The 144,179-nt window shown below is 41.5% G+C and overlaps 2 protein-coding genes and 1 long non-coding RNA gene across 13 annotated transcripts; 1 reads left to right on the top strand and 2 right to left on the bottom strand.

Annotated features, from left to right (window-relative positions):
- Positions 1-35,816: 35,816 nt before the first annotated feature.
- PCGF3 (polycomb group ring finger 3) lies at positions 35,817-88,462 on the bottom strand. 11 transcript variants are annotated; one of them, XM_054054344.1, is made up of 12 exons: positions 88,179-88,462; positions 87,615-87,737; positions 66,616-66,658; positions 62,514-62,607; positions 58,916-59,033; positions 51,760-51,856; positions 49,330-49,385; positions 48,669-48,779; positions 48,097-48,185; positions 46,666-46,803; positions 44,890-44,970; positions 35,819-43,189 (listed from the first exon to the last, which is right to left on the bottom strand). In XM_054054344.1, the coding sequence occupies exons 5-12, from the start codon at positions 59,022-59,024 to the stop codon at positions 43,142-43,144; spliced, it is 729 nt and encodes a 242-aa protein (XP_053910319.1). In that variant the 5' UTR covers positions 59,025-59,033; positions 62,514-62,607; positions 66,616-66,658; positions 87,615-87,737; positions 88,179-88,462; the 3' UTR covers positions 35,819-43,141. The 11 variants fall into 11 exon arrangements, with proteins under 11 accessions (XP_053910326.1, XP_053910319.1, XP_053910320.1 ...); XM_054054345.1 differs by lacking the exon at positions 62,514-62,607; XM_054054342.1 differs by lacking the exon at positions 87,615-87,737.
- A 3,613-nt stretch (positions 88,463-92,075) lies between these two features.
- LOC128850396 (uncharacterized) lies at positions 92,076-116,687 on the bottom strand. Its single transcript, XR_008447799.1, has 4 exons — positions 112,891-116,687; positions 102,860-110,630; positions 95,425-99,599; positions 92,076-93,951 (listed from the first exon to the last, which is right to left on the bottom strand). It is a non-coding gene; the product is annotated as an uncharacterized LOC128850396 (long non-coding RNA).
- On the top strand, positions 112,588-138,029 carry SLC49A3 (solute carrier family 49 member 3). Its single transcript, XM_054054340.1, has 10 exons — positions 112,588-112,805; positions 121,553-121,711; positions 122,633-122,852; positions 129,807-129,883; positions 129,992-130,129; positions 130,713-130,829; positions 132,139-132,291; positions 134,108-134,265; positions 134,973-135,085; positions 136,524-138,029. The coding sequence occupies exons 1-10, from the start codon at positions 112,695-112,697 to the stop codon at positions 136,676-136,678; spliced, it is 1,401 nt and encodes a 466-aa protein (XP_053910315.1). The 5' UTR covers positions 112,588-112,694; the 3' UTR covers positions 136,679-138,029.
- The last annotated feature ends 6,150 nt before the right edge of the window (positions 138,030-144,179 follow it).

Raw genomic sequence — 144,179 nt, 5'->3', positions numbered from 1 at the left:
GCTGACTGGGGAAGTTCCACTAGACTGCAGGCTGGCTAATGTTGTGCCCACCTACAAGAAGGGTTGCAGGGAGGACCCAGGGAACTACAAGGCCTGTCAGTCTGACCTCAGTGCTGGGGAAAGTCATGGAACAGGTAATCTTGAGTGCTATCATGAAGCTCATGCAAGAGAACCGGGTGATCAGGCCCAGTCAACATGGGTTTACAAAAGGCAGATCTTGCCAATATAACCAGATCGCCTTCTATGACAAAATGACTCGACTACTGGATGAGGGAAAGGCTGTGGATGTAGTCTTCTTGGACTTCGGTAAAGCCTTTGACACAGTTTCTCACAGCATTCTGCTTCAGAAACTGTCAGCCTCTGGCCTGGACAGGCGCACACTCTCCTGGGTTGAAAATTGGTTGGATGGCCGGGCCCAGAGAGTGGTGGTCAATGGAGTTAACTCCAGCTGGAGGCCAGTCACAAGTGGGGTTTCTCAGGGCTCAGTACTGGGTCCAGCTCTGTTCAGTGTCTTTTTCAATGACCTGGATGAAGGCATTGAGGGCACCCTCAGCGAGTTTGCGGATGACACTAAGCTGGGAGGAACTGTGGATCTGCTGGAGGGTAGGGAGGCTCTGCAAAGGGATCTGAACAGGCTGGACCGCTGGACTGAGGCCAATGGCATGAGGTTTAACAAGGCCAAATGCCGGGTCCTGCACTTGGGGCACAACAACCCTATGCAGTGCCACAGACTGGGGGAACACTGGCTGGAGGGCTGCGTGGAGGAGAGGGACCTGGGGTTGCCGGTTGACAGCCGACTGAACATGAGCCAGCAGTGTGCTCAGGTGGCCAAGAAGGCCAATGGCGTCTTGGCTTGTATCAGAAACGGTGTGACCAGCAGGTCCAGCGAGGTGATTCTCCCTCTGTACTCGGCACTGGTGAGACCGCACCTTGAGTACTGTGTTCAGTTCTGGGCCCCTCACCACAAGAAGGATGTTGAGGCTCTGGAGCGTGTCCAGAGAAGAGCAATGAAGGTGGTGAGGGGTGTGGAGAACAAATCTTAATAATGAGCAGCTGAGAGAGCTGGGGTTGTTTAGCCTGGAGAAGAGGAGGCTGAGGGGTGACCTTATTACTCTCTACAACTACCTGAAAGGAGGTTGTGGAGAGGAGGTAGCTGGCCTCTCCTCCCAAGTGACCGAGGACAGGACAAGGGGGAATAGCCTGAAGCTCCTCCAGGGGAGGTTCAGGCTGGATATCAGAAAAAAATTCTTCACAGAAAGAGTCATCTGGCACTGGAACAGGCTGCCCAGGGAGGTGGTCGAGTCACCTTCCCTGGAGGTGTTTAAGGAATGGGGTGATGAAGTGCTTCGGGACATGGTTTACATGGTTCGGGACATGGTTAGGAATGGTTGGACTCTATGATCCAGTTGGTCCTTTCCAACCTGGTGATTCTATGATGATTCTATGAAGGAGGTGTTCTACAAGTTATTAAGATGCTTTCAGTTTGCAAGCCTTTTAATTGACATGAAATTTGGGAACTCTCTTCTCTGGAGGACAGTGGAAAAGAAGACCACATGACATGGTCTTAAGATATTGTCTGTCCTTGACTCTTACAATACTAAATCTGTCTTCCCTGAAAACAGAACAAGACAAACACTTGAAAGAAAGAGGAAAGGTAAAGTAACATAGAAAATGAAAATACAGCTTCTGTGGCTTAGCATCAAGTGTTCAACTTTGCAGATCCTCTGTGCTGGTGGAGGACTCGATCAGCACCTGTGCATTGGGTAAAAAGAAAAGCAAGGTTTCACCCAAAACATTGGGTAAAAAGAAAAATAGCCACACCCAGGGCCAGACAGACAACAGGGTGACAAATCTCCAAAGTGTGCACCGTACTTAGGGACTTCGGTGGATGTTTCATCTTCTCTGGATCCTGTCCCATTCTTTGGCTTAATAAAATATTTGAAGTGTCGAAACAGGAGACAGAAAATGGATGTTTTATGTAACAGTATGCAATTAATGTCTGTAGTGTACAGGAAACTTCCAAGTGGAGAAGGACCATCTCATTTTCTCTATAACTTGTGAGCAAAGTAAGCCTAATTTTTAGAGAAATAAATATTGTTTCCTGCTTTCCAGGACATAACTTTTCTCTCTCTCTTTTTGTCCACCAGCCATTTTGTCTACACAGTCCTTATAATTCATCAGCAGGATTTTAGATAATGGTTTCTCATCCTGGCTTACCCTGCTACTTTCTTGGTAGAGTGTTTTTTCTCATCTCACAGTCCATCTCCTGTCCTGTTCCTTTTCAGAAGTGGAACCAGATTTTAATCCAGCTCAATGGAATCCCCTTCTTAATAGGAACTTTTAGGGACTTGCATAAAGCTAACAATTAATAAATAATAATTGTGCACATAACACAGAACTGTGATGGCAAGTTTCATATTAGCATTTCTTGTCTTACAAGTACAAATTCATGCAAAATTTATAGCCTTTTACACAGGTTTTATAGGGAGTTTGAAATTGTTTGTGAAGCACTTTGTGCATGAAAAGCTTCTGTTTAAATGACAAGTATTTATTATTAATAGTAATAATGCAGATGCAGCAGGCAAGCACAGTTGTCTTTTTGAGGATGACAGATGCTTGCCATCACTAAGAACAATAAAGTGTTTCAAGCTCTATCTCCAACAGAAATATATATAATCTCTTTGGTACCAAATACTTGGCTCAACACTAAATAAAGTAGGAGGAAGAGAGAGTGGCAGGGGGAACAGTTATGCATGGAGGAGACTCTGGCTAATGTCCTGTACATTTGGGACATGCAGTGATCCATGATAAAGACAGCCTTATAGCACTTAAACAGAAAGCAGAGTTCCTAGGTCCCTGCGCACTATGAAATAAAAGAGACTCTAGGATGCATGTTACTCAGCTGGCACATGTAAAAGTAGCAAAAAAGCAGCATCGTCAGGGTCTCTAGCACAAGCTAGCAAGCAGCATGTCAGTCTCCTGCCTGCTAACCCAGTTGACAGCTCCACTACTCCCCTTCATCCTAGGAAGCAATATGTGAGAGGTGTCTGTACTAGAGTCATGACAAAAAGGTCTTCCTCCTCTAACCATGTTCAACAATGAAAATTGTATAATCTACACTTTTATCCATTCCTCCCCAGAGTCCCAGCCAGCTGCTGAAGACAGAGCAGAGAAGACCCCAGGTATCTATACACCTCTTCACACCATGCTGGTCCAGTAAAGGGCAAGACTGGCTTCTGCTGCCCTTCCTGATCCTCAAAACACACCTGAGCAGCCTTAGGAAAAATAACACAAAGGCAGCAGATTTCACCATTGCTTGACTGCTAGGCAAGGTAGTGGTACAAATCTCTCCTCTGAAGAGTCTGAAGGGGAAATAAGCAGGAGCCACCATATGGCACGTAGATGCTTGTGTTGGGGATTAAAATAAGTTGCTTAAGGAATGTTAAAATTTATGGCTTAGAGTTAGGTGAAACTGTAATTTGCTTATAGCTTAGCATGAGTGGATAGCTTAACATAAGTGAACTTTGCTTTTGGCATTAGTGAACTTAGTTTGTTAGCAAGAATGACTAAACAGAAGAAGTACAGATCATCTTGCCCTGCAAAGATATCAAGGACTAAAATGTCTGACTTAATGGAAAAGGTCTCCAAAGCAAGCAACAGACTGATGAGGGGACCTTGGTACAGGTAAGGCAGGAGGATGAATATAAGGGAATTACACAAGAAAGGGCCCAAGGGTCAAAACCAAGCGGGAAGATAAGGAAGTTACCCCAGCCACAAATCTTAGAGGTAAGAAAAGAAGCAATGTGCTGGAAGAGGAAGGAAAACCAAATAAGCTGCAGGGAGACTCCAGACCCTGAAATATCATTGGACCGTCTGCTGTGCAGCCAGTGCATGAAGGGCGTGTAGAGGCTGGACCTTAGACTGTAATTGTGTGTAGTTGTCCACAGATTTTGTCATTCAGTGTGTGCTTCTCTGGAGACATGCAACTTAGGCTTAAAATAAACTGTCTCTGCAGAAGAACCTAGGGTCTTAACTCTTCCTAACAGTCAGGAACTTAGATTGGACCCAGCTGCACCTAGACTCTTCTCTGAAAAGAACTTTAGAGAGTGAGAGGGTCCAATCTGAACCTCAGGACTCTGTGAGATGGTCTTTTGGGTCTCTTCTATAACACCTGGGGTGGCAGTCCAGTTGAGAGCTTACGGCTCTAGGCTTAGGGCTAGGACTGGATTGCTCAGCTAGGCATATATTACTGGTCAACTGGCATCAGAGAAACCCTTCACCACTTTCAGGGAGCTGGAGGTGAAATCTTTGACTTAATGGCTACATTTTGCAAGCCATGGCTAGACAAGTTCTGAGAGACTAGAGAGGAGTTTGTTTTGTCAAGTCTCATTTTAGATTCAAGCCCTGTTCTGTTCTGGCACACTACTTTTCTTCCAAAATTGCTCCCACAAAAGCTCTCAGTCCAGACTCCAGTTATGGAGAGCATGTGGGTAGCTCCTAAAGACAATGGGGTGAATGTTAAAACAATGTTTATCCCTGGGCTACTGATTCATTTCCTACATCCATTCTTGTCTAAATTAGTTTTCAAATTAGAAGCAGATATTCACACTTTCCTGCCTCCCTCTCCCCTGTTGGATATCTGAATTGAGACTCATGGGCATATCCCTCCTCCTCTCTGCATGAGAAAAGACGCCAATGTGACTGCTGGCTGATTGATGGAAAGTTGTATAGTGCACCCAAACCTACGTTAAGCCAAAAATCGCCAGCAGTATTTTCTATGGCTTCGGACTGTTTTGGGGCTGCCAAGTTAAAAGTGAGACTGCCAAGTCAATAACTGAGACTGCCAAGTTAAAAATTGACTGGCATCTGTAAAAAAAAAAATATGTGACACAACTCATTCCAGGACTTTGAATAACTTCTGTTGGCGCCCTGGCAGGAAAAGCCAGCCAACAGCCACAGCTCATGAGAGTGACAGAGAAGGAATGTGGACCAAGTTGGGTATCATCTCGCACCTGCTCCCAACTCTGAAGCTGTGTAGGGATCGAAGGGAGTAGAAAGCTGCGGGTCCAATACTGCTCCCACAACCAGATGGGTACCAGAGGTGCTGGCAAATCTACAGCACTGTTCACTTACTTGTGATTTAACAACAGTAAGCTGTGACTGGAAAAAATGAGAAATGACAGCTCTCCTCCCATTTCAAGAAGGCCACATCACCTCACAACTGACAGCCTGAATGTGCTCTGTCTGAAGAGTCAAACATCCCTGTCAATTGATCACATCTCCATTTTAACACCATTCATGATTTCTGTAAAGATGAGCACACCAGGTGTGATTTGAATGGCACATAACCTGTTCTGACATGTACCTCAGAACAGGCCACAGATAGCAACAGCCATCCTCAAAGGCAAAAAAACCTTATAAACCTGCTATTTCCAAGTGTACTACCTAATGCACCATCGCAAAAAATACTTCAGCTTCTCTCCAACATGCCACCTCCATAATTATCATCAGCTGAGCAGCACCAGTCTAGTCTCATTGAACCCCAAAATAAATAGCAGTGCTATTTTTAGTGAAAAGGTTCTAATGCAAAGATACAAGGATATCCCTGCCAAGATCAGAGCCAGTACAGACAGCTCAACGTACTTCTTGTTCCTGTCTTGTGAGGGTTAGGTATCCTTTATTGATAAAGGAAACGGGGAATTCAGGCAAAGCTGTACATGGCTCCTTACTCAAGCAGAAGTAAAGTTCAGGACTCTTAGGAAGTACCGGAATAATATCCTTCTTGACCATGCCTGAATGCACTCAGAGACTTCTCTCTGACATCTTCTTTTATGTACTGAATGGTCAATAGGTTGTTTTCATCTGCTTAAGCAGTTTCATTCAAATACCTGAACTATTTGCTGTCCATTCCTGTTTAATAATCTCTGCAACCATTACAGTTGAGAGAGAGAAAATACTAACTCACAGTTCTCTCTCCAGCTGCAACACCCTTATACAGGGTGTTGTTCCACTATAATGGCATTACCTACTGCCATATCATCTATAAACACAAATGGTAGCTCTTTGTTGGACAGCTAGATTATGAGCTGCTCATAAAGGTTTATGTTTTCCAAGATGCAAAAATTTTGCAGGCATGTGAAACAATGACTCACTGAACACAGACATGGGAAATAAAGTCATTATGAAGGCTGTAAAGCTGTAATACTGTTTGTTGAGAGCAAAGAAGATTTGATGGGGAAATCAAATGGGAACAATTCTGGTATTTGGAATTGTCACCCCCCACTTTAGAAATAAAGGTGAGCTCTTTATCCCAGCATGGCACCAGAGCGATCCAAAATCACTGAGGGAGATGGTATAAATGATACTTTTTACTAAAGGAGGTGCATGCCCTTAAAACACTGGATACAAATAAACAAACAACCTGTATGTGACAGAGCACAGACAGAAAAAGCTGCAGCCACTGAAAGTTACATGAAGAGCCCCATCACTCACTGTAAAAATCTTCTTAACTGAATTGCAAAACATAGCACCCAGAGCCCTAATGCTGCCTGGAGTCAAACCCAAAATCAAAACAAACCCTCCAGCTACAGCCCGCTGCAGCCACAGGTGTTGCAAAGAGAAAAGGGGAAGAGAGAAAAGAGAGGAAAGGAGAAAAGAGAGAAATAGTTAAAAAGGAAATAGGAAAGATGAGAGAGAGTCACCACCTTAGGAACTCCACATGTAACAATGCATTCTTTGTCCAGCAGGTTCAGAAGATGGTGGGTGTCCACACACAACACAACACAAAAACAAGCAGACACAAGACTCCAGACAACACCAGGTTGCAGGCTTTTGCAGGGATTTTTAAGCCATTTGTCCTCTCCCTTCACTGGATCAGGTCGGGGGAACCAGTAGCACGCTCTCATGCTCCCCACTAGGCACATCCAGACATGCTCTCCAGCATGTCTTGCCTCTAGAGGCTGGGGGACGTTCACCTGCTTTGAGCCATTAATCTATGTCATGTCAGGTCCACACAGCAATGGTGAAAGATAATCATGCCATACTTTTGAAGCAACCTGACTGGAGTCTCATTCTCCAAGTATGACAGGGAAATAATAGATTTTACCAAGAATTACTTATATTTGTTGACACAGCTGGGTCTGAGCCCATGAAATCCTGCCTTTCTTCTATTGTGTCTGGCTGTAGTACAGCTCTTCAAGCATACACAAAAAAAACCTTAGCATCAAATTTTTACATTTAGTGAAACCCACCCTCGTCTTTGCAAAGTAAATCCTAACCCACCACAGTCAAAAGCTGTTTTCAGTTCACTCTGAGTAAATAAGCTTGCAAAAGTTACAGGGACACTTACAGATCTGTACTGACTACTTGCATAGGATCTAGAGGCTCTCTGAGGAAAAAATGATACCAAAAATGCTAGCAAATAGACTCTCTAAGACTCATTTTTGAATTTTAGAAAGCACGTGTCCTTTATCAGGCCTGGCCAACATGAGTCAGTGATCTCCATCAATCACATGCAGAGAAAAAAAAAGATGGTTATAGAATGCATTTCCCACTTACATGCATAAGTATAAATTTTCCCAGAAATCTTAATGGATATTCTATTACTTTCCAAGGACTAATTTTCATGTTACTATAAACTTCACAACAGTCAAAACTCTTGGTAATTTGGAGCTGATACCAGCTCTCTGCTTCACCTTGCGTTTTAAGATATGAAACTCCAAACAGAGATGATTACAGAAGAGACATCTGTTCAGCACAGATCATACTTCACACAGGGCGTTATCGTTTCCAAAGAATGAACACTGCTTGAAAGAAAACTTACTATTGGAGGGACATTCTGTCTTACTTTCAAAAAAATACAATTATTTACATGAAACTTAACTCTACTTTAGCTTAAATAAAAAGAATTCCGCTTCTTGTAATAGTAACTTCTTCATGTACCAGTATAAGTAGACTTAAAGAGATAAAGCTTATTCCTGGTTTTGGAGCCAAAATCTGTAATTGTCTTCCCCAAGAATGCTAATTCAAATCGCTTTAGTTGTGAACACTGTTGCATAAATTTCAGCAGCATAAAGTAATTTAGCATACCAAGTGCAATGTTAAACAGCAGTGAACATACCACATTAAGTCATGTGGTAATTTTTGCCAAAAGAACCAGGTTGTAGGTCAGATATCTTCTACTATTTTTATTAATGAGCTTGAAGACGAGGGTCAACACTGTGCTATTTAAATTCACAGAAACACAAATTTCGGAAGTGTTGTTACCACCCCTGGGGTCTCAGAAGTTGTATGAAACACAGTGAGGAAAAGGAAATGCATGGTTCATTTTGAAAATACCACATCCCAAGGGCTATTTCCTTGGGAGCACATAAATAATAAATAATAAATGATAAATAATAAATGATAAATAATAGATGATAAATCATACATCATAAATCATAATTAGTCTTCTTTACAAAGCAGCTTTTGTGGGGTTTGAATATAATTGTTGTGCTTCCTTTGCACCTTGAGAAACACTTAAGAGTTTTATGTCTTTGTTTTTCTGTTGCTTTAATTTTGTTTTTAAGGCTGTAACAAACCTTTCTTACAACGGCCAAAAGCCAGGTCACATTCCGTATTATGAGGGAAACAATCCAGAGCCCAGTCAATTCTGTCTCACACTGAAAAGAAAAGCAGGCACACATATGAAAAACCAATTTTAAACTAATATTTTCTATTTTGTGTCATTGTAAACAGCCTCCCTGTCATTCCTGTGATATCTAATGTTATAAGGGCCCAATTCCCTCTAGGACAGATTGGTATTTGTTAAAGATTTGTAAAAAAGTGATTAAACTTTCTTTGTATACTGTCTGAATCGTCTAAGGAGGACCATTGATGGCAGATTTATCATATTAGCCAGATTGCTTCATAGGTTTTGTTAGTGACTGTGCCCTTGAAGAAGAGCTAGAAGACTGAGAAGAAAGGAAGTTCTGCCATAGAAGGCACTGAAGGCTGGATAATTGTCAAAGAAGCATGAAGTCATTAAAAAATTTTTGTAAACTAGGGGAAAGTTTAAAACACCTCAGGGTGTTACAATACCCATCTCACGGACCACTGATGAAATAAACCTCTCAGACTCTAAACTTGGACACTAGAGGGAATAAGCAGCCTATTTACATAGCAAGTGAGGATCGTGTTAGCCAATAAGACATAGAGCATTAGTTAATTAGATAGCCAATTAATGCAAATCTAATGTAATTATGGGAAGACTTTTATAAATTAAGAACAGGATAAATGCAGTGTGGAACTTGTGACATGTGCTAGCTTTGTGGAATACAACTTAGCACCTAAACTTGTACAACTTTATAACAAAAATCTCATCTCTGTGTGTAAGACTGGATTATGGCACATCAGGTAAACCATCTCATCTTCTTTGGAAAAACACCTGTGGTAATTTTTATGACACTTCCTTCTTACTAAACAAAAAGATAGAAATATCGTAAGGTTCTACCTTCACAAAAAAATCTGGAAATCAGGATCAGGTGAGCTTTTGTCTTTCTGCTCCACAGGAAATTTCTGTCTTCCCTGGACTGACCCTCATAGGCTACATTTTAATTTGACAGGTATACTGCCCTAGTGTGACACGGCCCCCAATCTGACATTGTTCCCTGGCACTTGGAGCTGTAAGTCCTGCACCACTGCAGGTCACACATTCATGTATGCTAAGTGGCCTGTGCCATGTTTTTTGTCAGGGTAAGGGAAAAGCGGGGAAACTCTTTGGACTTGTTACAATTAGACCAGCCTGTTGGAATCACGCTGACAGCTCTCTGAAACAAACCAGAACAAAATAGGGGCTGACCTTGGGTCCTTTACAATTTGGCCAGTCTGCCTGGATCATTCTGGTAGCATCACTGGGAAAAATCCCTTATATACTTTATATAACTTTTGTCCTGAGAGGTTGTGGATGCCCCATCTCTGGAGGTGTTCAAGGCCAGGTTGGATGAGGGTTGGAATTAAATGATCTTTAAGGTCCCTTCCAACCCAAACTATACTATGATACTATGATATAAATTCTTAAAGTTTATGAAAACTAGTACATGTATACAATTTTTTTACATTAATTGGTGACAGCATAAGGATTCGGCAGCAGCACTGCAAAAACAGATATGGAGTTATATACAGTTAAAACCCCAAGCACTAACGAGCACTAACAGCTAGAGTGATGCTAGTAGATAAGTGCACATAACACAGATTTCTTACCCAATAGGCAACTCTCTGGGAGGAAAGATAAGGTCCAGCCTACAAACTGATACCAGACATTCCACTGTAGATCTTCCCTAAACTTTCTCTCTGGTGTTTCATTTCTATAAAGTTTCTATAGTTTAGGTGGAACTTGAGTGACTTTAGTCGTATATCATTTTGTTCTTGATTGGTTTAAAAATCTCGTTTCACTTCTAAAGGTGCAATCAATAAAAATTTAGAGTGCATGCCCAGCTGGGGCTTGTTATGACTTGGAAGCAAGTTGCTTTTGGGATGGAGGTGTGTTTTGGTGTTATAAGGACATTGTAATGAGAAAAGTTTAGCTGAAGGATACAATTTCACCATGGTTGCTGAGGCAGTAGTTGCGATCCATCTTCCTTGATAGCAGCTGTGCTGTTTTCTTCACAGTTCCATGACCAGAAAGGCATCAGAGACTGGCCATGCTAGCCCACAGCAGCACCCCATTTTCATTTCAGTGAAGAAGAACATTCTGCTTAGCCAGGACAAGTCTCTTCCACGGCAATCACATGTTCTCCTGTAATTATTTGAGGAATTGCTGCAGAGCAGATGAATCGGTATGTTGTCCAAAATAAGATCTCTCAAAGGTGTGGTGTCACATCTGAACACAGCAGAGCCATAATAGATAAAATAGGCAAGGATAGCCTTCTCACATCTTTCACGAACTCTTGGGAGGTCAGTCCAGCATACCTGGCTAATGGTAAATTTTGGCATAAAACACAATGTTCATTGGAGCTCTTTCCTTTGCCTTCCAGTGCTTCCATGATGCACTATTGACACTATTTCTCTAAGCAAGATTCTCCTTGCTGCAACAGTCCCATTCTCTCACACTGCCTTCATTTCTTCTTTCACTCACTGCATCAAAAATGTTTTTTTCCTACCTCCTTTGGCACTCAGACATGCTCTTCAGTGTCTCGTCCCGTAAGGGTTGAGGAGACAAAAGTTTGTTAATTCCCACCCAGTTAGAAATGCGGTGAAAAAAAACATCAAAGGTGCAGAAACAGGAAAAAATCACTAATATGAGCCCACACCACCTAATCACACAGAATTTGGGCCAGGCTTAAAAGGAACAGCATTATCTGTTGCTGGTATGCAAAGTAGGAATTTACAAGTCCAAGGCTGAGAGGATAAGAAAAGAGGCACTCCATAATAAGATGAAAAACGTGGCAACAGAGTCTACAGATGTTGGTGCACGTGATTTTCAAAAAGGCAGTCTAGGAAGCAGACAGTTCTCCCAAACTGCCTGTTACAACTGCTCTATGCAGAACTAAGCAAAATGAGCCTCACTGAAAAATACTGTTTACCCAGGAGAGAGACAGAAAGGGATTGTGCAGGCATCAGCTGTCTGAGGCCCTGCTCTGTAAAAAACTGTGCTAGATTGTCTCCCTTTCTTTCAGCAGAACTCACTTCAGACAGATCTTCTTTAGTCTCTTTGGAGAAATATATTCATTCCTTGGAAGCTGTGAGTAGCCTTTTTTTTTTTTCTAAGAGCAAAACAGCTAAATGGAGTTTTTCATTCCTCATTTGAGCCCTGAGCTATCCTTGAATAAGCTATATGCACAACAGGTCACTCTGCATGCCTAGGAAAAACATACACTGTCACATCAAGGAAACTCTCTCCTAGGGCAAACCACAGTCATACCACATTGGTCCCACCTTTAAGTCCTCCAAGAATCTTGCTGAGTTCAACAATAGTTGCTGATTTCTCCAGACTTTAGAGGGATAAGATGACGATGACAAGCTCAAGTCTTCCCCTGCACGTGGGCTCCAGAACAAGAATAAGCACAAGATGCACTTCACAATAGTCACATAGATCAAAGTGGGAATGGGAAAGAGATTAAATCACTGCTTAATTTAATTATTGGGAGAATTAGATCTGCACTGCCACTTTTCAAACTGGCTTCACAAATCAACAAGCAAGCCTAGAGTTCTGTGCTTTGTCTTGTTATTGTCCCAAGGAGTTCAATTCAAATGAAGCTATCGGAAATTAGGGTGGATTCCCCATATCAAAATTTTCAGTCAAGTGTTACATTTTAGCACATCATATAATCATTTCAGGTTGCCTAACTGATGCAATATACACAAAAAAAGTGACGGAACTGGTGAAATGCCAATAATAACACATTATCTGAGAACTGGTTCCAGGCTCTGAATGCAGAATAGCTGTAACCAAGAGTTGTAGCTGTGAATTTGTCATTTGGTTTCCAAAGGTCATACAGTAATTTGGATCAAATTTCTTTTTCAACAAAAGATACATACACAAATTTCCTAAAATCCTACAAATTCTTCATCTGATTTAAACCAAGAGATTGGACGCCATGTCAGATTTTCTTTGGTATATTTTTCCACTGTTTTCCACTTCTCCTCAGGTCTTCAGACTGTCAATTAACAAATCAGGCAGTCCCTGCTGCTGACAAGATGATTTGGATATTTCAGTCAACTAAATGGTAAATTGAAAATAAATACCGACATTCTTATTCTCAAATATGCAGCTTCTCCAGAGGGTCTTACACACTACTTGTTCTCTGAATTTACTGTTGATTTAATAAATATAATAATATTCATAAATAATATATTATTTATTTTATTAACCCAAGACAGTGGGTGTACAAATGTATCAACACTTGATTAATATTCAAAAATAAAATTTGTTACTGGAGAGGTCAATTTTCCCCTTTCCAGCCCAATTAGCTTTCCACATCTCTGCCAACGGCATTGCCCCAGCTATAAACAACTGAAAAAATCAAAGATTATGTATGAAGAAAACTTCATGGTGTTGTACTGTGATGAAACCACAATACTCAAGACAAACATAATGCATAGTCTAAAAGTAATTCAGACAATGGTTAATTATGTTCTGGAGAAACTTAGAGTGAAAGTTCAGCTCTTACTACAAAAATATCAAGAGGCAAATGTAATTATATCTTTCTTGAGAAACACTCACAGCATTAGGAAGAGCAAGCGGTGACCAAGACTTTTGCAAACTAAAAATTATTGCAACTGCAGAGTCATTTAGCTGGAGCAGTCAGATGTGCACAGCAGACTGAATTAACTAGGGCATGTCTGAAAACTTCACTGCATTCTTTCTCTAGAGCTAGCTCTGGTTCAGCATAAATATTGCTTCTACCGGTTCAAAGCACTACAGTTCACGTTTCAGGAAAGTGGAACCAGGCTAGATATGCAACGGACACAGAAAATATTTGGTTTTCCCAAGGCCAGTCCTACTATTTCCAGCAACCCTTTAGATTTGCCAAGGTGGAGCTAGACAAGTGTATCTCCCTTCACTTGTGAGGCAGGTTTCTGTCTTCATGAATCCATTCTGCATTTCAGCTAAGAGATTTGCACATGCTTTGCAAAAGCCCCTTGTCCTACTGTGGCATTTACTCCCTGTCACTTGGGACACACTACGTCAAGATCCATAGAGGTCTTTACCTAGAAAAGGACAACTGTCCTGTGAAGAACGTTGCTGTGGGATATACTTCCTTTCCACATTAGTCATCCTCAAGACAAAAACCACTTGCATTGTGAAATAAACTTATTGGAGACTAAACTTCATGCAAAATACTGCCCTTAATACTGCTTGACCCATTACTCAGGGATTTCATCATCATCTTTAACTGTCTTTGATTCAATCTCATTCTGCCAAGTAGGAGACAGATGGTGGCTTACCGCTGCCTTGAAGGCCCTTGTTTGTGCTTTCAAACCTCATTACAAACAGCATTTCCACACATCTCTCCCATCATCCTCTTTCATCAGCCAAACTCATTTGTATTCTTCCCTCATAGCACCAGTCCATATAGTTAGGTTGCAAATCCAAGCTCATCCGCCTCTGTATCCCTCTGGATAATACTCAGAGGGCAGTAAGGTTAGCAGGAAACAATAGAGATAATCCTAGACAGAAAGCTGGAAGTACAGACTAAGGACCTAGAGAGGCAGAAATATCCCAGGCCATGCTTCAAGGTTTCCTCATGGGCTCTTACTTTTGCCATGAAATTCAGATCAAGAAAAGTGGTAGTGAAAATTCTATGAATAGGGGTGCAGCTAGAATTTTTTATTCTCCAACCACACATTCATTCATTTTCACACACCTTCTTGTGTATAAGGACCTCTGGGAAGCAAGCCATTTTGCATGGATATTCATAACCCTGTGGTAGACTTTCAGCAAAATGAGTGTGTGGTAGTCATCTGGAAGACCTGGAGATATTGAGAACTGCACTCCACCATTGCTCTGCATATGCTTTCTGACACACACTGCTGTGACAAGCTTATCACAAGCAGAAAATAATATTCTGCCATTATTTCAAGGTGCTGCTTTCTGATATTCCTAGCCTTGCTGGCATTGGTAAGTGACCCAGATGATGTAGTCAATTTCTTTACCCATGAGGCAGATGCAGTGCTGTCAAGGGCTGTATTTTAAACTGCAGATAAACTATTTTTATTCTTTCTTAAATAACTGGGTTCGAGCCATGTTTTGAGAAGAAGTGGTTGAAACTAGTTTGACACAGTAGGACCACAATGAGGACACAGACTTCCACACCTGCTAAAATGCCCTTTGCACAACCATGTGAGAAGGGGTCAGCTGCCAGTCACTGCTATTTAGGAGTGGTTCTAGGAGGCTCAGGCCAGCTATGCATTCTCTGCTGAGACAACTGAGTGACAGCTTATGCAACACAGAGCATAAAGGAACACAGAGTTCCTAAAGGAACTTCAAGAGTCAAGAGGGAAAGTCAAGTCTTTGATGGAGTCAAGCCCTCAAGAGAGAATCCTCCTCTCAGAGACATCTACATAATAAATAAAAAAAAAATTAAAACCCTCCAATAAGAGTCCCTTTGTCTTAAGCGTGAACAAAGGGTGAAGGTCTGTGAAGTGATTGCTGCCTCTCACCTCACTGGAAAAGATCATTAATACAGGCAGAAGTGACTTCTGGTCTGGGATCAAAGCACGCTCTGCTGCAACTGTGCCAGGACATCCATTACAGGACTTCACTCCACATGCTAGGGAGTGTTCACAGAGCTGCACCAAGAAAAAAACTGTGCCTCAGAAAATGCATTTGTGTGTGTGTGTGTTCATGTGTCCAGGTCATCCACAAGGTGAAGGAAATATATGCCGTTACCTCAGCTCTTTCACTTTAGAGTGAGGGTGGGTGTTGGAGTGGGAAGAGAAGACCCATGGCAGGACTCAAAATACAACAGTAGCCTCTCACCTTGAGGACTAACACCTTGGAGTCTACCTCTAGCTTACCCATTTGTCACCCCATCCTCCTGGGAGAAAATACTAGATCAGATGTTGCTCAGCAACATCCCTGAAGCCAGCTGAACCAGGTAAAAAAAAAAAAAAAAAAAAAGTCTTCTTTGGTGAAGAGATTTCTTTTTTTTTTCCCCCATGACTATTTAGAAATCAACTGTGTAATTTCTGCCAGACAAAGTGCTATGAATCACCACTTGTTGCCAAGTAATTTTTGAGGAGTGTGGAAAACACATACTTTCTGTTAGCTGCACAATTAGGAAATTCTCAGTCCCTTTGCCAGTCAAAGTACAGAGCTCTTGACTGAAGATATAGTGGTCATTATTCCTCTAGTACACTTTATATTTCAGGAAGCTAAGGAACAAAGCACAAGTTGGAACTAGAATTCACTGTGGTTACCCTCAGCATTTTTATGTAGATCATGATCCAAACACAAAAGGAAAGACTTGTCCTTAATGCAGAGTGTCCCCAGAACAGACAAATAAGAGGAGCCCTTTCCTATTCCTTTGCTTTTCAAAGACTATGGTTTTGTTTGACCCAGCCAGCAACAGGAGAATATCAACATCAGAAACCACTTTGTAAAGCCCAAGGCTACTGTAGAGGCATCTTTCTCTTAGCAAAGGATGGTGATTAAGGTAGGGAATATTTTAGGGTAATCATCTCCCAAAAAGAAAACAGCTTCCCAAGCACGTGGTGAATGATTTCTCTTGCAGAGCAGGTGCAGGACACAAAAGACATCTCAATATATAAACTGTGCACCAGGATACTTGATCACCAAAGAATCAGTGAATCTCGGAATTATTAAAGTTGGAAGACACCTCTGGAGGTCTACAGTCCAACTTTGTTTTCCTCCTTAATAAATCCCATAGTAAGTTTGCACAAATGCACTCAGATATATCGCTATAAATTTACTTATTCGCAGGACATCTAAGATAGTCTCATTTCCCCATTTTTCATTACTTGGAAAGTTGTAGTTGAAGGTCTCCAAGAATATGCTTGATTCCTGAAAAGGCCTGTATTTCGTGGTCCTAACAGCTCTGGCCAACTTATGTATCCATCCATTTATTAGTTTTTCTACCTCTTGAATTTGTCCCTTAAGCTGAATAGCCCTTGTTAAAAATAATGAAGATGTCTTACCAGATGAAAAGAATGCTTTGCAACCTGGCAGGCCCATCTGCTGCTCTTTGTGTTCATGGATTTCATTGCACAATGCAAGGCTGTATCCTGCATAGAAAGTCAAGAAAAATCAAAATTGATTCACTACAACTGCTGAATAAGATTCAGGTTTTACTTTTGTATAGAGACAATGACAAAATTGATCCAGAAAGCTGGTAGGGTGATAAAAATATGTCTAATCCACAGCTTTGGTCAGCTGGCCACCTTCACCAAATTTGCTGAACTTCTTTGTGTGAGTATAAACTCAGAGAGCCACAGAAAATAATGACTGATGGATGTGCTACATCCCAAGTCAAAGCAGAGGCATGTTTGTTCTGACAGCGTATTTCCTAAGTCAGGATTCAGCTTTCCGCTGCCCACACCAACAATGTGTAGGATGGTGTCCTGCAGTGAGCAAGACCTGCCATCCGAATGTTCATGTTTTGAAATGGCTTCCATCATTGATTATTTTCCACAAATTCCTGTATGCAGTGGCAAAGCAGCTTTCCCTGACCCGCCACAAAGGTGGTTCTGATACTAAGTTGGAGAGGTTGTGTAGTTTGCCCACGTTTCATATTTGGAAGTAGGTTACCTCAGATGTTCCTATAGGACCCTTCACTCCACCCATCAACTCTCAGTCCCCAAAGTACCTCTTGTACTCATGGCAAGAAGCAAAACTCAACATCAACAGAAGCTGGCAGTTTGCTTGAGGGTTACAGATAGAATAGCATGGCAACCGGTTTCTATTCGTGAGTGTTTCCCCAGGACCAGTGAAAACCACCCAAACTACCAGAAGGCTTCTAAATGCAAAGCTTGTTGCTAGAAACAGATCTGTATTGAAACAGAGCCAGATTTTCTTTGCTTCTTGAATCTTAATTCGTTATTTCATTAAACTAAGTTAAAAAAAATTAAATATATCCAATTACACAATTTCAAAATGTGTCCAGAAATAGGAAAGAGTAAAGCCCACAGTTAGCATAGTCCTAAATGTAGTTTCATGAAGCCCATAGCAATTAAGTTGCAAAGCACTGTAATTTGCATAAACAAACAAAAACATGAGTGAGTGTAGAAATGTTTGCTTCAGAAACAAAATAGATGCCACAAACAGCTCTAATACTGTACAACAAGCTACAGCATAGATAGCTTTGTTTAATGAATCTGGCTGCTGCCTGCACAGTCAGCTTCCCTCCAGATGGGACAACATTCGAAAAACAGAGGCTGGAAAAATATGGACTATTTCTATCAGAGGTTCCTACTCCAGGCACAATAACTAAAATGTACCAAGAGCTATGTGGCAGCTTAGAAATATTCGGCTGCAAAAAGGGCACCAAAGAAATTAGATGAAAAATAGGAACATCAACCCAAATTTATGTGACAGCTTTGACTATACCCCTGAAACTTCATCAGGAAAGTGAAAAACTACAGCATTTGCACATTTTTCTGGACAGCAAGGTGCTCAGAGGAGTCCTACAATTGCCAGAATCCCTCCTTCACACCGCCATAAGAGGTATCTGGGTCCCTTAATAAGAGGAAAGCATAAATCATTGACCAAAGCCCACTTTGAAGAAAAAGAGACCTTAACTTCATTGGCAAAAGCTACTCTGCACCTTCAAGGAATATCCTGTCAGCTAACCAGTTAGTGCTGCCACTACTCAAAACAGTGTGGTCAGGTTATCTCATATTTCCCTCATAGTCGTTGAGCCATACTGCCTAATTTGAGTATGTAGGAGTCAGTCTTGACCTCAATGGCCAAAGTTTTCCTATGAACAACTGTTCTTTCAGGAGCTAAGGAGAACATGTCAGTCCTCTAGGCTGTTTTTTCAGCTAGCTGCCTGACCGGTAGGGGCTCCCAGCTTACTTCAGGCAGGCTGCTGAAGAGTAGGGGAATCTTGCCTCAAAAGTATCTTCACAAGGTGGAGAAGAAATGTATCATTTCACCTTCAAGTAAGAGTAAAAAATATGTGGAAATGTCACAATATCTCCAAAGGACAGAAATCCCAGTTTTAACCAGATCATCTCCAAAATTTATCAGCATTCTGGTGTGTTTATTGCCACTCCAGACAAAACAAGCATAGCTCATCTTTCTCATCTGTGCATGTAAGACACAACAGCAAAGGCTGGAGAAAGGAATTACTAAGGAATTAATTCCACTTCCTCTCTCTTCAGCTTCCTCTCATCAAAGAGAGATCACAGAAAGAGTAGAAAGTCATCAGCCATGAGGAGGGCTTTTTCTGGTGAAGAAGTGTGAATACTGGCATTTAAGAATAGTAAATGCCAATAAGAAAAATTAAATTCCCCAACAATTTCATGAGTTAAAAACCGGAGAAAATCCAGTTTTGTTGAAGTTCTGTAAATGTCACATCAGCAATGTAAAAAATATTTCCCAGCTGTTTTTCTCACATAACTGTGAATACACTACACTTTAACTAATGTTATACAATCAAAGGCACTTGCCTATAACATGAAACACTTGCACATGTCATGCTTCCCCAGAAGGGTCAAAATATGTCAGGGAAAGGATTTAAGTATTTCTAAGTCATGTATAACCTTTCGACAGTTTTCAAAAACATGTGTTGTAAATGAAGAACAACACAAGATGTGCCTGACTAGCTTGACAAGTCTGTTGATGCCATGTGTTTCATACCAGAATCTTCCACTGCTGCAAAGCAGCCGTTCTGAGCAGAGGACACAGCATGTTGGTACTGAGGAGCACTGTTATTTTCATGCCCAGAAATCAGTCCTGCTGCTTCAGTTTAGGATAGAAAAGGGGTTCTATTTCAAATTACAGATAGTCTTTAAGGTAGAAGAAGTGGTGGACATCCTGAAAACTCTCTCTCCGTGACCACTTTAGCTGCTACAGCAGTGTTGATTCTGACATGATTTCCTACATTTTATTTAGAAATTTACTGTGTACTATAAAGTTAAGTACACAGGCACTGACATAAATTTTGCTGAAATATTAAACAGATTGCATAAGACATGAACGGAAGTTTATATACCAGACAGTACTGAGAGAGACTCAAACGAGCATTAAAGCACACTAACTGCATTGGTAAATGCTGTAATAAGCAATAGATTGTACAATTATATCTACCAAGGTACTCTAAATTGCTGAAATCTTCCCTGGCTTTCCATAAAATGTTGCAGGCTTTACTCTAGGTTACAGTCCAAGTTAAGTGCCTCTATGCAAACACAGCATAGCACGAGAAATAAACAAGAGGAGTTAGAGATATACGCACACCTGCAGGGCTATGATCTCATTGACATTACAGAGACATGGTGGAATGGATTCTATGACTGGAGTGTTGGGATAGACAACTCTTTAATCTTTTTTAACCTCTTCCAACCTAAGGAGTGATGAATCCCAATAAAGAGCAAGTCAGGCAAAAATGCCAGGAGTCCAGCATAAATGAACCAGGAACTCCTAGACAGAGTAAAAAAGAAGCCTAGAGAGGGTAGAAACAAGGGCAGGTAGCCTGGGAGAACCAGAAAGTTGTATGAGAAGCCAAGAATCAGATTAGGAAAGCTAAAGCCCAGATAGAAATAAATGTGGACAAGGATGTCCAGGACAACAAGAAAATGTTCTGTAACTATATTCTATGTATGTAACTTGATTTTGGTACCACTTTAATTTCTTCTTTTATCACATCTGTGTGCACAGGCTTTTTTTATTATTCTCAATCCACAGTTTATTTTTAGACCTAACCTTTTGTTCTGAGTCTGGAGTGGGGGAAGGGAGTGAGGTGAAGGAAGCAGGGAAAATTCCCACAAAGAAAGAAAAAAAGAAAAGATTTTGCAAAACACCAGTTCTTGAAGAATATTCAGGCTGATCTCAGGCCTTTCTCAAACCTCCATGATATGATCCTCTAACATTGCCTGTGGCATTATCTTAGACCCCTCTCCTTCTCCGCAGACTGCCATACTCTTCCCTTTAAGAAGCCTTCCTCCTTGACCGCTTCACACACTACCTCTAGCTGTTCCCAAGACCATTTCAGGTTATTGCAATATGTATAAGCCCCATAGCAGGCAGACCAGCTTAAACTTTGCCTGTCTAAAATAACCTTCATTGCATAGATCAGTGGAGACTGGTAGAGAATCTTAGAAAACGTAATTGTTTAGGAAACACTGTAATAGGAAACCTCCCTTGGTGGTATGGGGAAAGGGGGAAAGAGTTCACAGAAAGAACACCAAATAAATAAATAAATCTTCTTTCCACAAAACCCACTCAAGCACTTCTGCAGAGAACTGATGTCACTGCTGATGTGTTAAGCTGTTTGTATTATAAAGGGGAAAAAGAGAGCAGGTTTTCAGTTGCAACTGGAGTTTAGCTTGATTTTAGGATAATATCATTAACACAAGAAGTTTCTAATTATTGCTTCTTCAGTCTCTAATTTCAGAGAACATTTTTCAGAAGGAGATTGATCCCTCTTAGTTCACAGTGTAACAACAGACAAATTTCATAGGGCAACAGGTGCTGGTGCTAGAAAGCTAGACTTTGGGTTGCTCTAAATCACAGCTTGCTTTGGCCTTTCATGTTCTTTTCAAACTCAGAAAATGCATTGAGTCACTTGTTGCCACATGATTAAAAATCTTAGTTGGCTCTGAACGCTTAACCAGCACTATTTGAATGCAGCAACATTGGCAAGGAATGGATAAACGCACAGACTGGTGGTGGATTGTTATATTGTAAACCCTTTCACTTGGACAAATGGTAACTTTCACAGTCTCAGCAAAGATACTGCCCAGGTCCTCAGGTCAGCCAACACATTTTCTGCTTTGCACACGATGACTTAAAGCCTTTATAAGGACAAGGGGGTTCAGTGAGGAAAATGCTGCTTGCTAAGCTGCATGTGTTTCCTCTAACACACTAAGAGGGAAAGAGCTGCATGAGTGTGGGATCCAAGAGATCCCACGCAGTTCTCACAGGCAACCAGCATGGGAAGCTTCCATTTGATGGGCAGGTCCCAGCGAATGCAGTATTGCAGGCCACAAGGTTATCCCAAAAGAGCAAAAAACTGAAGAAAAGCAGCATCCCTCTTTCTGCTAGTTAGCATGCTAGGATGCCAAGTTCCACTGCTGTGCTTCCAGAGCCAAAAAACAATCAACTGAGTCATCCTCTGAAGAAAAATCTGGCAGCATAGAAGGACTGAAGAAAAATGTTTGCAAACACCGTTTTTTAGCAGAGGGACATCTATTTCTCCAGCCTTGTTCCCAGCCACTTTCAGTGGTTTCTTGAGCTGAAAGAGTCACATAGGGTCCCCAGAAATGTCTCTCTCTGTCCCTCACTGTCTTAAGGTTGTCCAGTTTCCTCTATCAGCTGAAACTTGTGGCGCAATCAAGTGGAGCTCTTACTGCCAATCTGCTGGAAAAGCACTGTTTTAGGGCAATAACAACCTTGCTAAATTTTGTGAATACTTTTTTCTTCTCACATATATCGAGCAAGCTGAGCATATGGAAAAGGCACTTCAAGAGTGTTGCAGTCAGGGCCAGGAGATGGCATTTTTTTTCTGTTCTTTAAAAAGTTCTGTCTACAGAGAGTCAGAAGATTTTGTTACTAGAAAGCACCACGATTGTGGGTTGTGTATCTTATGGCACAACCTGACAACTCCTGGTTCACAGTTTTCAGACACACTAAGAGAGGCTGCAACTCTCAGCTTCCAGACACAATGAAGCTTCTGAAGAAGGATTTCCTGGTGCTTTGCTGAAATGTGCTGTGTATCATCTATCAGCAACTGTTTTTTCATCCACACTGGGAGCAGGGTCAAAGCCCCTTTACCAGATATTTCAAGTGATTTTTATGAATTTCAGAAAGCTTTGGGAAATACACACATTTTTACAATTGATGCGTATATAGGCTGAAAACATTTTTTTCCCCCAAAAAAACCACCTAAATAATTATTCCAAATGCGATAAGATATGGGATGGCCCAGAAGAGCAGAATCTTCCTCAAGTGGTGAATTGCTATTCTGTAGTACTCATGTGCATATACATTCTTTGCACTTTGGCTGGCTTTCCTGCTATGGTTTCAAAGCTTCCCAGTTTCTATTTGATTAAAGCATGAAAGAGGCCAGAAGCAATTTTTTTCTGAGTATTAGATGGTGCATCTTTGAAAGGACTTCATAATCCCCTTCTCCAGGTTTACAGCTTCCACATATTAGTGCATGCAAGGCAGCAGTTTTTCATTATAATCTGTTTTCACCTCTGTATCATTTGCCTTTTTCTTAGCTTCACAATAATGCACTTGCACAGAGGCTGCACTATACTGCTCATGTAAGCACTACAAGAACTCCTTCAGCAATAAGGCCATTCTGAACGACATGGCTGCTAATTCAAACCAACACTAGAGCACAGCACAACGCAGTTCTTAAAACTAGGGACATGAAGAAGTACGCCAAATCAAGTGCATTTTTACATCTACTTCCAGGACATCGCAGCCACTCGTCATGGGGAAAGTAATGGAAACTGTGAACATGTCTACTATCACAGAAGTGCCTATAAAGAACTGTGGTTCAGCGTACTAATTCTCAGAGGCTTGGGAACTGCAAAGGAACAGATGCTGTTGCAAAAAGGTTGTGACTGTGAATTCGTCAGAACAGCACCACTACCAATCCAGCATCATTAGAGAAAGCCAACACTACAGAGAAGAACAACTTGGTACCTAGAAATTCATTGTGTTGAGCACTAAGTGTGGCTTTTGGTGGAGAAGGGACATAATGTTGTGGGAAGAAAGCTAAATGCATTGGTCAAGTGCTGAGAGAAAATTAGCTATGCAAACACAGGCTTGCATGGCCATGCATATTTTTTTCTTACTGGAGTAGTTCTGCACGTATAAAACATGACCACAGCTGGGGATAAATGTCCTTACCTCTATGAGCCTATCACCAGTTCTCCTCTGCCAAAGCAGCTGACTTTGATTTGTAGACTTAAACATAACCCGGATGCTTGCTTTTATGCTGCTGCTTCTCTTTTTTTTTATGAATCATTAAAAAGGAGGTGGAAATTCTCCTCATTTCTCCACTTTTGCATTAGTTTAACAAAATGCCAGACTATGGACATCAGCATGACTTTTCCAAAAAGCAGCATTCTGTCACTAATTCTCCCATTATCCTTAAACCTCTTTTCATTCCTCACCTAAGTCCCTTTAGGCAACGTTTGTCTTCACTTGTCTGTCACTCATAGCACAGAGCTTAAAGCTCCTCTGCTCCTTTTTGCCCAAAGCTCTAATGGACAACAAAAAGCCTATGTGTCTGCTTCTCCCTCTGTTTTTAGTTTCCAGTAAAAGTCCAGATATATTTATATTTATCTGAACTAGTTAACATGCCCAGGGTCTGCTGCTGAGTGGGAACCTCTCTAGAGATCAACGGGTCACCAACAGCCAGAGCTACGAGAACTGAAGAGAGACAGAACTGCAAGTGTGTTGTCTGTATACGGCAAATTCACAGAATGTCTTCTTGTGAACGGAGCTAGTAGGGACATGAGTAAATGAGAAATAAACAAGATAAATTAAGCGTGGGTCATGGTGATGTTTGTGCAGGAAAGCTGTGCCTTACAAAGATTTTAGTGTTTTGGAGTTGGTTTGGCAAACTTTGGCTTGAAACAGTTTTGATGGCTTTCAACACAGTCCTCAAGTGACATGAACCTACTATGGCATAACAAGTTAAAGTTCCCATACAGACTTAAATACATGGTTAAAGGAGAAGAGCAGGAGAAAGCAGTGGTTTTTTTTTTTTTTTCCAACAGAGAAAATCTCCAGAGAAACATGAATTAGTGACCTTTGCTGTTCAACTGAATCTGAAGTAAGGCGTAAAAGATCAAATGAGAAGTAAGTAGGGAGGCCAGAGACTTCACTAGTCTAATCTGTTTCATCCAGACAGGAGCTGACTTTTCATATCTGGTAACACTGGGTGACTAAGCAGATGAATTTCCACGTAGTTAACCATAAAGTGATGCATATGGGTGGGAAGAAACCACTGTCGATTTAGTATGAAGTGATGGCATGTGAGCCAATTAGCTAACGCTGGAATGATATCTTGGGTGAGGATATATCAAAACAACAGTTCTGTGCTCAGCAGTAATAAAAAACATAACATATTCAGAATTATTACAAAAGGGGTAGAAGACACTGGAGAGAAGATCGTAATTACCTTTCTGTATAAGTGAATAAAAATTGAGTGCTCAGTGCAAATGTTTTTCTAGTACTTCTGTATAAAAGGTGCTAAGATGTCAAGAAAGATAATCACGTCTGAGACAGCTTCTGCCTAAGAAATGTCCCCCAGAAATGGTTAAAACAGAAGCAGGGACACATGACATTGACTGCAGAGTATTACAGTACAGAACCAAGAAATGCAGAGATGCATAAAATGACAAGAGGCTCAGAGAGAGTGAGAGTGACCAGGAAATACTTGTTCAACTGTCTCCTTTGGCAGAAGGTTGGGGACATCAGATGAATCTATCTGTCATAAGGTCAAAACAAATGAAAGGAAGTTACTTTTGAAACAATACGTAATTAATCTCTGACTCCTTGCTGCAGGCTACTAGAGATTCACTCAAGTTCAAAAAGAAACCTGGAGAAATTCACTGACAAAAGTCAGTCCAGGGCAGCTAACTTATCTCTGCTATTTGCAATAGTCCAGGAGAGAGTGCTAGGAAAGAATCACGTTTGATCCATTCTTACACGTCTCTTAGTATTGGTTGCTGACCAGGATACTGAGCCAAGGCCAGATTTTTGGTTTAATGTAGGACAGCTGAACTTACCTTCTTGGGCTCTTAAACTGACGAAACCGTAAAGCTTCTATGAGGAAGAAAGCTTTACTATCCTAAGCAACAGGACAAGAGTTTTGGATCTGCCAGAACATTTGGTAAGTTCCAAATGGTCCCTCTGTTCTTATGTCCCATCTGACGCTGAAGCTGAAATTGTTTTAAATGGCAGATAAGCCAAGTTGCAGTGATAACTCACTACATCTGTAGGCCTGTAGTTATCTAAGTATGTAACTGTAGTCTAACTATAGACTATAACTTGGTTCCCTGACCTGTTAAATGTTGTAATTGAATTTATTCCTTATGCATCAGAACAGTGCAGTCTTTTAGAGAAGGGAGTACAGAACATGAAAGAGATAGAGCTAATACCTGAAGGAGTTTACACAGTTAAACAACTTCAGCAACTGTGATATCATTCTTTGCAGCATGTTTTCCAGGTTATGTACAGACCTATCTAATTATAGATTATAACTATAAAGCCTAGCATGCTGGAATACTAGGATGTGCCAAAATCAATACTGTCAAAAAGTAGATATAATTAAAAACAATGTAATTGTAATCCTACCAAGAACTGGCTCTGGCACACTGTACTAAACAACCCAGAACAGAGCTATTCCTGTGGGTTCATCCACATCCTAATTAAGCTACACCTATTTTTTAAGGTTTACAATTACTGCAATTAAGTAATGTTACTTTCCCTTTTTTCATTCTTTCCTCTAAAGAATAAAGTCCTCAACTCCATTTAACCTCAAGGTTCACAGTTTCTATATCTGATGAGTAATTTTTGTTGCAGCCTGACCACAAATCAAACTGTGTTCACCTTTGCTATGCACCCATTTCCACTAGAAGCTTCAAAGTCTTCCACTTCGACTGTTTCAGCTTGTGCCAGAGACTGGCTTAAAGCAGAAGTGAATGCTGTGAGTTACTGAGGTCTTTAGCAGCTTCTCCATCTCTTTTATTTACCTTTTCAGGTGCCCTTTTTGCTGCTTCTTGTTACCAGTGATAGACCAATCATGGCATATGTTATCATACCATGAGGGGTACCTCTAGCTGAACCAAAAATTTCTTTTTCTCCATCTCAGAGCTCACACCTTCCAGAGGCAGGAGGGAATAACATTCAAGCAGATCTCATCAGCACGATGACAAGTGAAATTCACTTACCAGACAGCAGAATCATTTACCTGCACAGGTCAAATGATGAGATCTTCTGAAGTCTCTTGGCAGAGTTAGCAGTGAAATGTTTTAGTTATTTGCCCTCATCCAGAACACTGCTCTGCGCACACATTGTGAAATTAACCCGAGGACCAGACTGCTGTGTTAGATCCTTTTACAAGGAGGGAAAATATTTGCTTGGTTTTGCATATTAAAGCTCTCCCCTGTTGATACAGTTGTCATGATTTCCAAGTAGCCTTCTGTCTACCTCCCCTTGCCCAGTTCCAAGAGAGCTGTGCCAGGCAGCCCTCTCCAACTTTTTGGTGCCAAGAGCCTTGGACATGCAGAACAGGCCTGCTGGTGAGTAACCAAGATGTTGCAAGAGGGATGACACAGGTTGTGGCTTAAACCACAAGCATACTAAGCATCATTCTCAGTTACAGTGCTGTGAACTCTTCTTTTGGATTCTGATTTTTTTGGAATCTGTTACCCTTTGAGGCAGATAAGCTGGCAGGCAGGCCCTTATGACAGTTTCTTTAAAAACTTCTTCCCAGTCTCTGGCTCCAAGGCTCATCCTGCATACCAATGGCATCCAAGTCCATATGGTGGAAAGGGCTGCTTCTGCAGAAGATATTGATTAACATTTCACAACTTCACAAGCATGGGGGGTTGGGGGTGGGGATGTGTGTGATATGCAAGGCCAGTCAGAGCTTGGTGTAGTGTTAGCGTCCTACACTTCGTCCAAGGACTGCAGACCTTGGATTTCAATCTGTACCAGCCCAAAGGGACATAGTTTGCTTATTTTGAGTGACAAAGATTCTGCGGATTCAGAACAAAGAGACAATTCTTTTAGCAAAGTTGGACCCAAAGGATGTTCCTCCCCACACTCTCCAAAGTCTTTTCTGTCCACAGTGAGGTCAATTTCCCTAGCCAGAGCTTGTGACATAACTTTTAAATTTAGTCTGTCATGATACTCCCTCTTCCCTCAGCAGAGAGCAGTCAAAAGATATAACACTTGTGTGTCCCCCTATTAACCCTCACTGTGGCCAAAGTTTTTACTGATTTTTCTTATGAGGAGACACTGCTCGAACAAAAAAACTCAAAATACTTCACCGGTACTTACCAAGTTTGCAAACTTAGTAAATGGTGGTTATTTCAGCCTCAAATCAGTCTGGTGGTCAAAGATTTGTCTTCTTATCTCTCAGCTTCTTTCTTTTTCTCATCAGGCTAAGATGCAGAAACACTCCACAGACAACATGAGGATCCCATACGCTCTACTGCAAATTCCATACATGAACATAGAATAGAAGACAAACACTATTCCTAGCCAGAGAAAAATATTTTATTAGTAAGTCTATGAACAATATGCTTTACTTCAAAGTCTAACGTAACTTTTGATCAAACCCAGATATTTCCATTAATTTTCTAGAGCTTAGCAGTATATTAAAAGTTTAATTATAGAGAAGTAAGGGGAAAAAAAAATACTTTCCCCTGCACAAAACCAACTGTATGATTTCCTTGGTCTCAACACCCTAAAAAGTTTAATTAAAGAAGAACACAGTTATCAGACTACTTGCAGAGAGCATATCCTGATATGAATTCTAGGGTAGAATCTGGCTCTCCTGAGACAACTGTAATTCACTTTTTTGACCTGATTTCTGTAAGCAGTCTAAGGGGACTGATGGTATAAAGGGGTTACCATAAAGAAAATAGCTGGGAAATGTGCATTAACTGAATTGATGAAGACAAGGAGAGACAAGGACTTGCACTTTCAAAAATTAAATACACAACAAGTTTCAGGAAAATAAATAAAATCTAGATTAATAGATTTTTTTCTGCATTGAATTAATAGACTCTTTGGTATATTCCTTAGTATTATGCAGAATACACAAAAAAGATAATATTCTAAATATATGTAAGTATGGGGGAGGGGTATTACTCACCCAAATTACCTTACTGCAGTTTGACTTTAAGGCTGTGGTCTGCAAAATTAAGTAACTGGATTACTTTTTTGAGAGAGAGTTGGATTTGTTCAGCCTGGAGAAGAGAAGGCTCTGAGAAGACCTTACAGCAACCTTCCAGTACTTGAAGGGGCTACAGGAAAGCTGGGGAGGGACTGTTCACAATGGCACAGAGTGATAGGACGAGGGGCAATGGGTATAAACTGGAGAGGGGCAGATTTAGACTAGACATAAGGAGGAATTTCTTCACGATGAGGGTGGTGAATCACTGGCAAAGGTTGCCCAGGGACATTGTGGCTGCCCCATCCCTGGAGGTGTTCAAGGCCAGGTTGGATGGGGCCTTGGGCAGCCTGGTCTGGTGGGAGGTGTCCCTGCCCATGGCAGGGGGATGTAACTGGATGATCTTTAAGGTCCTTTCCAACCCAAACCATTCTATGATTCCATGAATTTAAGTAAGGAATAAAATAATTGGTCTATGCAGGAGTTGGTTTTGGTAACGTATTGTGTGTAATTTCAATAGCTGGGCTGATTCTTAGTATAAATCAAAGGTAATCGAAGGCAGCTTGCTGTCCTTGCAGAGGTCATGTCAACAGAGACCCCCACGGGACGGCAGCTCTGCAGACCCCACAGGGTGAAGCCAGGGGGGTGGCAGCCCCACAGCATGGCTTTGGGTTTGGGGTTTTTTTGCCTTTCAAACAGAGTTCCCTTCCACTTTCTCAGTCAGAATTGGTTGGGTTGGGGAGTGAAAAATGAAAGGCAGCACCGCTGTGAAATTTATCAGGCAGGGGGCATAATGCAGGTGGAGGAGGAATCATCCTCATCAGAAAGTGGTCTTGTTCCAGCTCTGCGGGGAAAGTTCAAGGCTGCAGGATTTCCATAACATAATTTCTGCATAACATTGCCAGCATCACAAGTTTCAAACACCTTGTACTCTGAAAATTCATCATCCAAAGTACGGAAATGAAAAATTGTGAGTCACTGCACTATCATAATACATGTAGTTAATTAAATACACTGTTTTCCTAGGAGAAGGTAGGCAGTTTCTCATGAGGACTGTAAGGGATGGCTATGTAGCAAGAAAAACTGAAGATTTTGAATTAACTAAAAGGTAAACCAATACCTAAAATCTAAATGACTAGCTTTTCCATTTGCATCACTTTTTTCCTTAGCAAAAAAGTTCCTTGTTTTATTTAATAAAAGTTTCCTTGTTTTATTTAATAAAAAATGTGATTAAAAGAGAAGGATCTTTTTTTGAAGACTCAACATGTAACTGAGAAATTCTTATATCATTTGCTCTTACTTAGTTTAAAAAAACAGCTATCAGCCTCCAAAATAAATACATGTTTACTACTACAGCTCAGCTGGGAAGTTCTCAGGAGCAATATTGGCAGGTCAGGGGACCTAGAAGAAATTGTAACGCTGAAACTGGGTGGTGAGCTCAGTTTCATCTGCCTTTCTAAAAGAAATCTGACATAATTTTTATGTTCAAATAACTGTTCTAGTTTCAGCTGAGATAGAGGTAATTTTCTTCCAGTAGCTTCTTTGTTTTGGATTTAGTATCTTCCTATCTTTTTAAATCTCTGATTTATTGCACATGAGACAGAGAAGTTAAAAGAGGGAAAGGAAATTGAGATTGAAAGTCAATAGCCATTTGGCCCTCAAACTCAACTGGTTTACAGCAGCTGCGCCCCCTGCGTGACAGGCAAGATAAAAGCTTGTGTGACAAATATACTTCTATTTGAAAACATCGTCTACAAGTCTTTCATCAGAAATGTGAAAATATTGCCCCAGACAGTTGGTCTGGGCACCTGTTCTAAAAAATAAGACCTCATATTCCTCACAAGACACTGTCTCTTCTAGTGGTGCAAGCAGTATTAGCCATATAAATCTACCGTGGCAGCCAGTCCTGCTCCCAGTTCATGCACCAGTATGTGCTCAAGTTCAATGGTAAGTCAGGAACACACAGCAGCTTTGCTAACAGTTGCAACCTGCTTTCATGGCCACAGAAGGACTTTGTTTACTGCTGTGCCTGCCTTCACATCATGCCAGTTCCAGGGCAAAGTACAGCTCTTACTGCCCCAAAGGCAAGAGAGCATACCATCTAGAGATTTCCAGATACAGTCACCAGCTCTAAGAAAGATCAGGCATGTGGGCAAAATGCTGCAGAACTCACGTTCACCTAGTTTGTTAGACTTATTAGTAGTTTCAGCTTCATTCGTTCCACTAGATGACACTCACACAGTCTTCTCCCTTCCCCTCTTCTTGTTTAATGGTCTTATAACAATGACAGATTTCCAGCCACACCTGCTTCCTGTGCCATTCTGTGAATTGTAACCACCATGGTGGGTGGATCTGTAGTAGCAAAAAAAAACACACAACCATGCCCAGTCAGGGGAGCACTGGATTAGCAACTTGTACAGCTTTCATCACCCTAAAGCAGCATCACAAGCTCTGGCAGACATTTGGTTTGGTCTGGCAGAGCAACTTGCTGGTGTTAACCTCTAATCCTACCAGCCCTCTGTCAAAAAGGATGACAAACTCAGATATGGTTGGCATCTTACCTCCTTAAAAGACTTACCAGGGTGCACAGGTCAGATGCTCACATAAGCAGTTTGTGAGATGCTTTGTGTGTACACTTAGAGCTGGACTTCTCCTAGGAGCAAGATGCTGCTTTGTGGAGCAGATAGCACAAGAACTGCTTCCTTCTCCCCTCCTCTAGGTGAAGTGAGTGAAATGGCAGGAAAGTCAGGTACAGAACTAGTTACAGCTCACTGGAGCTTCCTGCGCAATAAGGCCCTGAAGATGTGAGAGCCTGGTAACAGGGAATCACAGAATCACCAGGTTGGAAAGGACCCACTGGATCATCGAGTCCAACCATTCCTAACACTCCCTTTAAATCATGTCCCTAAGCACTTCATCAGCCCGTTCCTTAAACACCTGCAGGGAAGGTGACTTGACCACCTCCCTGGGCAGCCTCTGCCAGTGCCAGATGACTCTTTCTGTGAAGAATTTTTTTCCGATATCCAGCCTGAACCTCCCCTGGAGGAGCTTCAGGCCATTCCCCCTTGTCCTGTCCTCAGTCACTTGGGAGAAGAGGCCAGCTCCCTCCTCTCCACAACCTCCTTTCAGGTAGTTGTAGAGAGTCACCCCTCAGCCTCCTCTTCTCCAGGCTAAACAACCCCAGCTCTCTCAGCCGCTCCTCGTAAGACTTGGAAGATACTGCAGAAGCAGGAAGTGGGTCACTTTTCTGACTCTGGCTGCAGCTTGGGTCCAGAATATTGCCAATTTGATGAACTGAAGCTGAGCAGGTGCCTCAGCTGGCACCAGAAGGTGGAGGGGCAGGTGGAACCACCACAGAAAGAGGTTTTTCTCAGTTATAATGATTTTTTTCACACTTGGATCCTGATCAAGCAGCTGCCTGAAGAAAAGAGCATAAAGGGTCTTTGATGTCACACCCCACAAGGAAGGGTCCAAAGTCCTCTGACCCAAAGTGGCTTCTTGCAACTGTTTCTCAAATGCTACGACATTCAAGAAGCCAGAAGGCAGAATGATGAAGTCACTTGGCAGCACATCGCAGCAATGTTCAACACTGTCACTGGAACCAGAACAGGTACACCACAAGAGTGCTACCTCTAATAAACATGCATGTGCTGAGACTGCAACATCAAACTGATCAGGGTAAGCAACCAGGGAAAGATGAAGAAAGTTGATGAGGACACCTCATATCCAACAAGAGCTCTCCCACCACAGAAACAACGGCTGGTCAGCCTATCAAAGAAGCAAGATGCGTCCGACAGCAACTTGAAAGCACACTTTGCTAAGGACACCCAGGTAGTAGACCTATGATACTGGGATACCAATCAACTACAGAAAATGCTGAAGAAGGGAGCCGTCTATTACCTCAGAACTTTCTGCAGGGCAATGAGAGATATCACTGTTGCCCAGCACAGAATGCTAACTCCCCTGCTGTTAACTCTTCTAACATGCTTAGTTTCCAGCTATTCTGACTAAACTGAGCAAAGTTTCTGTAAGACTTTGTGAACGAGAGTAGGACTATATATAAACCTTGTTTGAATACAAGGATTCGCTAATCCTGAAAGCTCTAGAAGAGACCAATAGTGAGGAAGTTCCTGTTATATCAGAATGGAAGCAGAATTCGGACTGCTCATTTTCTAGGGAAAAGAAATGGAAGACTGTTGCTACAGAATGAGGTGAGAAAGATCTCCTGAGGTATGTGTCCTGGTTTCAGCTGGAATAGGATAAATTTTCTTCTCAGGAAGCTGCATTTCTAAGTATCATAGAATGGTTTGGGTTGGAAGGGACCTTAAAGATCATCCATTCCCTAGTCCACTGTCACAGGCAGGGACACCTCCCACCAGATCAGGCTGCTCGAGGCCCTGTCCAACCTGGCCTTGAACACATCCAGGGATGGGGCATCCACAAATTCCTTAGGCAACCTGTTCCTAGGGAACTCTCACCATGAAGAATTTCATCCTAATATCTTATCTAAATATTCTCCCCCGCCCCTCCAATTTAAAGCCAATCCCCCTCATCCTATCACTCCATGCCCTCAGAAAAAGTCTTTCCCCAGTTTTCTTGTAGCCCGCCTTCAGGTACTGGGAAGGCAACTATAAGGTCTCCCCAGAGCCTTCTCTTTTCCAGGCAGAACAACCCCAAGTCTCTCAGCCTGTTTTTGTATGGAAAGTGTTCCAGTCCCCTGATCATCTTTGTAGCCCTCCTCTGGACCCGCTCCAACAGTTCCATATCCTTCTTATGCTGTGGATTCCAGAACTGGATACAATACTCCAGATGGGATCTCACAAAGGTAGACTAGAGCGGGAGCACCACCTCCCTCAACCTACTGGCCACGCTTTTTTTGATGCAGCCCAGGATACAGTTGGCCTTCTTGTCTGTGAGTGCACATTGCCAGAACACAAAGAGCGTCTTATCAATCAGCACCCCCAAGTCCTTCTATGCAGGGCAGATCTCAATCATCTCATTCCCCACTCTGTATTGAAACCACAGATCGCCGCAACCCAGGTGTAAGACCTTGTACTTGGCCTTGCTGAACCTCATGAAGTTCACACAGGCCCACTTCACCAGCTAGTCCCAGTCCCTTTGGATGGCACCCCATCCTTCTGGTATGACAACTGCACAACTCAGCCTGGTGTCACCTGCAAACGTGCCAAGGGTGCACTTGGTCTTGCTGTGCATACCATCAATGAAAATATTAAACAGCACCGGTCCCAATACAGACCCCTGAGGGACACCACTCATCATGGATCTCCATCTGGACACTGAGCCATTGACCACTGCTCTCCGAATGTGACCATCCAACCAATTCCTTAGCCACTGAACAGTCCACCCATCAAATCCACCTCTCTCTAATTTAGAGAGAAGGATGGTGTAGGCAACCATGTCAAAGTCTATATAGAATTCCAGAGAGATCACATCCACTGCTTTTCCCATGTCCACTGCTGTGGTTACCTCATCATAGAAAGCCACTGGGTCGATCATACAGGATTTGCCCCTGGTGAAGCCATGCTGTCTGTCTTGAATCACCTCCCTGTCCTCCATGTGCTTCAGCATATCTTCTAGGAGGATCTGTTCCATGATCTTTGCAGGCACAGAGGTAAGGCTGACGGGTCCATAGTTCCCAGGGTCAACTTTTTTACCCTTTTTAAAAATGGGTACAATATTCCCCTTCCTCCAGCCACCAGCGACTTCTCCCGGCTGCAAATATCACGGTGAGTGGCTTGGCAACCACATCAGCCGGTTCTGTCAGGACTTTGGGATGCATCTCATCAGGTCCCATAGACTTGTATCTGTTCAGGTTCCTCACATGGTCATGAAGTAACTGCACTTTTCAGTAGCCAAAGTATTTCAAGTTCTGTGGGAATAAAGGTGGTAAGGCACTATGTTTCAGTTTTGTGGAACCCAAGGGTTTTTTGCAGTTTCAAAGGACCAAAGGCATAATGCAGACCCAGACTGACCAAAAAAAAAAATTATATACCATAAACATCATGCTCCCTATGTAAGCAAGAAACTTTCTCAGGATGGCCCCCCTTCTCAACGGCTGCCACTCCTTGAAGACCCACTTGTCAAGCTGCTCAGAACCTAGCTGCTGCTCTAAGTCCAGTTCTGATTTTCACAACCTCTACGCAGTGCCCGTGACATTGGCCAAATGAGCCTGCAACCACTGCTTGTAGCACACATTTTGTGATGCTGAAGCATTTGTTTTATATTTTATATATTAAATTATTATGAGTAGTAATAATAGTATTATGGTTTATTGTATTTATTGAATCTTATTTTTCTATTTCAGCCTTCAGGTCGCCTATTCCTTTCCCAGGCTGTAAGGACAGCATCCCCTCATGGAAACCACCCAGCCAGTTTTTCTACTGGAGGCAGTTGCTTGGATTTTCCTTCTGTTCTTTTCATGGGTATGGTATATGTTTGGATAGATCAGCATACAATCAATACGTACAACATGCAAAGCACAGACATGTCTAATTCGAGCCTATTAATACAACATCTCTAAATAGCGACCGCACAAGTCCAAGAATATCATCATGTGAAAGGCTAGGTATGTTTAGATAGATGCAGCCCACATCTTACTTTTGGTACGGAGATCTCTCAGAGTACTCTTGTAAACACTTTTGTCCACTAAGACCAGGCCACTGCTTCAGTTTCTCACAGATAATCTAATCAAAAGAAAGCCTGGGAAAAAAAAAAACAAACTAAGAAAATAAAAAGCTAAATGAGGCCCATCTTAGAAATTAAAGATATGCAGGGACTTCTTATATAAAGATGCATAGAGAGTTGCATTGCATCATACCTTTGTTCAGTTATTCAGATGAGGCACTGGATTAAGCTTAACTCTGTTGAGAATCAATTTAATTCTGAGTGGCTGTGTCTACACTGGGGTTTAAACAGCTGAATTAATGTATCTTAAATTCACATATTCAATTAATATGGATTATTTTTTCTGTCTGCTTCAGTCTCAGGGAAGCCTCGAGGAAGTGATCACACCAAAAGAGATATTCCACATCTAAGTACCGATTTTGTAGCAGAATACTAATCAGTGGAATAAGAGATAATCAGTTACATATAAAACATCAGTTAGAGCTTTCTCACATTGAATTACCTCCGGGGAAAAAATGCAGCTGGCTGCTATTAGCTGCAGAATATGTTATGTTTGCAGGGCTAGCTAACATGACAGTTTGCACTATTTCTTGTTATGAGGCTTGGCAATTTTAATCAAACTGGAAGTGGTTTTACTTTTATTTATTAGATTAGCACCATGTTCAGGTATTAGTTAGATTCCATCATGTATTTCTATTTTTTAGGTTTTCCACAATTTTTTCCAGTCTAGTTTCAAATGACTCACTTCAAACTAACACAGAGTAATGGTAATAAAAGATAAAAGATCCAAGAATTAATTTTTTTCTGTCCAAATCAAAGTCAGAGAACAGTCTGAAATTCTACAAGCATATTTTACATGGGACAATATAAAACATTGATTTAAACAATAATTTTTGCCACAACCATTTCATGGTTGCCACAAAGGTAACACAAAGGTAACATTTACAACAGATGTTGAAGGCAGTGCTTTAATCATTCCTGAAGTCAGGTATACAGGTCACTCCTCCTTCAAACCCGGTTTACTCATTACATACGTGGCAATGAAAGACACAACAACTTACGTACAGTTGCTTGCACAGAAGAAGAAAGCTTTTGTCATCTCTTAATTACTCCAGCATTTAGAGAGGTCAGAAAATAAGTAACCCCACTCTCATGAAACAAAACCACTGTTTGAGCACATCTCTTCTAGACTCCTGTAATAAATGCTGAAGACTCAGGAAGGAAAAAAGCAGACTGGGCCAGGCCCATCACTGGTTAGTTAACAGACAAATGGAAGCAGTAGTAGAAAATTAAGGAAAGTGTTAGAACCACTAATAATGAGAGCATGCAAAATGTAAAGCTTAATTAGTGCTAATGATTTTTCACTTCTAAGTGACTATACACTGGCAAAGGGACATTTCTGCAACAAGTCTCTCATACTGGTATTTAAATGAAGCTTTTAAGTGGCAAACGCCTCATTTCCTCAGGACAGTTACAAATTGGTACCACCAGTGGAAATACAAATTGCATGTATGAGTAAACATACTTCAATTCAGCCCGTAGCTGTTGGCAATTTGTAACAAGCCAACCACAAGAATAAAAGCTATTCCTACCCTCCTAGTACATACAGAGCAGTTCACACTAGAAATTTGCATTACTGCATGTAATTTCTTACTGCAAGAAATTCAACTACTGCAGCATCTGCTTTGCAGCTTTATTGTATTATCTCAACTAGGCATTTTGATGAGCTTTACCTGAAAATTCCCCTCTATCTTTGATAGATCTTTGATCTGTTCAGGTATTAAAATAAATCTCAAGGATCTCAAAGCAAAAAAGCTCTTGAAGTTACGGAGAGGTCAAGCACCAATGTTTGCCGTACTATAACTGACCAATTTCTATCCACAGACACAAAGACATCAGGCAAGCCTGTTTTTCCTCTTTGTAGCTGAAGCCATTTCATTTCCTAACTGGCAATTACTTGTCACACACTTGTCACGGACATTGCTATTTGGTGCAGCAGAGCAACACTTTGGGCCATCCTTGATTAAAAGGCTGATTATGACAATGCAATGCCACGCCACCACTGTTTCAGTCACGCAGTGTTTGTTCAGTGCTGTGATGACTTGTTCCTTATGTTCTTCAGAAAAGTGGGACAATAACTTCCAGCCTGACAGTACTTCAGTTAGTTTCTCTGCTTTTATTAACAAGCATATAATATTAATTGGCAAAACACTAGATACAAGCTTCGCTACCATAAAATCAAAACAGTAAGCAATTATCCCAAAAGGCTTATTCAGACAAAACTAGCCACCAATAGTACAAAAATTACACGGCAACACAGAGCATAAAAAACTGTAAACTTTCAAATGAAGCTATGCCAAAAATATGGTTTTACACTTTTGACAGTTCCAGAATCTTTATTATGCCACATAAGAGGATAAAGGCTTAGTGGTTGCACTGGCTTATTGTCCCTTAACTGTAAAATTGTTGCAGAAGAAAAGAACAAACTCTCCTTTTATCTAGATAAACAACTTCCATTCAAGGTTGCATTAAACCAATGCTTTTGCATTTCAAATAAAAATTAAAAAAATATTGGAATATCAGTATTCAAAAACCAGGGCTCCTTCCTTCAGCTACATCTAACCATACGCATAAATGATCCTGCTGGTTTCTGTGGAACCATTTAGGTTGTTAGTGAAGTTACCAATATGTGTGTTCACAGAATTGGATATTTACTTCATACCTTTCCCACTAGGATGCAGGTGGCTTTGAGAGATTACAAGAAGTCCTAAAGGCTACCAAACATGGATCAAATAGCAAGACCAGAGCTTTAATTTGTATATAAATAAGCAGTAAGTCCACAGTAAAATATTCCTGCTGATTTGCTACAAGACGGAAGTTCCTAGAAAGTCTGTACTGATCACAAGCTTTGATTAAAGCAGAGATTGAAGCATTGTTCCATATTCTTTAGTTGCCCTTTGCAACTTTTTACTGCAACAGATCTCAAGAACTTACAGTTAATTATATTTTATGTAGAGATTCTAGTGTATGTGACAATTTTTTGCCCTGCTATCAACTTTGTGCAGACTAACTGAAGTGTATGTTGCAATAACATTTCCAGTGAAGCATCCAAGCTGAAGTAATTACCTGAGGAAACACAGAAACTTGATTCTTCTGTACAGTCTTCTGTACAAAATGCATTTTAAGTATTTATTAAGATTCATTTCTCACGTACAGACTGGTTGGCTTCTTCCTAATATATTTAGCTCAATAGTAAGACGCATAATGCTGTAAAATAGGCTAGTTTTATGCTTATACTTATCATCCAGTAGAAGAAAACCTCAATGAATCTCCTAGGACTAACTATTTTGTTTTGAAGGCAGTAAAAGCCAGATAAGCTTTTAAGGGCTCATAGTCTATTGGAAAGAAATAGCACCATCATCACTGTAGTCTGATAATTTTTATGGTCCCATACACCAGAGGTGACAGTGTTTGTGTATACTATTGCACAACCAATAATAATAAATATTCCCAGATTTGATGGTACAAACATACCAGACAACAATGGCACAAAACATTTTCAGACAGGATTTAAGTCTTGCCAATTGCTTCCACAATTCACATTAAGGTTTCTTGCAAGATCATTTATTTTAAAATATTGCTGACAGTTCTTGTACATACACAAATTTAAATCCCACACTCCACTCTTTAAATAAAAAGGAACAAATAAAAAAAACAATGCCCCCCAAATAATAGCCCTAAATAAAATCCCATTTGAACAGGTGAGAAAAGCCATCTACTTTCCTTTTAAATTTAACAGTAAGTAGATGCTACATTTACAATTTAAACTTATGTCTAATAAATGCATGTTTCAAACCTATTGCACAAAAGCATAAGTAATGCTCTTTATCCATACAAAACAAAAACATGCAAATAAAAGCTACTCAAATTCAATGTAAAAGAAAGAAGCTTGTAAAAACATCTTACAATTTCATTTTATATGCCCGTAAATACAGCTGGACCACTGAAACCAAAAATATTTGGATGGTAAAATAAGACAGAAGGCTTAAAATAGAATAAATAATCTTATAAAGTTAAAATTTAAAAGCTCCAATCTTATTTAAATTTGATATTATATATTCTATTGGAACTCTCTATTTTAAATGAAACTATATTTAATGAGTTTCTGAGCCTGGCTGACTTAGACTCATTACTGCTGAGGATAATGCAACAAGATACTTTCTTACTGCAATTATTTACCAGCATCAGCAATTGTGAAAACTACTTCACAATAATGGCATCTTCATGAAAGTCTAAATAAACCAACATGATCTCACTAGGACTAAAAGATATCCATGCTGAGTTCAACTCTTAGTCCAACCTTGAACAGTATCGGTGTTATTTTACCCAATATAATCTTGATGTAAAATAACTGTCTCTTAAGCCTCACAGAAGTGAAACAAGGCTGTGATTCAAAGGCGACCTCACTCTGACCTCAATTCAATTGCATTGTAGTCTTTTAGTAAGGCTAAGGAAATAAATACATGGTCTGGACACAGTCACATTCCTACTGAGGAAAGAGTTGCTGTAGCAAAGATGTTGTGATATGCAATTCAGAAAAATAACTGTGTGGGTTTGTATTTTTGTTTTTCCTTTTACTGTTGAGGCTTTATCAGATTAAATATATTGCAAAAGCAGTTACACACAATTATGAGAAAAAACACCAGCTCTAGGTATTAATACTGGCTCGAATTTATGTATCCATATAGGTATAAACATAATCTTCAAAATATTGATAGCACCATAATAAATTCAAGTGATTCTAAGGATGGTTATATACTCATAATGTATTTTTCGTACTGTAGATCGTTCAGCAAGAGACAGACTTCAGACCTCTGAATTTGCTTGTTCATAACTGATTTCTCTGTTGCACAAGTACACAGCAAAGTACTAAAATCCCTATGTATTTTAACAGCACTGCATCAATATCTAGTCACATAAAAAGTTCCTGCAGTGTACACATTCTGAGGTAGACAGATCTCACATTTTTTATATATATATATATTTGCTTTTATGTATATATATCTCCTGATTAAGTTGGTTAATCGGAATGCTGCCTGACAGCTTCTATTTTATGTCTACATCAGGTACAACCAGTGTCTGCATACTCAGCGTGCACAGAGGGTGGACACTTACAGCCCTGTTCATACTCTCAGTACCTCACTGGCTAGACTCTCAATTATTCACACTAGGACAGTAACAATCACATAAACAGCCCAGTATGTCAATTTGTGTACACATCTAAACCACCTAAATTCACTGTCTCATGGAAAGATTACAAAAATGGTAGACCCATGATCTCATTTGTTCTTTTTTCTTAAGACAGAAAAAAAAGCTTAAGTACATATGAGGTCTGACACAAAAAAAAAACAAACGAGACCACCTATAACTTTTTATTTAACAAATTAAGACAACCAACTATGATCACCTTCAAAATAGTTGCCTTTTGAGTAGACAGACAGCTGCATATGATGCTACCAACATTCAAAGCAATTCCACATATCATTTTCTGAAAAGACTGTTGAGGATCTCCATTTTTGCTTTTACACCTTCTACCAACAAAAAACAGGTTCCTTTCAGAACTGATGTGATTGCAAACGGGGTAGGTGCTGAAGCACAGTGATGTCACTAGCTAAAAGCTGCTTCATAGACAAAGCATTGTGGACTGTCACACAGATATTTTCCAGCTGAGGGCAAGATAAAGTCTCTATGCAAACATGTGTCCACTCATTCTGAGTGAAGCAATCGAGTTGAGCCTTGTCTCACTGTGACAGGTTAGAACGTGTTCTATAACCATCTGCTTGTCTCTCCCCTTCCACTCCTGGTTCCTGAGCCACAGGGTTAGTCTTGGGATGGGGTGAGGGGAGGGGTTGTTTGTGTCCAACCTCGTATATTTGAGTGAGCAAACAGAATAAACAGTAAGACAAAACCAGGGCCAAGTTCAATTCCACTGCTTGTATGCATGCACACACACCTTTCCCACACAAGCTCAGCCACCCAGCCCAGATATGGAGATGTACCTAATGCAAACATTCAAATGCAGCTATCCTATACTTATTTACTGGGACAGTAGCACTTTTTGGCCTTTGTGGGGCATTCCTTTCCATCTCCACGGTTCAGTAGGCTCCCTCTTAATTCTCTGCTCACATACTTTTTGATTTCCTTCCCACTGACATATATAACTAGGTAAAAATGAGAAACCCTGTTTTCAAAGGTAAACATAGGTTGGAGCATCCCTTCTACAGCAGCAGGGCTGAGAAAGGAGGACTGAAGACTCCATAGAAAGAAATTATGGAACACATGCAAGGAATGTGTTGCTTTGAAAATTCAAGAAAAGGAAGAAGATTTAAAATGCTTCACGAAATGTCTTGCCAGATCACCTTCCTGTCACTGAGTAACATGTAACAGTTTCTAACAGAAAAGGGGAAGGAACACAGATACAGGAAGCAGGGTAGTTAGAGAAAAACATATTCTCTTATCCAAAGCCAATTTATCAAACAAAAAACAGGGTTTAATAATAGGAATAGCAACTAGCATCTTCAGGTGACTGGAAAACTCTTCAAAAAATTAGGTTAACTATTTCCAGTTGCCATTAATAAGGCATAGCCTGTTTTCAGTAACTTAACACCTGTGCCAGACAAATACTCTCACAATCATACTATATATGCTCTACTGTTTACAGCTTGCAGAAATCACTCTCAACTACTGTTTTTAAGAAGTCAAATATTTCAGAAACTCTATATTATAAACAGTGCAGTGAACTCTGCTAAGTGCTACTGAGGGTGCATTCCATAACATATATACTTACATGTGTGTATAGATGTATGCACACATATATACATGCATGTGTGTATGTATTTGCATCCATTAGGGCTGATGCAAGCAAAAGTACCAGTTAAGGCCAGAAGGTGCTAAACCAATATTGTCTGCACCCACTCCCTGCCCCAAGATAGCCAGGAATCGCACTAAAAAAAATGTTATGGTTTCGTAAGTAAACAGGTAAAGGAAATATAAAGCTGTGGAATTTTTATCACTTAAGTGAAAACTACGCAACATCACCCAAAGTTGCCCAAGCCCCGGCACTTCAATAGTGAGAGCAAATTCTCTTTAAAATTAAAAACTGATTTCTGCAAGCCACAACTACATAAGAAATGTTTATTTTTTAAAAAGTTCACAAATCTAGCATTTTAGAGTATTTGTCATTATGTGGTGCAATTTATGCCACAGTAAAATGTCAGGGAATGTTAAAATCAACTGAAATTATTTCTATAAATTTTATCAAATTGACATGCATAGGGGAGGATCAAAATTTTTCTAAAACACAAAGTGAGGGAGAACAGTAACAGGCCAAAAATGACAAATTTACTGGTTTCCCAGATACTCAGAAGTTTTCAATGCAGCATAATAAATTATCACCAGTCACTATATCATTAGGTATGTTCAATGCTCTAGAGAACAACTTGAATAAAGCCAATGCAATCAGGCATACTATATAAGACAAGAACACTTTGCAAAAATATAGTTTTCAGAGTCAAAATGTGAAAAGTAACTGAATTCAACTTGGTGTCAAAAGCAACATTTTTAAATCACTCCACAATATTCTAACATACTTCTGTATAACTCTAAGAGATAAATCAGGCTGAGTTACATGGAACTGTGAAGTGTTTTCATTATCTGTAAACTTAGTGCTGGTAGTGTCATGTTGAGTTGCGCCTTCTTTCTTCCCATACAAAAAAAGTATAAATATTTTCTGTCCAGAAATCTAGGTAACATATCCCTAAAAGAAATATTCAGAAGGACAGTCTCCTACGACAGCACTGCAATCTTCCAGCATTATTCAGCTGCTTTGTGTCGTGATTAGCGATGCACTAAGAAGGTGCCAGATGATAGTCTTTGCAAAAAACTCTGTCCAGAGGGACAATAAAGTTCTTTTACAGCAAGTCCATTTTGGGTCTGTAATGTAGCAGTAGAGGTGCTTTCTGCAAGACAGAAATACCAGGTAAGGAACAAACCCAGAACTAATCTGTTCAGTAAGGAAAATTCCCATTTCATAAACTAAAACATGAATGAACTATCAGAGTAGCTATCTGACCTGTCAAAACTTCACCAGACAAAGACAACATTTTGTCATCTGTGGAGCTCAAACAAGGGATGAAAAATTCTTCCCTTTTGTCTCACGAGCTAATCACCTTAAGACCAGTTTAATCTCAGTCGGGCCTCTTAACTTGGAAAATCCCAGTAAGGTAGAAAGGCTGATGTCCAGAAGGCAGCACAAAGGAATGTAGTACTTCATATTCAGCAGCTCCCATTTGATTCCTCTTCTGTGAATGTATCCATCGCTTTTTTATGAACAGGTACACTTCTAACATCCACAACATCCTGTACAAAAGTTCTGTGTCTCATGTAAAAAACTGCTTCCTCTTATTTGTTCTGGACCTCTTGCCTCACAGTTTAATTTCACATCCCCCACCTGACTCACTTGACAAGGCATTTACAGTTTCCTTTCCCACATGTTTCACAACTACATAGACTTCCATTATAAAAGTGAATAGCAGACTTGCTATATGTACAGGCACATATAATTTGACGCTTTTGTTTGTGTCTCCCTTCTCCTCCTCTACAGATCCTTAACATTTACTTTGTACCTTTTTATATTTACCTACATGGAACTTAAAGTGTTCATTAACCACCTTTCACTCAGAACTGTAAAGGCTTGCTTTAATCCCTTGTCATCAGTCTTATAACAGTGTTATTAGTACACTGTTACTGCATGACTCAAGCCCCTTTCCAGGTCACTCAGGAACATCACACAAACCAGATTACAGTAGGATTCCACTCGTGATCTCTCCGCATTTCAAAGACTGACCACTGACCTCTATTCTGTGACTCTTATGCAAGTCAATTATTCTGCTACACAAAGACAGAAAAATTCTTCACCATCCCCACCTACACCTCTTCTAGATATGCATCGAAAGCTGCTACATGGTTCTACCTCAGTGTATACTGTAAGCTCAGACTGTGTTGCTTGTCTATTATAAATATTAACTCCTTGTTCAAGCATCTTCTAACACACACACATTTCACTTGAATTGCCATTATTAATGTGATAATTAACAGTCAGAAAGAACGCCCCACTGTATATTATTCAGCTTCAAAGAAGCTGTTTAAAGAAAACAAGTCAAATATGTACTCAAACATTTTTAACCTGCCTTGTTTATACCTACTAAATGCTGCTAGAAATTTCCTTAACTAAGGCAGACTGCATTTACTGCCTCTCATTAAGAAGCAGACAGACTTTCTGAGCTTCAGACGAGAACTGTGCCGAGAATTTCTGCCTTTTCTGCACCACAAATTCCCTACTCACATGGATTAAAAGCAGTTGTACCTAAAATAGCTAAAAATACTTTCTTGTGGCCTCCACTTTCTTTGCCAGACTTGATAAAAATTTTGACAGCTGATGCAGTCTTCTATTTTCCTTTGTAGTTAATACTTAATTCCCCTTCTCTTCATTTTCTTGGAAATAAGATTAATACTTGGTGTTAAAAATGCTGTATTAGATGTTTATTAAAGTATCTTTCTATTGAGTTTGCAGTTACTGTGATATAGTTATAAATTATGCCTATTTTATAATCATTTTATTTGGTCACTTCATGACTGACTTGGAACCACCGTGCCATACCTTAAATCTCCATCTAGTAACAACTACAAACTTCAGCGTGTGGTCCTTGCCAAGGATCTCTTCATTGCATAATATGTCCAGCTGACAAAACAAAGATGACAGTTAGTCCACTGGCACACAGTACATGAAGCAACATGTTTCAGATAATGCTACAAATGTTTGACAAAATATTTCTTCTCTGAAGACATTGGAGTCATTCATCTTGCAGCTGTCAAGCAGACAAAAATAATAGCAGGAAATAAAAGAGAGTGTATTTTCTCAACATAAAACTACTGAAAGCCCATGTCTGAGCCCACCTAGGAAATATCCGCACTTAACTATTTCATTTAATTTCCCAAGCAGTACTAATGCCCTTTCCTGAAAGCTTTAAATGCTTTTAAAAAGGCCCAATAACATGATCACAAGAAGGCAGAATTCATGAATCTTGAAGACAACTCTACTATTTAACATACTATGATTTTTTTTTACCTAACAGCCACGTTGCTTTCTGCTACGAGGGCATATTTTTTTTAAATATATAAAAAAAAATCTGCCACCTCCCTTAGATACTATATTTATGGGGTTTTGGCAGATACTCAATAGCAATTTTTATTCTTCAATCTCAGTGCTGAAAGATCTTAACATTAGAACCAAAGAGGACATAAACATAAAAACATAAGGTTTATATGATTATTATCAGCTGAACTACAATAACTGAAATAGAACAAAGCAGGGAACACGCACAAAACCAGCGAAGTCTACCAAGGCAGCTTCTATTACTGCTTTACCACATAACCCAGAATGGCAGGAATGTGCAAGCAGTCAGCTTACAAGGCTTATGTAATTGGGAATAACTCAAACCTGCAATAGTCTACAGCAACCAACCAAGTGCCCATAGGCTTAAATCCTTCTGGTATGATCCCATTACTTCGTATGTGCACACTGATTACACCACAATTTACATACTCTTCAAGAAGGTAGGGAGGGATGGCAAATGAATAAACAGTACTCCTGAAAGTTTGTTCCTTCAGTAAAAGCCAAGCATGTTGTGCCAGACCGGCACCATGGAATGGAGGGCTTAAACACACACCCACACAAAAATACGTCAAACAGCATCAATTGAGATGTCTACAGAATGCATTCAAGACCAAGCAAAGTGGTAAACAGAGGTTGCATTCATATGTTAGCCACCATTAATTTCAGATCTGAACTAGGAGGTGTGCAAAGAATTGCCTTTGTTTCTGTACCTTTCACCATAAATTCTTCCTATGACTCCAAGTATTCCCTGAAAAGGAAGGCAAAAGTAGGTATCCGAAAATACTCTGCTAGTGGTGAGCAGCAGCTTTGGGTTGAGTTTCACCGAGAGCATGGAAAGGAATAAAATATTCACACTGCTTTCTCTTACTTGTGCTTCAGTAGTGTTAAAGTGTTTGTTATTGCCTGTCGCCTGCACTGGGTGTGAAATCTCTGAAACAGAGGGGTATACCTGACTACAAGCTGTCAAAGAATCTCGCCAGAGTCCATTTCAACATAAGTGGAAGCACATAACCAAGTCTTTAGCTCAACTATTTATATATGGACATGAAAAGATATGCTGCAAAACAAGCGGCAAATGCTCTACAAACCAAAGTAAAGAAAAGAAAATGACTACATAACACATAATTCAAGAAAAAGTGTATGCTTCTGTTTTCCTAAAGTAAAATCAGACTAACAGACATCCTTTTGTAAAGGAACATTCCCACGCTTTTAGTAAGGCTTTTATATCTGCAAAATAATTTTAAAGATTTATAATGTTACCTCATTAAAAGAAGAAAGGTTAAGTTTTTTGGCAATGAACTTCTTTAGATGCAAGACTGTTGCTTGTGCTGAGCAGCGGATCCATTTTCGTTTCAATCCACGCAATTTGCTGCTATTGCATTCCAAGCAGATACTCACCTTCAGGAAAAAGCAAACAGTCAGGCTTGGCTGGAACAATTTTAAGCAGTTCTCATCATGTATTCCGTATGTAGTTTTTATTAACACAAAACGTGAAGCAGTACCAGTATTCCTTAAACAGAAATGCCTGTAGTCCTATCAAAGAAAACATTTTCTAACATCTTGTCAGTTTAGTGATAAGCACTATTGCCACCAAAATAGACCCAGACAAAACAGTTCAAGAACATTTTTATGTTGGAACAAGGCTGCTCCAGTCCAAATTCACAGGCTGCTAGTAGTTCGAGAGGACTCTTATGTCAAAAGCCAGAATAACAAACAGTAAAAATATCATTGCCAATATTCAATGATTGCTTCTAACATAACTTCTTGCTTTTAAACATGGAATTATAGAATCACTAGGTTGGAAAAGACCTACTGGATCATCAAGTCCAATCATTTAGCATAATGCTACGCTAAATCGAGTTTAAAACAAGATATTACCACATTTAAAAGGGAACTTAGATTTTAAAAATAACAGATGCAAATGACAACTTTTTAAAAAGGTCTCCAATTTCTATGCTTCAATTCTCACTTCTTTTCCCATCCATCTATTCATTACTTAATCTAAGCTCTTTGTGATGATTTACTTCATGCACTAAGAGGATGTAGTACTAGGTACAACCACTTTGGAAGTTCCTCTACATCATAAGTGAAAATTAATCCAAGTTTTACTCTGGAGACATGTAACAGGAAAACATAAAAAAGACATATGGTATATCCCAAAAGGAGATTCCACTTTCAAACATGCTTTGTGTTTAAAACTTAATGGTGAATTTTCCAATTTTCATACTATTTTTATGGTATAGAGCTAACACTGCCTTAGTATTAGAGGTCTGCAACAAAATAAATAGTAAATTAGTAAAAGTGCAAAAGGTTTTTTATTTGTAATTATTAATATATATTCTGCTGAATGTATCACAATAACACTGGAATATGCTCCTTCAGAAGCAAGAGGCTGGGGGGGGGGGGGGGGAGCGGAATAACCTGAATTAATTTTGAAAGAAAAGAAACAGTTTGGAAACTCATAAACAAACAGTCAGATCTTAACACATGTTGCTTTAACATATTCTCCATTCCTGCAAAACCCAAAGATGAGTCTTATGCTTCCACAAAAGCACTGGGCAACACTGCATCTTGTTTGTATCAAAAGAAAGAAGAGTAGCATAAAACAGTTATTTTTTTCTTCACTGTGAGCTTAATAAAGCACTAAAGCTAAAATAGAAGATAAAACTAAAACATGACCTATGAGTTCACCTGTTCATCACTTCGGTGGTAATCATTATCTTCTTCCTGTTTTTCCTCAGAAGTTTCTTTGTTTGAATTTTCATCTGTTTTAGTCTCACCTTAAATAAGAAACCAGATATATGGGATAACACTCAGCAGCAGCTTGTAACACTAATATGATTAAAACAGCACAGCTCAGGACTACAACACAGAATAAACTTTGCTTTCCACAAGTTGTGCTTATGTGCTTAAGCAACACTAGCTGCTGACAGCCCCCTGCTTTAAAAAAAAATGGAATACATACAGAGCACAACCTTCAGTTCAACTGCTAGCACCCAGAAGCTGGGTAATTTCAGCAAGTCCCCATGTAGGCACTACTATGGAGATCATCCTCATCAAGAGTAATATGCTATGAACAGCTGAAAAGAAAAGATTTGGTGCACAACTAAGGGACAAAGCAACAGTCCTACACTCACTGTATTGTGCAGTTATAAAACAATTGTGATTATAATAAATCAATTAGGCACATACCTCCAATAGGTCTGTTAATCCATTTACTAGCCATCACCCATGCAAGAAAGAATAAATAAAGGACCATTTACCATTTCGATGGGAATCTAGGTGCTGTTTTGTAGAACATGTCTCCCCTTTGATGTCCCCTGGAACTTCCATGCCCAGTTTGTGATAAAACTCCCTTTGCTTTTTCATTTCCGCTGTTTAAAATTGGAAATATTAATCCCTGTAATAAAGTTCTAATGCAATATTTATGAAGTTATTCCAAATCCCTTCCCTCTTAAGTGAAAAAGGCTTGCCAACAACTAATGGTATTGTCAGCATTTACTGCTTTTCCATCTTTGGTACTGTATCAAGTCATGTTTGTATTTTTCAGAGTTAGAATAATACAGAATCATCTCTACAGCTACTATTATAGCATTCCTATTACAGCTACAGTGTGCCAACATTCAGAAACTGAACTACTGTTCTTGCTTTATGTAAGAATACTGTTCAAAGAAATATCCCACCTTTCCTCACATCTCCCCAATTACTGGTAGTTCAAGTATTAAATTAATCACTAGAAATTATACAAATGGAGGAATATGGTTTTCTATTGTGTTTTTCCTCCATCCTCCCCCTGTATTTTCAATACCCGAAACATTTTTTTCTAGAAGAGTTAAAAAAGTAGAATCATGGAATAAATTAGGTTGGAAAATACCTTCAAGTATGTTCTAAACAATCTCTAAAAATAGTCATACTACAACTTACCTTCTTGGAGGCCTGGCACAAGTTTGTAAACAATATCTTGCATTGTTCTGTCATGACTAAGAAGAAAAAAACATAATGAGAAGTTTAACTCAACTATCTTAATTCAATCTTAAAAAAATTGCAGTATCAAATTGATGCCAAATCTCCAAATTCAATTAAGAAGAACTGTAATTCTCAACTCGGTACTTATATGAAAAAGAGAGGATAGTAACATGAAACAAAGTAAGAAGTAGTATAGGCTATGACAGAACCCATTGGAAGTTTGAGGAAGAATAACCTTTGCATGTGGAGGAACATGCCCCACAAAACATGGTCTCTTGCATCAAGAAAAGTATGTTATTAATAATATCAAAATTCTTTGATAACTTTGACGTAAACTGATTTTTATTACAAAACAATGGAGGACAGTCTGTTCCTTATGCCTAAAGACTGATCTCTCACATTTCTACAGTCCTTAGTTATCTTTACTAGGCTTTCCCAAAAACACCAGAAAACAGTGCACAGAAGACCACAAAAATAAAATTTTGCTTTGTTCTTAAAAGCCACCATTTTAACTGTTCCTGTACAGAAGTCTGTACAGGTAGTGTGGCTTAAATAAAAGAAAGTTAATAATTGCACTGGAACTGGAAGGCAGCAGGACCAGTTTAATTCCCAGCTCACCTACATGAAATCCTTTTTTAGTCTAAAATAAGCCACCGTCTGACAGAAAAAACATTATTCTAAATTCCAATTGATAAATAAAATCAGAAACACTTCAAATGTCTGTCACGGCTGCTGCAAGGTCATCATCCCAACAGAACTTGTAATATCAAATCCTGAATCTGACTTAAAAAGAACAAAAGTTTTACAAAAGTAGTCTCAGGCTTGTCATCACCTGACATGAGCACTTCACAGCAATGGAAACTAGTGAATAAGTACAGTACTGGTGACAAATCAAGAGATCTACAATGGACTGTTACAATCTTTTAAGTAGCACCACAATAAGAATCAGAATATCAATAATTCTAAAATTCATGTAATTCCAACCAGCAGTAAACCCATTTGCACAGAATGGGATTTTCAGGTGTCACATACAAATTGCAGGAATAGCTCCAAAAATATTTTAACATAAATGAGTAAATCAGTCATCACTCCTAGATCAGAGGTGAGAATTTAATGGCATTCAGAAATGTAAAACAGGAGACACATTTGGTTTAGCACAGGTAGCAAATTCCTTTCTAGCTGTTCTCAATTTGATGCTGTTCCTAGCACTTTTGTCACAGAAAACAAGTATCTGAAACAAGACATTGGTGTATCCCTGTAGTTTCACAGAAGACAAACACGCTGTCTTAAATGTCATTTATTTGTTCTTGCCTATTGGCACCTACTTGTCTCTTCAAAGCACACACTCAATACAGTGTACTGTCAGTGTATAATGTAACATATTATCAGTGTACACTATTATTCTCCAAATGCAGAGATGGCATGACTAGTTTCAGGTTCCTGAATCAATTCCAACTTAAGCAATCTAAGTTTGCATAGAACATTGACAGTTTTCTGTAAAAGTGAAGAGAAATCAAACATATTTTATACAACCACTGATTCAGAAGTTCCGATAGAACTGAGAAAGATACACTGAGAACTGCCACAAATGAAAGCAAACTTCATAGAAGTACGCAAAACACTTCTACTTCATACGCAAAGCTAGTGCAAACACACCATCACAATGGATTTTCATCAGGGAAAACTATTAAAGTTCAGTAAAACGAAAGGAAAACACTAAACGAAAAGAAAGGGAATGTCTTTTCCGGAGACAAATGAAAATCACCGTAAAAAATACTTAGCAAAAAAAAAAAAAACCCACAAAAACTTTCATGTTAAGTCAGAAAGTGAGAGCACTCCATGTAGGGGTCACAACAGAACAAAGGACAAGATTGCTCCATTGTATAGATTAAATCCACTAGTCTAATATTTTTGCTGCCATACTCTTACCTTTTCCTATGAATTAGGCAGACCTTTGAAAGACTAACTGAACAATAAAGCTGACAATTATTTCTCTCATTACTCTGTCAAGACACTGAAAAGCACTGTTCAACTAAGAGTAATTATTCTGAAAATTTTGTAGAAGTAGAATTTCTACAAAAGTTTAATTTCTGTATCTTTTATAACCTAATCACACAAAATGAGGAATGACTAAATCGCATTAAAACTCACAAAGAAATTAAACAGTGAATACATACTTTGCTTGCTTTCAAGTCTGGAAGAAGGTAACATGTCAAGGAGTTGCAAATTAATAGCAAAGTCTGGCCTCTCAATCATCTTCAACCTTCCCATTAAATGCTTAACATGCTGATAAGCAAGTAGGAAAATTTAGGAAAAAAAAGTGTGCTGTATTAAAGAGACTGCAACAGTCTAGAGTGAAGCTAGTTCCACTTTTGCTTTCATACTTACCCAATATACTGTAATGGGTGGCTCTGATGTATAACAATTCTACAGGTCGGACAGGTGTTGTTTTCCTCCAAATATTTCACTAGGCAGCTTCTACAGACTGATAATAAAGACATTTATAATTAAAAGTATATTTAAAAAGCATAATGAAAAAAAATGTTGTTTATATACATTTGCAGAAACGCACCTTACTGAGACTTAGGTGAAGTTAATTTTTTTTACATCACATAAACATGACATCGAATCATGCATAAAACTCCACAACAGCTTTCATTAATGTTCTTGATAAACAGAATTAATGTGCTAGAATTGAAGGAGCTGGCGGATGTCCTTTCCAAACCCCTATCCATCATCTTCCAGAGGTCCTGGCTGACTGGGGAAGTTCCACTAGACTGGAGGCTGGCTGATGTTGTGTCCACCTACAAGAAGGGTTGCAGAGAGGATCCGGGGAACTACAGGCCTGTCAGTCTCACCTCAGTGCCAGGGAAAGTCATGGAACAGGTAATCTTGAGTGCTATCATGAAGCACATGCAAGAGAACCGGGTGATCAGGCCCAGTCAACATGGGTTTACAAAAGGCAGATCTTGCCAAACTAACCTGATCACCTTCTATGACAAAATCACTCGATTACTGGATGGGGGAAAGGCTGTGGATGTAGTCTTCTTGGACTTCAGTAAAGCCTTTGACACAGTTTCTCACAGCATTCTGCTTCAGAAACTGTCAGCCTCTGGCCTGGACAGGCGCACACTCTCCTGGGTTGAAAACTGGTTGGATGGCCAGGCCCAGAGAGTGGTGGTCAATGGAGTTAACTCCAGCTGGAGGCCAGTCACAAGTGGAGTTCCTCAGGGCTCAGTACTGGGTCCAGCTCTGTTCAATGTCTTTATCAATGACCTGGATGAAGGCATTGAGTGCACCCTCAGCAAGTTTGCAGATGACACTAAGCTGGGAGGAAGTGTGGATCTGCTGGAGGGTAGGGAGACTCTGCAAAGGGATCTGAACAGGCTGGACTGCTGGGTCGAGACCAATGGCATGAGGTTTAACAAGTCCAAATGCCGGGTCCTGCACTTGGGGCACAACAACCCTATGCAGCGCTACAGACTGGGGGAAGAATGGCTGGAGAGCTGCACAGAAGAGAAGGACCTGGGGGTGCTGGTTGACAGCCGACTGAACATGAGCCAGCAGTGTGCCCAGGTGGCCAAGAAGGCCAACGGCATCTTGGCTTGTATCAGAAATGGGGTCACCAGCAGGTCCAGGGAGGTTATTCTCCCTCTGTACTCGGCACTGGTGAGACCGCACCTCGAATACTGTGTTCAGTTCTGGACCCCTCACCACAAGAAGGATGTTGAGGCTCTGGAGCGTGTTCAGAGAAGAGCAACAAAGCTAGTGAGGGGGCTGGAGAACAAGTCTTACGAGGAGCGGCTGAGAGAGCTGGGGTTGTTTAGCCTGGAGAAGAGGAGGCTGAGAGGAGACCTTATTACTCTCTACAACTACCTGAAAGGAGGTTGTGGAGAGGAGGGAGCTGGCCTCTTCTCCCAAGTGACAGGGGACAGGACAAGAGGGAACGGCCTCAAGCTCCACCAGGGGAGGTTCAGGTTGGATATCAGAAAAAAATTCTTCACAGTAAGAGTCATCGGGTACTGGAACAGTCTGCCCAGGGAGGTGGTCGAGTCGCCGTCCCTGGAGGTGTTTAAGGAACAGGTGGATGAAGTGCTGAGGGGCATGGTTTAGGGAGTGTTAGGAATGGTTGGATTCGATGATCCAATGGGTCCTTTCCAACCTTGTGATTCTGTGATACCCAGTCAGAGTCTTGTCTTCCTAGTAAAGCATACAACGCACAATCACACTCTGGAACTTACCAGAACAACAATTTCTAGCAAGTCAACATCATATCACTTGCACCATTCAGACTGCACATATGATTTAACAAGAATTGCATGCCATAAAGCTACTGAGACTATTTGCTTCAACCATGGCCACATACAGAAGTAAAGTATACAGTGGCAATGAACTAAACACACACACACAAAAAAATATTCCAAGGTTGGAATGAACTTTTTCATGAACAGAAAACTTTCAATAAGTAGATATTCAGGTGCTAGTTTAGTTCTAACTTTTACAGAGTATACTGCAGTTAAAATTCCACCAGGAAAAAAGATTACATGCGCACAGACCTTCAGTATTTGTAAGAAATTGCAGAAATTGCTAAAGCAGTTGCTCATTATAAAGCTGCATGGGTTTGGAACTGTTTCCATATGCATATAAACAATCACCTGTATCTCATTTGAAGTAAACTATTTACAATACCTGCCTCCCTTGAAACAGTATTCATAATATACATTACTACATGAACTCAGTTGAAGTTGCAACTCAGAAATGTAGAAAAAAAAGGGGGGGGGGCAGGGGGAAAACAGCCTTTTCTTAGCAGCTCATTCAAACATGGTTGTAATGCATTCATTCTTATCACATAAAAGTGAAGAATTTTTGTAACTTTACTGCCACCTACCTCTCAGGAAAGATTAAATAAACACTTGTTAATATAAAAAATTAAAACCGCAGCAAATAAGGTTTGTGTTCTGCATTGTATTTACACACTTAGAATGACAGTACTGTTGCTGGTATAGGTTATGGTTAGCCCCATAGCTTTGCACACTCAGCATAGATCTTGCACAGCAGTCTGTTCTGGTGGAATGCCACCGAAGTAGATGTATTTGCAAAACTGAAACCAAATCTTGAGCTTACAAAGTCAATGAAAGCAGAACCTGACCTTCCAAGAAGGCACAGGTATCCTGGGAACAGCACAGATATTGCCCAATTGTGTAGGAATGGGGGCAAGAAGGCCAAGGCGCAGCTGGAGCTGAACTTGACAAGGGATGCAAAGAATAACACGTCTTTCTACAGGCATGCCAGACAAAAAAGGAAGGTTAAAGACAGATGATGTACCTCCCACAACGAACATGACTGGCAAACTCGCTAATGCTAGACATGGAAAAGACTGGGGCACTCAACAATTTTTCTGCCTGTCTTCACCAGCAACCTCTCTTACCCCACCTCTTGAGCACATGGACCACAAAGCAGGGACTGGGGAAGCAAAGTCCCTCCAACTGTTACAGAAGTTCAGGTTCATGATCATCTGAGGAAGCTGAGCATACATAAGTCTATGGGACCTGATGAGATGCATCCCAGAGTCCTGAGGGAACCGGCTGATGTAAGTTGCCAAGCCACTCTCCATCTTAGTCATACAGTCAGGTGAAGTCGCCAGTAAATGAAAAAAAGGGAAATATTGCACCCATTTTTTTAAAAAGTACAAAAGGAAGATCTTGGAACTACCAAACTGCCAGCCTCACCTCTGTGCCAGGGAAGATCATCAAACAGATCCTCTTAGAAGGTGTGCTAAAGAACATGGAGACCAAGGAGGCAAGTAGAGACATCTAACAAGGCTTCACCAAGGACAAGTTCTGCCTGACCAACCTCGTGGCCTTCTATAATGGCCTAACTATATCGGTGGACAAGGGAAGAGCTATGGATATCAACTATCTGGACTTCAAGAAGACCTTTGACATGGTGCCCCACAATGCTCTTCTCTGTAAATTGGAGAGATATGGATTTGATGGATGGAGTATTCAGTGGATAAGGAATTGGCTGGATGGTCGCATCCAGAGAGTGGTGGTCAACAGTTCAAAGTCCAAATGGAGATCAGTGATGAGTGGATTCTCAAGGGTCTCTATTGGGACCAGTACTGTTTAACATCTTCACCAACAACATGGACAGCGGACTGATGCACCTTCAGCAAATTTGCCGGTGAAACCAAGTTGAGTGGTGCAGTTGACATGCCTAGGGGATGGGACATCAACCAGAGAGATCTGGAGAAGTTTGAGAAGCAGGCCTATGTGAACCTCAGGAAGTTCAACAAGGCCAAGTGCAAGGTCCACAAGGTCCTGCATCTGGGCTGGGGCAACCCCAAATACAAATACAGGCTAGGTGTTGAAGGGATAGATACCAGCCCTGCAAAGAGGGGCTTGCAGGTGGACTGGTGGATGAAAAGCTGATGAAAAATGAAAAAGTAATGATGAAAAATGAGCCAGCAACGTATACTTGCAGTACAGAAAAGCAACTATATCCAATGCAGCATGAAAAAAGAAGTGCGGCCAGCAGGTTGAGGGAGGTAATTCTGCCCCTCTACTACACTCTCATGAGCACCACCTGAAGTAGTGTGCTCAGCTCTGGAGTCCTCAGTACAAAGAAGACGTAGACCTGCCGAAGTAAGTCCAGAGGAGGGCCACAAAAATGATCAGAGTGATCACAAAATTATTACAAAAATGATGAAATACATACAGGGACAGGCTCAGAGAGCACAGGTTGTTTAGCCTGGAGAAGGGAAAGCTCCAGGGAAACCTTATTGTGGCCTTTCAATTATTAAATGGGGCTTTCAATAAAGAATGGTTTTAAATTGAAAGATGCTAGATTCAGACTAGATTTAAGGAAGGATTTTTTTTACAGTGGGGATGGTAAAACAATGGAACAGGTTGACAGGAGAAGCTGAAGATGTCCCATCCCTGGAAACATTCATGGTCAGGTTGGATCAGGCTTAGAGCAACCCGATCTGGTTGAAGATTTCCCTGCTCACTGCAGAGGGGTTGGACTAGATGACCTTCAAAGGTCCTTCCAACCCAATCCATTCCATGATACTATCTAAACCAATCTCCCATTTCAGTACATCTTCCGGTTTGGACTAACTATACACTAACTCCTCCAAAACAGAACTTGCCACACATCAACTCAGGGTCTGGCAGGCATATTAGTCTAAGCACAGCATCCAAATAAATGCAAACAGAATGAAGAGTGCTGCAGTTTTCTAGATTAGTTCCTCTTCACAGGGCCAAACTGGGATTTATAAACTTTCCTGAAACTTTAAGACCTAGGAGCATGAGACAGTCCACATGGGAAACCCAGGGTCTCATTTTCCATTACCTGGGACTTCCAAAGCATCTGATCTCAATTTATCCAGATACTTGGGTACTGATTGTAGGCCTGAACTGAGTTGTAAATTTTCTGGTTACTTTTACACTACACTTCAACGTATCAGAAAACTTTCATTAGAAAAGGAACAGGCAAGGTTAATTCTCACTAACTTTTTTATCTTAAAAAGTTTCACTCCTCTTGGCTTTTTTCACTTCTATATCTAGTTCAAGAAATACAGCTGGTCTTTCATCGTCCTCGCAAACCCATAAAATAATACCTTTCATAACATTTAAGACTGTCCCTTACATAACATATGAGGACAGCTTTCACACAAACACTAAAAAAATTCAAATTGCAAACATAAAATTTAAGTTGCACGTTTCTGCTAACCCAGAATTCTAATAATGAAACAGATGTAAACTAAGACTTTAACAATGAGTTACTACTAATTAAGGTCTTATCTACTGACTTATAGGTCTACCTGTCGCTAAAGATATGTCACAGAAGCAGGCAAGAAAGGGAGCAAAACACTTCCTTTTCCCTGAATTATGTTTAGAAAAGAAGTTGGCCCTGTCCCTCCAAAGACTGGTCCTGGTCCTCCAAATGACTCGCAGGACTCAAGATCTGTATTTACTACTGAAGGGAATAGTCTTTGAATATCTGAAGGACAGGAAATTAGAGAAAAATGGAAAAGATAAGAGAATAGTGAAGTTCTGAGTAGAAACAGAAAGAAAATTTCAAGGTGGAAACAAGGTGGAATTTGGCAGAGAATTCACTCTCTCAACAGTAAGGGCACTTTCAGGATAGCATGTCTTTCTGCAAGCATGTCTTTCCAGGAACATGTATCATTAGCATTAACATACAGAATACAAACCATTCCAACATGTATAAATTTTTTTTTAAAAATCAGGGCTGCGTACTTTTCATTTTGGGGAGATGAAGCCACTGCCACCCAATAATCCCTTCCAAGATATTTTAGGACTATGGGTCATTAAGCTATTCAAACAAGAGTTTAGATTTATTACAGTACGAGTAAAATACGGTGACAGAAGCTTTTCAAAACACAGGATGTTTGACGCTTCATGGCAAATACCATTTAATAGATTCAATACCATTTAACAGATTCCATACTATTTAATAAATTCGATATAGGTACATACAAACAAAAGAAAAATATATATTGAGCTCTGAACAGATAAAACTGGAAGCTTCTGAATGACAAGGAAACGGTAAATTGCAGGGATTCTGAAGACACAGATAGAAAAAATACTTTCAGTAAAACTCTGGAACATAAGATGTAAAGCCATCTTAGACTATGTAAAGCTACAGAGGGTATTTCATGTCACTGTTTCAGGTCTTCTGGACTGAATTTTGATTCCTCAGCTAACATCTACTTTGGCAAAGGAAACTGATGATCAGAACAGATTCAAGACAATAGTTTTGGAGTTACCACTTTGGACTATAAGGACACTTCTCCTCAGAAAGAATCTCTCCACATCTTTAGTTGGAACTGTGCCAATATACAAGATTTCCATTCAGAATATTAACCCTAGCACTCCTATACCCCACAACGTCAACTACAAAAACACTGAGATAGACATATACCTTCAACACACACCTTCAGTTTACTTGAAGCCTAAAGATTTGCAAAGTACCAGGGCATACTTGACAATGTGAAACCAGAAATGCAGAATGGCATAACAACAAACAGCTATCTCACAGTATCTTGGAACAAAAGCTTATTTCTACATTACAATACAATATACTTATTATTTATCAATAAACTATGATTGCTTTTTGAAGAGGAATAGAAAAGCAACAGACATTTGGAAGGCTTCAGGTGGAAAACATATACTATGTCAACTGTCACAGAAGCAAGAACTAGGCATTTCACATTCCTTTAGCAGGAAGACACTGCATTCCTGAATGAATACGTTACCAATAACTGTATATGGCTTCAAGTTTGTGCAGTACAGCTCTAATGCTCTCTCAATTCGCTTTGTTAAAAAAAAATCAAATAATTTGTTAAACAAAGCAATGTCTAGTGAAGCACAAATTATTTTGGCTGGTGAACAACAGATTTTTTAATTTCAACAAAAAAACATTAAAACACGTTGCAAATCAAGTTAAAAAAAAGAAACAAAACAACCAAAAAACAAACAAATCTCAACTTCTTTATCTTAATAATAGTTCTACTTACAAGTATGTAAGCATTCTGTTACAGTAGTAGCATCAATCAGGTATCCATTGCACAGACGACAGGTTATATGGGCATTAATGTCCCAAAGCTTTATCTTCCTTGTTAGCATTTTTGGTGTCTGCAGAAAAGACATATTATAAAGTAACACAGCTGTAGCAATCAGCAAAAAGTAATCTAGGAATAAATTATTAACTATAATTAATCCTAAAGATACGTTTATATGGCTTTAGGCTCGCATATACTGTATAAGGGTGTGCGTGCACTCATGCACAATGATAGCAATAACTTCTAAAGACTTCACAAAAGTGATACAGGTGTCAAGCCCACACTATTTTGCAAGTCAAAATTTCAATAGCACAGAAAACAGTCTTTCTAGCATGCTACTAATAAGTTCCTTTATCAACTGAAGGACTTCAATTTAACGTGAAACCATACTAATATACTGATCTCAGTCATCATATTCAGTCTAGTAACACAGAAAAAAATCACAAAAAATAAATCACAAAAATCTGGAGAAAATCCCTTAAGATATTTGAGAATTAAAAGCATTTCAATAACTGGAAAGTCAAAATAACTAGGTCTGGTTTGGTATAGTAGATTTATTTGTAAGTGTTTGCCTTGTGCCAGTAGAGTTAAAGCATAATTTTGAAGCTGAACATTTGCGCTGAAAAGTACACCTTCTGCAATCCCATTTTATTTAAACTCAAGTTAACTAAAGAAAACATTACAAACTAGAAGTTTCTTTAGCAGTGTTGCTGTCTGTTGTACTAAGAAACATGACTTAGAAAGTTTTTATATCTTTGGAGCAAGGGATGGCATAACCACCATTAAAAGGAATAAATATAGAAATTAAAAACGAAACACCTCATCTAACTTTTTATGCAGCAACCTCAACTGTTTTTAGACAAAACAACACCTAAAGCCCATGCCTTAACAAACTGTTTACCTTTTAAACACAGCTATATTTTATTTTTCACAATACACTGAAAAGAAAAAACTGTACTGTTACCATACATTGATAGCATTAGTGTTGATTAGCAAAGTAGGCTAAACCCTTTTGCCTATTACATTTGGCTCCTGCACTGCAGAAGTCACTGAATTACAGCATTTTCTATTGCAGTGACTCTGCTGTTCTTCACTCAGAAATACTAGTTTTCATCTAGCTTAGTTTGGAATATATTTCAGAATTTGAACAGTGAGATATCCCCCAAATTCACCAAAAATGTTGTAACAAAGTTGTCTGATCTTTAATTTAATTTTATTGTAATTTTCTGTGTATAATGAAGTGGTATTAAGCAAAAAGAACTATCAAAGGTAAACTTTCGCACTAATCTGAACTACACCAGCACTGAAGAAAGCACTTTATATTCCATTATAACCTATGGAAAAGTATATCCAACACCCACCCATTAAAATCTGCATTGTCCTACATAAAAATGAGTAGGATGATCTCCAGTTCTTTTGGCTAAGAAGTAAATAACACAAAAATCAAACTTATTTCATGGTATTTGAGAGTTCTTAATTAAGCTAGCAACTAGCCATTACAGAAGAATGAAAGTGCAAAGATACTATGCTAGGAAACTAAATTGCTTTTCAAAATTGTATTTTATAGATATATTTCTAATCAAGTGAAAACCAGCCATGTATTAAATCCCTAGAAGTTGGTGCATGAGGTCTTCATTTCAAGAAGCTACTGCATGAAGTACATACATTTCTATGGTACAGGAGAAGAGCTTTTAACATCTTAAAGAAGCGTTCAGGAGATGGCTTAAAACCACAAGTTAAATAGAAAGTCAGCACATTGGAAAACATAATTCATGACAGGCTAAAGAGAAATTAAGCTACACGGATACTTAAAAAGGCAGTATCAACACAACTCTAGTTACTTGCCCAAGCAGGATCTCAGAAAAAGGTGTTCAGGCTCACCACAAACTGAATCCAAGCACTAATGAGGCAGAAAAGCCAAAGGTGTTACAGTGACAGATGAAGCAAAGAAATTATTTATTTTCTAGAAAAAGCATAACATTTCTTCCCCTCTACAACAGAGACAAGCACTGCCACTTCTGCTTGTCCCTATTGTAGTGAGAAAAAAATGACAATAAACAGTTTGGATGGGGTATAATATTATGAGAACAATGGATGAACTATACAAATCAAGAAAGTAAAAATACTACATAGTAATAAACACCATTGTACAGAAAAAGAGAACAGGAAAGATAATACATACTTCACTGACTGAATGGGAAACAAAATCATTTTTGGCAAAGGAGAAAAATGTGTCTTCTAGAACATCAAGAGCAAGTCTGTCAAATCAACTTCATGAAAATTTTATACACCTTTCAAGAATGACACAAAACCCTTCCCACTACACGTTTAAAATACAAAAACTGGCAACTACTGGATGAAGCAGAAGAATGAGAATATGTTTTTCCAAGGCATTAGACATCTTGTTCCAAAGAGAGACAAAACCTACAGTAAGAAAGAGATTTCTCCAGAAGGCCTGACTCACAGCTCTATCTTGCAGCTGAAAAAAACAAGACAATGACCTCTTCTCTGCAGATGCAGAGGCCCAGACATGGTAGCTTCAATACAGTTTGAATATGTAAGCAATGCACCTTTTAAGGTCAGTAAGCAAGCTGTCAGCTCCACTTTAGAGTGTATCTCACACAATTGAGGCCTGTGTCCTCTAGTCTCAGGAAAAAGAAGACAACTGGAATCCTCTCCTATTTTTCAAAATGGGTAACCTGCAACAATCAGCAGCCTTATTAAAAAAAAAAGGAGGAGGGGAAGCCATATCAGTTCATATCTATTTAGAAAATAAGGGAGGAACTATCAACAAAACGGCCTATTACCAAGATGTCTATTCTGTTAGACAACATATTAAAGACTTAGACTTTGAAGACAACATGAATTGCTTCTCAGAGGGAAAGAGGGGAAAAAAAAATAAGCAAAACTACTGACATATGTAAAGAATAATTAGAATGACTAGTGTTACAGCCTCATATAAGAAACTAAGTTCATTAATAATAGCAACAAATTAAAAATGTAAAGTAATTCCATATTAATCATTTGTCTGTTCTGTATCACTTCAGAGGAAAGCAAATTAGATAAATCATCATCAACTACTTTTTTATGATTATTAACATATTTGAAAAGGAGACATTCATACTTCAAGATACAAACTTGGCTAATACAATATGTCTTCCACGCTCCTCTGCAGAAAATGTTAACAGCTATCAGCTGAGAAAAAGTATGAGTTTACATGAACCCCACACCTGCTCTCGGGAAGGAGTCCCAACATTTCCGTGCTCCTAAAGCCTATCACCAAACAAAAGCTGAAAATCACTTTCATTATATAAAACAACCAAGTTCTTACCACCCCACTGAGAAAATCACACCAAACACGCTTTTCAAGTAACCACATGTACACTTAAGTGCACTGCCATAGGGGAAAAAAATGTGGATTAGACCTGAAGATCAGAAGCAAACAGAAGGTACAAAAAAATTCCAAGACATTAATGATGGCAAGCATATCATGAATAAGTTCCCGAGCCCCAGTTCTATGTGATTTTGACTCCACCTTAACCATAAAGACTACCTGCTATTTCAACATGTCGGGATCCAATCTGGGCAGTCCAGGGGTCGCTGGGGTAAGACCCAGAGTCTCCCCATAAAATTTATGGGTTCAGTGCCTGCCGGGACAAATGAAGTTAAAGTGATGCAAAACAATTGATCTAAGAAGGAATTTATTTGTACAGGCATTATTAGGTGTAAGATTGGCATTGGCTTCCTAAATCTGTGGTAAGGGAAAAGAAAGAAAGAGAGAAAGGGACAAGAGGGGAGAAAGAAAAAAAGTGTAAAGATATCACCTGGGCTCCAGTGCAATCAAACTCCCAGGACAGTGGGGCACTTCCCAGCCCTGTCTTATGAGCATTATTTATAGAATAAGGTCCAAGGGGGAAGAGAATCCTCATGCATCTGTGCAGTGATCCCACTGAAAGGTTCTGGAAACAAGTTTGTGGGTCCTAGGAGGGCTCCAGGGTCCTTGGTGAGTCTGAGGTACAGTTCTGCCCTGCTCACACCACCCGCAGGATTGCAGCACGGCAGTTCTTGCTAGCATGCACAGCTGCACTTCCTGCAAGGTAAGGTCAGCACTGAAGGACACTGCCTCTTTGCTGCAGGCTCAACAGCCACAAAACAAATTACCTAAGGCAAACCATTTGAGTAGCAAGAATCAGTCTCTGACACACTACAAGTACACTAAGAAATTAAAAAACTATTTATTAAAAAGTTTAAAGTTTATCTCACACTTATGAGCTTGCAAATGTCAGTTGAAATATTATCTGAGTTGATCAAGCAAGCAATTGAAAACCTGGTCGGGTTTTTTCAGCTGCTGGGCTCCCATGAAAGCAGGACAACACCTACCTTGAGAAAAATTTCAGTATCCTACAGAAGTGCCAGTATCTGTTTTTGCTGTTTAGGTCTCACTCTCAAAAAGACACTTTTACCATAATACCACATAGTACCATAGAAAAAGGAGAAAGAGCATGTTTACAAGCTACTAGATTTCTCTGAACAATCCTGAATGAAGTAACATCCTCCTGCTTAGACTACTGACACTTTCCACACATACAATCACTCGATGTTAGTAATCTCATACAAACTGGAATTAATCTGCAAGAATACACTATGTCCAAGCAAGATTAGCCAGCTTGCTTTAAACAACCTATATTTCTACTTTCTAGGCAAATCCATTTCCCTTCAATACCTTCTATTTGAAAATCGAGTATTTGAAAATCGAGGTGGTATCCTCCACAAATCGCATCTTCCCATCTCTCAAACAGCGTTATGTCAAAAAGAAAGTGAACTCAGAAACTTCCCAAACAAGTAATCTAACCTTAAAAAGAAAACCAACAGAAGTCCAAAACTGCCTTTGAATACACATTGACAAGCAATCTTGCAGCTTAGATGCATGGAAGTGGTCAGACAACAGAATAAAGCACTGAGCAATCTGGTCTGACCTCATAGCTTATTCTGCTTTGAGCACTTGGATCACATTGTCTGATATCTGTTCCAACATGAAAGATGCTACGATCCTATGAACTTATTATTATTCTATCTTTGTCTACCCATGCAAGCTGAATTTCTTACGATTTTGACCCCTCTCAAGTTGCTCATTATTTCAAGCAACGGTTATTCAGCCATAATCACATATACATCAACTCAATGAAGTTAGCACGAGCTCAAAGTCTAAAATTGGTTGCTTTGAAAATAAAACTGGCAGAATCGGATTGAGGTTAAAGTCACACACACCAGCTTGAAGTAGTAGTAGGAGGGGATGATAAATTTACTTTTCCAAAGCACTAACTAGGTCAGTACCTTCTTGCATAAAATTTTAGAAATCAAAATAAAACAAAAACATATCTCAAGGTTGAGACATCTTTGTTACAGAAACTCTATAAACTCACTAGGCTGTAAGAAGAAGCTAGTAGTAAAAGCAACCCTCTTCAATTAGTTGAGACTATTTGAATGTGCCTCATTTTATAATGTGACCTATCAGTCATTGCATACTCAAGAGCTTCTGAATCTTTCACTGGATCACAGCCAAGCTCAGAAGCAGAAGTCTCAAAGTTGACCTACACAAAAGCAGGGAACTTCAGAGGACAGACCAAAACCTGAATATTTACAATATCGTTTTCTGAACCTAGTAGCCCCTTTTTCACAGTTGTATACTGCAAACCTTAGGCTCCTTAGGTCTGCTAACCTCCATGGCAGTTAGCACAGTTTAATTTTTAGAATGCCAAAGCCAAGCAAGGGAACTATAGGACACAGAAGTTCACTAGTTCATCCTCACAGAGTCATCTGCTCAAACAGTAACTTACTACATCAAGTAATCTCAAATAAATTTTAACAACTACATAAGTTTGAGACTTCTGACGCACTGACTCAACAGCAACATTTGATGAAAAATTAGTTTCTCACCCTTTACCTAGCTAACAAATAAACTAGAGCTTTTGCCCTTAAAATCATGTTGCCTGAATAGAAGGAAGTTACTCTAACTCCTTGGTTCTATCATCACAAAACACCCCTCAACTACAGTATTTTTTCTAAGAAAAAAAAACAAAAAAAACCAAAACAAAAAACCAAAGCAAAACAACAAAACACACCAACCTAAGCCTCACCTGTTTTTACAGCTATTAAAAAATGCCCAAAAAGTGGCCTCTCAGCAGCTTACATGGATTCTTAGGATAATGTACATTGGAAGTAACATCCAAACTCTAATCCAAACCTCCAAAGCTCTAACCTCTAATTCAAACTTCTGCTCAAAGTAGGCTCACTTCAATTGAGTTGCTGTGGGCCTACACCTGCTGTACTCAGAAAACCTTCAAGAATGGAAATTCCACAGCCTCTCTAGGCAACGTATTTCAGGGCCTGACCACTCAGTACACTTGCTCTCTCATAGGAACATCCTGTGCTGCAACTTATGTGCGATGCATCTAATCCTACAAGCGTGCACTTCGAAGAATATTGCAGCACCACCCTCTTGATTTCTCTCCACAGATGCTCTGGAAACAGCAACATTCCCTTATTCTTAGCATCATTTTCTTTAGGACCTTTCTAAACACAGCATAAAACCCAGCAGCACCAGAATCTCAGTCAATAGCTGAAAAGCCCCTTTTAACCCAAGTTGTTAGTGCTTTACATTGGGAATTATTTTTTAGTCAGAACAGAAAAAATGACCACTGAACTGCTATACAGAAACAGGAAACCTTCTGAAGTTTGAGACTCAAGTCATGCCTAAAACAGAATTAAGAGGTCTTGTTTAAAAATCAAACCAAAGCAGACACCAAAACAAAGCAAAACAAAAAAAAAAAAACTCAACCCCCAACAAAACCCCACACACAACACAAGAGCCCTGAAAAGACTGAGTTAGAGCTATCGTTCTCTTTGAAAGACAAACAAAGTGTACTTTCCTGAAATCTATCACTTATGATTCCTGAGATGGATGGGAGACATAATAGCAGAGCTATCCAATTCAATCTTGAAGAGTCTGCTTTCCTAACAGCTGTAAACCAACAAATTTTTCAGAAACATACCGTGATGGAGAGAGAAGAGGCAGAATCCTTCAGTGCTTGAACGTGAAACCCCAAACAAACGAAATATGCCAAACATCCAGCTAATATGCAAAAATGATCACCTGCATAAAGATTAGTATTTCTTCATCTTGGTTCCAACTGACATTATTTTATAACACACTGCTGGCATGGGGTCAGCCTCTCTATGTCTAGTAAACCTTACATCACACCAGGAGGAAGTCACTGAGGAAAATTAAGGGCATCTGTACTAGATGCCTGATTAAAAACGAAGCAAAGAAACAAAAAACCCACACATGCAGTCAGGAAAGGTTTGCAGGGGATATGCACATACAAGTCAACTGGTTTTGCTCATGCTATACTTCATCCACTAAGGTAGTGTTCTGTTAAGATGATCAAGCAAAACCAGAAGGTATTATTACAGATCTCCTGTGTCACCAATAAGACAAGCCTGAATGTCTCTAATACAAGTTTCCAGAAAGACTTCAGCACTGAAAACTGCTATTCATGCAAGATCAGAGGATCAGCAGAGGGTCTCCTTAGAAATATGGCCTTATAAATCATATATACACTAGTCAGTAATGTTTTGGCCTACATGAGGCATACCTCTTAAAACAGCATTTCTTTTCAGATTCTGCCATCCAGAGACCTGAAAAGACAGAAAAATAATCTGAAAGTTAGCAACCAAAATTCCTTAAAAATCCAGCGGCCATAAATACATACTTTGCTCACTAAACTGACCTGAAAGTTTCCAAATACCTGTATTAATTTAAGATAACAGCAGAGCACAGGCACTTCTGAATAAGAAAAGAAAGGGGGAAGACACTGTCAGATCCTCAGGAAAAATGTAATACAGTCTCCTAGGAAATAACATAAGCAAGGAAAACTACTCAAGAATCTGAGTAGTACCGTCACTACCTGATGGCAAAATTAAAAGAAATTAATTATCTTCACAAAAGTTATGGAAAACAACCAAATAAATCATCAGAAACCTTCAAGCATAACCTATGAACTAGATTAGTCTGTAAGAAAATAAAAGATTTTGAAGATCCACAGCCTGATGAGTATTATTCTCAGTCTTCAAGCTGTCTTTGCAAGTAATCTGCTCTTTGTATCTTGTTTCCAAAAATACTTTCAACTAAATAATTTGTATCTCCAGAATCTCTAGATGTTTTCCAAAATAAAATTATATTTTAAAAAAAAGTCCTCTGCATCACCTTTAGCCAGACTATATTCTCATACAAACAGATTAGCTGTTTTAGCACTTTTTCATATCAAGTTGTTTCACACAAGATATATTCAGAAGTTACAGAGACAGGAAAAGAGTAGGACTACTGTCTTCCTGCTCCAAAAAATCAAAAGGCATAGGCTGCAGCAACTGATAGGATAGCTGTATTGCTAAAGGAATTATAAATACAATGCTACAACAAGATATTAATGATAGCATTATGTGAGAACTTCAGTACAGTGCAAATAATCTCCTAGAAATTCCACTGTGAACTTCTTTGACTGCATTCAAACAAAAAGCCTACTATTAACTGAAAGCAAGGTGGAGGTGCACAAGATACCATTTTTGGAAGCCACATAACCAGTCCTCACTGATGTAGTAAGCCCCTCATTTGGACAGGAGAAGAAACTCCAGAAGACTGTTACCACTAAAAAGATCTATTTCTGCAGCAAAAAGTAAGAACAGAGCAGCCAATGATACTGCTTGTGAAGAAACAGTCAGAGGCTTATCATCATTCCAAGAACACAACATAAACTTTCCAGTAACAGTATTTCAAAAGGAATTGTCATGTATCTTCCCTTACTACTACTGGAAAAGGACAAAGTAATACTAGTTCAGCTGGAAAGAGACCGTCAGCTTGTGAGGAAAAAGCCAACAACCAAGTTGGTCCTAGATCACCACCACATTCTTTATGTTCTGATTACAAGAAGACAGTGATGCACTATAAAAGAAAATTCAGTTCCTGTCTATATCTGGGCAGTTGTTAGGAGACTTGGGCAAGTGGATTGCTCTACTTATCCTGCACATTAACAAGCCAGAAGTGAGTACTAATATTCCAAAACAGATTCTCTTTAAAGGACTCTTCAACTGCTATAACCACTTATGATAACTTCAAATATTACAGAATCATTGAATTGTTAAGGTTGGAAAAGACCTTTAAGGTCATCAAGGCCAACCATCTAAACAATACCAACATGCTTACTACACCATGTCCTGAAGTGCCATATCCATGTATTTTTGAACCCCTCCAGAGATGGTGACTCCAACACTTCCCTAGGTAGCCTATTCCAATGATTCGCTACTCTTCTACTGAAGAAATTTTTCCTAATATCCAGTCTATGGCACAACTTGAGGCCATTTCCTCTCGTCCTATCACTTGTTACTTAGAAAAAGAGATCAGCATGAGATGGGTCCTGTTGTCCCCATTCCACTATGCTAATGCAGCACCTGACCACATACTCCTGGGTTCCTGCCTAACCCAATCCTGGCACAGCCAGATCAAACACCCCCACAGATGCATGTAAACACTGGTGAGACTGGGGAGCACAAACTTCCTTCTTCCAGAGGCGACAGAAAACTGGAGAGAGCTGGTCTTGGACTACAGTAGTTGTCCCAGACCAGAGAGCTGCGAGACTAGCTTGATCACTAGAATCCATCCCCAGATTGATCTCTCTACACAGCATCCTGTCTGCAGCACAGAGCAGCGACACAGAGGGTTTGATTTCTTTTCTAGTCTGTCTTCCCCTTGTGTGTGTCTCTGTCCAGAGAGCAGAAACAACCTCAAAGCAAATACTGTGTTCACACTGGCAGTTGCTCACCACCTCCTCAGCTCCCTACACAGAACAATGCAGCAGTTACTTTTCTGTAAAAGTCTTGAGTGACCATAAGGGGGAGAAACTGTAATTCTCACTTGTAGCACTTAGCTTTGTAAAGCAAAACAGGTGGTTACTCCCAGGAGACACAAATCCAGGACTGAAATGAACACCTGACGGGTTTACAAACCATTACAACCTTGCTCTGTTTTTTTTAAAAAACAGCAAATGTATTTTTCTTCTGCTGAAATACAGCATAATAATGTTAATTTGTTAAAAAAAAAGAAGTATACTTCTTACGGTGGGAGAACCTGAGAAGGAAGCCATACGTGGCAGATGCTAGTGATTTTGCTGAATAATTACTAAAATGTACTAAGGTCATACAACTGAAAGCTGAATGACAACAGTTACAGAAGCAGTAGGTATACCACAATTCAGAAGGACAAAGTCATTAAGATGAAAGACATTGCTGTAAGAACAAAACATTACAACAATGGAACTTGACTCAGACCCAAAAGCTAGCGTAGGAAAGAAAATTTTCAAATCTGATGCTTATGACTGCCCAGCCCAAGCTTCACACACTTCTGTCAGTAGCTGTATACAGTTAAAAGCCAGCAGACAAACCTAGGTCTACAACAAGCTCATCTACACTGTTGAGAAAAAGACAGTCCTTGCTATGGCAGTTAACTTATTTATTCTCAAAGACATAAAATGAATATTAATAAATTATTTAAATATTTGACTATTAATTTCTTAAATACTATTTAATATTTTCAATTTTAACAGACTATTCCACCTGATTTCACAAGCTGCACTAGCTGAACAGTCCTATCGACACCTCATTCCATCAAGACAGGACCCCAAAAAGACTCCTGACATTGTGACCACAACCATGTAAGCAGAGAACTAATGCCTTGGTAAAGGGAAGACTAATTCACACTGAAGCACCATTCAACTGAAGGCAGTATTGTATGGTCATGAAGCCAGCAATTACAAAGAAATACAAGCACAAAATTTGTGCCTCTTCAACTACCTGGATTAGAACATAAAAATGGCCTGTTATTGTAATCAATTGCAACAGAAAAATATGAGTTGTTACTGAACAGACACATCTCTATTCCAAAATGAAATTTATTCAGCAGTAATTTATTATACAATATCAAATGGGCCTAAAATAGATCAAAATTACTATGTCTAAGTGAAAGGAATTAAAAAACCCACCAGCTTAATATAAAGTACCCTGCAGTTCTACAATTCTTTCCACCACAGGACAAGACATTTGTAAGTTAGAAATTTATTTCAAGAGAAGTGGTGAAGTAGCCAACAGTCCTACCTTCTCTGCTAACAGGTCAATGCAGCCTATACAGTACTCTAGAGAAAGATGAGGATCTTACCTCGGATAAATAAATTAAGATGCAGGACACCTTTTTTTAAGAGATTGAAGGACAAAGTAAGCAGAATATTTGTGGTTGCTTTGGCTTGTGATGTCAAAGTGGGTTACTTCAACTTTGTCAATTTTATGTTATTGAATTTTTACTTTCGAACTTAATGTACCAGTCACATTAAAAAAGATAACAGCAACTTCAAACATACTAGCAGAAAGAAAGTTTTGCTGAGTTTATCAAAATAACAGAAGAAATTTTTTCTTCCAAAGTGAGTTTTAAAATACTGTAAAATTCAACCAAATTATTTTGTGTTGTGTTTGCAAAGCACTAGACAAGAAAACTCGCTACTAAAAATAAACTCTTTTGTAGAGCAGAAAGAAATATAGTTTAAGATTTAAATTTGCTTTAGGAAGCCAAGATATGATTAACAGTCCATGTGCAGCCTTTTATGACTTACTTCACCCACATAATTATACGTTAAGGCAGCAAATATATCCGTGTAGGCTTTTTATTACCACGCCAGTGATTTCTCACATCTCAGTGGAACTCCTCACAAGTCGGTTTTCCCATTTCTGCGAATGTATTACCACCACCAGATGGCACCAATGCCCTATCTTCAATTAAGCAACTCTATACCTTAAGAGAAGAGAAAAGGAGGACCTTCTTCCAAGCAGAAAAACTAATTAAAACCAACCTTTACTCACTTGTTGTCTCTGTCTTCTTCAAACAAAGACCTACTGAGCACAAATATAGCACATCGTTAGTTTAAATCCATACATGGTATTTTGACGTTATTGTGAAACCAGCACTACCTCCACAACACAGAGACCAGTATGGTTCCAGATGCATTTGTTCTGAGGCTTTTGTTGTTATTTTAAGTTTACCTTCTGTTGAGTGGAATATTGCATTTCAGTTCCGTGCTTATTTCATGGGTGTGCTGTGCAATTTGCAGACATCACACCACATATGAACTAACTGACAGTTCAGGTTTCTCCAGTTCCAATGGAAATGAAGGTATCAATTTTTCCACAAACAGCACACTACTTTTTTTCACTTTCCTGAATATTTGCCTCATTCTCACATTGCTAAAACACTACTAAAAACTGTTACGCAACTGGCCCCAAAGAAGGATTCAAAATCATCTAGTACTAACTCACAAAAATGAGAGCCATACTGTATTACAATACTCGTGCAAGAACAGCCACTGGCCTTCCACTCTATTTAGAATGATTGTTCTTTTCTTCTGCAAACATTCAGGAGTGATGATAGAGTTTCCATTGGTGAACACTGTGAAGCCAAAAGGCAGATTACTAAAGGAGACTTAAGGGAAAACCAGACTCTACCTGGGCCGAAAAGACATGATAGCATAAGCTCTAAGACCCCAGATCCAATTTGCAGTGAGTATAAGCATATATTCCCAGTACTCAGGCACACACACATAGCACAGGTATACAACACACATATAAGCAAACAAGTATCAACAGATCAACTAAGACACAGAGAGAACTCGCATAAACGCAAACACAAACAGCACCAACAGCCTCACCCCGTACTCTCTGGCTGAGAGGAATGGAGATTCACTAGCGAGAATCCCTACAGACATCTTGTAGCTGTTCCCTGGATCCCAGTCTCCAACGCTGCTCTCACCCAGCCATGCTTTCAAGGCCACTGCCTCACTCCCACTGCCAATACAGACTGTCTGGGGTCTGGTTGCTAGTATGCACACATGCACTGAGATCACTGGGACTCTCCCGCTCTCCCAGTAGCTTCCCTCTATACTATGGTCTCATACCCTGAGACACATACACAAAGATGTCTGAGACTCTACTGGTCTCCCCGCAGCCTGTCCCCTCCGGTCTTGCTGTCAGGGGAATACATTCAGCAGAAGCCTCATCCTTAAGAGCTCCAGAGATCCCATGGTGCCACTGGCAGACAGCCGACTCACTTGGTCACGCTAACAGCTAGCTCCTCCTCTGGTCTCCCAAGTCTGTCCACATCCTCTAGCAGACTAGCCTGGCTTGCTCTTCACTAACACTCACTCACTTACTGCAATTGTTGGCGCTATGGACAGGCTTCTGACACCCAGGCCCACCTCAGTGCCTAGCATTTGCCTTTGTTCACTCCAGTCTGTCCAGCTGCTGGCATTGTGGCTTGCAGTGGCCCATTCCAGCTGCAGAGTGCCCAGGCCCTCACCTGCTCCACTTCCTGGTACCAGGGATACAGGGGCCTTTGTGACCTGAAGTCCCACTTGTGTTGCTGCCATTAAAGTCCACTCATGCCACTCTCTCCAGTTGCTGGCACCTTCAGCCTTCCAACTCACAGACTGACTGCAGCTGCTGGCACTCAGGCTCCCAAAGACATTCCTGCACATGGAACGAGAGCACCTCTCACGCAGGAAAGTGTTAAAAAGGAATTTAAGAAAGCAAGACAAATGGAACTGATCAGACACAGGACATGACCAGGCACATGTACTGACCAGCCAATTATTTACACATTCTTGGCTTTTTAAATCACCTTGGCTGTTTTCCTATGTCTGTTCCTCCCAAAATTACCTACATGCCACCCTTTCCCCGCCTTTTGCTCCCCCTCAAGACATCCCGCATGTCCTTTGCAATCCCAAAATTAACTTAACCTGCACCCTACGTGTTCCATAAGCCTGGCAGCAACAACTGCAGTTCCAAAGGTGCTCCAGCACTGACACATAGTCATGGGTGTCAAGTCTGGACAACAGGGTTTATAACTTTCCAAGGACAGCCATGGTTACATTACTGTCATGGTTTAACCCCAGCTGGCAACTAAGCCCCTACACAGCCACTCACTCACCTCCTCCTTGTCCCAGGTGCGATGGGGATGGTAATGGATACAGAAAGTAAAACTTGTGGGTTGAGAGAAAGACAATTTAATAGGACTGCAAAAAGGTGAATGATACTAGAACATAAAAAATGCACAATACTCACCACCTAATAATAATAATAATGCTCACCACCCAATGACTGATGCCTAGCCCATTCCCAGGCTGCAATCACTGGTCCCAGCCAACTCTCCCCAGTTTATACACTCAGCGTGATGCTGTGTGCTATGGAGTATCCCTCAGCCAGTTTTAGTCAGCTGTCCTACCTATACCCCCTCCCAGCTTTCCAACAACAATGAAAAAACTACCTTATTTTGTGGACAGCAAGTAAAAGCCCCTTCAAGATAGATATATTAAAAATACAAGAGTATTACTATGTCCAGAAGAATACTGGAGAAAATTTTTTAAAACACCCCAAGGCTCGCAATCACGGTTTTAAACTATGTGAGTTGGGAATTCAAAGGGGTTTGTGTTAATTTTCTTTTCTAATACCAAGTCTTGGGTCTATAACTAGACAAGTAAGAGAGATGTTTCCTCTCTGTCTTCCTAGAATCACCTGTCAAACAAAATCCACTCTGTCTTAATTCTTCTATAGTAAGATTGCCTGTACATAGGAAGGATAACTTGATCTTCAGTATTACTCCACAAAAAGGAGTACATCTTACTATTCACAAGTCATTACACTTACGTTTTTAACAATTTATTCATGATCAAAAAAGTCAAAGCTAGGTGACTAGGCAAGTCAAGCAAAGCATGGATATGTCATCTATAGCCAACTGAAATAAAATCGTGTTTATTTTAGTGAATTTATACCATGACTAATGGTAACATCAGCCACCACATAATCAAAAACAAGGAAGAGACTAATATCACATCACTTTCATGAAAACACCCTTTGAAAACTACGAGGTAGTACTTATTTCTTTGATCTATTATGCCCAAGAGTACTTTTGTCTTTTTTCAGGAGGCTTGACTAACAGGTTAGAGAGAAACTACTTGGGATGTAGTCACACCATTACTAATGGCTACACTAGGGTGGCTTAAGAAATGCCCACCCCAAAGCAAAATAGATTCACTTTTACACAGGTTTCATTCATTTTAATGCGAAGTAAAAGTCAACACTGTTAACTTATTGCATCTAAAAAATTACAGAGCTGTTTGAGATAAAGTAGAAATAATAATCACGACACAGTAGCATTAAATCTACCCTTTTAATCTTTATTCACTCCACATACTTGTCTTTTACGGTACAATGAGAGGCTGATCTATCCAATACTTTTCCATAAAACACCCACTTGCCTACACAAAATGATTTGTTGCCAGTGCAATTTTGTAAGCCACTCATGAAATAGCTTCCAAAATGATGTTTGGTTCTAGTTGAACACATTAAGGAAAAAATGACATGAAACTGCATCAAGTACTGGGAAGAGTTATCATAATAAGGAGAATGAAGAAAACCTCTATCTTTCCTGTATTCCCATATCATATCCTGGCCTGAGAGGGCAGTATAACTGCTACTTCTAAGACAAGGAGAAAGAAAGGGAGAGTTATTTTAGCTGAAAATATATGATGGTAAGAAAACACATTCATAAAGTATCTAAGAGTTAAGCTTAAGAGGACTCTAGAAAAATGTTCCCAGATATCTGTAATAGTCTTACACTTCAGTTAACTTCAGACAGGTAATTAGGAACCTAGTTTACTTACCTAGAGAGAGTGGGAGATAGTAGAGACGTTTGCAAAGTTAGCTAAATGATCCAGACAATATTTCAGGCTTTTATTGTTTCTCTAGTGTGGAGCCTCTGATAGAGCAAGGCCACAGCAAACTCAGGAAGATGACAATAAATGTGGTTTTACTGCTCAATATGCCAAACGCAGAACAAAAAATGCAAACTATGTCATACTTTCAACTCTTTGATTTGCTGTACACCTATTAATCCCCTCCTGTAAAGACTACCTGCAACCTCTTTAAATCTTTCTTGTAGAAGCAGACTACAGAGTTTTGTTGCAGGAATATATATATAAAGGAAGAAAATTAAAGCCCATTTAAAATGTACAAATGGGAATTCAAAAGAACACATAAATTAAGTAACCTGCTTCTGCCAAGCTGGAGACAGATTTTGGCATTAGATCCCTTCAGATCCTTTCAAGGTAAAGAAAACACAGTGCAAACAAATGAAAGACTAAGGTTTTCCTGACTCTAAGCAATGATGATTGAAAAGCTGCAGAAGCATACAAATAGTGAGTAACAGCCAGCATTCAACATATCTTATCAATGCTCTAAAATTGTTTTACAGTGATGTAAGCCATTTATTTCCATTTCATCCTGGTAGAGCTCAGGCAGCTGCAGCATAAGCAGAGAACTAAAATGGGAAAATAAGGAAACACTGTCTCAAATCAGGTATTTCATCTAATACTAGATAACCTAAAGATATCTTCCCATTTGTAATATACTCCAATGCGGTGATTAATTAAAATCAAAAGTGAACTTTGTTTGGCAGCAGCAAACCATTAGCTTGACTCCACAGCCTGTGCAACCACATCCTTCAAAACTCTTAAGTGAAGTGTATTCAAGACACCTCTTTCAATTAAAATACACTTAGTTGTTCAGATCATGAATTGTTCGTGGTAGGGTTTTGACACAGTCCTAAGAACAGACTAAGAAATATTGGGATTCAGAATATCTATGCAACAGAAGTTAATTTTCTGCTAGATAGCCTGGATGAAAACAATGTCTGGATGCCTAGATTTGATCCTAATAAACCAATTTTCCCTTTCTGACAAAGAAGCACTAGTTTGATTACACAAAAATTACTCTTCACAGTCTGCTGTTTTCTTTATTGCTAAGGGTTTAAGATAATTTCTGATCAACATGGATCACAACCACTGATAAAACTGGGAAGAGTCCTTAAAGTGTCAACGTTCTTGAAATCTTTAAAAATACTATTAAAAAAAAAAACATTCCCTCGAGACTGACCTTCATTTCATCAATAAATATTGCTACAACCTGGTCTAAATCAAATCTGGCTCATTATTCAAAATCAAAATCACTGCTGGAGGCAAGAGGCTTTTGAAGAAAAGACTACTCTTGACCAGAGTACTTTTCCAGATTAAGTCACAGACACATTTGTCATCACTGGAAGAATATGTTCCGACATCCTCCTTGTTGAGAATTTACAGACAGAAACTACAAGCCAATAAAGAGGCACTTTCTTTCAGTTTAGTACATGTGCCTCAGATGGAGACATAGAGAACCCTGACTTCGAGTAATTAAAAGACAAAACCAGCTATAAATCTCATTAAGAACAAAGTCCTTTAAAACTAATTCTCCAGTGAGATTCTGCTATCTGAATCCACATCTCTTTTTGAATGTTTAATATCTCCATGCACTTCAGAGAAAGTAGTTGTTGTGCTTAACCACAGCTGAAAAAGACCACAATCTTCATTACTAAGTCCTCTGCAGAACAGATGGGCAACTGTGTGACTCTTAGTGGTCACTGGAATTGATGGTTTACAGTTGCACTGATTATTCTATGACTAACACCATGAAAGGGCTTGGAAAGTTCACCATGGAGAAGCAAGAAGCCTTACAGACTCAAGCCATCACCTCCCAAAAAACTTTAAGTTTTTATAGTCTTTCCCTTCCTCCTTGTCATTACCTACATACGTTTTAACTTCCATTCCTAATCCTAGGTACAATGAAAACATCTAGTTACATAAAATGTCATTTGTGATTCTACAGCCCCAGAAACCAGCCACTTAGTAGCAAAGATAAAGTGAAGATATAATCCTAGTGAGTAACTGAATGGTAACCTGAACGCTTGGATTTTTATACCTTCTATGTGAAGCGGTTACAAATCTCTACCAAAAACAACAGTCTTCCCATTCACATGCAACTACTATCTATTTTTTAAAAAGAGAGAATAAACAATATTAATATAGAAACCAAAGACAATTCCTTTTGGTGTTTAGCAAAAAGCCTTTAGAAATTCAGGTTTTCAGTCACCTAACTCCACTTATTGGTCCAGACACTATGGGAATCCAGTAAAACAGTAGCTGTCGAAATAGAAATCTGTAGTGAGAAGCCAGAAGCTACCATTCAACTGAATGCATGTTTTACCAGCAATCACTTTTCTTTTTAACATTCCCATGCAGTTGAAACACAGATTACAGCACCTAATGGTTAATGAATCCAAACAGACTTTAAAGATTTGAAAGGACCTGAAAATTACCTATCCATGCCTTTGGTTAAAAAATTTCAGTGAACAAAGCTTTTAACTTCAGGGATCTGTCTAATAGTTGACTATTTGCTGATATAACAGAAGATGAGCAAATGTTGCTAGAATTGTCCCAGGCCTTGCAAATGGTTAGCAGGCATTCTGTATGCCTTCTAGATTCAAATGTACGTACAGTATCTTACATAGACTTAGCCACCCATGAACCATACAACTCAAGTGAAAAGGAGCCTTTCAAGATCTTTCTTCTTTTGTTCTTGAAACCTCAGGAGGGCTTTAAGATGCACTCTGTTCACACTTCTTCTGTCATTCTAATATGCAGCTCTTCCATATATGAAATGAAGCACAGCTATTTAGTCTCCTTTGAAATCTTGCCATTGCAGCTTTCTTACAACAGCCACAATCTTAGTCTTTCAATTGACTGCGAATGTGAAAACAAACCTCACAGCATTGTTTATTTAGTATTAAATAATATAGCAGAATTTTAATCAATAGAGCAGAAGTTTCTTCTTTCCACCAAAAACTGTTCAGCCTTCTACATCTGTCACTATTTGATTGCCTCAATTCTTACCTTGAATTCTTGAAAGTTCAGTTTTGAAAACACTTCCTCTCTTTTTTTTACCTCTCTCAAAACAAACCGAATTGTTAAAGTGAAAACATTGAGGAAAGGACAGCAGAATGCAATACAAAATCAAGACCATCCAAGCTCAGACTTGCAAGTGTTAAAATACAGCAAAAGCACCAGAGGCTTGTATGTGCTACTTCAGAAGATTGCAAGGTTTCTCCTTGTTAAAATGGCAGTAAAATACACTATTAAAGGCTTCTTTTTCCTTAACAAGGAGACACACAAATAATTTCAATAATACATCTACCCATTAACAGCTAGAATAAAGCTACACCTCCCAGTCGCTACCAGTAGGAAAAATATTCATAACTTCTGAAGTTTACCCCAATACCTTGTAATTCTTTGTCAATAAGCCTGAAAAGGCCTGAATTCATCATCTAATAATTGACTTTATGTCACTCCCGGGGCATATTTTTCAAGGATCCAAGCAATCTCCCCTCATTATCTTTAAGAACGTTTCACTTCATTCAACATAAAGGAGTTTGTACTGCTAGATATCGTGAACAGAAGAGAAAAAGTTAGCTTTGAGCCGTCACTAGTAGAAATCCAACTGATTTTCAAAATGAAAATTATACAGGTTTTAAGCATTTTGTCAAGTTTACATATTACTGCTAACTTCACAGCAGACAGTATTCTGCAAGCACTCTATGTTTAGAGGGTACAAAGTAGAGGGATTACAAACAGCACAGAACTCTGTCTTTATTATGCAATGCATATAAAACCTTTCTTTTTAATAGATGTTAATGCTAATGAAATAGAATCTGTTTTCACCATGATAATTCTCAAAGTTTTACAGGAAACACCTGTTGCAACCATTAGTCATTGCTTTAAGACCTCAAGTAGAACAGAAGAGAGTAAGATACTCAAATCACCTGCACTGATACCATTTACGATTAAGTCTAAGCAACAGCATGTAACACTGCAGAGCAAAGCCAGTTTTCTTGATAAGTCCTCATTAATTTTTGAGATTTCCAACACTGCCAGGCTCAGCATAATGTGAAGAATCTGAGAGTGCCAAAACAAACTGTGAAGTCTAGTACACCTGCATCTTGAGCTCACTTGCTTAATCAAGGACTTGGGCAACAGGCTGTGCCAATCCAGTGCTGTTCTGCTGCATTTTACTTCACAATTTACACTGCGCTACGCCTTCTGCCCCTTTCTGTGAAAAAATCCACACCAGTCTGAGCATACACTCAGGCCATTCAAAGAGCTGACTCAGTCCAAAACTAAGCTAAGACACAATCAAGTATTTGCCCAAACACTCAAGTACAGAAAAACCACATTAGTTGATAAAACCCCACATCAGTACACTTTTACTTCTCATTGATAAAACTGACTATACAAGTCAAGACAACCTAATCAAATTCAACACCACTTTATCTGCAAAAGGCTTCATTATTTTTATAAGCAGAAACAAACCAGTCATAATATTAGTGGACACAGCAACATCTGACTTTTTCTGTTAGGACTTCGTATTTGCTTCACTAAATATTTCGACCTGTGTCAAATAAACTACTAAAACATATCAGTCCTAAGCTAACAGACCAAGACCAGACCAAGGCCATAAGTTTCAAGTTTTCAGTGAGCTGGGAATTCTCACTTCCACATATTTGCTGAGCACAATCTTTAGCGTAAAGGAAATACTAAGAACTGAAATATTTAAAAACTAAAATGAATCTTTAGTTCAGTATACTTACAGAAGTAGAGAGTGGTATCTGAAGTAGCAAATTCTATCTTTTGAGGTGCTTTTAGGGAGAAATCTACAGTACTTCATTAGATTAATTTCAGTTCTAATGCCTTGAAAGATAATCGTATTATGAAACCACATTTTGATCACAACAGTAGCATAGAACTTTTCAAATCCTACCATGAAACTTGTAGACTGAATTACGTCATCTAACTTCAAACCAAGCTACACTGCTGCTTGTTTGCAGTCTTCCACTCCACCTCCTTTTTCACCAGTCACAGCCATACTAAAATACCAAGAGGAACTCATCACTTGTTAGAGAGGGTGCATTTGTAATGAAGCAGCACTGACTCCTAGTCTAGGAGGCTCTTCTCTAGTGTCAGCCCCATAGGCTTCATGGCAACAAACTTCCCTTGACAGATGGCAGGACAGACAGACACAATGCTGAAGGCCTAAAAGACACTTCCATCGGCCTGCAAAAGAGCAGCCAAACTGTGAAGACACTGTGGGGTCCTTATTCCACAGCTGTGCAAAAACTCTCAGGGCCATTTGCCCTCTGCAGAATAAAGGGCAGTGAATAAGCACTTGTCAACCCTACAAAAGCAGTGAAAAAACAGCAACTCAGAAAAAGAAAGCATGCTCAGCAGAACTCTCCTCTTGTCCTGTTGTACCTATGTAAACTGCATTCAAATCAAGTCAGAAAGAAGCTTCAATACAAACAGCATTTAAAATGAAGATTGGCATGACAGTGACAAAAGCTGGTAGGCTTGTACTAGTAGAATGAGTAGTTGTGAGGAATTAGTAAAGAAATTGGCAACCTTCAACAGGTAAGAGAAAGGAAAGCCAAAAATAGTACTTTGAACAAAGGAAGAAGGAAAGGAAATTTATCCTGCTGGAGGAATAAGAAAATTAAACACTGTACTGTAATCTAGTTTACCAAGTGGTGCTTTTTAATCTTTTCCCATTTATAATGAAACAGACTATGAAGAGAAAGGGAAAACCTGCACTCATGCAATATGCACAAAAATTATTTCTCCAATACAGTAATTCCAGCATTTTCAGTTCTTGGCTTATTTTGACATTCTGATGGTACATACCACCTTTACCACACTAAAAGAGACAAGAATGTAAAGAACAGCCCTGATGTTCTAACCCAGCCATCTTAATTGCTAAAAAGCTGTAGAGATAAAAAAGCATTAAGTACAATAACTTCATCCATTAGAAGCAGTAGACAGGACAGAGGTTTGAAAGTAACTTTTCTTAAAACAGATGACATTCATAACAACATTTCACCAACCACGATTTCTGTAGGCCATATGTTCTGAACTCATCTAAAGATGTTTGCACTGGGGACTGGTCATATGGCATAAAGGCAATAGTCCATCTCACTAGTGGCAGGCTTAGTAAAATCGGTAGAGTCACATGAGCCCGATATCTCTGAAATTTCCTTAAACTGCTGTGTGTGCTGATGTAAAACAAGTACTATGTTTTCAAGTCAGAGTGCCCAAGCCTGCATTCTCAAGTACCTTTCTAACCGATCACAGATACTTGGGTTTTTTTTTGGAAGGGGGAATGTTGGGGTATTATTGTCTCAGGAACTCCAACTGCTATCCTTTTCCAGTGCAACTCCACCACAAATGAATAATACTGCAACTTCAAAGAAGTTCACAATATTCTCAACAGGGTAACAGTGTTTGAAAGCTTAATTATTAACAGGTAGTTCTGCAAACTGACAAAAAGGAGAGCAACAACATTACAACATAACTATATTGTCTGTGAGTCCTAAGTGACACTACACTAGTTTAAGGGGAAAGGACTCCTGACAAAAAAATCCAGTGTAAAACAATAGCATGAGAGGATTCAGCACTTATAAAACTGTTCTTCACTGTGACTTGATCACTGCTGTGACCTGACTTTCACTATTTTATTTATTTATTCTGCTCTGCAGAAGCAAAAACTGGAAGGTCTAAATTATTAGAGCATGAAAATAATCTCACCATGAGACTAGTTTAACTTAAATAAGGGCTTTGAGTGCCTCATTTCTGCAGTTTTAGAAATTACTGGCTGCAACCGTCCATCTCTCTTGCTGGAGAATACCACCTTGAACCAAAAATTCCTTACACACCAGGTACTTATTTTAACAGTACAGGATATTAACACAAACCACTGATGAAGGCAGCTTTATGCCAGTAAAGGCTCAATGTAGTTGAAAAGCAAGGTGAAACTTCAGGAAAGAAACTTCCCTGTAAGCCATAACTCTCAAGTGCTGTTTTTACAGCATACATTAGTAAGATCTCCTAAAAGGATAGCCTGTTATTTCCCTTCCTATACTCAGTTAAGATTTACACTTCAAGGAGTAGCCATGAAAACGTTCTCTAAATTGTCAAATACCAACAGCTTAAGCGAATAACAGCGAAAGCAAGCCATTATCTGTTTCACTTACTACAACTTACTTAGCACCTGTTACAGCACTAACAGGAGCTTCACATATTCCAGCTAGCAAGAGAAATTAACTGTCCCTTGAACAGACATTTGCATTTCCAGTTCTGCATATAGTCATTTTGTCAGCACTAACAGAAACTTCACATATTCCAGCTAGCAAGAGAAATTAACTGTCCCTTGAACAGACATTTGCATTTCCAGTTCTGCATATAGTCATTTTGTCAGGTGTTCAATCCTGTCTCTCTTTCACCTGCACAAAAGTTAAACCACTCTTCCTTATTCAGTCATGGTAATGATACCTACAGCCTCTCGGATAATTAAGTTTTAGTCCATAAATGAGTTGGGCACACTCTGCATTTAGATCTTTGCACAAAACTCCTCAGAATCCCTTAAAAGAGGGCATTATGTCAGCTTTTATAGGTAAGGGAAGACTGTTAATGAAAATAATGAAGTTAAAACAGAAAACCAATAGCTAAGCAGTTAGCTCTTTCCAACTTCAAGTATATGACAACACTAACATCTAGATGAATCAACGTAATAGACTTAAAAAAACTAAAATTAACTAGAAGAACGGATCAGCAGATCGATCAATATTTTTTTTTTCCTGAAGGCATAGACTTTTGCACAGGGTAAGAGCAACTGGCACTTGTGGATAAGAAATTCTATTTGAGCGTTCAACAAATGGTGGTGTTATGCTTGTTTTACTCTGAAAAAGACTGAGTAAAGCTTGAAAGCCAGAGGGTAAACAAACACCTAAGGGAGTCACTTGCAACTGGGGGGCTTTCCTAAGTACAGACAGAACTGCTCAGTCGAATACTGTACACTCGTTTATGGTCCATGCCCTAGGAGAAAGGAATAATTCAAAGATGGAAATAAAAGCATTTCAAGCATTAGGAAGACTGCTTTGATTACTGTGTCTTATCACTCTTTTAAAGTGAGGAAATGATATCAGATGTATCTTTAACTTTTGGTTTAACAAAAGTCAAGAGTTGGAAATACAAATAATTTCATTTAGAAACCAGGCCATAAATATTTTCAGTTTGCACGATTAGATACTTAAACAACCACATTAAAAATCCCCTTATCTCTTGCCTGTTTTGCCTCCAATTTGAGATTGGAGTCCTTGTGTCTGGAACATACTTTATATAGAGGGAAAAACATAAACAGAGCAAAACCCAGTTATTATCATAATGGAACAGTATTAAATACAATTATCTAAGACACAAGGGTCAAGAAAAGATCCCTGTCCATTTAGTCCTCAACCTCAAGACACAACTTCTACTTCCAAATGGCTCCGTGACCGAATGATTTTTGGGAAAAGTCAGTATGAATGAAGAAAGCATGTCACCATGTTAAATAAAAATCTCATTCATCAAATAAATTCTACTGATTGCCATTGCTTAGTCTAACAAATAAATGCATTATAATATACATTTTGTCCGGTAAGTTAAAGTAAATCGGGCAAAGTCCTTCAGCTAAGTAATCAACTGACCCGCAGCTTTCATTAAGGCAATCTGTGTATTCAAACTAATAGTACAGATACAATAAGAAATGGCAGAGGCAATTATTCATAAATAAAGGACATAAGTTAGCCAGTTACATTGTCATTTTCAGCTTGTCCTTTCGGGTGACCAACTAGAAAAAGCCGTGCCACATAACACATTACACTAAAAATCAGTAAACACTGCACTGGCAATTCTTACATATTTTCATGAGTAAATGACATTTATGGTTAGTTACATTATATTAATGTATGCATGCACATGGCAATAAAAGACAGTAGAGAAGACCTATTCCAGCATAACCACACATAATTCACACAAGATTTGTGTTATATCCAGTAACATCACAATACTTCTATAATAATTGACTAAAGATAGCAACATACACTGACTATATGGTTAAGCAGAGAGTGAAAAGAAAGCTCTTGACTAAGACTCAAAAACTTGACAAGATGACTATTTACAGGCCAGCAAATAACATGACACTCATCATGGCAACCTGAGAAAATAATTTTCCATCTTAATTAAGCCAGTACTGCACAGAACATTCTTGCCCACACACAATAGACACAGAGTGCTTCCTACCTTAAATCAAAAGTTATTCATGCTATTCACTAAGCAGAGATATCCTCAGTTTGCAACAATAAAGACAGACTTGGTTTCAGACAAACAAGGCTGCAAAACACAAGCAGTTTAAATACAGACAAATTTCTAAGCTATTGTCAGTCACAAGGTCAGAATACAGAATAGTTACCTGTCAACACCAACCTAAATACAAGTCTATCTCTTTGCAGAGAGACAGAAAATAGTAGTAGACCTAGTCTAATTAAATTCTTCCACTAGCAGCAAAACTACAAAAAAGCCTGAGTGTCCTCAATCTTGTGTATTTCTTCTTTACTGTCTTAGCCTGTATCGTAGTAATGCCAACACACACCTCAATTACCTTTAGACCTCCTCTTTTGCTCCCTTAAAAATTTTCCTCACTGATTTAAACTCACAATTGTGATTTGAAAAAGAGGCAGTCATAACCCTTGAGTCATCTTTTGGCACAAAGACCACAGTAACTTGAACTCACCATACTTTGTCATTCCCCTTATTTTTGAATGACCTGTACTACTCCCTACTTTTGAATAGTATGTGCTGTGTTTGACAAAAGAATAAAAAGTTACTCCTAAGTTCCCAGCATAGCATGAAGTTTCTAGTATAAGTTACTGTTCTGAAATGGAAAGAAGTACTATTGATCAACTCCACTGTTTTATTCCTTCCTACAATGCTAGCTCTGCAATATGATTGCAAGGCCTCATGTCTCTGCAGTAGCAAACTCAACCAAACTTGCAATAGTAAATAAGGCTTTCAATCTCACTAGCTCTCACTACACTGAGTATTTCATTTTCATAAACTGTTGATTTAAATATAGATGCACTTATTCAGTAAAATTAACTTAGGACAATCTAATTCAGGTAAGAGCAGCACATTTTGGTTTGGGTTTTTAGAGCACTTTTGGAACAAAGTACTCTTTACAGTGTGTTTTCACTGCAGCAATGAAACTGTTACACACCACAACAGCTAAGATCGCTTCTAATGCGGAATAACTCTTTTCCTCTGGTTTGTTTCATTGCATTTTTAACTTCTGTGTAGTAGCTAAAGTTACAGTCTAACACAACCAGCATTCATTTTAAGAAAGGAGTGTAAGAATACAAAACTAAGTTTAATTCAAGACAGAGCTTCAAAATTAATCTTGCATAGGCTAAAAGACAATAACAGCTTCTTCCTGGCTTTTAACCTACTCCAATCAAACTGCCCTGATCAGGTTTTCTCTATATTTCCTTTAAACATGACATTATACCTAACCTAGCAAATTGGAGTGGTTTAAATCAAACATCTTCATTAGCAATGACAGAGTTTAAACTACTAAAGTCTCAGGAATGTCATCAGTCTTAAGTTCACTGCATCTCTTACCAAGACCAAGCTTCAATTTAGTAATTTTACTTCCACATATAAAACAACTGGACAATAGTTCCAAAATAAAAATATAGAGAAAGTGTTTATTTTGTAACATATAAGATCTCCTTACACTTTTTTTGTAAGCTCATATCATCTCTTGAGACAGTAGCTGAAAAGTGACATGCTATTCTCCATGCATGCTTTTCAAAACATCACATCCACATCCACTTCGTTGGTCATATCTAGCTCAGACCTTCAACAGAAACGCTTCTACTATTACTTCTTACGGAGTTCATAGAGAGTTCAGGAATTCAGATTGGAATTATTTCAGTCCTGACAAAAGCTAAGGAGGCTGCCTAGACAGTCATATGGCAAAAAGGAAATGGAAGCTATTAAAGCAAACATGGAATGGTTCTCGGCAAGAAAGCTTAAATGTATCTCAAATTTAAAGCTTAGAGATGTCCTCCTGTAAAGCACATCAGGTAGTCAGGAGAAGTACGAGTCACTTGGGCAGCTGCAGCAACTACAATCTGTACTTTCCAGACTCTTAGTAGCATAAGTCTTTCATTGCATGATAATTACTTTCTGCCATTCTAGGCATCACTATTAGGCCAGCATTATTAGAAACTCCAGGTCAACTTTTATACAACATTTACAAGTGTTAACTCTTGATTTCCTACAGTGACAGCAAAGTAACAAGGCCAATTGGGCTAGATCAGCCCACATAAACAAACAAAATAGATTTTCCTCAAAATGTGGTTTACAAAATGTTTTAAAATTCTTTCTTCCCAAGCTTTCTGTTCCAGTACTCCTAAGCATCTCTCAAGAAAACTGCCTGACCCTTTTCTGATGCATCCTACAGGATCTTACCAAGTACCTTCAGTTCTGCACAGGTTCCGTATTCTTTTAAACACATTATAAAATATCTACAAGCACAATTTGAATTGAAATTGTAAAACTACTGGACAGGTAAAAGTTTTCTATGGTGACCTAGTCACCAACCAAAGAATTTAATGAATTCCAGAGCACCTTTACAAGGCACATGGTAAGTATCGCAGTTCAGATTCTCATCTAACCTGCAACTAAAAGCACAATCAAATTTCACAAGTATCCTACTCAACAATAATCAATATTAATTTTTAAAAAGCGTACTACCTAGTACTAAAAGGAGACGTAAGAACATATTTAGCACATGCCTAATTGTTCATGCTGCATAAATTAAACCAATTTACACTGGAAGATACATACGTGGAATGCTCCTTAAACCTAAGTTTCATCTCAACCTTTGGTTGTTTGTTTGTTTGTTTTTAAATTCAGACTTTTTTCATTCACAAACTTAATTCTTCTATGAAACTCTGGAAAACAATTACGTAGGATTATTTTGAAAAATACCAAACAAAATATATCCAGAAGAGCATCCCAGAGCATATATAGATAATAAATCAAATTTCTTATACTGGATTCTCAGAGGCACGCATTGCATACAGAAGAGAAGAAATGGTTAAACTGATTTGACACAAAGTGTGCATAGAGTGACAGTACAGTACAATTAAAACATCCCAATCATGAAATAACAGAAGAACATCCAAGTACTTCTTGATGGTACTATGGTAGTATAAACCGTAACAATCAAATATAATGTGAGCCTTGTTAACTTCAGGACATGCTAAACTTTCCAGACGGGACACTCTGAAGTGATATCCAACACTTTCAGTCTGAGACCAACTTAACAGCTGAAATCGGAGAGCACCACGAATCCCCAAAACTCAGTGGTTGTGCAAATAATCAGAATTTTATATTATCAAATATATATATGTGAATGTGTGTGTGCATATATATATATACACTTAAGACTTTGAAGCAGCTAAAATCACAATAATTTTGTATTTTACCTTTGAGTACCATCTCATTTACCTGACTTAAAATCCAATATGCCACTTTAAGACAGACAGCACTGAAACCACAAACCTGAGATTGTACCCAAAAGGGACAAGAAAGGGACATGTTCTCTGCCTTATTGGAAACGGTACCTCCACCACTACCAACCACCTCTCCACCTCTCCAAGCGACTCCATCTCCCAAAAGTGTGAAGTTTCGGAGTCTTGCGAACTCCTCACCTCTCAAGGTACGGAAGCATTCAGGGACAACTCAGGACAGCTCCATCCACTCCGTCTCCCAACAGGCAGCACCACTCTGCCCGCAGCTGAGCTGCCCCAGGCCCCTCCGCCCAAAAGGCACTTCTGGTCGGGGGTAGGAAGAGGTGGAATGGGGGGGGGGGGGGGGGAAGCATCATTTCCTTTCTTTTAGAAAACAACAGCCACCTCGGCTGTAGGGGGGGTAGGGGGATAGGTGGCTGTCCAGACAGACAGAAAGCCAAGGACAGACTCCCGTGCTCGGGGAGGGTCACACACACCACACAAACCCAACCTCTTCACGCGCCCCCCAACCCACCCAGAACACATCACGCTTTGCTGGAAGACAGGAACTTCAAGCACAGCGCCCTCCCCGCATCCCAGGCCCCAAGCACCGCTCCCCCCTCCCTTCCTTCCCCTTGAGCGACCCCCCCCCCCCCCCCTCATCCCGCAAAGCCCCCACCCCGCGGAGCCCTTGGTAGGAGAGAGCTCCTCCAGGCCCGTCCCGGCCTCGCACGGAGGGCCGGCCCCTCGCCCCGCCGCACTGACCTGGGGGGGCCCTCCCCGCGCCGATCGCCGCTGCCCGGCCCGGCCCCCCCGGCGCCGCCACAGAGGAGGTGAGCGAGGGAACGCGAGAGGAAGGGGGAAAGCCGGCAACCTCGCCTCCCCCCCGCCCTGGCTGTTCCCTTCCCCAGACGGACAAATAAATGAAAGAGGGGATGGTTGGGGTTAAAATTAAAAGGCTCGGCCCGGAGTTTTAAAACAAAGAGGCGGAAATAGCCGAGCTCGGCCCGAGCGGAGCCGAGCGGGGGCGCCGCGGCCCAGGACGCATGCGCGAGGGGCGCTCGCGCACTCCCCCTCCCCTTCTCCTCCTCCCCCCCCCCCCACTGCCCCCCCCCTCCGCCTCGTGCAGCCGGACCGGCCCACGCGCACGCCCTCCGTCCCCCGCCCCCCCCTCCCCCCCCTCCGCGCGCGCGTGCCGGGGGCAGGAGCCGGGAGGGTGTGGGGGGCATCGAAGAGTGAGGGCTGTGCGTGTGTCTGTGAGTGTGTCTCCCTGTCCGTGTGTGTCTTCTGTCATGGTCCTGAGCCTTGGAAAAAACAGTTGAAGTTGCCTTGAGGTTAATGACGGTGGTGGTGCACTTCGGGGAGGTTATGGCTCTTTGTGGCTTCTTAAGTTTCTCCTCTCCACGGAGGTGTCTTTTTAGACCATGATTGCGGAGACTTTGAAAGGAGCTGGGAGGGCTAGAGACAAGACATACAACTTCGTGATGAACTGCAGGTGCTTCAAATGCTCCAAACGATGAAATTAATAAGTTTTTTGGCTTCCTGAAATTTGAAAGGGCCAAGCTCTTAGGTCAATGAGCAGACATAAAGCTTGGGAAGCCCGTGCCAAGTTCACACCAAGTGGCTGTATGATATCCCTCTCTTGTTAAACCTCATTTGGAGTACTGTGTCCGGTTCTGGAATCCTCAGCATAAGGAGATGGAGCTGTTGGTACAGGTCCAGGGGAGGCTACAAGGATGATCAGAGAGCTGGAGCACTTTCCATACGAGGACAGCCTGCGAGAGCTGGAGTTATTCAGCCTGGAGAAGAGAAGGCTCTGAGGAGATCTTACAGGGAACTTCCAGTACCTGGAGGGGTTACAGGAAAGCTGGGGAGGGACCGTTTACAAAGGCACGGAGTGATAGGACGAGGGACCTCACCTCATTGTGAAGAAATTCCTCCTTATGTCTAGTCTAAATCCGCCCCTCTCCAGTTTATACACATTGCCCACAGACCTATCACTGTGTTTCCAAAGTAAAACACTGCAGATTGGGAAAACTATTAGTGCCAGAGTCTATGGGTTTTGGTTTTTTCTAGATATTTTTTAGAAGGTGGTACCTGAAGCAAGATGATATGGCCATTTCTACTCAAACAATTAATCTAATTTAATATACCCCCTGTGACAAGGATGATGTGACCTTCAGAGAGCCAAAGAACATGGTTTGCACTCTTTTCAATCTCATTACCCTAGCATCAGTTTTAATGACTTTGGCAATGCCATTAAAGAGTATGTTAGCTTGTAAGTGCTATTTCTGAAATATAAGCTTAGCCAGTGACTAGAGTATCTAAGATCATAAGTCTGAACTGCAGCACTTGGTTTCAGGAAAGAAGTGAAACTTCTTGTTGACTTTGCAATCAGTGAGCTGTGATCAAACAACAGAAGTTCAGAGAATGACTCGGGGCGAACTAGAAATAGCATGTAAATTATTTTTTTTCCTGTTAGCTCTATATACATTTAGTCCTCACAGTTTTCTCACAAGCAAAAGTGTAACATGAACACAGGTAAACTGAAGGTCTATCTTCTGGAAGCATGTATTTCCTAGCTAAAACAATTCATGGAAGAGAATCTGTCTGTGAACACTTGACGTGAAAAAAACCCAAGCATTTCAGCTGAAAGAAGTTCATTATCTCCTCTAGGACTTCTAACAGCATGAGCACATTAATGGTAACGTTATAAACAGAGAAATGTCTAGAAACCCAAAAAAACCCGCATATTTTCATGAATAGTAGTAAAGTACAAAATAGGCAAGTATATGAAAAAATTATTCTAGTTTAAGACTGACCATAATACAGTGTTTACAAACACAAAGTTAAGAACTAATATTTACAGTAGTTATTCAATTCCTTTCCAGACCAATAGAGCTATATAAATCTTGTAGCTCTGTGGACTAGACTCTTGCAACCAAGGGTGCTGAAAGAGCCTGTTGATACCATTGCAAGTCTGCTCCTTCTCTATTACTTTTGTAAGATCATGGTAACCAAGGGATTCCTCCGATGTTGGAGAATGGTAAATATTTCACCCATCTTTGAAAACAGCAAGAAAAATAAGTCAGGGAAACAGCCTCACTTTGGTCCCTGAGAGAATCATGGTGCCAGTCCACTGTGCCCTTTGTGAGCACGTGAAGAAGAATATGTCTTAACAAAGGTAAATCGCTGTGGGCCAACCTGATTGTCTTCTATGATGAAATAACTGGTTTGTGTATATGAGGAATGTGGTGGATATTGCATGCTTAAACTTTTGTAGGGCTTTCCCACAACATCCTTGCCCTGTATTAGGACATTATGGCCTGGATAGGTGAACTACTGGATGAGTGAAATATTGGCTGGATTGCTGGTCTGAAAGTATGTTGGTTAATGGGTCATATTCTGTCTGAAGGATGGTGACACCGTGAAGTCCTTCAGAGTTTTTTCCTGGGAGTTGTTTAGTATCTTTTTCAATGACTTGGATATGCAGAAAGAAGTCTGTGGACAACCCTAAAGCAGGAGTGTAGTCTATGTGCCTGACGACAGAGCTGCCATTAAAAGGGACCAAAACAGGCTGTAGGAATAAAATTCAACAAATACAAAGTTCTGCACTTGGAACAGGCTTAACTTCCTGCAGTGGTATAGGCTGGGGTGTGACCAACTAGGTGGAAAGCAGCTCTCTTGAAAAAGCTTTGTGAATTCTTGGGGACCATGGACTAAACATGAGCCATCAGCATGCCCTGGCACTGATGAGAATTAACAGTGTCTTGGGGATGTATTAAGAGGCCAGTGCGTTGGGAAACACCATTGTTCTTAGAATGAGGCTGGCCTGATATGTCTAGTTTTGGGTGCACCCGTATGAGAAAGATACTGATAAACTTGATTAAAATCCAGTAGAGGCCGCAATGATGACAAAAGATCTGGTGAACGTGTCCTGCAAGGGAATGCTGAGGGAAGTTGAATAGTTCAGTCTGGAGGAGAGATTGCTTCAGGGGGGCCGAATAGCACTTAGAAAAAGCAGAGCCAGCCTCTTTAGTTAGGCTAATGATAGGAGAATGAAGGACAGTTGTCATAATGTGAATTAGGGGAAATTTTGATGGGACAGAAGGGAAAAAAAAACTTCACTATGAGGATAGTTAAACTTTCGAAGGGGTTTCCTAGAGAGACTGTGCATCATGCGTCTTTGGAGGTTTACAAGACTAGGCTGGTCAAAGCCCTCCTTTAAGAAAGAGTTTGTATTATAGATCTCTGGATGTCCCTTCCCATCTAAATGTTTCTTTAGTTCTGACATTAATTGTCATGCAAAGAAATCAAAATTGTCCAGGACAATTTAAATTAATGGAAGAAAGAGTACATAAAATGGTTGAATTGTCCTGGGGAGACGGAGCAATGTTCTCGATCTGCTCAAGAATAACATTGCTTTTTAGATGACGTGTGAGTAGGCTGATCTATGTGACTAAACTTTGTCAGTGGATTGTTGGCTGCTTTTTCCATCTTTCACCTTTCACCTTGGCTGCTATTAGGTCCTAGCAGGCACTCACTCAATTGCTGCCACTCTGTGTACACAGATCCATGTCTTGTGTAACCAGTACATGCCATGTCATTCTGCTTCAGGTGGCTCAGTATGAAGAACTGTTTGCTAAGTGGCCTTTCAGGTACTACCATTAAGTCCTCTTCGTGTGCTTTGCTGGCAATGCTGGCCTTAGAAGCTTTTTTCCCCCTGTTTTCCCCTACTATTTCCTGAGGATGAGGTAGGACTGTGAAGGATCATTTGATCTATCAAGGGATACCATCAATCATATCTGTACTGTGTAAGCTTCTGACAGGTGAATTGTGAAGATATACAGTGTCTGTCCTCTGAGGCTTTGGAATACGTTTGACAATCTAGTCTTGCTTTGTTGGTCTGATTGTTATGAAGTATTTCCCGATTTCTAACCATACTCTTCCTGCTATGATTTTAGCAGACACAGCAGTTCATACCCTTTGTCTTTGCAAATACTTGTGACATACCTGAAGTAACCTCCAGTCATTCTTTTCTTTACTAAGTAACAACGTTACCCCTCATTTTACATCCTAGCTTTTGGGTTGGTAGACTTCTGTCTTTGTTTGCCACATCTTTCCTTGTTATCTGCCCAAGCAGATCTTTCTTCCCCTTCAAAAGACCGGCCATTTCTTTCCAAGACAGATAGACACCTTGCCCTCCTTCAGGAAAGTGCCTTTAACAAGATCTGCTTTCACAGTCCGGGTGCTTTGCTCTAATATATACAAACTCAGAGATGCAGTTTGTTGATGCAAACCTGACTTTGAACCCACGCTCTTCCCCTGAACTCTATGACAAATAAGAAACTTCAGTCTGTCATACAAATCCTGGGAGCTGTAAGAGACAGCTTCCAGGTTTGTTGCTGCACATATTCAGACACATTTTGAAGTATTAATCAATGTTTTGTTATTTATTTACTTTAGTTTAAGTGTAATCCATAACAATTTTTAACTCCATCAATGTTACGCAACCTCCTTCGTGTGTAGAGCAGTAAGATACTTCTATTTCTTTCAACAATCTTTCATGTTTGAGGTTTGGGGAGTTGATCTTTTTCTCCCTGATGTCCCTGCTGTAGAATTGACAAGGTATGCTGTCTCAGCCTATTTGATCACTATTCTGAACTGCAGCTTTTTTTTATTTAATGCTTGAAGCATACCACACCAGGGAGATTTAAATATGAGAGAGACACTCATCTATACCCTCAGTCATTCTAACCCTTCTGAGCTCTCCATCTGACCGTCAGTTATCATTTGGCTGCTAACATACCAGACAGACTACGTATACATAGAACACTGATGAGATTCTTGACTGCCTACGTGTGTAGAAACCACTACCATCACCACTTAAATTCCAGCAATTCAGTCACAGATACACTCCCAGGCAATGTATACAAAATCAAAAGTAGAGATGGAAAATCAGAAGTAAGTATTGGGAAGTGGAGCAAGGCTATAGGAGGAGGTGATGGAGGTGGAAAAGAAGCTCAAAAAATTTCTTCTTGAATTACCAGCATGTGCTGCTACTAAGTTGCAAGATTAAATTTGGGCGTTTTTAAGCAGGTAGGCTCCAGGCTATTAGAATGCAGTACAGGTTGTCCTTTCCCTTGAGGACTTTTAAACTGAGTTACAGCTTTGAGATTAAACTGAGGTGCCAAATATAATGATACCACATGCTACATATTCATTGTGATGAGCTGAGACAAACTTTGCAGAAGACATGCTTGACTCACATTTCTCCAAGTTCCTAACTTCTTTTTCCAACAGGTTGCTGTGAGAGTAGTACATAAACTTGACAGGCTTAGAAACCATGTTAACCAAGTGGATGCAGTTGTATGTGTTAACCATGCTCACATTTATCTACTGCAGTGTTGTCCCATACACGCCTTCAACCCTCCATATGTTTTGCAAATCACAATACTGGTTATAGGTCAGTGTTTAATTCGTGGTCCACCTGCTACTCCAAGTAGTTTTCTATATATAATCAGTTCTGGTTCTGGTCCTGCAAACAGAGAGAAAGTAGCCACTCTGACTTGGATATTGACCAACCACTGCCAATCAAAACCAATCTATGAGAGCTTTGCTTCTTTCCAGTATTTGCATTTTTTTTGAGGGGAGGGTAAAATGTATTTTTCAGCAGACATATTTTGTTAAAGTTATGCAGTAAATGAAGGTGGTTCATTTGTCTTCCAACTCAAGCATATCACCTTAATATATGTTTAAGATTTGGATTTTTTCCAGCCATATACATATTATAGCAGACAAATATTCCTCTCACAAATTGTGCCATGTATATTTATGTCAGGTGTGGTTACCAGGCACTTCATGTTCACCGATCTCAAACATTTCTATGGATCCTGACTGAAATTTCAGGTATCAGTTCTTAAAAGATTTGCATTATCTAAAAAGAGCATGACTTAAGAGGCAAGAGGTATGTTCAGATACCTAGTTCACCCCTTTAAAACACTTATTTCGTGGAATGGAGTGCCAGGAATCTTGATTAGGTCTCCCTTGACTGAAAGGGAAATATAGTCATGCAGTGTATAGTATGTTTCACCAGGGTCATGTAGATGACAGGAAAACCTCAGACAGCACTCTTGAACTAGAAAGAACAGTTACAAATGAAGGAGCAGGCAGAATGTCATCTGTAATGTAATCTGGCGATCTCCTGAGTTACTGAAAAAATATCTTTTTTTTAGTCAATAAAGTTCTTTCAGTTACATCAGACAACAACAGAGGAAGATATGGAGGGAGGGAGGGAGGGAGGAGGAAAGAAATTAGGCATGAGAATAAATAGGTGTAGAAAATACAACCTAAGAGGAAAGACTAGTGGGTCATGGATTTAGTCTAGATGCAGTTGAGGGAGACACATCAAAGACAGCTTAAGGTTCTGAGGTATTTGAGAGGGGCTGGGGGTAGGATGTATTTTTCCTGCATTGCACTGTGTGTACTCAGAGAGCTGTAGCACCTGCCAAACAAAGATAGGCTGAAATGGCTGGGGTTGTTCAGCCTGGAGAAGAGAAGGCTCTGAGGACACCTTATAATGACCTTGCAGTACATGAAAGGGGCCTCCAAGAAAGCTGGGAAGGGATTTTGATAAAGGCATGTAGTTGGGGGAATGGCTATAAACTGGAGAGAGGCAGATTTAGACCAGACATAAGAAGGAGATTCTTCACAATGAGAGTGGTGTGGCCCTGGAACAGGTTGCCCAGGGAAGTTGTGGATGTCCCATCCCTGGAAGTGTTCAAGGCCAGGCTGGATGGGGCCTTGGTCAGCATGATCTAGTGGGAGGTGTCCCTGCCCACATCAGAGGGGTTGGAATTAGATGATCTTTAAGGTCCCTTCTAACTCAGGCCATTCTGAGTGATTCTGTGTGTGTGTGAAGATGCAAGGAAGATCTGTAGTTTCTGTTGTAGGAGGCTAAACAAGCATCTGCCAGGCTGACAACAAACACTGTAAATCCAGTTGATCTTACCTTGCAGGGAGGCGTGGGCTATTTTTTGCTTCTTGGAGTCTAGCTTCCAGCGTCTCCTCCAGGAAACTGTGCTGTTTCAAAAGCACCTTCACCAGGACATGATTGTAAGTGATCTCAATATCATCAGCAGTTGCTTCTATGTAGATTTACAAGACAGGAACAGCTCAGCAATCATATGGAACTATATTTTGTAGGGTGACAAGAGCCCTCCCTTCTGGAATTAAAGTAGTTCAAGTGAACAATTCAAACCTGTTAGCCAATAGAGATCATCTCTGACAGCTTCCAGTCAAGTGTTCTGTCTCTTCCTACATGCAGTAGCTATGTTTGGTTCTCGCATCCTAGTTTGCTTTTGCAAGAATCTAATTTTAGCTGCACATTTACTGTGATAAAGTCTCACTGGAATTTCCCTTGTTCTAGGTTTCTTAGTAGTGTCTTTTAAAACACAACTTTAAAATCAAAATAGCTGGTTTTCTTTTGTTACTATGGCTCCATCAGCACAAAGCATTTTTGCTGCTTACTGTAGTAGTCTCACCAATACAAGAGCTTTATTCCCAAGTGTCAATTAATATTCTCTACAATAACTAGAGATTTATGTCACCTATTGTCTTATAAGCTGAAGTCACCCATCCTTCCTTCCATGGGAAAATACTGTAGCCCATGCTGTGATCTCCAGCATGGCTGTGGATTCCTGCAGCATTTGATAGACTCCTTTTAGGCTTTTCCTGAGCCATCTTGGACTTTCCCTCCTTAAGCTTTCCACATGTCTTCAAGGTCCCCCTTGCACAACCGTATTACAAGGGATTTATAAATTGTCTTTTTAAGCGACTAGAAGGGTAACATTGTCCCCATTTTAAAAAAAGGTAAAAAAGATGATCCTGAGAACTACCGACCTGTCAGCCTCACCACTGTGCCTGGGAAGATCATGGAACAGATCCTCCTAGAAGACATGCTAAAGCACATGGAGGACAGGGAGGTGATTAGAGGCAGCCACTGTGGCTTCATCAAAGGCAAATCCTGTATGACTCACCTAGTGGCTTTCTATGATGGGGTAACCACAGCAGTGGACATGGGAAAAGCGATGGATGTGATCTGCCTGGACTTCTGTAAAGCCTTTGACACAGTACCCCGCAACACCACTCTCTCTAAATTGGAGAGATATGGAGTTGATGGGTGCACTGTTCAGTGGATAAGGGACTGGTTGGATGGTCACATTCAGAGAGTAGTGGTCAATGGCTCAGTGTCCAGATGGAGGTCTGTGATGGGTGGTGTCCCTCAGGGGTCCATACTGGGGCCAGTGCTGTTTAATATTTTCATTGATGATATAGACAACGAGATTGAGTGCACCCTCAGCAAGTTTGCAGATGACACGAAGCTGAGTGGTGCAGTTGCCTCACCGTAAGGATGGAATGTCATCCAGAGGGACCTGGACAAGCTGGAGAAGTGGCCTGTGACAACCTCATGAGGTTCAAGAAGGCCAAGTGCCAGGTCCTGCACCTGGGTCGGGGCAATCCGTGGTTGGGGATGGGGAAATGATGTGATTGAGAACAGCCCTGTGGAGAAATACTTAGGGATGCTGATTGATTGGAAGCTTGACATGAGCCAGCAATATGTGCTTGCAGCTCAGGTGGCCAACCATGTCCAGGGCTGCATCAAAAGAAGCATGGCCAGCAGGTCGAGGGAGGTGATTCTGCCCCTCTATTCCTCTCTTGTGAGACCCCACCTGAAGTATTGTGTCCAGTTCTGGAATCCCCAGCATCTGGGGATGGGTCTGTTGGATATGGAGCTGTTGGAATGGGTCCAGAGACGGGTTACAAAAATGATCAGAGGGCTGGAGCATCTTCCACATGAGGACAGACTGAGACAGTTAGGGTTGTTCAGCCTGGAGAAGAGAGGGCTCTGAGGAGAATCATAGAATCATAGAATCACTAGGTTGGAAGGGACCCACTGGGTCATCGAATCCAACCGTTCCTAGCACTCCCTAAACCATGCCCCTCAGCACCTTGTCCACCCATTTCTTAAACACCTCCAGGGAAGGTGACTCAACCACCTCCCTGGGCAGCCTGTTCCAGTGCCCAATGGCCCTTTCTGTGAAAAATTTTTTCCTGATGTCAAGCCTGAACCTCCCCTGGCAGAGCTTGCGGCCATTCCCCCTTGTCCTGTCCCCTGTCACTTGGGAGAAGAGGCCAGCTCCCTCATCTCCACAACCTCCTTTCAGGTAGTTGTAGAGAGCAATAAGGTCTCCCTTCAGCCTCCTCTTCTCCAGGCTAAACGACCCCAGCTCTCCCAGCCGCTCCTCATAAGACTTGTTCTCCAGCCCCCTTACCACCTTCATTGCTCTTCTCTGGACATGCTTCAGAGACTCAACATCCTTCTTGTGATGAGGAGACCTTATAATGATCTTGCTGTACACGAAGGGGGCCTACAAGAAAGTTGTGGAGGGATTTGGTAAAGGCATGTAGTGATAGGATTTGAGGGAATGGCTAAAAATTGGAGAGAGGCAGATTTATTCTAGACATAAGGAGGACATTCTTCACAATGAGAATGGTGTGGCCCTGGAACAGGTTGCCTAGGGAAGTTGTGGATGTCCCATCCCTGGAAGTGTTCAAGGCCAGGCTGGATGGGGCCTTGGTCGGCCTGATCTAGTGGGAGGTGCCCCTGCCCACATCAGAGGGGTTGGAATTAGATGATCTTTAAGGTCCCTTCCAACTCAGGCCATTCTATGATTCTATGATTCTACGATTCTATCTGGAAAATGCCCAAGTATACTGTCAGAGAGTATTGTCCCTGGTAAATATACACACCTGGTAACTCATCCACATGGAGTTAGACATGTAGTCAGGAAAGACTACCATGGGATTTATAAATTTAGGATCAGCTTTCCTATGACAGAAAAAAAAATGTGGGTATCCTGATGATATGCTACAGCTTGTCAAATCAATGTCAATGGCAGAGAAGTTTCTGTTGATATACTAGAAGGCAAATGTTTCAAAATGTTCCTACAGCCTTGTAGGTGAAGCATGCTGTTGATCTAGGAATTGAGAGAGAGAGAGACAGACAGAGGAAATAAAGCTCAAGAGGCTCATTTGCTACCATCAAAACCTCAGAAATTCATATGTTCAACTTGTAATCATACCTACTTGTGAGACTGGCACTACCTACTGCACCAAGCACAAGAAACAAGTGCCTTACTCTGAAGAGATACTCACAGTCCATGATGGAAAGACCTCTGTTATGATAAGCTGCATCAGATGACAAGACTTGAGTGTGGCAAGAATAAGCTGCACCTGTAGGCATGAGAAACTGTGTTCTGAAATGGAGTAGTTCTAGATGGGGTGCAGTGTGTCCAAAGGTGTACAGGGATTCCACGTGAGACCTTCTGTGCTAAGTGACACAGAGGTTACAGCCTGAGCCATCCCATGCAATAGCTGGGTCTGCATCACAAAGGTGATTCTCATAGCCTTTCTCAAAGCAGAAACTACTTACATCACCACCTAATTATCATGAAGCTCCCCAGGAGCCTGTGAGACACTCAGCTTTAGGGAGAAGCGCTCAGAACTAGAAAGGATTCATATGTTTATATGTTGAGGGGAAACAGGATATCTTAAACCAGCCTGATAGTAACCTGGACTTACCAAGACCTCTACCCACACCTAGGAAGCATTTTTTATAATTTAACAGCCAGTTAACTATTGTGACCCAGTTAAAAATAGCTCCACCTTCTCCAGTGGTGACAGGACACATCAGTTTATTCTAAGTCAATTTCTTTCCAGTTGATCTTCACGATCCTACCTCACAGGAGAAGCAGAGTTCCTTGATTTTACAGTGTTTACTTGGAATATTTTGTCTTTACCACTTCACCCAAGTAGGAGGAAGAGATGTAGCCCGGAGACAAAGAGCAATGTTCAGTAGTAGAGTGTAAGTCCCCAAAGTAGCTGTTTCTTTGGAATGGGATATTAATGTCTTGAACCCACTACTTTTATGGGACAATTGTCCAAAGGCAGTCTTATACATCTCAAGTCAAGGCAAATCTCTTGTAGATACTAACAATGGAAGTGTTTGGACTGTCCTGCTCCTTATTATCACAGAACCTAGTCATAGTCTTTACCTGGTTCCTCCACCTTCCCGTCATCTGCTACTGTGCAGTATTCCTCCTTTTTCTTTCAGAAAAATATTATCTGAAAACACAGAGACAAGTGAGAGGTAATTAAGGACAAAGTCTGATCATTCTGTGAGTGTATTTGCAGCATAACGTCCTGCAGAGTCTAAGCCTTCCATGAACCCTTGTAGGTCCCCTTCAGGGACTTAGCAGGGAAGGCAGGGATCAAAAGGAAATTGCCTCCAGCACAAGTAGGGAGAAATCTGCACTGTTTCGGGGAGGGGGGGCGGGGGGGTGTTTGGGTTTTTTTTTTTCTTTTTTTTTCAGAGATAGAACAGCTGTCATGCTTGGGAGCTTGCATTTAAGTTTCTCTGGTTGCTGAATCAAGGAGAGCCCTGCTGCCATGTACCCAACAGGGAAAGGACAGTCGACATTTGCTGGTCTTTTTGAGTGGGTATACAACTGTCAGTGATATTCGTATTGGGTGACAGGTCAAAAGCTAGACAAGGTATCTGCTTTGGCATAAAATGCTTTTGAAAGATTCTTGGCCAGAATACAAGCTGAAGTTTTTCAGCCTCGTTGTGTTTTGAGGACAGCTCTATTTCAACTAATACATTTCACGTGGGAAGAATCGTTCTACTTTTGTAAATTTATGTGCTCCAAGACCCCAGATCAGGCTTTGTAGTTCTGCATGTAGAGAAGGGTTTGAGAGAAAAGGATTATCTTTGGGAGCTGTAGGTGGGCTTTGCTCAGTTTCCTAGTGTTTATTACCCCTAGGACAAGGAGACAAAGTAATTTTTAAGGCCTTAGCTCTGACTAAGATTTTAGATAATGCAGGATAACAAAAAAATCTTCCCCAAATGCAGCGGAAACCTAGGGTTGATCAGTTGGGTGTACCTGTAACGCATGTCTCCCCAGTCTTTCAAGCTACTGAAGAATTTTAGCCAGAACCATCCACTCCACACCATAGGCAACCTGGATAAGCTGCCACAACTACAAGACTTCCTTACGATATATTAATTACTATGAAGACAAGCATAGTAATTAGTCACATAGTAATGTCAGTGTCTCCTTTGACAGCTATGAGGACTTCTCTGGGAAAATAAAGTCAGTAAGACCACAAAGGTACAGACCTAGCTAGAAACCATGGGAGAAGATTGGTGTCCAACAGATCGAGCTGCTAAACCAAGCAGAAAGTTAGGAGGGAATAGAAACCATGTCCTAAAGTGAAGCAATACTTGCAGGATTATGACTACGTTAACTTTTTAACAGTAGTTTGTACTGGAGAATACTAAGACCTGGGTGAAATCTACTAACTGCCTCCTCTTAGCCCCCTTCACACCTCTGTTATGTCTCCTGCTCTGTAACTGTACAATGGGATGCAAGAGAACTATTTACATCAAATGAAAAAGAAAATATGTTAGAAAAATAGAAAATAGATATTGAATATTAGAATATTGGAAAAAATAGAAAAAAGTAGAAATAAATCAACTGTCTATGTGGAAGAATGCAAGTAACTCCTCTGGAGATCTGTAATTGCATATCTAAAAAAAACTTCTGTAGTTGCCGTAAAGGCACACAGGAGGAGAACCTGTTTCCTGCTGTCATTCATTCACTGAGTGTAACAGAGGAGTTGAGGCCTCTGGCTTCTGAACCCCTTCTTCAACCCCGATGTAGTGAGGACTGCAACTCTTTATCTGAAGAGGGATACAGTAATATGGCATCTCTTGACCCAGCCATGTGCTATCACAAACCTTGTGACAACTACTGACTGACATCACTATTTTATTGATGAATTTTTAGGAGATTGGCAAAAGAAATCAAAGATTTTAGGAAGGCAGAGAAAAGGCAGAGGTATAAGCCATGTTTACTTAGGCTATATTTCTTAGGAAAACAAGGATCAAAATGAGAAGACCCAGTCAGGCATTCCCATAAAGAAGCAAATCTGAATCATAGCTTTCTGACACACACAGCTGTCGCCCACTGGTAAACAATCTCTCCCAGGGTTAATGAGTCAGCCAAATCACCCACATATTATGAAAACTACAGATAAAATTTAGAAGTGTTGTAATTTTCCTTGAGGAAAAGGCAGTGCTGATTAATGAATCTTAGTCTGCTGAGGTCACCAGTCATGGACAAGAACATATTTATCCCTTCTGTGAGTTCTGAAGATGATGTTATTTACCAGTGACTGATGATTTGGGGTGTTTTGAAGACATGCAGTACAGGCAGTGTTTCATGCTCACTCTGAAAGTCAAGCATCTGGTTTTGGTTTCTGAAACGGATACCCTTAGTCTGTTCTGAAATATTTTGGTTTTTTATTTTCTCTTTTTATAAGGAGCAAAATTAAGTTAGCAACCTGATTCCATTCTTAAACCCTATTTTACAGTCCCTAAAGTTTTTGGCTTGAGAGAGAGTGACATGTTTTCTGCATAGACCACTTAAATAAAACAGTTCTGAAGTACTAGCCTGTTTTGAAAGCCTGGGTTTTTCCCTAATACTTTTCTACCTTCTTTAGTCCTCAATTGCTAGCTTATTAGCACCATTTTGATCTTTTTGCATACGTAGTCCTCCCTGTTAACCCAGGGCAAAGCAGGCTGACAGTTCGGAGAAGGTGAGCAGTTAGCTCATCCTCCAGCCAGCGCTCTATGCAATCAGGTTCAGCCACCAGTGTCAACATAAAGAGGATTGTGAATACAAAGTTTTTTCCTTAAATAATTGCTTATAATATTTAAAAGACATTTCTATTACATGTAAAAGGGAGTCAAATCTTCACATGTATGCCCAGTTTACTGACATGGGTGGTCTGCTTGATAGGCTCTTTCATGGACTGAAGACAGTCTTGGAATCAGGATTACAATCAAGAACAGGATTACAGCTGTTCTAGCCACCTTGTTTAGAAATTGCCCCCCCTGAAAGATTCCTGCAGGAGGACCTTTCACTTTGGTGAGGTATGAATGATGTTGGGAATGGGTCCCACTATGGAGGAGTCAAAGTTTTTCTGTTGAGTGATACAGGTTAGAATTTAATTGATTACTGAAGATAAAATCTCTAATGATTCATCTATACACATTTATTTAAAGATTCACTTTGGCTCATTTGACACTGAATTCAATTATTTGCTTCATGATACAGTACACAGTTTCCATACAGGTGCTTTCTCTGTTCAGAGTTCAGTATCATTGTAGCATTTGTGTACTGAGCAGCCATTCAGCACTTCAATGAAATTCACCAATAATACTACTTCAATTACCATATTATCTGAAATACACGTAATGCTCAGCTAAAGTTAAAAAAAATGTAGCAATAAAAAAAGCCTGCAAGAGCTCTGAGACCTACCTTTGAGAAAATGTCATCAAAAGTAATTCCTCCTCCTGGGTCAGGACAATCTGCAGTTTCAATAGAGGCTGAGAGATGATGTCATTGAGAGCAGTCCTGCAGAGAAGAACTTGGGCATTGATGAGAAGCTGAACGTGAGCCAGCAATGTGTGCTTGCAGCCCTGAAAGTCAACTGTATCCTGGGCTACATCAAATAAAGTGTGGCCAACAGCTCGAGGGAGGTGATTCCCCCCCTCTATTCTGCTCTTATGAGACATCATCTGGAGTATTGTGTCCAGTTCTGGAATCTCCAACATCAGAAGGATCTGGAACTGTTGGAACGGGTCCAGAGGAGAGCCACGAAGATGGCTAGAGGGCTGGAGCACCTCTGCTATGAAGACAGGCTGAGAGAGTTGGGTTTGTTCAGCCTGAAGAAGAGCAGGCTCCGGGAAGACCTTATAGCAGCCTTCCAGTACCTGAAGGGGGCCTACAAAAAAGCTGGGGAGGGACTTTTTACAAGGGCATGTAGTGATAGGACAAGAGGGAATGGCTTTAAATTGGAAGGGAGATTGGACTGAAGAAATTCTTCTCCCTGAGGCTGGTGAGGCACTGGCACAGGTTGTCCATGGAAGGTGTAAATTCCCCCTCTCTGGATGTGTTCAAGGCCAGGTTGGATGGGACCTTGAGCAGCCTGGTCTAGTGGGAGGTGTCCCTGCCCATGGCAGGGCAGTTGTAACTAAATGATCTTGAAGGCCCCTTTCAACCCAAAGCATTCTATGATTCTATGGTTAGTCTCATATCTAACACCAGATGGACACAAAACTCCACTGCATACAAAACAGTGCATGGTGTTCCTTTGAGGAGAAATTCTCCTGCTAAGATATTTGGTACATCTTGGTTTGGTAGCATGTATTAACTTGAAGTTGTGCAACATGCAGGAGTTATTTTGCCCTGAAAAGAGGAGATGTGAAAAAACAGCTTAGCAGGGAACAGTAGGGAAAAGAAGGAAAGATAGAAGCTACTTCCATTTCACCTTATCTGATCCTTTTGTGTCCCTGGGCTGTAACTCACACTCTGCAAGCAGAAAACACACATAGTTTGAGCTCTTTTCCTGACTGTCTTCCCTCATTAAAAATCTATTTTTCAGCCTTCCTAGAGGTGCTAAGAAATCCATTTGTACTGTGGGTTTCCAGAGGTACTCCTCTGTCCAGAGTCAGAAGACAGCTTCTCAAGCTGTTCTCTGTCTGGGATAGGACCCAGCCCAGAGCTGGAGTGTCACATCTCTTCCCCATGTTTTCTTCCTCCAACTTACCTCATGAGCCTTCAGTGTATGGGTTTAAACACTGACAGGATTTTTATACATAGCAGCTCTCCTACAGTATGTATTCCCCACTGACAGCATTGCTACATCTGTGCAACATTTCCAAGCACATGGGGTAGGATATGCAGGCTGCAAAATTATTTCAGTGGCATAAGACTTCCACAGCTTTTTCAGCACTGACTGGGAAAGACGTTGAAAGCAGGGAAGGTGCTGTCCAGCTTTCTCTCTTCCCTTCTACCAAGTCAGCCTGAGTATCAAGAAGCAAACAACAAACACAGGATAGACCAAGATGCAGGGCTCCTATGAAGCAATGACAGTGATCATGCCAGGGCATTTGTGAGTTAGCTTCCTGCAGTTCAGATTTAAAAATGAAAATTGAGAAATGTTTTTGAACAATCAGAAATGCATGAAAGACACACAGCAACAGGGGATTTCTTTGGTGACCAGTGCAGCATCATATTTAGACATCAATGAGAGATATTTATGGTAGAGTCCTGGCTCCTGAAGCAGCCAGGTCTTTAGGGGTTTACACTTTAAAAGGAGCAAGAAGAAGTTTCAAATGGATAACAAAACAAAAGTATATACAGAAAGACTGTTGCAGCCGTGTAAAAATTTGGAGCTGCAGTATGAAGGCTCTTGGATTCCCAAGTACAGCTTTGCGACTACAATACTGTTTTTCAGTATTTCTAGTTCAACAGGCAGAAAATAAGCAGAAACAATGGGCACATTTGTGAAGGTGGATACCAGAGGAATACAAAGGCTGTATTTTCAGCTTCTCATTAGGAAAACTTCACAGCTTATTTATTTCAGCACGGACATTAAGTTTTTGTTACTAAGGAGGCCAAGGCAAATCATGGAACACAAGGCCCATATCCAGTGAATGCAAAATAATTCCAAAATTTGTATCTAGATATAAGCCACACAGTATTCCTTAGGAGAGCTGTTTGTAAAGGGAAACCCATCCCTGAGATCTGTGCTGCTTTCTTCTGAAGAATCTTCATATTTTGAGCAAGCCAAGCTGATAGTATTCCCCCTTTTTGACAAACTGAAAGTGTATATCCATGTTAGTTTTCAGCTGTGTCCCTTTCCTTGCTAAGCTGCTTCTGCTCAAGTAACACCTTCATAAACATCATCTTCTGCTACTTTTCACTCTGGAGTAGACCCTTAGCCCTTCTACCTACTTCTACCTGGTGCTGCTGCTGCAGTTTCTGCCATCAGCTTTTCCAGCCCCTCTTCAGTAACCACAGTATCTTTTAAGTTTAGTTATAGAAGGCCCAAACTCCCTTTCTTTCTGTAAGGCTTTCTTAAAATTTTATACCTGGACAAATCCCACCTAGCTGTAACATAACACATTAAAAATCTCTTTTTAAAATCACAATTAATTTCTGAATTCAGGATAAATTTGTGGATGATGGTTTGATGAAGAACAGACAGTAGAAATATATTTGGTGACCTTAAGCTATGGCAGTCATTGCCAGTACTACAGCTTCATGACAAAGAAACCCCACAACAAATTATCTCTTCTTGCCTATATTTGTCCTCCAAGGTGAGCATTCAGCCAGCGATGTGAGTACTACCCGTTACTTCTGGAATGCTAACCTGTTGCAGAAGATATTTCAGGAAAACAAGCAGAGCTGAAGCAATGCCTAGAAGCTGTGAGGTAGAATTGTGGAATAATTTTCTTCACAAGAGACCTCTGGAGGTCTGTGATCCACCAGTTGCCCCATCACCACCTTTGAAGCTTGAAGGAGCGCCAGCTGAATCAAGCTGCTTCAGGTCTTGTCCAGTAGAGCTGGACAAGCGACTACAGGACTGGCGATCCCAAGGCTTCTTTGTGTCTCTCTTCCTGGGTCAAGCGTCCTTGTGGGGAAGAAGGGGTTCCTTTGGTCTGTATTGAGTGCCTTGGTGCTGTCTATTCACCTCTGAGAAGAGTTTGGCTCTTTCCTTTCTGTGGCCCTACCCCAGGAGTGTGAAAATGGTGGGGCGCTCACCTTAGCATGGGGTGAAGTTCTGCTGTGCACCAAAGCGGAAGCCCTACGTGTTCCCTGGCACACATGGGGGATCAAGGAGACACCAAAGCTCAGAAGCCCAGGGGTGGGGGTAGAAGTGTATTTCAAGTCACGCTGGCTGCTTCTCTGGAGGCCTGTGCTTGTGATGAAAGTGGCTTTACATTGTTATGGAAGAAGAGAAACTGTGCTTGGTGCTGAAGAACTCACTGCTTGCTGTGACTGCGCATGGGAGGAAACCCATTGTACCAGTGAAGCCTTCTACTAGTCACAGTGAAACAGCGATGGTCAGTACACAGGGTATGTTGGCTACGCAGGGAAAATGAAAGTCCAGAGGCCCAAAGGCAGTATAATGCAAGGCCCAGAGCTGCACTGTCCAGGCAGGAACAATGACAGGAGGCACAAGTGCAGACAGTGTAACAAGCATAAGAAACCCTCCCAAACACCACAGGCTTTGGCAGCCCTGACTTGCCTTTATAATAACATTTCTGCACTCCAAACATCCTGCCATACTCACCCACAGCAAACTGAGAGCAGGAAAAACAGGATGCACATCAGAGGCAGAACATTCATTTTGGCATGGAAGGAACTGACATGAGTCTCAGGTCACTTTTCATGCCTTTTAGGATATCGTTAATGTGAACAAATACATTCCTACTCTGAAGTTATTTTAAAGAGCAATTTTACAGATTATTGCAGAAATAACCCAAACATGGCTGATGTAATTTATTATGTTCTTTAATGTTCTTTCAAGAAAAAGATCTTATCATCTTGCCCTCAATGCAAATTGTGTTCAAGAGGATGCTTAAAAGAATCTTAGACTAACAGGTCATTCTTGCTGGATATGAATTTAACAAACATAATTCACCTGCTGACTCAGATTAAACAGAAGCAAGAGGCAAAATACCTGAATACAGAGTAATTTCCAGATGTGGGAAGGGTAACAATATGTTGCCATGTTTTATGCTAAGCATGGTCTGGGTATGAAAGCCCACAAGGGAAGACAAATTGGACACTGCAGAGGCTGCTGCAAACAGTGAGTGGGGTTTTCATGCCCTCTTGCAGTGCAGATCTTTCTGCAATGAGATCTAGTTCTCATGACACTGAATGTCTGTATGTGAATGTCAAAATTTTCAATAAAAAGACCTCTTGAAAATGCAGGAGTGGAATTCCAATCGTCTGGAAAGAATGTGGAAACCAAATGAGGGACTCTTAAGAGCATGGAGACCAGGAGGCAATGATAAAGTTTACATTTTACTTCTCTTAAATGAGTGATTTAATATCTGGCTAGCACGGGCAAAACAGGGCAAAGTAGGGATTAACTTTTCTTGATTACTAAGTGTTTAGGTCAGGCAAATGTAGGGCTGATGACTAGACCAAAAGCTTGTTCATATTTTGCTATTGTTGCTTTGTCTGAAAAATGATTTTATAAACCGTATTGTCATACCAGATGTGCTGTTGTCTGAAAGTTGCTCTTTTCCCAGATTGATCAGGAGAGAGCAGTTTTATAAGTGGCATTTTTTCACTTATATTTCTTGCTCACTTAGCTGCCATGCCTGTAAATTAGATTATTAGAAGCCTTTTTCAGGAGGATTTGGTGGAGATAGGTACTTTGCTGTACAAAAGTATTCATTATTTGGAGACCTGCTTTTGCTCCTGGTTTTAAATACGAGCCAAACCTTCAGCATGCTCTGCAGAGGGAATGCAGCAGCAGATTTGAGAAGCTTTTCTCATTTCTGAAGCAGTAACCCTGCATCAGGCTAGAGGCCTTAGTTTCCAGTGTCTGCACTTATAGATGGAAAATACCTCAGCAAAGAGGAAAGCAGCTTCCTATCAGAACAACCTATCACTTAATTAAAACTGAACACCTGTACCAGATGTTTTTCATCTTGATAACTGAGCAGATTCCACCAATTATTGTTTTTTTTTGAGACATTTAATGTCAGCAACTCATGGCAAATATAATAAAATGGGGTTTCTTTTCACACTGACACTACAAAAAAACCTCTTGACAATTTCATACAAATTAGTTTTAGCTTAGCACTTGGCCCCAGTATGTACTGTATGTATTTTCCTGTGTTATTATGGACATAAATTAAATTGTGGGATTTCTGATGTGCCTTAGAGCTACAGGTTAAAGGGGAATTGACTGCCAGCATGTGATTGACCCTGAGCTTTTTTTTTCGATTGAATGGATGTGGGATCAAGAGACAGTGTGTTCTGTGGATGACTTGAAACAGGAGTTAGGGTGCCAACTGACCAGACTACTCATATTTCTGAGTTTCTGGGGAGCTGGCCAGTAGAGGGAATATCTGCCTTCTCTCTGCCTTCCCTCACACACAGTACCGGTGGTCTGTGTTCCTAGGTACTATGTTTTAAAAAATTTATAAGACATCAAAGTCATTGGGATTTTTGCCCTTCCATCTAGCATGACTGAAGCTGACAGATATGTTATCAGAGAGGGACTAAGAAAATGGATACATGCAGACAGCATGAATTCGTAATCCACTTTTCCAAAGCAAACTGTTCTAAAAGGGCTCATGCAAGTAACACTGTAGCAGGGTAGAGACCTTAGTTCCCAGTGTCTGCACTGATAGATGGAAAATACTCGAGCAAAGAAGAAGGCAAAGTTGCAAAAATGCATGCAGATTTTCCCTAACTACTTCCCATATTTCCTGTGAAGAGCTCTTCTTTTTAGTGTTTAAGAGGAAATCATATTAAAAAGCTGACAATTAAAAAAAAAAAAGGTAAAAAAGGTAAAAAACCAAAACAAAACCAACAACAAAAACAATCAAAACAGAAGAGCTTTGTGATTAGAATGACCTAACCACCGACATCCATGGAACAGAGTAAAGCTGACTGCGTACACCAGTGCCTATTCCTGCCTGTGCTGTACCATTCTCATGCCCACAACTGCCTCCAGGAGCCCCCCTGAGGATGCTGCCTGCCATGGGTTCCACATCTCTGTGGTGGGCAGAGTGGAGCAGAAGGGAAACTGGCCATCACTGGAACAGTGGGAACAAGAACCGGGCACGCAGCACATGGGTGACACTGCTGACCGAGTGAGCCATGCTTGTGCTGGAGGAGAAGTAGTTAAAAAATAAGAACAAAGACAAAGCTGCACCAGGAAGGCTAATTGTTAAAATTTCCTTTTGCTTCATATTGTAAATTTGCCACCCACTTTGAAATTTGCACTCAGTTATTTCAAATGGAGCATGAAATAGAGTCAGATATAATGACTCTAAAGTAGCTTTAGCTACTCATGTTTGCAAAGACATAAAGCAGATTATGTTTCCCATGGGGAAAATATAATAAAATAAAACATAAAATATATTTTAAAAAATTCCATTTCTCTCCTTGAAAGAATCATCCTTACAAGACACTAAAGGAGCTGCCAATGAACAAATTACTAATTTTTATGTAGCTATATGAATAATTCCACTTGCTTGACTTATGTGAGAGGGTAAGTTTGGTATATACATAAATTAATAAAAACTAGTTCAAGGACAACTAGATACCAAAGTAAGAAAACACGTTAAAATACTAGGTAACATTTTAAGATTTCCATTGAGTTATCTTAAGCTTCAGAAAAGATTGGCAGCATAGATACAGCATTTTACTGTATTTTACTTCATGTTTGGAGAGTCCACAAGCAGAAATTTCTAAGGAGCATGTAATATATTTTTGCCAGAAAAGTCCAATTATCAGATTGGGTCCACCATTTGCAGGAATAGTCACAGCTACAATGACAAATCTGTACTTTGCCTTGGGAAAAGGAAAATTCTCAAAAGGAGAAGCAAGCCAAAGTGTAGACAAGTCTTTAAAACTGTATTCTGTAGAAAAATACTGAGAGATAAGACTGCATAACACACAAGTCTTCCACCTGTCTTCAGAGGAGACTATTAGTCCCCTGCACTTCTGTCAGATGCCCGCAGTTCTCTTAAAGGAGATGCTTGTTTTCCAGGCTTATACCTACCAAAGAGAGGAACAAGAGGAACTGTTCCCAGGACCTGCCTTGCTGTGAAGAGATTCAGACCCTGAACAACAGGATTGCTACGCAGAGCATTGAACATGCGTTTTTCTGTCTTCTAAGATATTTTTTCTGATTTGATTGGCTTGTTTTGCACTTCTTGGCTGAGTAAGCAACTAATCTTTATTTCTGGAAGAAAGTGTCTGGTTCAGAATTCTGTGAACATGCCAGTGCAGTGACTTCTGCGTTCCTGTTTCCTCTCCATACTTGCCAGTAATGCAGATCTTGCATACAGCCTGGGAGATAACCTGTACACTCATCTGCTCTCCTGTGCTTTTTTCTTTTCTTTCTGTCACATGTGCTTCTTTTTTTTTTTTAAATGTATGATCTTCTGCTCCGTGAAGGGTCTTCTTCCAATTCACCTTCCAGTGTGCATTGTGGAATCAAACAGGAGGCTGCCCTTCAGATATGCAGAATGAGTCTTTGGAGCTCTCTCTGTCACAAACCATACAAATACACATTTTAATTAGCATAAAATGATTCAGATGAACCAAAACCCAGTACTCTAGGGAAGTCATCTTATGCTTCAAATACCAGGCTGGGAGACAGAACAGCAGTGGATGGTGCATCCAATTATGTAACAACACTACTTTCCCTATATTTTTGTGGAATTAAAATTAATCAAGGCTTGCTAATTCAAAACATTAGGTAAAGCCAGAATAAAAATTGTTCTTGTAATCCTAATCCATGTCCACCCTCATACACATACTCTGCACCTAATGAGACTGAGTGGTCTATAATTACATTTTCAGGTACCATTGCAACCTGTGCTCCTTAGATTAGTAAGGAAAGCAGGAAACTAGTAGATCTTCCCATTTCCTTACTCCACCCTTTTATTTTTTAATATTAGCTAGTTTTAATGGAAATTTACAGAGAGATGACCTCCTTATAACCAGCAATGTTCCTATAGTTTCATGAAAATCTGTGGCTGAAGACAACCTATTAGCAACCAAACACAGAAAACCTGCCATGCCAGCAGCGAGCAGTTAATCCATGCAGCGGAGTGATATTACCAATGCCTCAGCCATGACAAAAGGCTGCAACTTGCTCAATGCTAGTCAGCCCAAAAATGCACCCCTAAGATGTGGTTTCTTCTTTCTGTAGCTCAAGACATCTTATTCCTTGCCTCTTTCATTGCACGTCAGGGATAGAAGCAGCCTTTCACTCTACTACTCTTTCCAGCAGTGACGAGGTCTCTGAAGCTTCAACCAAGTGCAAGAACAGGTCATCTCAGTATTCAGGAAAAAAGAAGACATATCAGTTGACCAGCTTTGCTAAGTACAGAATTGTGGCAGAACTCGAATGCAAAAGAAGAGCATAGAGAAGGCAGAAGGAGGAATGGGCTACAAAGGAGGAGTTTAGAAACATTGCTTGGGCGTGTATGGATGGTGTCAGGAGAGCCAAAGTTCAGCTGGAGTTTCAGGTTGATGTCAAGGGTAACACGAAGAGATTCAATGACTAAATTAGTGGTACAAGTCTGCACAAAGAAAATGACAAATAGTTACTGAATGGGCTGCACGATTTAGTCAGTGTGGACATGGCAAGCCTGAGGAACTCAATGACTTCTTTACCCGTATTTTCGCCAACGAGGTCTCTTAGGCCTACAGACGTAGGATTAATGGAGTGGCAGGATAACCCTGAGTCGGGGACTGCTGGAGAAAACTTTACTCATCCAAGTACGTGGAACTAGAAGGGCTGTGTCCAAGGATGCTGAGAGAGACGGCTAATGCCACAGCAAGGCCACTTTTGATCATCTTTGACAGGACATGGATACCCCTGTCCACTTGAGAAACGGTGCTCCTGTATTCAAAAAGCACTCAAAGGACAGCTCAGGCAACTGCAGATTGTCCAGTCCCACTTCAATCCTTGGAAAAAAATTAACCAAGTTCTCTTGCATGATATTGCTGGATTCATGAAGGAGAAGTAGGCAATTGGGAACAATTAGCATGGGTTCACTATGGATAAATCACACCTGCTGAGCCTTCCCGATTCCCTTTTTATGCTTGATACTCTTGGCTTTATTCCTCGGTGAGTTTTTGAAAAGGACGTAACAGCTCGTGTGCGTGTCTTTGCATCGGAGGAAGAAAACACTGTGACTGCAGCAGTATTAGCCGTATAAACCCGCAAGCAAACTGTACATCCCATAGCTGATGGGCCACCGTGGGTCTCAGCATCCTCCTTTTACTCCCCTCTAGTCTCTTTTCTACTCCAGAAATCCATCACCTTCCACAAGAATTCTCTCTCCCGCTGCATCCCCAGAAACCGAAGCTGGCTCTGCCACTACCCGAGGCAAAAGTTAACTAAGCCGAGCTGTCAGCGAGCATTAGCCACGCTGTTGCCGCCGTTTCAGCGACATGCGGGAAAAGCGAATCGCTTCGTCCTGCCCCGCCTCGGGGCGGCAGCCTCTGCGCTCGGGGCAGCCGAGGCTCTCGGGGCAGCGCAGGCTCCTCTCGGCCGGGTTGGGGCGGTCCCGGGGCGGGGCGGAGCAGCCGAGCCGCGATGGAGGCTGCGAGCCTGCTGGGGACCGGCGAGGCGCCGCGGTACAAGAGCTACCGGCGGCGGTGGTTCCTGCTGGCCGCCGTGTGCCTGCTCAACTGCTCCAACGCCATGGTGAGTGCAGCCCCGCGCCCATCCCCGAGCCCGCGGGGAGCGCAGGAGGAGGCGGGCAGGGAGAACGCTCTTCCCTCCTGCTTACCTGTGCTGGAGCATCCAGAGAGGATGGGGTGTCAGGTCTCCCCGGAGTCCTGAGTCTTCCTAGAAGCGGCCTTCGGAGCTGTCTCAGATCCGCCCCCCCTATCCTCGGAGCGCCGGGGCTCGGTGCTCGCACGGCACCGGAGGACCCTCAGCCTGGCACCGAAGAAGCGGCTTTTCCTTCGGAACTTTTAAGCTTCCTTCGGTTTCTCGGGTCACAGCTTCGCCCCGCACGCCTCCTTTTCTGGCCGGTGGGATCCGGAACACGAGAGGGTTGGCGATGGGGGAAGGGCAGGATGGGGCGGGAGTGTGCGTGACCTAGAAGAGAACAGCAGGAAGTACCGCAGCGCCGAGACAGGCTGGGATGGAGTAAAATGTGCTCAGGAGCACAGTCCTAGCTCGTGGGGAGGAATAGAAAGCATTCAGTGCCTGTCAGGGTCACATCGCAGCCTAAGAATAGGAGAAAACTGTTGAAACTCCATGGGTAGAGGAACAGGAGTTGGATCACCCTTATTGCTGGCCTGTGACAGCAGCTTTGTCTCGTCAGAAGAAGCAAGTGGGTTTCCTTTTGAGATCTCTTGCGCATACAGGACAGTATAGGAGGGATTGTGCGCTGAACATACTGGTATGTGAACTTCTCATTGCCTCATTGCCTACAGGTACTTTGGAAAGACCTGGAAAAAAAAGGTATACCAGATCACACCCTACCTGAGGAACTGATTGAAACTAAGTTCAGTAATTATAGCGTTAAACACATAAAATTGCCCCTTACCAAGTCAGTATGCAAGATGGAAGCCCGAATTTTTGCTCAACAAGTCATTACAGGCATTGATGATAATTATCAGACTGATGTAGAATTATTCATGTGTTTGAGGATTACTGTGCTGTAAATGCAGACTGTCTGGCAGCCAAGGCACTGCAGCCTGCACGCGTTTAAACGCTGAGAAGGAAGAGTAGTTATTCCATGATGCAAGAGCGCTGGAGTAGGGAAATGAAAAAACATGGTGAGAATTTGGCTGCATATGGAAAAAAAACCCCTGGATGTACCTTCTCCAGGAAAATCAGCGTACCCATTAAGAGTGTAAAAAAGTGTCCTGCAGAAAAAGCAATGTGAAGCTCTGCTGCTCGCTTGCAATTAAGTTGAAACAGCACAAGAACATTATGTAGCGAGAAAATACCCACCCTGCTAGAAGTAGACAGTGACTGCATAGGTAAAGGCAGCTGTACAAAACTTTTCCGGGATGCCTTGTCAGACTTTGACTTTGCTGGAACCTTAACAGTGTGACTGAAGGCTTACTTAAAAAGGTCCTTTCCAAGCATCTGCAAGTATTGCTGTGTCATGCCTCATGTTGTTGAAAATTTTGTAGCCTTGAAAGACTGTACTGCTGTCTCTCTGCTCGGATCCTTCCCAAATTCCTGACCATTTACAGTATTATTTTCCCACAATGTGAACTTAAGCCAGATTCTCCACTTCAAAACTGGGTGCTTAATAAATATCCTAGGGTGGAAATACTGCTTCTAAGCCACAGCAAGGGCCTAGAATGGCAAATGTGCTGACATATAAAGTTATAACCCATCATTTCCGGGTGCTAAAGTTTCTCCTAAAATGCTCCTGTAAAAAATCACATTAAAATGGAGGGAATGGTTGCTGTTTAAAAGTTCTGGGTGGAAAGATTAATTTACCACTATTGTGGTATGAAAAGTGCCTTGCAAGTTAAGATGTGTCCTCAATTCCTGTGCAGATGTTGCATGCATTTTGTTTCTATGCATTCCTGTGCCAGGCTTTCTGCAAAATATATATGATGAGGACACATGACTTTTGAATTGTCTGACTTGGAAAGAACAGATCACCTTATGTGAAGGACCAGACTTCCAGGATGATGCCTTGTATTCCCTGCTCTTACCCATGCATATGTGCAGTTTTCTATTAGTGGCCCTCAGTGTCACTCAGACTGGCAGACATGAAACCATCCTGAGAAGGTGAGACGGTCAATGTGAGGAAGACAAGGTAGAAGCAACTTAAATGCAGGAAAGCAGACTTGGTCATGCAGTGAGGGCAGGCTGAGAAAAGAGTATTTCATAGTTCAATGTGTTTTAGGACTGTGATTGAGCAAAGCCAGGCCAGACCACGTGGTGACGAAAGGGGCACCCTTCTCTACTTCCTCCTGCTTCTCACCGTAACATGAAATCACCTCTTTAACGAGAGCACAGTGGGGTAAATGTGGTATAAGGGAAGCTTTTATACCAATGATAAATAGCCCCTAACTTGAAATTCTATTACTGACCTGAGTTTAAAAGCCTCTGTCTCTCCCTGCTGTACAGAGTGGGTACTATCTTACCAGGGATTGGTTCTCATTTCCTAAGTACAGGTATTTTGTAAATTTCTGACAATGTAGCGTAAGAAACCCTTACACTGTCTTAATAAGACCATAAGTAGGCATCAGTGTAAATCACTTGCTGCCTGAAGTCCTAGGCAGAGAAGCTATTCTGACCACAGCTAAGCTTAGGGGCTTGCTCCCTAGCTGTCTTTTGCCGCTTCCCTGGTGAGGGGTGACATAATTATGCCTGCAGTTGCTCTCCAGATTTGTTTTGTCAAACCAATGCTGTGGTTTTGAGTATCTGGGGTTTTTAATCTGAAGACTTAATGTGTCATGCTATCTTGACAGCCACTGTAGCAGTAAACTCCTGAGGCAAATACCTGCTTTCTTATTGCTTCCTTCTCGTGAAGCTGAACAGGTGGGAACTCGGTGTTTCACAGGAGGAGCTTTTTCTTACCTTAACACTGAGGTCAGAGAAACAGAAGAATGAAACCACGAGTGTTCCCTGCCCTGTTCTGTGCTTGTCAGTGTGAGCAAGCTGGGGGGAGGGAGAAAGGGAGAGCAGAGGGCTGGAGCTGTGTCACACTTGACTGAGTGGTTCCTGACTCACTAGCCTGGAGGACTTCCACCACTGCTTAGTGTACTTAAGAGAGGAAGGAGAGCTGCACAAGTGGAGATTGGCACGCTCCAGGGCAGGGTGTGCATGCTCCTCGCTCACACCTGTCTGCTCCAGCAGTGCCCTTGTAGATACTCATGCACACACAGCTGCTGCTCTCTGCTTGCTTTGTCCTGGTAGTCCTCCTGAGAGATGTAAATGTTAAAAAGTGACATCTAGGAAGGGATCTGACCTTTCTGAAGATCATGTCCTTACTTTGTAGGCTGCTGTGTCAGCATGGGTGCCTTCAGTTGAGGCCAGGGGCTGTTTGCTTCCAGGCCATGTGGCCCTTTTGATATTGAAGGCGAGGAATCTGGTGTGAGAGCTTCATAGCCTGGTCCCAGAGGGGGAGGAAGCAGCCTACATTACCTTCAAAGCTGTGTCTGGGTGCATGAGAGAGAGCAAGCTGGGGCTGGGAGAGCTGCTGCAGGCAGTGCCTGCCTGAGGGCTGGTGATCTGCGCCTGTACCTGCTACAAAGCAGAAGGTCCCCTTTCATGTAAGTTGTCCCCCTTGGCTCCTCCTTTTTAAGCTGTATACAAAAGATATTACAAGGGCGTTGTTATGCTGTGTACAGCTATACAGAGTGCCAGACGGTGAAGAGCACTCCACATGGCAGCCTTTTTCAGATGATACCACCACTGACATGGCAAAATGGCTGAGTTTCCACCCTGCCTGATGGCATGTGCTTGCCATTCTGCAAATGACTTTGCTTTTCACTTTTAGAACCTTAATATGTTGGCAAGGAGGATAGACATTGGTTAACAGCTTGCCTTTTTTGAAAAATAACATTTTTGGTACTACTTCTGACAGGGCTATGCCTGACTATACATGGGATGCATCAATAAATCATTGCTGCTCTTTGAGCTCTGAATGTTCTTTGTCTGTCTTTATGCTGCCTTCTACAACACACACCTATCACTTTTCAAAGTGTAGAGTCTGTATGGAATTCTGGCTTCAGCCACCACCTTGCTACCAGTGTAGACAGAGAACTGGTGTCTCACAGCCCACCAGTAAACTCCTGCAGAAGTGAGTGGGAGAGCAGGCTAATGTTGGACCCTCTTGGAATGGATAAAGTGAACCTGGGCTCTGCAGGTGAACTAGGCCCTGGACAGCTGGTGTGTGAGTGGAAATAAGGTAGAGGAACTAAACCTGGAGAAGGTGGAGGTAGAAAAGGAATGAGAGCGGGAAGAAAACTAGAGGGTTTGGGCTGATTCTGGGAGGAAAGGGGCTGTATCCGTGTCTGAGAATCAGTTAAGTGTTTACAAAGGTGTGAGAATGAGCAACAAAGAAGCTTAGAAACATGGGCAGGATGAGAAAAGCTGTAACTTGTTCTTGGTTACAGGAGTGCCCAAGCAGGCCTGCAGTTGATGGGGGAGAGAGCAGGGAGTCTCTGGAAAGTGCATTGAAGTGAAAACAAAATGTCAGCTAACATTAAACCAAAAGTGGGGGAGAGCTGAAAGTGGAGTCAGTACCCTTCAACATCAGCAGTGGTCAGATGGTTTGTTTCAGTGCACTTGCTTTCCCCGGTGGTCTTACATGCTTCTTTGTTAACTGAAGTGTAGAAGGGACTCTCCTGTAACCAAAAATATAAAAGACTCTTGGTGGAAAACATTTCTGTACTTTTCTTCTACTAATGGGGCATAGCTACCCAACCAGAGCAGTGGGAGCTGCAGCTGTACTCCAGTGTAAGCCAGAACAGACTCATGGGTCTTCAGGGGACATCTGATCCTCTTCACCAGTTCCTGTGGCCACTGTGTAAAGCACAAAATTCTATAGTGAACTGTGTGCTGAGGTGTGACTTCTTATCCAGATTAGCCTGCTGTTTCAACTTCCTGCTAGATGCATATCTGAGTGCAGGAATGTCCATCCAAAATACTGAAGGATCAAATACTATGGTCTACAACATGAGTGACAGTGACCAATGATACTGGATTATACTATGGCAGGAGTTGTCATTTGAGAAGAAATAATGCTAAATCTGTCAGGTAATACTGGGAAGTGAGTTTTACCAAGTATTAGGGGGTTGAGCTTACAAACACATTGTGGTTGCTTGGTGTTCAAAGACAATAGTCACTGTTCTTGAGTGATTCTGCATGGGCTCCTGTGTAAAAGACTTGACCTAAGCTGTAGCCCAGAGAGTGTGCTCCTGCCGACCTTTGGTGTCATCCACTCCTACTCACTAATCAGCCCAGCTGTGCTGGGCTGTGGGGAATGCACAAGGTAGTTATTGAGTGGTCAGGATGTGGTACTCTGAGTACTTTGAAGCCTCAGAGATGAGACATTCCTGATCTGTGGGGTGCCAAGCTGTGAATTTTGTCATAGTTTGCTAAAAGGTGTTGGTTAATTGTAGTCCTGATGGAACTCAGGAGGAACATAAACAATAGCGGGTGAATGGAAGTTGCTTGTCACTATTGCAAGTCAGGAAGAGACACTGATAAGGGACTGAACTCTCTCAGTTGTGCTGTTGTGACATCCATTGAGCTGCCTTCAGAGAAGCGCATGTGGAGATGTGATGTAGCAATGCAGTACATAACACAGACTCCCCTTTATGTTTTCTGCATCTCACATTAAGGCTCTAGGTTTGTCTGGCTACACAGGCAATAGAGCTGAATGCAGTTTAACTAGACCACAAGGGCGTATTTCCAAAAAAGCGAGGCTTGTGCAGGGACTGAACGAGTGCACAGACAACCTTGCAAGGACAGAGCTGTCTGTCTGTTTATCCTTCCTTTATCTGTTCCAGGAACGACCAGCTTTTGGGGGTTGGTACCCTGTAACACCACTCACCCTTCCTCCTGCATCTGTCACCATAATTTACAGTGGGGAGCTTTGATACTGTTTTGTGTTGGCCAAAGCTGAGATAAGACAGTGGCCCTTGAGGAGTGAAGGAGAGAGGAAGCTCTCTCAGTCTGTATTCTGCATCTTTAGAGGTTACAGGGCGTTAGACATCACCAGGAAAGGATTGCATCATCTCCACGTTGTTCTGCCTCAGGAGATGTGTATCGGGGTAGTCCCTGCATAAGAACTAGCCTTGGAAGTGCAGAGTTTCAGAAACAAAGTGCAGGATAAGGTAGGATGAGGGCTTTAGCTTCCAGCAGAAGAATTTGCTAACTGCTATGGATGAAGTCATTGTAGCTGAAAAAGCCAAAAGCAAAAGGTGGCATTACTCACTTACTTAGCATGTGTTGGCAAATTTTCGCTGTGTTGGCAAAACCCCACAGTGCCATCTTTTTGTTGCAGGGGCATTTGGCAGCCACTTAGACCACAGCTACAACTTGGACTCCACTGTTGAGTTCTTAATTTCTCTGTTAAAGCAGCACTTGTTAAACAACCTCTGCTTGAATAGATGCAGAAACATACTTTTTCTCTCCAGACCCGTAAAGAAACCCAGTTCCTATTTTGAAGAAACTCAGACTTGGACAGCTTGCAACTTCCCGCTTTCAGTGCTCTCCCACACATATGTTAGAACTGGAGCTGTTCCTCTGGGTAGAAATACAGAGCAGCCCAAATGCCTAGTTTTCAGCAAGGAATGCTTTCACTAAGTCTAATGGAAATACACCAGAGTGCTTGCTCCTAGCTTGCTTAGGTGTATACAGCCACTGAACACAAAATGGTGTGCTCTGGCTTGTGAGATGTTCTCCTAATGATGTCGTGCATGGTTGAGCATCTTATGGGGAGGAATAGAGGAGTAAAAATGTGCCTGAGGCTTGCTTAAAAAATATATCATCTCTTTAATTACCCTGTTTCCTGGTACAGTGCTTCATCACCGCCACCTGGAAGGCAATGAGGAACTGAGAATTACTGTTGCTGGAAATACACACCTGGGTTTTGTTTAGCTGTGGTTTAGCATCCCATAATCAAACTAATGCTCATGCCTTAGTGGTGCTTGTAACATTTAAACAGTTACGTTAGCATTAAGCACTTAAATTCCCATGCCACTCTGATGAAGATCAGTTCTGGAAAACCAAAGCTGAGTGAAATTTCTTCCCGAGACAAGATGGTAACATCATTCCATTATGATGTATTATTTCAAGGAATTTTTAAAAAGCTCTTTTTACTAGAAGTCTGCTACAAGTCTCCTGGTTACCTCAAACAGTGTCCTTGTCTAACAAGTAGACTTTCTTTCAGTACCCAGCATCTTCACTCACCTAGTTGCAGAAGCTGAGTAAACACCAAATTCACTCCGTACCAGACCTTTGACTGATCCCACATGAATGTGTCTAAGCTGAGGAAGGTGATGTGAGCTTCGTTTTTAAAACAGGAGAACTGGCATGTCAGCTCCTTGCAGATAAGAAGAAAGAGCTGATGCTGGAGAGTCCTTGCTAGGACGCTGATAACACACTCAGAACTCTGTTACTGCCATTTAGTCATTGCGTCCCTTCTAGGAGAAAAACATAACTAAACATTGATTTGCATGTAGCTACTCTCACACAGTGACACTAACAAAGAAGAAAAGTTCATCTCTGCTCCTGCACCGATTTAATGTGGTAGTTTTTATGTTCTCTAGCAATGTAAGAAGTAAATACGAACACTGGATAAAGCAAGTAGCGGAGTGTTTGGGGCACACCTTCCTTAGAGGTTGCCCAAGCCCTCTTTCAGTCACACATTAAGAAGCTGCTGCTGCTGTCTGCAGGCTGTGAAGAGGAAGCTTTGTGATGACGGAGAGGGGTACCTGGAAGGAGGCAGTGGCTGGAGTTCTCTTGTAGAAAGCTATAGCTAAAGTTTTTGTGCACATTTCTGCAAACTTTATCACCTTGAGTATTTAGCAGCTGCACGATCATCTTCTGAAAGTGGCATAGCTTACATCCACATTCTTGAAACCTGTTTGCAGATTAGGCCAGTCTTTTTGAAAAGCACCAGAGAGGGCATTTTCTCAAAGAATGCACAGCAACATCCTTAATTTTGGGGTAGTATCGTAATTTCTTTCCAGTGGGCATGATCTCAGGACCTGACCTGAGGATCAAATAAGGCCTTGCTCTTCCCAGAAGAAGAAAGAAGCGGACAGCAAAGTTATGAAACCAGTGCCTAAAACAAGGTTTAGGGAAATATTTTCAGATATGGGACTGGAAGGAAAAGATGGACAGTTATTAAGGTACCTCTTGTGTTCCCCTGCTATGTGTTCTAATTATTGAATAATATATATTTCTATGCCCTTTCCTAACCTTTGAATGTGTGTAGGACAGCATGGAATAACATCTGTTTTGGTTGACATGCAACAAAGTTGTTTTTAGGAGGCTGCATCCATGTGTTACTGATGCAACCATAAATCTATAAATACCAAGCTGAGTTTAAGAGGCTTTTAGTTGCAGAGAGTTAATGGCAGCCTCTGTTTTGTTTATGCTGATATAGAAGGGTTAGGTAACAAAGTGCATCAGGGGCCAACATGTTGAACCAGGGGACAGAAAAAGATAATGACCTCTGCTTCTGCTAAATCCCAGCAGCAGGACTAGGGGATTGGATGGGTGGGGTGTTCTGGGCCAAGGTAATGATGGTATCAGTGGTAAAACAGTCCCAGTATGAATAACTGCAGATAATGAAGGTTTGAATTTTTATTACCAGCCTTAACATCCTAATTTCAAGGAGAGACTACGATAGGAAGCCCCTCTGTACCTCAGTTAAATAGTTTAAGGGGATGCTGAATTTTTGTTCCACTGGAGGCATTAATGCTTAATCATCCTTTCTGTCTGCTCTGCAGCTGTGGCTGACATTTGCTCCTGTGGCTGATAAGACAGCTTCCTACTTCCACATTTCCCTAGAGATGGTCAATTGGCTCTCGATAGTGTACCTCCTCATCTCGATTCCATTTGGTCTGGTGGCAACGTGGATTCTTGACAGCGTGGGGCTCAGATGTGCTGTGAGTTGAACTGTTCTCTTTCCCTGATGGCATTTCACCTGTAGATATCTGTGGCTGCACAAAGCACTAATATGCATACTGTGTGTTCCCAAATGATGTGGCAGATGAGCATATTGAAAGCTCTGTCCAAGTTCGGTAATAGTTGTCATTCTAAGTTGAGGTACAGTGGGAAAAGTCAGAAAAATGTTGCATCCCTGCTTGCCTTTTCCTGCTTCAGCTTTTTTTATCGTAGCTGTCTGGCAGGGACAGGTCCTGTGAGTTGACTGTGAAGAGCTTGCTGTACTTGGGTAGGGTTTTCTATGAAAGAGTGTTAGCACAGCTCTTTTGTTTGCAGGACCAGTTTAAGGAGCATCAGGGAAGGGTACAAGCAAGGGATCCTTGTCAGCTCAGTGCCTGGCCTATGCTAAGCCAGCTTAGGATCTCTACACAGTCTTCCCAGAACCAACAGTGTTTGTTGTGGAACATAGCACTGAAACACTAGCGTGATAGTGGTATAGAAGAGCATTTGCAGCATTTGTATGCTGGATGACTCATCGCCATGTTCTATGGATTGTCACAGCCAAACATGGGTGATGGTGCAAGCTTGGAAACCGAGTGGAATTAGTGACTTTTGGATTTCTCATCAAATCCATGACAGTGTCTGCTGTCTTGCATAAGCTACATTGTGGTGTAGTTCTTACCTGGGGCTAGGACAACCACCTTGCTCCCTGAGGAGGTGGTTAACTCACTCACTGTTGGACCAGGAGCTTTTTGCAGTGGCCCAAAGGGGTGGGGGTGGTCTGCAGGTGACTTTCTGTGCAATGATTACTGCCTCGTGTCTCCGATCAGTGCATATGAGACCCTGCTCATGCTACTCTGTTGCATTAAGTTCTGCCCTCCAGGCTTCAACACACAACCTCTGGCTGTTTCTGCTTGCTGCAGGTGATCCTGAGCGCATGGCTGAACATGACTGGTAGCATCATCCGGATGTTCAGCGTCCTGAAGTTCCTGAGCTTGGGTTCCCAGAATTACTGGTACCTCTTTACTGGGCAATGCCTCTGTGCATTGGCACAGCCTCTTATCATCTTTTCACCAACAAAACTGGCAGCACTATGGTTCCCAGACCACCAGAGAGCCACAGCAAATATGATCGCATCAATGTGTAAGTGATAGCTGCAAAGTAACATTGCTGCCTCCCAGAACTTGGTAGCATTTGATTGTCTTTCAGAAGCAGCAGGCAGAGGAAACCCTCTGTGCTACAGCCATTTGGCCCTGCAGGTACAGCTCCACCCAAGAGTCTCATAGCAATGTGCAATAAACCAGTACCTTCAAGGTGATCCAAGATAGGCAGGCATTTCTGTGATTCTGTGATTTCAATGCTGGCAATCAAAAGGTAGGTCTTAGCCACATCCAGGCTCCCAGCTTTCTTCCTGTGTGTCATCATGAGATGATCATCTTTGCCAAAATATCATGGAGGCTGGGACAGTCCTCGATGTTATTGTATCTAAAGTCTCTAGTGGCTTTAATTCTGCAGCTTGTTAGATGTCCAAATTGCATGTGATGCCAGTGGTCACAGTTGCCAGATTCTGTAAACAGATAGAGGTGAGACTGCTGCAGCAATTTTTTCTACCAGTTCATCCAGTAGCAAGGCTGGGCATGTACTGCAATTTTGTATGTATGCACACAAAGATAAAATATACACAGCTGGCCACACAGACACATTGAGGATGCTGAATACAGCAGGACTACCCACGCAGAAACCACATTTGCCTTGCAAAGTGCCTGGATGCTGAGAAACTGAAGGCATCAGTTATGCTTGCTCTAATCTCATTCCTCTCTCAACTCCTTTAGGCCCTGCTAGAGACAGGTTAATGCACTTGACAGACCTGTTTCCCCCCTCCGTGTGACATTTTCCCTAGCAGTCAGAAGAAATCTCTTCCTACTTTCTCTGAGGACTTGAGAGGTGCCCCAGAAACTGGCCTGTCTCACTGGTTCCAGCTGGGAAATTTCATGGTGCCTACATGTGTAGCGGAGCCCCACCTGCCATTCCCTCAAAACAGCCAACAGCTGCCTGCCCTTCTCAGTGCCTTGGAGTTGTGGGGAAGGGGTAGGCACAGGGAAAAGGGAAGTATAGGAGTCCCCCTATTCAGCTTTCCCAATGCTGATGTAAACCTAGAGCATGGGCACTGCTGTTGAGCAAGAACAGATTTATGTTGTCAGAACAAATATATTCATTTTGCATTGCCTTCCCAAGAATAGGGTGGAGATGGTTCACCTTGTTTCCCAGGGCTGAGATAGACCTTTGCGTTCCCTGCTGGAGAAGGGGCTGTGCTGTCAGTGTGGTGTCATACAGGTAACTACCAGGAGCAATTGGGCCCTCAATCCTTTACTGCCCTGAAGAACCCCAGCCTGCAGACAGCTTCCTCTTTTTAAGTGAGAGACTAGCCAGACCAGCCAAAGAATATTTCTTTTACTTAGTGCCCTTGGTCATTACATGGCAGATGGATCTAACTATGGGAAAGAAAATAACTGAAGAGCAAGGAACAGTGGAAACCCAAGACGTGATGTTGTTCAGTCTGTGGCACATTGAGATGTCAATGTCTGGACTGAATGGGCTGTGATGATTATTGGCTGTAACACCTGCATATTGCTGTGTAGAAGTCTTCCATTATTATTGTTTTTTTTACACCCATCACCATCTGCTGTACAAAATCAGGATTTCATTTCAAGAAAGTTTAAATATTACCTTTAAAGAGCATCTGCCACAACTGCAGTCATTTACTCCAGTGGTGAATTACCTCACTCGCAAATGCCTACACATCACCTCTCCTCTGGGTGCTCCGTATGCCCTAGTCTTGTTGCACCTGTTTTTCAGGTGGTTATGGACAGTCACCTCTTTTTTCCTTTGTCTAGAAAGACTGAATGGCTCCAACCCAGCCACTTTACAGGCACATTTCCATTTGCCTTTTCCCATGTGCCTCCATATCCACACCTTGCTCACATTATCTTTTTCTCTCATTTGCTCCAATTTATCAATACCCATTTCCTTTGTTAATGCCAGGGCAGCACTTGGCATTGCAGTACTGTTGGTATCACAGAAACTGGCCCTACAGCCTCCTGTTGGAAGCCCCACAGCTCCTGATAGTGTCTCTGTGTAGGCTTCCCTGTGCCTTTGTGCAGGCACAGATGGACCTACAACTAGGATCCTGCTGAGCAGCTGAAATCTGTATGACCCAGCTGTGCTCTTGAGTATTTACCATTTCTTGGTCATCCCCGTCACCTGTAAAGACTTACTGAGAGAAGCAGTGCAGTGCCAAGAACTGAACCCCTGTGAAGACCATGAGAAATTCTCCTGTTCCAGGAGAAGAAAGGCTGAGTGCAGTGGTGAAGTGGCCTCTGCGTCATCCATAGAATTCTTCATTTACCGTGGTCTGTCAACATGTCGTTTTCTGCACTCTGCAGAATTTTAGTGCATCGCCATCAAGTGTCCACAAAATGCATAGCCTCATTGCAGAGTACTGCAAGCTAATCCGCCAAGACTCCTGGACTGTAACGTACAGCTGATTAATTCCAGTGATCTCCTTTCTGTTCTTAGTCTAGGCTCATATAATTTCTCTTCCCGAGAAAAGAAGGTGGCTGAAACATTGTAATTGGAGGGAAAGCTGTTGACACTCTTGAGGACAGAGAGGCCCTGCAGAGGCATATGGACAAATTGGAGAGCTGGGCAATCACCAGCTGCATGAAGTTTAACAAGGGCAAATGCTAGATTTTGCACCTGTGTCACGGCAACCTCAGATGTACGTACAGACTGGGGAGCAAGAGGCTAGAGAACAGCTCTGTGGAAAGAGATCTATCTAGGGATTCTGGTTGCGAGCAAGTTAAACATGAGCCGGTGTGCCCTGGCAGCCAAGAGGGCTAACCGTGCCCTGGGGTACATCAAGCACAGCACTGTTTGCTGATCAAGGGAGGTGATTGTCCCACTCTACTCCATACAGGTGCAGCCCCACCTTGAGTATTGTGTGCAGTTTTGGGTGCCAGAGTATAAAAAGGATATAAAGCTCCTGGAGAGTGTCCAGAGGCGGGCTGCAAATGTGGTGAGGAATTTAGAGGGGAAGCTGTATGAGGAGCCACTAAAGTCGCTTGGTCTGTTCAGCCTGGAGAACAGGAGACTGAGGGGAAACCTCATCACAGTTGTCACGTTAAACAGGTGAAATTCTGACAGGTGGCTAAGGAGACCCTCTTGTTGAGTCACAAGGTAGGTGGTTTATGACTAAAGGGTTATGTGTGTGTGCTTACGCATGTTTTTTTGCCACAAGTCAGAATCTGGTTACCTGTGAGAGGCTTCTTAGAGACTGGTATATACAAGGTTAATAAATGTAGTTCACAGCCCAAACTGGGCAGCCGCTTGCAGCAATGCCTGTCGGAGAGACAATTTTGCAATGCTGGAGGCAGTAAATAATTTAATTCAAATGACAGATTAAAACAAATTCAGGATTGCCTTGATAAATTCACTTGCTGTGTTGGCACTTAAACACTTATAACTGGTTAACAATTAGCATAAGTGTATGTGCATGTTACAGGTAACATGAAAAACTGGAGTTACTAGTTGTTTCCTGGGGAAACATCTGACAGATGACACACAGAGGCGCACAATTCTTACCAAGACATTTTTTCTTGGTAGAGGAACAGAGGTCCAGAGGTCCAGGCCTGTTGACCCATACACCAGGTGAGGCGGTCCTTTTTTCTTCCCCAAAGAAAGTGTTCTAAGGTATCAATTTTATACCTTTTGAAAACTTTCTGATGCCTCTTGTCAAGGTGGGACTAAGTCAATTAATATGTGTTGACTGGCTGTTGGCAAAGCCACGTGTGTCATCAGAAGCTCGGACTCAACAGTTCACCATGCTTTCGAGGTGAGGAGCTCAGTAGGGGGTTTTGGGGGTGCTTTTACTCTTAAGTGAAGCAATGCCAGGCTGTTAGCCTCTGTCTCACCTCAGGTGTCTCTTAGTTGATATGAATATGAGACCACTACCACTAACCAATCTATTTGTTTTATTAGGTGCAGTTGTCCATTGCCGCTTCCTTCCTCTTGCCAACCACTCTGTTTTGCAAAAGAAAGCTCTTTGCCTAGCAAGTCTATTATACCACTACAGTTTACTGCTTCCTCACAAGGGGAGGAAGAACCAGCCTCTGATTTCTTCTCTGTGGCAACCAGCCACAGGACCTGAGGGAGTGGAAGGGAGATATGCCAGGGGAGGTTTAGGTTGGATATTAGGCAAAGTTTCTTCATCCAGAGAGTAGTGGAGCACTGGAACAGGCTCCCCCGGGAAGCAGTCATAGCACTAGGCCTGATTCTATTCAAGAAGCATTTTGACAACACCCTCAGATACACAGTTTGAATATTGGAGTTGTCCTGTGCAGGGCCAGGAGTTGGACTTGATGATCCTTGTGGGTGCCTTCCAACTCCAAACATTCTATGAACTACTCAGATAGTCTCACTTAGTCTTTTCAAAATTAGCCCAATGCTCACACATTTCCTCCCCTCACCCATACCTTCTGGAATTGCTTCAGCATGCTGATAGTTTGTGGAAACACCTGCCAGTATTTTTCACACAGTCCCCTACAATGCCTAGATGCATTTTAGCCCAATGGAGAAGCTTTAATCCTCTTGGAAACTGTTGTTTAGTTGTGTCCATGTACTTAGAAGCAGGTAACATTTCACCAGGATCACAAGCTAGCACGTTCCTAAATACAGAGCATAAATGCTACAGTTCTGTGCTGCAGCACTATTAATGGTGCCTCAGCAAAATCACAGAATACATGAGGTTGGAAGGCACCTCTTGGGATTGTCTTGTCCAACCCCTTACTCAAGCAAGGTTGGCTAAAGCAGGTTGCTAAGGACTGGATCTTGTCAGGTTTTGCCTGTCACCAAGGATAGAGATGTTGCAACTTGTCTAAGCAACTTGTTTCAGGGTTCAACCACCATCAGAGTAAAAAAGTTTACATTAGTACAGAGTTTCCTGTGTTACAGTTTGTGCCCATTGCATTTCATCCTACCATGGGGCACCACTGAGAGAAGTCTGGTCCCCTCTTCCTTACAATCTCTGATCAAGGTTCTTTTGTCCAGACCGAACAGTCCCAGCTTTCCCAGCCTCTTTACATATGAGAGATGCTCTGGTCCCTTGATCATATCTTTGGCCTCTGACTGGACTTGCTCCATTAACTGTGTAACTGTTTAACAGTGTAACCATTGACTCCTCACTCCTTTGAGGAGCCCAGCACAGGACTTAACATTACAGATGTTTCTCACTAGGACTGAGTAGAAGGAAAGGATCGCTGCCTTCCATCTGCTGGCAATGCTATTCCTAATGCAGCCCAGCATGCTTTTGGACATCTTTCTGCAAGGTTGTATTGTTGGCTCATGATCAATTTGCAGTCCACCAGGATGCCATGTCCTTCTCTACAAAACTACTTTCCAGCACCTTCTCCAGGCTGATAAGTTCCAGCTCTCTCAGGCACTGCTCACATGACCAAAGTCCCAGTCTCTAAGTCATCCTTTTGGCTCTTTGCTGGTCCAGTAAGTGCAAACCTCCCTCATACTAGGGGGAACTCAACAGGTCAACAAGTTCCTCTTGTTGAACTTCACAAAGTTTCCCTCTTTGAGGTTCTTCTGAATGGCAGCATAGCCATCTCTTCTATTAACCACTCGTCCCAGTGTCACATCTTCTGCAAACTGGCTGCATTCAGACTCTGCCCTATTGTCCACTATTTTTAATAAAGTAAAACTGTATTAGCCCCAGTATCAACCTCTGGGATGCATCAGTTGTGACTGACCTCCAGATGGACTTCATGCCAGTGATGATAATTCTCTGGAGCCAACTGTTCAGCTGATTTCAACTGGTCTCACTGTCCACTTATCTAGCAAGTACTTAATCAGCTTGTCTGCGAGGATGTTATGGCAGACAGTGTCAGCAGCATTAGTAAAGATGAGATAGAGAACAACTCCTCATCCACTCAGCCAGTCATCTCACTGTACAAAGCTAGTATGTTGGTTAAGCATTTGTTGACTACTCCTCTTCACCTTGTTGTCCTTCATGTGCCCGGAAGTGGTGTCCAGGATTAGTTGTTTGTGACCTTCCTAGAGATCAAAGTGAGACTGAAAGGCCTGGAGTTCTCTGAATTGTCCTTCTTGAAGATGGGATTTACATTCATACTCTTTCAGTTCTCAGGAGCCTCTTGGAATTGCCATGGGCTTTTAAAGATAACCAAGAATGGCCTTGCAGTGGAAACAGCCTTTTCCCTCAGCACTCATTGGTGTCCCCCATCAGTCCCACTGACTTGTGTACGTCTGGTCTATTAAATGTTCCCTAACTTAGTCATTCTCCACTGAGGGTGAATCTTCCTTGCTCCAGGCTTTACGTCGACTCTCAGGGCAGAAGGCTGGTCTTGCCAGTGAATGCTAAGGTGAAGAAGGCATTGAATACCTTGGCTTTTTCCATGTCTTTTGTCACAGTCTCCTGTCCCATCCAGCAGCAGGCCCACATTTTCCCTAACCTACCCTTTGCTGCTAATGTACTTGTAGAAGCCATTCTTGTTGCCGTTTGCATCTCTCACCAGACTCAATTCCAGCTTAGCTTTGGCTTCCCTAACTGCATGCCTGCACACAAGTAGGAAAATCAGCTCAACTTGTTTCATTGTTTGCAGAGTTTGCCTTAAAGCTCAAAAATTGTGGCCTGCAATTTTGAATGTTCCCAAGCTGCATCCCGAAAGTGCTGCTTCACACGCTGCTGTTGCTGTATGTCATCCTAGCATTTACTGAGGTAGTCTTGTGAGGATGAGGACACTGTAATTCATAGATGAAAACCAGTTTACAGGTGTAAGAGGCTGTAGTGAAATGGGTTTATAGAATGAACTTCATGGGAGTGAAGGAACAGATGTGGCAACCATAAGACGACACAGTCAACTTCTCCAAATATTCCCCTCATAGTTTCCCCTATATATGCTTTGTGCTGCCCTTAATTACCGTGCACTGCAGCATTGGTGCTGAGTGGCAGTAGATGTGGACACATGATTCTGACTGCTTTCACGAAAAAAGTATCTCTGTTTTATTTCCTTCCAGCAAATCCCTTGGGTATTCTTATAGCAAATGTGCTGTCACCTGCACTGCTTCCTGAAGGAAAGCACATCCCGTTGATGGTAAATGAAAACTGCTTTATTCAGCTAGCTGGGCTCCAGCTGATTTATTTCTTTGGAGGCAGTTGAGCTGGAAAGGATTGTAACATGTCTTTCCTTTGTATTGTGTAGCTGGGTGTTTATGCTGTCCCAGCAGTAATAGCCTGTGCTCTAGCAACTGTGGGGATTCATGAGAAGGTTCCTCCAATGCCTCCTTCAGCCAGTGCCACTAACTCTACTTCCCAGCCATTTGTCGTGGGACTCAAGATGGTAAGTGCTGTAACACAGAGAGAAACCATTACTGGAGTGAGGGATGCAGCCCTGACAGATAGGGATATGCTGGGGAATCTGCAGACAAAGCAGACTCTGAACTTCATTCCACCAAAGCCAGCGTGGAAAGCCCCCTGAAGAAGACCAGGATCTCTTCCTTTCTCAGGGAGTGGAAGCTACTCATAGCCAAGCTGTGAGAGTTGCTATCTGACCATTCAGCTGTTGGCTGGCTGCTATTCGGGTAGCTCAAATACCCGAATTGGGCATGGGTGGGGACATCTAATGGACACGTCCAAGAGGACCACACAACCTGAGCCTTCTGAGCAGATGTGGTAACAGGTAAGACATGGCAAAATAAAGGTAGAATTTGGACACTGAAGAGATCCTTCCTCCATACATGGTTCCCATTTTAACTTGCCCACTGGCTGAACTGACAAGAGAGAAACAAGTTCTTCTAATCATCACAAGGTTGCCCTGTCAACATTTCCAGCTGAGGGCTCAGAGCCACTGACCCTCAAGTCTGCTGTCACAGCCAGGCCTTGGTTCCTCCTCAACTTGTTTAAATGTTAACTTCTTTCTCTAGCTCCTGAGAAACAAGCCATACATCATCCTGGCAGTGTGCTTTGGAGGAGGAATTGGGATGTTCACCTGCTTTTCAGCTCTTCTAGAACAGATCCTTTGTGAAAAGGGGTATTCAAATGTGAGTATTGCTCTTTTCACCCCCATTGTCCACATTATCTATGATGCAATCAAAATTATTTTCTCTGATAAGGAACTCAGAGCAAAATGAAGACAGTTGAATATACATTACTGCCTCATATCTTATTTGCTCACATTATCTAATATAGTTTAAGCAGTATATTAATCTACAGCACAGTCAATCTCTTGGTATAATGGATGATCTGCATTTTCATTACTGCTTATGGCCAGGCTACCATTTGCAGGTGAAAAAAATTTACTGTGCAAACACATTCTAGGAAAACTTGAGTAGTGTTTTTTTTTCCTAAGCTGCTCTAAGCACTGACTTCGATGCAGCCTTCTGACACCTTTTCCAGAGCAAGCTGGGGCCCAGGCAGGCCCTAGTGAGAAGCTGAAGGCAGGCTGATGCAAGCACCTTTTCCTTTTGGCGCAGTTTTACATAAAGACAGGGCAGCAGAGGAAGTCACAGGTACTGACAGTGGTTTCCCAGTCCTTTCCATGACACTGTCCAGCTGCTACTTTCACAGTTGAGCAGTGTGCGCACAGCTGTTGCCTCCTGCTCCCTCTCTGCAAGAGCACGGAGTTGCATCAGTTCCTGCATTCCCGCTCGGGCCAGCAGCACTTGATTCCCCCTGCTTGTATCTCCATGGAGGTCCTATTAAAGCACCTCTCCAGCTGTTATGTATGCACACCTAGATGTCTGGTCTCTGTCCACTCCCTCTCAAATCCCAGGTCTGATATCTGGCACAATGCTCCATAGCCAGATTATGTTTGCACACTCCATTGGCTTTTAACGGGAAACCTTTCAAACTTTGCAGCCTTACTTTCTGTGCATTGTGATGAGTTTGTCTGTGTGTGACTAATGGTCTCGGTAAGGAAGAAAAACAGGAGCATGATTATAAGCTGGAGCAGGTCCCAGGACAGTTGGACCTGTTACCAGCAGTGCAGACAAAGGATTTGATTGCCTCCAGAGGAGCCAAAAGCAATCTCATGCCCATGCTGAAGCATTTAATGCCAGGGAACTGCTGCTGCTCTGCACCCAGCCTCTGTTGCCAGCCATACAGAGACTTGTCATTCATTAAACTCTTGGTGACCCTGACGACCCTGCTGTCCCCACACACTGGTAGCAGCACCTTGTCCCTGTTATTTATTACTTGAAGCTCTGTGAAGGCCTCAGCTGCTGCAAAGGGCAGGGAAGCTTTTCCTGCCTCAGTAAGTGACCCATGAGTACCAGGCAGATGGGTCAGTGACATTAAAAACTCTCGCCTAACATCTCTGTTTCCTCAGTTAATTGTTCTTCTACTTTCCAGGAATTTGCTGGCCTGAATGGTGCACTCTTCACAGTGTGTGGCTTCTTGGGTGCTTTCCTGCTAGGCTTGTATGTTGATCGGACAAAGAAGTTCATAGAATCGACCAAGATTTGTTTCTGTCTGAGTGCACTTGCCAGCATTGTGTTTGCAGTGGTGAGTTCTCCCTTGCATTGCACCATATCTTGCACCTTAGTTCTGTTGCCATCAGATATATCATCAACTCAAACCAAGGCCATCTGATATTCTAGTATTTATTAAGCCAGGTGTTATGCTTTGAGATTATGTTTCTGGGCTGGGAATGTTTTAAAGAGAAGCCCTTTACTGAGAACTTCAGAGTCACTGTGGAGCCTGAGAGAGACTACTTCAGGATATAAATAAACTGGCATGGTTTTACATCCTTACATTGGATCACTATGCTTGTTTACTGGCCCTGAGACCATTCTTTCAAAAAAAAAGAAACAGAACTGTGAAATATCCGTCTTACAAAAAAGAACAAGAATGTCATGTTTTTTCTGACACCTGCCTTTAACAGTGGTTGCCAGGAATGTCAGATTAGAAGGAAGGACCTACTTATGTGTCTAGTTCGGCAATAGTTCCTTGAGGAGGACATGAAAAGGGAGATGCAGAAAATGGGGTCTATTGAATCCAGCTAGGAAAGGAATGAAGAACTTGGAGTCTTTACACCCATAGGGCTGGAGTGCAAGTACTGGACTCAAGCATAGCCATTGCCAATGGGAGCCATCACTCAGGGTGAAGCTGAGCATGACGCACAGCACTGCTAGAAGTGCAGAAGACCAGACAGGTGCAGGTCTCTGCTTTCTCAAAAGGACATGCTGTGCATTTTTCCCGTGTGTTGAAAAATCTAGACTTTTCATACAGCATGATCACACCTCCACCTGGGCCACGATTCCAGTGATGTTAGCTCCACTTTGAAGAGAAAGACAAGCGGAATCCCTTTCTAATGTAGGACAATGTGCTTAAAGCAGACTTTGCGTTGCCCCCTTTAGCACTACGGCATTTGTTGGGGGCATGCTCTGATTACAAATCAGCATACCTGGGCTCAGATAAAGCACTGAGTAGGCAAGAGGCTGTGTTGGGAGCAACAAGAAAACCTTTCCTTTCTCCCCTTTCCTCTGTCCCCTTCATCCCACACAGATGAACTGGTAGTAGAAAGTGGTAAAATGAGAAAAACCCATTCAAATCTGTTTGATGCCTTGATACTTTGAACTCAGATTCCAGATAGTTTTCCTTGACTTCACTAGTTTATCTAGGCTAAGACTTTTGCAGCCATGCTAGAACAGACACTTCGTATTCCTCTGTGGAAGTTTATTACATGGTTAAGGAAGGAGGTGCTAGCACTGTGACTGCAGAATTTATGCCCTTGACTTGACTAGCATGAGCTGGACCAGGCTATGCTCTTTCCTCCACAGATAGGTACAAGGACTTCGAGGCACTAATGTCCAGGGTTTGTGAATGTTTCATGTGGATTTTTGTTTGGTTTGTGGAATTTTTTTTTTTTTTTTTTGCGGTAAAACCCCAATGTTACAAACATGAATCTGACATGATAAGAAATAGTTTTCCCTATCAATGAGCTGCAGCAACCTAGTGAATTCTCATGTAACACAATGCAAACACTACTTCTGAAATACTGGTTGCATTGGGAGAAATGTGTGTGTTTCACTTGGTGCTGTAGATATGCTGAGTGCACTTCTGGGAAGTTACTGACCACGAAGTTAAGTCACAGTAATATAACCATACCAGTGTTTTTCTAGTAATTCTGCTGATCCTCTCTCCCCTTACTTAAGTTCAACAGATACATCTCCCTAATGTAGACATTTGTTGATTCTAGAGGGTTGGAGGTAAAAGAAAGATTTAGGGAATAGGTAGGGCAAGTACAGGTTATGGGTTCAGAGACTTTCTATGCGGCAGTGCTGACACTGAGGCTATGGTTTTGCTTTTCTGCCTGCAGGCTTCTCGGTTCAGACATCAGGCCATCATGCTGGCTGTCAGTAGCTCACTCTTTGGTTTCTTTGGTTTTGCCATGTACCCCATTGCCATGGAGCTCGCTGTGGAGTGTTCCTACCCTGTGGGAGAGGGCACATCTACAGGCCTGATTTTTGTTGCAAGGTAAGCAGGCAGGTTAAATTCAATTTACAGCTCTCTTTCTCTCTCATGAGTGTATGGAATTGTTGTAAGAAAAGGCAGAAGGTAGATGAAGGTCTCCCTTGCTTGACATGAAGTAAGATTTAATCATGTCCTGCTTTGAACTAGATGAGGGCTGTATGCCTGAGAGGGGCACCCATTCCCATGTCAACACAGGGACTTCTTAATTCTCAGTGTTCTGCTGAGAGAGGTGGGGCTCATCGATCACTGGGCAGCTGGTCACATCAGACGGGGCAGTGACAGTCTTTCCCATGATCAATTTACATGCCAAGGGTTGGCACTGAACTGCAGCAGGAATGACTTGAAGCCCTAAGCAGTGATACGTGTGGCCTGGAGCCGTGTACGTATCAAGTGGAGCTGCAGCAGCTAGAATGTCTTTGTCAAGTCACTAAGCCTCTGCTCCTTGACAGGTGTAGTTCAGCAACTCTGCATCTCCAGTCAGAGTACATAGTGGTCCTGCCGCACTGGTCCTGTGTCTGAGGGTGTTCTGAAAGGCTGACCTGGATGCCCTGTGAGCCAGGGCCAGTTAACCAACTTCCTGGATGAGAGGAAGGCGGCAGGTCCTGCTTCAGTAAAGGGTCTTGCTTTCTTCCCATTGTGGAAAATGGGATTGTCTACAGCACTGATGAATCAGGCAGGCACCATGACTGCATGTTGGCTTCTCCCCACAGCCAGATTCAAGGTGTGATTTTAATGATTCTGCTACAAGCCCTCACTGTGCGTGTTTCTGAGGATATATCCTCCACCTGTGCCCTTGACCAGGATGGAGCCCTGGACTGGACAAGTAAGTATGTCCTTGGGGAATGATGCTGCACACTTGGTTGCACCACACACATCCTCCTCCCTCCTCCAAGTCTCAGTGTGAGGGAGCCTGAAAGACTGATTCCTATTGTAGCCTATCTCTTAGCCACCTTTCTCAACCTGGTGGTACACTGCTTGCTGCTCCTGCTGAACCAGGCCTGCAAGATTGAAATGGGAGTACTTATAGAGTGCCATGAATGCTGCCACTGGCTTTGGATTAAAATATCCCTTATTGCCATGCCGCAGAGATCTGAGCTTCACCAAGCTAGAAAGCAGCTATTTTGGGGGAAGACGCTGTCCTCTTTGAACAGCCTGTGCTGCTTCGCGATGTGGGAGGCCAAGACTACAAATACATTGACCAAAATCTACTTCCCTTGCTTCTTCACACTCAGCTGCCTGGGTTTGTAACATGCTGGTACAGCATGCTGGTTTATTCCACATTTCCCATCCGTTCGTAGCTGGTCAGGAGAAGAGACAGCAACTGAGATGGACAGGAGCACAAATGTGTTTTCACTGCAGGCTTAATCCTCAGCTTGATCTCTCAGCTGGTTCATACTTATGTAATACTGACACCAAGTCCTGGTGACACATGGTAACACAAAGGCTGGCAAACACCTTTTAATTATAACCTGCTTCTCTGAGCAGAAACTATCCAGGACAAATTCCACTAGCTGGCTGGGGACAAGGCTCTATAATAGCTGCCCCAAAAAGAAATTTAACTGCTTCACATCTGAAAGCCTACAATGCTCCATCTCATCAAATCACAGCTGGATCTCATGATTAGGTACCCATTCCTACTCATTTTGTGATCTGATATATGCAAGGAAATCTGTAGAGAAAGGTATGTTTATTTGAGACACTACTAGAATGAGAATATAACTACTTCCAGACCTTGTTGCTTAGCCCTTTAGATGTTTAGATGTACTTTTTTTTTTTTTTAAATTCATAAAAGGCTCTTTCAACACAAATTTTTCTTTGATTAAAGTTTATCCTTAGTGAACCTTTCCTACACTGCTATTGGATGATATAACAGGAAGCAGTACTTGTGTGGAACCATTCTCTTATGAAGCACAGGTGTTTTGTGCCACCCTCCAACACACGAATGTTTACACATACACAGAAACACACAGTCCCATGAACACACTGTGTGCACTGGTGTTAAGACCTCCAGTCTGTGGGGTTATGTAGGACAACAGTCCTGTAAACCTTTCACATTTCAGACAGATTTTTTCTTCCTATGCCATCGATACATGAAACAAGGTTCGGCTGTTACAAAACTGGCGTCGCCCCACTGTGGGCTTCCTGCTGTCATCAGGTGTAGCCCTTGGCTGTGCTGTTGCTGGGAAGCTGACCTCTAGACTTCTGCACCGACAAAGAGTTGTAAATTCACCATCTAAAAGTGTATCTTATCTTCTTTGCAGCTCCAGTAATGGTGCTGGCTGGCCTCTCCAGTGCTATGGCTTGTTTCTATGTTGTCTTCTTCCACACTAACTACAAACGGATCCATGCTGAGACAAACAGTGGTGATTTGGTCAAGGCAGAAGATACAGCAACAGCAGATGTTCCTGAAGCCTAACCAGGGCAAAATGGGGATGCCAAGGGCCCAGCAAAGAAGGACTCAGACCGTGACTGCAAATGCTCAGCTGGCACACTAGGATATCCAGGTCCTGTTGCACAACAAGCAAAGGCTAGAGCAGATTCACTGGGGCATCTTTGCTGTGCTTCCCTCAGTCTTGTCTTTAATTGTGAGTATGGGCTGTAAGAGAGGCTGTGCTGCTAGAAAGCTCAAAGTGAAACTGGACAACTATACAGGTAACGGGGATTTTTAGCTGACTTAATTCAGCTGAAGAAATGTTGCAGGGAGAGGAGCATAATATTTCAGCCATTTTTTCATTTTCATATATTCGGATTGGGGATAAAGCTTTCAGAGGGGTGAAAGCGGTGCCTATCACTAAATCAGTGGAAAACTTCTGTTTTCTGTGGTTCTTGCACAGCAAAACAGCTCTTCCATTCTAAGGTTGGAGCTAGTTTTGGCCTCATGGCTAAAGGGCCCTAGGAGCTAGAGCGTCTTTCCATAGCAGCAGGGAAATGTAGGTATGTGATCTGTAATACAAGTCTGTTTACAATGAGCCACTTTGCCTTCTTCTACAAACAGGGAAACAAAAACCCTGCCTGGAGTGCCATCTGTAAAAGAAAATATCAGTGAGTAGCAGAAGCTAAATAAAGCAACATTCCTCACTCTTCTGGTCCCCTGCCAGATGCCAAAACATTGAGGATAACCTTGATTTGCTTGTGCTTCTGTTGTTTCTCCACCTTACCTGCAATTCTAGTGATCTAAGTTTTTCACAAGAAAGGGAACCTGCTGGAGTAAGTTCAGGTCGATGTACAGAACAGCTCTCTCAGTGCCTGAATTCTCTTCCCCATTAGCAACTGGAAACCTCTCCCTTTGTAAAACACATGGCTTCATGCATCCTTCTAAGGAGCCTCCTAGTTCCTACAGCTGCAGCCTTGTTCTTACAATAAAGCATGTTTGCCAAAAAGAGCAGGAAGGAAGTCTGACTCTGTGGTGAAACAAGATCAGTTTGAACCTGTTGGTGGAATGAGACTAGCTGTCTTTTGCAGAACACTGGTCAGTTCTGCCACCCTGGACCTAATATGCCTAACAGATTAACACCAAATTTAGTTGCCAGTTCTGAGACCTATTGTATGGGAAGGAAGAAGCACTTGGTACTTTATAATTTTATATATTTACAAATGCTTGTTTTTCAATAAAGGATGGTTTAAGAAAAGTTTAATCTTTTCTCTCTATATTAAACTTTAAAAAAAGGATTTTATATACACAAGAGTCCATCAAGTCTGCTACGTAGTACAAACTGAAGGTCCCCGTATTTGCCAGATATGCATTAAATTGTGCTCGAAATGATGATGTGAATGTACCTTGTAATATACCTTGCAATATGTTTATCTATGGCCTTAATTGAGAATTTTGGGTGTTATTTCGTGAGCCTTCTTTTTAAATACACTTTTGGCCTTTTCTGGGGTGAGATTGACACTCAGTATATCTGCCAGCCTGCAGGGCTTAACTGGGGAAATTATACTGTCTCGTACTATACCAAGCTGATTCCATTAGATTTTGAGCAAAATACCTTTATGTCATTAATAATGCTTCTGAGTTTATTACTGAATATTTAAGTGCTCACCTCAGCTTCCAGCAAGTGCACTGCTTTGATAAAAGGTCCTACAAAACACAAATCTAGGACAGCTGCTACTGTGTCTCGGAAAGTAAGAACCGTAGCTACACAGAAAGCACCGACCTTAACAAGAACCACAACTATGTAGAGAGCACCAGCCTTCTCAAACACAGCAGCCACACAGACAGCTACTCGACCTAAACCTGTGTCAATGGCCACAAACACCGTAGCTATGCCAAAGGCTATCAGAGAATCAGCCAATCAATATGAATTAGTTCTATTTCAGCCAAGTGCCTGGATACCTACTATGGATACTCTTACTTACTCCACACTGGTGTCAGTTGCTTCTGTGAAGAAGAAGAGGAAATAAAAACAAACACCAGGAGAGAAGGTTGAACAGGCAGTTAGCAAGAATGGGGATGATGATGAGGGTGATGAAGAAACAGGTCATATTCCAGAGCAAGAGAAAGACCCAGGAGAGGATCCTTCACATGTCCCAGAAACATGTGCTACAAAATGGGAACAAAACCAGATTTCTTGGGAGGTTTTGTGGAAAAGGAGTCCAGAAGGGTGACAGGAAAAATATTAACTAGCTGAAACATCTATTATAGTACTTTCTGCCTGGGTATGTTTCCCTCAGGTACGATATGTGTGATCCTACTTCAGGAACTATGAGCTTTAGTAACGTATGATGGATAGTACTGGCATTATTTAGTTTGCCACATCATGTTCCTTTAATAGAGGAAAGAGATTTGATCAAGTACATTCCCTTGGAGAAAGAGGGAATAGCACAGCATGCATGGAGGAAGAAACTTGGTAGAAACTTGGCTCAGCTTCATCTTGTCTAAAAAAAGGTGGTCCGCTCTAGTTTCTCTTCTGCCTACACTATGTACTCTTGCCAACCTTTCCCCGTTCCCTTTTCAAAATCTGCTCTTTTGAACTGAAAGACCCCTGATGTCTTTGGCATGCTTCCTTGTAAGGATAACCACTTCCAATCACCAAATCTCCACTTTAACCTTACTACTGCAACAGCTGCTACTACTACCACCACCACATCATCACCACAACTAATATTCCCCACTGTACCCCTCCTTCACATTTTTTTCTGTTTCTTTTTCCTTTCTTCTTTCTTCTTTCTTTTCTTCCTGTCGCCGGGCTGTTTCAATCAAAGCCAAGGAACAGTTGCTTTGTGGCACTCGCAAAGGTGTTGTGTCCAGACCTGTTGCTGGGAATGGCTCTGCTGTGAGAAAGAGGCTGGACTGAAAATGCCCTGTCAGCATTGCATCTGTGATTCCACATTCTGGCATGGGACTCAGTTGCAGAAAACAAGCATATGGTTGATTTATTGAGAGTCTATACCCCAAATCTCCTGTAGTAACTTGAGTACCACGGGGCCCAGAATTCTAGGATCAAACTGTGCAGCTTGCGAAGTGATGTTAAGCAGTTCCAGCAGCTGACATACCACGTGTCCTGTGGAGGATGTCTGGTTGCACCTGCCCCACCATCAGCTATGGAACTTTCTAGGGCATCTTTAGATGAGTAAGGATCTGGGCACTTTTGGGTCCTGCCACATCCTGCAAGAGTCCTTACATCTCACACCCTCCACGGCATCTCACCTGTAACACAGTTAGGGGGTTGTGTAACCAGGGCAAACATTTGAGTTATCCATGAATTATAAATGTCCTATTCAGGATATAATTAATGTTAGCTTTTATTAAAGGCATGTGTAACCATACTCAACTACTATGATGTGAACAGTATTCAAGAACTTTGTAATGTTGAGATGCTATAGACAGGCACATGTGGTGGCTGAGTACCATGCAATCAGCAAAGGGGCAAAGATGGGTGTGGGTAGAAGGAAGTAACATAAAGACACCAGGAACATAGGAGGAAACTCAAAAGAGATAAGACAAACTTGTTTAAGTCCTGAACTCTCTTCTCAAAGAGATTTTGAGCCTCAACACCCTTCCCTTTGTGACTAGAAATCACTCGGGACTATAGCCAGCCATGCTAAAGAAATGGCATAATCTCCATGGTACTCGCAGCTTATTGAGCATTAAGCTACAGTCCCAGAGGGTGGGAAATGAAGAGAGGATGATGGACATTGCATAAGAATTAAGCATTAGGAAGAACTGCTTTGTTAAGGAATAGATCTTTGATTCTAAAGCTAACTGATAAAAATACACATGTTCAAGCATCAGTCCTTTTTTGCTTGGTTGGTTGGTTGTATCCAACCCTTTCTTCACAGATCTCCATCTCTCTTCCCTTTGGAGGTCACTGCAAGACACTTCTCAGAAAAGCTTCAGAAACCTGACAGCCTTTACTGGGTTTCCTCTGACACTGAGGAAACAGAGCAGAAAAGAAGCCGGAAGAATTGATTCTCCTCAAGGGAAAAGGGGAGGTCCAGCTCAGGGGCTGCTGTTTCTGGGGGCATGAGGTATGCAAGGCGGAGACATGGAGGGACAGAGGAAGGGTTGACAACGAGCGGTACTTGGTTACCACTGACAAGCCAAAGGCGTTCAGGCTGTGGTTGCTTAAGTTGAATGAATTCCATGAGAAAGACAGGCCTCGACCTCCCAGTGACACCTAGGGAGGGGTAGCCTGTCCACTCACAGAGGTCAGTGTCTATCTGGGCCAGAGGGAAAAGGGGCTATGCTCCTCAGACAGTCCTTCCTCCCTCAGGCGGTGCCCTCACAGAGGTGCAGAAGCTTACAGGCCAGTGTCCTGAAGCTCTTTGGGGACTTTGGCTCCCTGACCAATCCTACTAGCGAGCCTGCAAAATAGTGAGGGAGACAAAAACTGCTCCTCTGCTGCAGGTCCCCAAGCTTTCCTGGGTTCCCTTGTGCTGTCGTAGTGCAGGCAGCTCCTGTGGCCAAAGCACCAGCCCCTCTGCTGGGGGTAACTCCCTTCTGGGGTTTCCCCTCTGATGGGTAGCCCTTGAGTGCTAATTGTTTCTCTTCCGCCTCTATGCCCTGCCCAGCACTCTTCATCCCCGTGGCCCTTGTTTGTCCACAATGACAGCAGACAGCACTTGCAACCTGTTCCAGTTTGGTGCCTTCTGTTTGCACCAAGAACAAAGTGTGCACCTGCTGTGCAATCCCATTGATCCTCCTGATGTGGCCAAGATGCTAGGCAGTTAGGGGAGCTCATCCCCTAGGCTTTCCTAAAGTGAGGGGCAGGACATCTTCCTCGGAGGAAGAAGACTTAAATAAAATTGAGCAAGTTATACATTCAAAAATCAAACAGTTATACTATAAGCATTCTTGTGTAAGTCTGTTGCTCCATCATACCACAATACTATCAAGAACCTGTGGTATTTGCACTTCCTGTGGGCCAGACAAAACTTCCCTAAGACTTTTATTAAGTCAAGGGAATTGCTGTCCCCAGCTAGAAAGAAGGGGGACAGCTACCTCCAGTGGCTGAAAGTGAGTACTGCTACTTGAACTGCAGTATCTGTGAAGCTGTACCCGCTGGTGAATTCCTTCATTTTTAAAGAGTTTTTGTAAGAAATAAAATGTAAAATTTTAAAGAAATCTAAAAAATTTTTAAAAAATCAAAAACTAAACCGAAGAAAATGTAGCTCAAACTATGGTCCATGTTATACTATTGCGGGGAGATGAGGAAGAGGAGGAGAAAAGGGAGGGAGGAGGAAGAGGAGGAAAGAAAGGATTATCAAGTGCTAGAACAGGCTGCCCAAGGAGGTGGTTGAGTCACCATCCCTGAAGGTGTTTAAAAAGCAGGTAGATGAGGTTCTTGGAGACATGATTAGTAGACAGGTATGGCTGGAGCTGAGGATCTCTAGGGTCTTTTCCAACCTAATGATTCTGTGAGGAAAAAAGGGGAAGAATGTTTTGTACAGCTGCCTCTCAATCAGCACAACCTGCTGCAGGAGCAGGTAATGCTGCTATGGGCCAGTGGGCTCTGCCCAAGTGGTGTCCCCTGGAATAAGGTGTGATCACATATCAAATTTCTGGAAAAGTTCAACTGATCCTGCAAGGTAACTGTAAAACTTTATGGCTATTGTGACCCCAATTTGTGAGTATGCATCACACGTCAGTGTTGAAATCAATCTTCTCGGCCCATTTCCCTGGATGTTCAGGGAAGGCAGCTGTTGCACATGTAGAGCACATGTGCAATCGCTCTTTCTTTAGCAGAAAGACCACATGAAAAATGTTGAAATCAACAGCGTGGAGGGAGTTCAGCCTTAAGCAGAGTTATATGTGGCACAAATCCTCTCCTTCGGACTTTGCTGCTCTTTGCAGTACTCTTAAATGAAAGACTGAACACCTACCTACCCCACCACCCCTTTGCTGCCTACAAGAGAAGTCTGTACTGACTCCTCTAGTACAGGGGATGAATTAAGCTCTTGTAGGGGGAAGTTTCTCTGTGTCTGCTAGAAACATATTTCCTGGCAGGACAGCTTGTAATCACAGCTTGCAACCTGCCTCCCTGTACATAAAAAGCTCTCAGTAATTCCTACCTGTTGCACACTACTAAGAGAGGACTGAGATCTCATCTGCAAAAGCCAAAGTGTCCAATTACTTAGATTTAGCTAATCAAAAAATCTGAAAAGAAGATCAACTCTTTTGGGACTTCGCAGGAATGCCCAACTGTGATATACATTGCCATTCCAGGCTGCAAAGCCTGTCAAGAAGACTGACGATGCTGTGTTTTCCCTTTGGGGCAGATTGTGAAGCCTTGCCCTGCTAAAAGAGCCAGTGTTATAGCCAGGAGACATTGGAGAACTCGTGCTGGTCAGGCCGTAAAGCAGCCTATGATCTGTATCGCACCAGGGTTCGCCTCGGACTATGCTGCAACATGTGGCAGTGGTCACTTCAGGAAGAGACATAGGCAAGAAATCCAGAGCAGTGAGAGGGCCTGAGGGCAGTCTGTGGTAGCCCTCTCCTGTCTCTACAAGCCTGCACTGCCCTTGCCCTCCCAGATGAGCTGTTCCCCTGCTTCCAAAGCCTCAGCTGATTGCGTGTTTTCTTCCACAAAAGGGAGTCCCCAAAGTGATATTACCAGTGTTTCTCGGTGGCGCCTTGAAACAGGTTTTGGGAGCATCCTGTGACAGGATTGGAGAATACTGTGGATACTCAGGTAGAATGTGGACATAAATGGAGCAAGGTTGCTCCCTGGAGCAAGGTTTTAGGGTGTTCTGGGATGCTGCCAGAGGGATGAGTGTGTTTGAGGGCATTAGGTAGGATGTGCAGCAGCAGCAGCAGGGAGCCAAGAGCTGTTGAGGAAGGGTTGGGGGGGGTGGGCTGAAGGAGAGTTAGGGGTAACTTCAGAGTTAGACAGGGGTTTGGGACCCCTGCAGCTGAGTCTTTAGGACCCCTAAGGAGAAATTTGGGGGTTCAGCACTCTGGCGCTGGTTCGGGTGTTTCTGTGGTTGCTGGGCCAGTTTGGGTGTGTTCAGGGACTGCTGAGTACCCAAGAGAAATGGTAGGAGCCTTTTAAGTTGAGAGTAAGTGTAGTGAAGGTCTGGTCAGTGGTGCTGCTGCTGAGCGAGGAGCTGGCACACAGGAGCAGCAGGAGTTCCGTCACCAAAATTGGGAAAAGAACTTCTTAACATCAGTTTGGGATTTTAAGAAGCAGGCATTCTCTTTATTCAGTACCAGATATATGGGGGGACTGATCCTCCTACCATGTGTGCCAGCGACTACAAACAGTATGTTATTGATACATGGAATTTATACATATGTATTATATTTTTTGTAAAAATCATACATATTGATCACATTTCCTAATGATGAGGTGTCCTCCCCTTCACGCCTGCTCTCCACAGTCCTTTATTAAGCCATGGTCTACAAGGCATCCCCCTACTCCATTTCATTGGCATCTGCTTCCTTTGAAACTTCCACATAAGGTTGGAAATCAGGGTTA

Source organism: Cuculus canorus, chromosome Z (assembly GCF_017976375.1).
Source record: "Cuculus canorus isolate bCucCan1 chromosome Z, bCucCan1.pri, whole genome shotgun sequence".
Taxonomy (NCBI): Eukaryota; Metazoa; Chordata; class Aves; order Cuculiformes; family Cuculidae; genus Cuculus; species Cuculus canorus.
The sequence above is the reverse complement of the archived record's forward strand: the minus strand, read 5'-3'. Positions and strand labels throughout refer to the sequence as shown.

Bases quoted from the DNA above. Each gene is read 5' to 3' on its own strand.
- PCGF3 (XM_009564691.2), bottom strand. From the start codon at position 59,048: ATGTCTTTTCTGCAGACACCAAAAATGCTAACAAGGAAGATAAAGCTT. The intron at 48,780-49,329 runs GTAAGTTGTAGT...AATTTTAAACAG, and splicing joins TGTGCCAGGCCTCCAAGAAG to CGGAAATGAAAAAGCAAAGG. The intron at 48,186-48,668 runs GTAAATGGTCCT...TTCTTATTTAAG, and splicing joins CCTAGATTCCCATCGAAATG to GTGAGACTAAAACAGATGAA.
- SLC49A3 (XM_054054340.1), top strand. From the start codon at position 112,695: ATGGAGGCTGCGAGCCTGCTGGGGACCGGCGAGGCGCCGCGGTACAAG. The intron at 130,130-130,712 runs GTAAGTGCTGTA...TTCTTTCTCTAG, and splicing joins TTGTCGTGGGACTCAAGATG to CTCCTGAGAAACAAGCCATA. The intron at 130,830-132,138 runs GTGAGTATTGCT...TCTACTTTCCAG, and splicing joins GTGAAAAGGGGTATTCAAAT to GAATTTGCTGGCCTGAATGG.